Here is a 144,179-nt window from a genome sequence, read left to right as displayed (position 1 = left end):
GTAGAAAAAGGAAAGGGGGAAAGGATGTAATTCTATTTTAATTAAAAATGTATGTTTAAAAATTTTAAATGTATGAGTTTCTTTAAGGTATCTCAACCTAAAGAGGCTGATTTTATACGTTATAAAGTATATCTTGTACTTCTATAATTCATATTTTCTAACCTTAGTGACGTGCTATTCCACTTTAATAACTTTATATTAACTTTACAACAGCTCCTGTTGCAGTAACTATATACTTCCCTGTCACAACTTGCAATAAATCTATATCATAACCATGTTTATATGAATCATATATTCATATGATTATGCTAGGTAAATAACACAAAAGCTGCCTGAAACAATCTGCACCTGTTCTCACTGTATTTGTATCTTTTCCAGACTTTTTCTTTCCTTCAGTGCAGGTTACAATCACCTAATGGATGGCTAATTCTTTAACTAAAAGAAGTGGACACATTCATCTATAGCAGTGACTAACTTGTGAGCAAAGACTTACCTCTGCTTGGCCTATGATTAATTCTGCCCATGTTTTCCACTGTGGGCATTTATCCCTCTCTTCAAATGTTGTTTCATTAGACCCCCAACAACACTGTTCATGGTTGTACCACAATGCACTGAGGCAAATGCCCTCCTTTAGGTCAGTCATCCAGTCAGCAGCAATGTCTATTAATCCAGCTAGTGCGCCTGAAAGAATGCATTGGAAATGGTCCAAAATATGTCTATTAAAGGAGAGCTGAGACCACGTAATAAAAAGCAAAAATATCCTACAAATAAAGGGTCAATTAGAAACTATTATCTCAATTTAAGATTTTAAATTCACGTGTATTAGTTATAAATAGCTCCATTTTAAAATAAAATTAATATTGTTTGAAATTAAAACTGACTCACATCATTAAAACTAAAATTTTTAAAAGAGAGAAAGTTATTTTTAAAATAAAACATTTTTAAAAACAACAGCTACTTGACAGGAGCGTCACAACTCTGGCAACTGAAATAAGCATGTCAATTCAGCACATTTCCATCCTAAACTTAATCAGTAGACTTATAAATGTACAATCTCATTAAAATGTAATGCTCATAGCTAGACATGGTAGCACACACCTTTAGTCCCAGCACTTGGGAGGCAGAGGACCATGGATCTCTGAGTTTGAAGGCAGCCTTAGTCTACATATTGAGTTCCAGTATAGCTAGTATATGTCTCAAACAAAAGAAATAATAAAATGTTCATTAAATATAATTTTAAAAGTTCACAGCATTCACTGATTTCATGATAAATTTATAATTTTTCTTAATTAACAAAAAATTATACATATGAACATTTTCTAACACAATACTAAAAATATAGTTATAACCAAACCTAGATCATTCTTATCACAGGAAATCAGTGGGTCACATGGACAGAATACAAAATCTGTACGCATGCCGGTTATCAATGCTTCTATTTTCCACAAGTGCCTTACTTTCTCATGTTTTGTCTTTCATGGCAGAGGTTGACAATGGTCAAAACTACCCCTAGTGACACTCAGATTGGTTGTTCAACTCCTCTCTCTAGGGACTTGGTAACCATACTGGACAGTGCAGTGCTACAAGAACAGACCATGTATGGAGCCACCTACGGCTATGAGGCTGCAGCCACGCCACTTCACTTTTCTCGTGCTTTAGTCCCTCATCTATATCACGGTATGTGTTAATGATGGAGATTGCCATCAGACTTAAATACATGGACAGCTGCTAGAATACTGCACCACAAGTATTAGCTATTGATTATGATGCTGGCATACAAGATAGTCATTCACAAATGTTGAAACGGATTCTAGAGAGATCGGCCAAGTTGAGACAAAGTGCCAGAGACAAAATCACGATGCAGAAACCTATCTCCTGGTCTTATAATAAAAATTCAAGGAGAGGAGGGGAGAATTATTCAGTTAACGTAGAAACAAAACCAAACAAAGCCAAAGGTTTGCCTTAAACTTTTTCCTTACCTGATGCCAGTCCAGTCAATGTAACTACAAGCCATCCTGACCAGGCATCATAAAGACTTTTTGTCATTTCCCATGCTGACTCTTTTTTTTTACTGTTGATCTGAAATTAGAAATATGTTTCACTTCATAAACTGTATTTCTACAATTCTTGAGTCTAATTTTCTCAAATTATTACAATACAAAATTATCTTGTAAATTAAAAATAACAAAGCAGATTTGGGACAAAATCACTCTGTAGGACAGTTGTACCTAGAATTCAGAAAAGAAGCACCATGCAAAGATCTGCATTTTACTAAGAACCTCTGGATGAGCCACACAGAAGTCTGACCCAGGCTGTTTCAAACGATATCAAATTCAGATCTTAACTGTTACGCACAGATAGCTTACACATCAGAATTTAGAGAACACAGGTAAACCGTCTGGCATCAGTACTTAAGTAAAATATAATCGTGTTTAAAAGTTAAAACTAATTGGACAGAAACTGCTCATACAAAACATGGTCAAACATATAGAACTGTGAACACACAGGTGTACAGCTCCAACCCACTTGTAACAGCCCAAGACTCTTCTGTCACTATGCAAGACAAAAGAAAAATGTCCTCAACTGTGAGTGTAGGCAGTTAGGAGAACAACAAGCAGAAGACAGCCGATGCCCATCTCCCCTCATTAAGAACGGCACAGCTAGCCCATCTTCCTGTGTTTCTAAGCCTATCATCCCTAACTAGCTTCTTTCTGTCCTGTTCACAGCTTGGCATTAAGAAGCTCTACTGTCCATCTAGGGTCTCAACACTCAACTATCCTTTAGGAGAGCTATAGCTGAAATTCAATGACCTGTTCTATTTCCAGTGGAACATCTATTCAAAAGCCGCAAAAAACAATTAAAGAGACATAGTAATTCTAAGGTGAATGAGGAAATTATATTCCTTTCCAACAGAAGCATCCAAACACAGATACCAACCACTTTTAGATCTGGAAGTAGGGCATGTCTTATAAACAATCACTAAGTTACATTTTTTTTCTTTTCCTTGAAAAGAAAATAAGCACATTTTAAAAAGATAATATTGAGTCATTTTCAGACAGAGTCTCTGCCATTCTTCTTGTTCTTCTGTTTGTATATAACAGTCATTTAATTATCACTTGCTAGGGTAGTTTCAGTAAAGAAACACTATCTGTAATAGTGTTGATATGTCACCAATCTAAAAAAAAAATGCAGAAATCACCTAAATGTTTACCAAAATACAGTATTGGTCAAGTAAGCTATAATGTATATAAAGACTTTCTTTGAAAAGACTGCTGATACTCCCTGTAAAGCAAATTAAAAACAATAAAAAATAAGGCATTTTACTCAGTGGTAATTTTCTGTTTCTTATATTATGATACTATCTAATAAAAAGTATCAATATGGGCTAAATGAAAAATAAAATGGTTCTCAAAAAAAAAAAAAAAAGAAAAGAAAAAACACAGGCAACCTAGAAAGCCCATGAAACTGCAAGAGAAACTATTTCTAGCACAATAGGATTGTGTGTGTCATGAGTTAAATTCCCAACCAACCAAATGACCAACCACTGTTTACATCTGATAATCCACTTAGGTCAGCAAACTTGTACTTTCTACATAATTTCATGTTAAGAAAGTGTATCCTCAAAATTCAAGGTGAAGCAATGTATTTTAATGTACCAAGAGGCAATGTTGACTAAGGCAATGTCAGAATGCATATAATAGCTAATCTTTTAGAAACTACTACTTGTTATATTACTCTATCAAAAAATTGCTATGATAATCTTTAAAGGCTATTGAAATATTCATAGGTTTCCAAACTACAACTGTGTGAGGCGAGATTTTCTTTTTATTCTTTATGCAAAAAACATAACATCAGAATACAAAAGCAGATATGAGAATCCATTATTATGGAGAGATGAGATATCCATTATTAGATATGAGAATCCATTATTAAAGCCAGGCAATCATGAGGCCAAAAAAAAAAAAATCATTCTCCAAATACTTTTTTATTTTGGGAACTGAATTGTTTTTATGTACTATTGGTTATGTGGGTTTGTGATCATAATTTTTAAGTGAACTAGAATTTACTTTAACAGGGAAATATTACTTCATATAAACAAAAGTTTTTGAGGTTTCTCAGTCTTTTTTCCAGTTCAAAGAGCATGTGAGTACAAGTCAGGAGATGGGAACAGTGGGTTCATGTGCTTCTTTTCAGTTATGCCCCCAGGCCAGGAGCATCTGAACAATCTGTACGCTTCATACACAGCTCAATCTATTGCAGGCTCAGGCTTCACATAAAAACAAACATCAATACAAAAGGTTGCAGCTAATTTGGGTAAATTTATTTTGAAAGTAAATTTCAGATATCACAAACAAGTATGTAGATAAAGAGGCTTTGCAAATTTAGTATTTTTACTTCAAGTAAAATTTCTGTCTCTTTTTCGCATTCACTATACTGTGGGATTTGGGATTGGGGTTTCTTTTATTTTGAGATAGGGTCTTGCTATTTATCCTAAACTGGGCTCCTGCACCTCAGCCACTTGGTTGCTAGAACTATAGGCATGAACTACCATGCCTCAATTTCCTTTCCATTTTCCCTTAAAAAAAAAAAAAAAAAAAAAAGTAGCTTATATGTACATAAAAAAAAAACTTTACGCAGGATACAATTTGAGAATAAATCTCAGCAGTTATTACTGGGAAATAAAATGTTAAAAAATACACACACAGCAAAATTCGACAAAATGTTTTTTTCCTCTGTACATTATCTTCCCTTCTCATTAGCCTTATGCAACAAAGTTCCTTTTGCTCTAGCTGCTGAGATGCTGAAAGCAAGTATCTTGGTGACCTCATTAGGCTTGGCCTGTCTTCACCCAACTCTTGTGCTGCATTTCTCCCTATCCATCCTAATTTGTCTATTTGCATGCTTTTGTTTGTTTTTAAATTACCTCAAACCCTGTCCAGAAAAATGCAGAGTTATAAGGAATGCAGGAACTAAAAGAGGAACACCAAGATAAAGGGGAGAAATGTACCATATAGAACATGTTAAAATATATTTTAATGTATAACATTTTGGAGGTGATGTGTCTCTTGGTGTGGGCTTTGAGGTTTGAAAGGCCCAGCAAAGCCCAGTCTCTCTGTATTTCTCTCTTCCCCCACCATCCCGAACAAAATACACTCCATAAAACTAGAAGACAACTTGTGAAGACTAATAAACGGAAAATGACTTTCGTCTGGTAAATTGTGAATAGACTGTGAATAGATCACTGCCAGAAATGTAATTTTAAATGATCCATTTTGCACTATTTTTTATAAAACACTGAAAACACTTACACGTCTGTGTCTTTCTCTGTCTTTACACTTCTCTCGCACCCAGTCGATAGTATGGAAATCATCATATGTACCAACTCCCGGGATGGGCTCATCCAAAAGATCCAGCAGGTGTGTAGAGCTATTAATGCTGCCTCCATTTGTCATTGTATAATGAGTTCCTGCAGCACAAAAAAGAAAAAGAGTCTATTTTATAACATACAGTGAGTTTTGCAACTTCTTTACCTATTGGTAAGTTGTAAATGTCATCACAAAAATCACTGAAAAAATAGACGAAATGTTGATTATCTAAAACTAAAAATAAGGCAAAAAGAATACTCATGACCTTACAGTTATGTTAGCAAACAGCCTAATGGTCACTTGATACTCTGGCCAAGATAATTTTATGTGAATTAATACCATTTACCACTAACAACAAAATATACTCCATAAAATAGAAGACAACTTGTGAAGACAACTTTTGTAATAAACCAAAATGACTTTCGCCTGGTAAATTGTGAATAGTTGTGTTTCAGTAGGAACAATGTCAGAATTGTGAACGATTTTTTTTTTTTTTTTTTTTTTTGCTGTTGTTGTTTCATGTCTTAGAATTTTCTCTCTATCGCAAACTATATACATTTCTGTCTCACATGTTCTTCTCTGAGTTGGTTTTGTTATCAAGCTGATTCCTTCATTAGGGTTAAATAAATCTTTGAGACATATTTACTATATGTTTTATATGAGTAAACAAATCTAAAGAAAGTTCTGGGATGTAAAAAGACAACTGCAGCATTAAAAAAATACAAATAGCTTTTAAATATAAAAATAAGTTCAATCTAACATATAGAGAAATGCAAATTGTTAAGTGTCTGAATGCACTGAGCTGTGAGTTATGTAAAATCTTAACAAAAAAGTTCATAAATTAAATATAAACCCTTTGGAAAGCAAAAAGCTACTACATCTAATATACGCTGTGGTGGTTTGAATATGAAAATGCCCTTATAGGCTCATATACCTGCATACTTAGTCCCCACCAGAATTATGCAGAAGGATTAGGAGGTGTGTCCTTACTGGAGGTGATGTGTCTCTTGGTGTGGGCTTTGAGGTTTCAAAGGCCCAGCAAAGCCCAGTCTCCCTGTGTTTCTCTCTTCCCCCACCATCCCGATCCCTGCCTCCACCCTGCTACCAATGGATCTCTCAGCTCTCTGCTCCTGCTCCAGCACCATGACTACCTGCTTTGCACCATGATAATAAACTAATCCTATGAAACTGTAAGCAAGCCCCAATTAAGAGCTGCCTTGATCATGTTGTCTCAACACAGCAATAGAACAGTAACTAAGACACATACAAATGATATAAAACCAGCAAATTCCCTAGTAGGAATTTTTTTTTCAGTTTCTATCTGTACAATCCTTGAATAAGTTAAAAACTGAGCATAGTACGGGTAGAATTTCCTTAACTGTGTTAATAGAAAACAAAAACATGAATGCCAAAGTATTTATAATCTGATACAAAAGTCAGCTAAAAGCTGGAGGGTAAGTATTTTAGGCATGGAGGCCACTCAGTCACAACTACTTAACTCTGCCACTGTACCACAAAATAAGGTTCAGAAAGAAATACATCGGTGGATGAATATTAAAGCATTCTGACAAAGATGTGCCAGATAAAAACAAATAAAGGAAGGAGGAAGGAAAGAAGGAAAAAAAAGAACGGTAAGATTTATCACATGATCACAGTTTGCCAATCCTTAATCTACAGACTTTGTGCCAAAAATAGATTTGAAATAAAAGGCCAGGAGGCGTAGTGCATGTCTTTAATCCCAGCACTTGGGAGGCAGAGGCAGGCAGATCTCTGTGAATTCGAGGCCAGTCTGGTCTTCAGAATGAGTTCCAGGACAGACAAGGCTACACAGAGAAAGTCTGTCCCCCCAAAAAATAAATACAAAAAATAAAATGAGAGCTATTTGTTTTTCCCTAACTTTTAAGGATTAGGTGAATTTTCTAGATGACCTGTGCTTGGCTGTCTGGTTTAAATGATCTCATTTCCTTTTATGCAGACATAAGAAATAACTACAAACAAAACAGCAACAAACTATGATGTAGCAAGTTAGAAAGCAGAAGCCTTTTCCAGGCAGTAAGCAAAAGGTTGGTCCTCCTAAACCTGGGGTTGGTGAGTGAAGTAAGAAAAACACGGAGCTCCCATGCTGACCCAAGAACTTTAGCACTGCTAAGATCTAAGCCAATGAAATACACTGTGAGTTGCAAACCTTTCCCTCATTACTCAAATGCCGAGAAATAAGGTATAAGAATATGAATATCTAATTTCCTTTTCTTTAACAGACTTCTCTCATCTCCCTACTGAATACGTTTGAATGGTTGCCTTAAGAAGGTATTACATGTCTATAAAGAGAATGGTATATCAATTTCAGTATTCTGGCAGAAGTGTTCCAGGAATAAATATTTTTATGGAATTGTTCAACAGTTTAAAGATACAATCCCTGCACTGCAATGTTCACTTTCACTTACATAAAATACAAACTATATTTAAAGCTTTAAACACATTTTCAAAAGAAAATGCCATTTATCAAATTATAAAGCATTTATAATATCTTAACAAATATAAGAATATCTACTTTGCTTTTCATATAGTAACATTAAAATTAGTAAACTAAAAATATTTTTGGAAGAAAGTGTCAAGAACCCCTGTCTTTCTGGAACAATGCACAATACTTTGTGGCATTTTAGGCAAAAATGAAGACACTCTCAACAAGAACAAACTAAATATACCCAAGATAAGGAAATTCTGCAAAATTGGCTGCAAAAAGGCCTTTTTTAGTCCTCAAACTGTTGAAATTAGTTGTCCATGGTGGTGCACGGTTTTAATCTCAGCATTAGGAAGGCAGAGGTAGTCAGATCTCTGACTTTGAGGCCAGCCTGTTTGGCCTTAATAGTGAGTGCCAGAACAGTCAGGATACAGAGAAAGAGCTTGTCTCAAACAAACAAACAGCCCCCGCCAAAATGTTAAAATTATAGAAGATTAAGAATGAGCAATGAGGGGCTGCAGAGATGGCTCAACTGTTGAGAGCACTGGCTGTTCTTCCAGAGGACTTGGGTTCAATTCCCAGCACCTACATGGCAGCTCAAAAACACTGTAATTCCAGTTCCAGGGGATCCAGCACCCTCACAGACATACATGTAGTCAGATGTACATCTGATAAAATATATATATATAAATTGTTAAAAAAAAAAAAAAGAATAAGCAATGAACTGTTCAGGATTAAAAGCAACACGGCAACTGTAAGATGTGCTTTCGGATTAGATTATGGACCAGGAAATGCAGTAAGGAGACTGGCCTACTGGAAAATGTCTAGCTCAATTAAGAGTATTATGCCGATGTCATTCTAACTTTAAAATAAAAACACAATATAATTATATACAGATGTATTTCTTTATTTGAGAAAAACTTACTTTTCTAAATTTTACTCTAAACATAATTAAAACCAAAGTATATTCCAAGTATTATATCTACAGAAAATGTCACTTGTTTTACATAACAAGGCATATTTAATACAAAGACAAAGAACAAAAGACAGAATAAACTAATGTAGAAAAATGCTAATATTTCAGGAATTCAGATAAAGAATGGAGGATTCTTTGTACTAATTTTCACTTCTGTAAGTGAAAATTCTGAATTTTTTTTTCAATGCTTAGGACCATGCATACTAGGTGTACCATTAAACTATGCCCTCATCCCTGAGGTTATTGTAGAAGTTACTACAGGGATAAGACTGGCTCAATAGTACAGTACTTGCTGGATAAGCATAAAGACCTACATTCAGATATTAGAACTCACGGAAAAATGCAGGTGCAGCAGAGAAATGTTAGGGAAGGCACAAGCAGATCCCTGGGGCTTGCTGGCTAGTCATTCTACCCAGTTAGCAAGCTCAAAGTTAAATTTACTGAGAGACCCTGTCTCTCTTAAAAAAAAAAATAATAATAATAGAGGACTATAACAACATGAAGACAGACAACTGGAGAGGTGATACAAAGGTACAAAGGGACTGAAATCAATTAGATGTTATTAACTTTCTTAGTAAGCAACTTTACATTTCAACGTCATCTTACACATGAAGTAGACAAGTTCTCTTGTACTTCTCTTACACTAGGATACACTTCTTTTATACAAAAACAGTATTTCAAGAGTTAGTTAATACAGAAATGATAATATGACTTTTCTAAAACTGACAGATACAAATAAACTCTAGAAAATAAATAGTTTATTAATATCTACAAATAAACTCAAAAAATTATAACTTTGAGGTTAGACCACTGCTTTCTTGTGCTTCGTCTTCAGCAAAAAATGCCTCTTAAAATTGGATTTTATTAACCTAAACTGATAGGATGTCATTTGTCACTGTAAATGCTGCCCTCGTTTGTTTATCTGTAGAGACAGAATAGACATGCAGAATATCTTTTGGAACCATGAATGAAGCTCCACGACCTTATTTCCTTATCCTGTCCACAAACTTCCCCAGACCATCAGAAACAGGTGTTACCAGGGAAAAGAGTAGAATATAAAAATTCAGTAGTACTGGTGCTGGAGAAGATAGCTCATCAGTGAAAAACATTCATTCACTGCTCTTGCAGAGAACCTAGGTTCAGTTCCCAGCACCCACATGACAGCTCACAGCCATCTCTAACTCTATTTCCAGAGACTATGATGGTCTCTTCTGCACTCCATGGCATTGCACACATGTGGTGCATAATATATACATGCATGTAAGACACTCATACACATAAAATAAACAAAAAATAAATAATACTTTAATCATTATTATTTACATTTAAAAATAAGAAATCTAAACCCCATACAAAAGAGAAAATCATAAAAGCAAATACTTTTGAGCATAAGAGATAATTTTCTATATTTCCAAAGTCTATAAAGTAAAGGGCTTAGAAGAAGCCATACAATTCATTTTGCCCTATAACTTGAGGTGTACTTTGGAAAGAATCAGAAAGAACCAAGTACACAAGAGAGTCACAATAAACTAGTGATTGGCTTCAATCCTTTCCATTTCCTGAAAATGAAATATACAGACCAGACTTACTTATAAGCTGGCCATATTTGTTTAGGTAATGACCTTTTCAGTCACGTTTTCTATAAGTCATGTCATTAAATGAGCACACATCTCACTTCTGATGAGCTGTTTTCCCATGATAACTTAAACATTTAGATAACCTGACCATGACAAACAGTATCTGAATTATATTTTTTTTCTTGGCCATCTTTTCCTATTATTTTAACTTTTTCTTGTCCTTTTTGCAAAGCTAACTACCAAATATTCATTATTAATAATCAGTATACCTCGGAACTTAAAATGATTAAATAACCAAGTAATTATCCTCATCACAGGGACACTATTTGAGAATAGTCCCATATTGATTTTGTCCACTTATCTCAAGGTTTTTTTTAAAGAAAACTTTACCCTATGAAATATGCAGTCTTGTTGAGATCTGTCAGGTACATACCTCAGCCAAAAAAAAAAGAGTATGAGGCTAGAATGTAGCTTGTCTACCAAGCGTCAAGCACTGGATTTGAACTCTGACAGAGAGGAGAGAGAAAAGAAAAAGAAGGAAAGGAGGGAGAAAGAGGGAAGGAGGAGAGAAGAAAAGAAGGAAGGGTCCATCCAAAAAAGCTGCTGGATATATAATCAGACACAATGATACAACAAATGAAATCAATTCATTTAACAGCTAAACTATCAAAAGGATGTAAGATGGCTTCCGGTACTTGGATTCCAAGAGGTTAAACTATATAAAAACTGATCTGAAAGACCAATCTGCCTGCTGCCATGCAATATGTATTCATGTGTATACACACACACACACACACACACACACACACACACACACACACACACATTTATCTCAAGGTTTGACCACCAAGAATCTGTGCCTGCCAATCTAATGCCTACTTACAGTTACCTACCAGTTAAAATGTAGCAATAAGAAAGTCTGGACGAATTATTTTCTTTCAGGGGAGCCTAGAAAAGGAATCCCATGACCTTAATGCACTTTGGTGTTTAGAAGGTTTGAGAGAGTCAACTTCCAGCTTTGCTACCTATTAGCTTTGTGATCCAGCATACATTACTTATTAACCTCTTAGCCCATAGGTCCATTTTCTCAGCCACTCTCAGCCTAGACATGAGTGAATAGACTAGAAGCAGGTAAGTAATGAAAATGCTTAATATTTAACAGACAAGAAGAAATAACAAAAACACAGCCCTTAATTTCTGTTCAAATATTTGCCTAAAACTTCATCAAACTATATTATATTTTAATCATCTATATGATCAAATCATATAATATTAATCTTAGCTCAAAACATTGACAACACTCAAAAGAGACGGGAAGAAAAAAGTTATCTTCTACCTTTTGGGAAGGAATTCTTCAACTTTAGAGGTAGTGGTGTGGGATTCTCAAATTTTTAGCTAAAATTAATTATGCTACTATGTATACAAAAGCAAATCACTTAAAAGTATGATCCGCAACACAGTGACAATTTCACAGTTCAAATACCAAAAATCACTGAAAGGCTTCACTTAGAAAAACTCAGTTAACTGGCTTGCAAGTGACTTCTCCAATTAACTGTACAAAGGACTTTAGCTTCATTTCGTTCTTGTGTAGCCATAGAACTCTGTAACACTCAGATACTCATGGAAATAAAATGCATCATTTACTACATTATCTATAAAATAATTTAACTGCTCATTAAAAATTTATTTCTAATAGAGAAAAAATCTTTTCTTTCCTTTTTTTTTTTTTTTAGGTTTTGAGAGACATTGTTTCTCTGTGTAGGCTTGGCTGTCCTGGAATAACTCACTCTGTAGACCAGGTTGACCTCGAACTCACAGAGATCTGCCTGCCTCTGCCTCCCCAAGTGCTGGGATGAAAGGCATAAGCCATCACCAGCTGGCGAATAATCTTCTCAACAACTGATGCTGAGAATGATTATCCATACAAAAGAATGGAACTAGATCCTCAACTCATGCATACTCATGAACAAAAACACAAATTGATCCAAAATCAAAAATTAAGGTTAGCTAAAACCTTAAAACCCTAAGAAGGAAACATAAGGGTCTTGTGGCCTTGAGTTAGGCAATTAGATGTAATACCAAAGCATACGTAATAAATGAAAAAGTATATCAGTGAGCCACATCAGAATTAAAATAACTTTTCCATGTAAAAACTAGACCCTATTAACTAACTCATGCCAGAAAACTACCAGCACCTGCTGAATACGTATTGTGCAGGAGACATGTTTCTTAGTATAGTTCGTTCATAGCAACATTGTAAGGCGAGGACTAGTCTCTATTCTAGTCTTTTCTATCTTTGTTTTTCAAAGATAGAACACTATGAAATAAAAGTAAGATCAAGGCCACACTGTAAGTGTGCAGTGGAATAGGCTTGCAACTATGCATTTCTGTTCCAAAGTACTGCCGTTGAATTTATAGGGTCGAAAAATAATTTCATGACTGGTATATATGTTTAAGGTATGGAAACACCTTTGTCTTAAGACTGGCTTCAGAATAGTCAACGGCTTCTCCTTAAACACATGTGCATATGCACTTAGGCTGTGGACAACTGGTCTAATCCTACCCACAAGAATCATCAGGGGAATTCTTCCATTTAGTTCCAGGCTCCTCATCACTTTTCTCCCATATTGCTTAAAATGCTACAAGAACACGTGCTGTGTGCTCAAGGTGATTAGAGAGCTCGTATCACAAAGCACCAGTGTCTAGGTGTCTTGAACCCACATTAGATGCAAGGAAGGCATGACAACTAGCTTGTAATTCCAGCCCTGGAGACAGGAAATCACAAAAGCAAGGGGGCTAGTAAGACTAGCCTTATCTGTTGTTAGTGCTGAGTCTAACTTTAAGACCCTGCCTCAGATAATAAGATTTAAAAAATGATTGAGGAAGATTCCCGATATCGACTCTAACCTACACACACACACTCGCACATGCATGTGCGCAAAAACAGACAAAAAAAGAAAGATGTTACAATAGTAGTCAGGGACACTGTTTTGCTCTTCGAATACACATTCCCAAACTGCTGTGGTAATGACACACTCCCACTTTCACCCTCAAGTTGTTTAAGATCCATCTTACATCATAGAAAGCCTCCCCTTATTTACACAAATTAAACTATGCCTCTCGGTGTATACTCGGAAGCTAGTTTTTTAAGCCCTTTTGACTGTAGCCTACAACACTGCTCATTGACACAGCTTGCAGATATGTATCTAAATAAAACTGAAGTTTAGTAAATGATACTATTTACTAAATAGTGATTTTTCACTTTTATTTTCTCCATCTTTTAAAAGATACTTATTAATTTCATGACTAACATTTTAAATCTGAAGGTTGACACAAAACTAGAGAAAAATAAGTATGAAGATTATCTACTTATCCATAAATCAAAAAATCTTCATATACCTCCTACTAGTCCTCAATATATAGTTAAACTGTCCTAAATGAAAAAAAAAAAAAAATCAAGTAGCTACATCTTAAACTGGATTCAGAAATAAACTCCATGGTTACACAAACAGCAACCTAATGTTTTTCTCACAGAAAAACAAATGACATTCTTTCACAAAAATATAGGCGTGCCATTACTTAATAAGATTGTCATTTATTACCTCTGGGCCATTTCCACTGAACTCCATTTTGCTACCAATGCAGACAAGCCTAACGCATAGACACTGTATATTATGGAAGAGGGGAGGCAGATATCCACGTTCAAATACTTCCTGTCACAGAGCTACTTCTATCTTGAGAGCAACAGGTCCAGCCACGTATGTTCTCTCCCTCTGGGAGCTTATTAACATGGAAAGGTCATCCTGGGAAGGGAAGGAAAGGTGAATGCTGTAGGTTGAGAACAGAAGTCCCAAGTATGGGGAAATTAAAAAGGCAATAGCTAATCCCAGCACTTGGGAGGTTAAGGCAGGAGGATCAGACATTCAGGGTAAATCTTCAACTACATATGAAGTTCAAGGCCAGCCTAGACCACATGAAACTGTTTTAAAACTAAAAATGGGGAGGGGAGAGAGGAATGCCAAGCATAGCATATAGAGCTCTGCAATTAATAAGTGATCAGTTAGATGAAGTATAAATAAAATACAGAAGTACAAAAATACTGAAGATTTGTTCAGTCATATTTAGTACTAAATATTTAATACTAAATATTAAATGCTAAATACTTAATATTTACTACTAAAACTGCAAAGGCTCAGAAACTAATACAAAACTCCAAAGAAGATGTATAATTAACCACTGCCTACTTCAATGCACTGTTCAGTTTTCCATTCTGTTGCCACCTCAATATAAGAGGTGCAGCCTTAGATAGGTAACGAGATAAAAGTTCCTATGCATTCTGGAAGCAAGTTCAACATTCACTTCTGATCTCTGTATATACGATGATGTGTATGTAGTGTTAGAACTAATAATTAAATTTGCAAAAACATAAGCTCAAGTAAATTTTAGTCTGAGTTATAAAGGAAGGAACACACACTCATACACACACACGACAAAAAAAACCCTACAAAGTAAATACACATTAATTAAAAATCAAAACTCGTTCTGAAAGTACAAGTTAGGTCACTAGTCTCCAATGTAAGCACAGGTAGACACCTTGATGCAAGAAAAACACCAAAATTACAAACTTAGTAAATGTGGTAAGAGGTCTGCTGAAATTTGAATATACAAAGCATTTCAGATGTAGGATATACTATGAGATGACCTAAAATAAATCACAGTAAAATGTCTGTTGTTTACTTTTAGAAAACAGAACTAGAGCTAGTGAAATGATGAAGATTTTTATTAAAAATTTAAATAGGCAATATAAATTTGACAACAGATCTGTTTTCATAACAGTGCTTGAAGACAAATAATAGTGTAAAACAAGCAACACTAATATCAAATAATTTCTTTTTTTTTAAATAAAAAGCCTACAGGATGTCCTTTTGATAACAAAAATATGTTTAACACTGGATTTCAAAAGCTGAACAAAAAATAGAACTACTATGATTTCAGGAGGGAAGAAAAACAAACATTCATCTTCTATATTTAGAGAGGAATAGAATATTTAAATACATTTACTTCTCTTTACTGTTTCTCTTATTACTCATAATAAAACTGGTCTATACATTTTGATGCAACAGAGCTAATCATTTTCTGACTAGCTCTTTACTCCTGACATGGCATTTATTCATTGTATTCTCTCCACCACAAATGCCTGGCACATTTTCTTGTTCATTGGAAAATGGCCTACTTAGTAACACCTGCCAAAATAGACTTGTCTCTCGTTCTCTTAAAGTGCCACAGAAAATTCAGTCTAACCTCAGTTATAAGAAATTAACAGCTTTGATTTGTTTTCAACATCAGAAGCCTAAAATAGGTCCAGACTAAAGAACAGGTCATTTGAGGTTTGTACACAGTGATAAGATCTTACAATCGAAAGAAGGGCCAAATTATCTGAATCAAATTCTACCGAATTTTAGCTATTAATATTATTATTGTAGCTGCCATCAGTCTCCACAGTACCTAGTTATAATTTATATATACAAACACAAGAGCTTTGTAAGTACTTCAAACAAAATAATAAGTAGTCAAATAATTTTTAAAGGCTTTTTACATAGAGTAAATAGAATTCTAAACCTGTCCCTTCCAGGCCCACAAAAAACAAAAACAAAAACAAAAAACAACAACAACAACAAAAAAGTTCAGGTGCTGGTGAGAGATGGCTCAGTGGATTAAAAAATGTCTGCTAAGCCTGACAAGCAGCATTTAATTCCTGGGACCACATTGTGGAAGGGCAGGAATTGACTTCCACAAGTTATTTCATGCACATGCCATGTGACTACCTGCCTAACACACAAATAAATAAAATAAATAAATGTAACAAAAAGTTTTTAAAACCAAAACCATGAAAAGAGATTAGCAGAAGAAAGGAACTCAACTCCCAAACTACTTAAACCTCATAAACAAATTAAGAAAGCCAACATTTGGAATAAAATTAGCAGTATAAATAATCATGTTTTTTGTTCTTCCTGATTAAAAAAAAAAAGAGAGACATATTATGAGAACTTAGTTGTTTCTACATAGCAAGTTTACTCCCAAAGATGAGTATATCTAAAACATCTTAATTTCTAATCAATAATATATAAATAATTTCTATGTTGAGTCTACTGGTTATAATAAGCACGTAAGTAAAAAGCTTAATTATTTATCATTCCACCTTGAAAAGGGGTGATTAAGCCTAATTACCCACAGAGCTAATCCCTAGCTCCAGCTTCATTTTATCAACATCTTTTACAATTTTATACTTTGAATTTTCCTCTTTCCCCCTTACCAGCCTTAAGATCTGTTTCTAATTACTGCATTTTGTCCTCATGGGGGAAGCTGATGCACTTTTCTTGATTTAAGCTACTTTCCTATAGTTCCTTTTGCTGACCTTTGGTTTTAAAGGCTTATAAATTATGCAAAACAAATATCTTCTCACCCATAGACACTAGGACTCTACAGTATGCTCTTAGGAATATGGTACAGTCAAGTAAGGCTAATAATAAAAACTTATCTATACTGCAAACGTGCAATGCTTCCTAAAACCATCAGTTTGTATTAACAGAGAGAGTCTCATCAGAGTATCAGAACGATGTCTGAGCTTCTAAGAGTGGTATAGGCCTTAAGGATGATTGCTGGGAATTATTTAAGTACATGTCATTTTTTTTTCAATTTCTCTCTTGATAATATCTATTTGTCTAGTTTCACATAACTTTTGACATTTCTTGTAGGTTTTACACAGACAGTCTATAAATTTGCCTGCCAAAGACTATCAGGTATTTCTCAAGCCCAGCCCTTCTAGTTTGTCATTACTAACAAATGGATGATGTGATCATTCAGAGGAAGTATAGCCTGTCTAGCTTTACCATTTAAATACTTACTAGCTAAGAATGTAACATCTGAAATAATTACTACTCAGTAATTCAATGAGTATTACCAGAAATCTGATGATAGAAACACAGGGAATGGAAACTGTTATTGGGAAAAGGAAAAAATATAACCTCAGGAAATAAAAAAATTAGGAGAAAATGTTCCTCGTACTTTTAGGTATTTCCTCAAATGTTCTAACTTTATATATATATGAATATTTGTATATGTATATAATACATATAATATATGTATATAATGTTCTAACATTATATATATATGGAAATGGTTTATGGAAAGCAATTCATAAAGTAAAGCACAATATAGGACATGATCTTTAAATCGTTTCAAACTTTTACTAAGCACAGAATTCTACAGAGTAATGTTGCAACGGTTCAGAACCCAATTATGGTTTTGCAGGTGCAATGTAACCATTAAGTATGTGTTGAATGCATTATAATTCCTAAATTCTAAAGAACTTAAAACTGTTTTCAGGATACAAGATGCATTTCAAATTTTCTTTACCTTTTAAACATTAATAAAAGTTGGGATTTACCATAAAGTTTATATAAATCAAGCAAATAATTCAAACTGATATGACTCATATATGAAGTCATCTACTAAAGAACGTTTCTTGAAGTTCACTGATTTCTAGAACAAATGGAATCCAATCTTTTTTTAAAAAATTCAATTTAAGAAAATGAGCCAAAGAGCAGCTTAACAGACACCTAGTTAATTTGAAGAGGACCAAGGCAGAGCCTGCCAGAAGATTTACACCATTACACTGCATGCCCATTTGTTCTCCAACTACCGACTTGTATTCTGTAAAAATGTATAAAAAAAAGAACCCTAAATTGTTTTATCCTATCATGTGCAAGATACCTATGGGAGACAATACAGTACGTCAAGTTAGCTACGATGTTACATGAAAAAAATGTTAAATCAAAAAAATCGTCCTTTACTTTTTAAATGTTATAAAATGCAACTACGAGCTTTTACTGTTACTCTGTGATGCAAACTCTACAGGGTAACTGGCAGCAGTCAAAAGAGAACGGTATACAGGCATTTCATTTCACTGTGTAAACTAAAGAAAATGTAAGTTTCCACAGGAATAAAAGCATTACTTTGCAGGTGCCAACCAACCAACCAACAGGACTTTAGCTGGCTGTTAAAGCAGCTTATATTCGGAGTTAAACTGAAAGGATTTCACACAGAAGATGGAGCCGGAGCCCAATGTGATCTGAGGCAGAGCTAATCTGCACAGAGCAAACAATCAGGGAGGGCCCAAGCCCTGCTGGGAAGGTTGCATTCTCCCATACCAACAAGGCAGGGCAGCTAAGCAGCGCACTGCAGCAGGAGGACAACAGACAGCCTGTTCCCAGAACCGCCCAGCAGCATGCACGACATACCAACAGAGGATTCAGAGCAAGGGGATGGTGTTACCTCTTTTATGTAATTCCCTCAAGGGAATACTGTCTCCTCCCCCGTCATAAGGCAAATAGGGATCTGAAGAAGCATCCATGATCAGAATTTGTTTAAAAGAAGAAAAAAAATAAGAAAAAAAATAAAGAAGGTTGGCAGATTAAAAAGACAGTGGCATTTTCCCTTCCCCTGCTATAGCAGGCAAGGGAGATGCCATATTTGATGAGGTTAGAACTGTATAGTTCGACTGGCTGAAGCAACTGGGTTCTTCCACAGTGGATGATGTCATCAAAGGGAAATTATTGCAGCCTGGTTGCTAGTGGCTACAATCTAGCCCAGCTTAGAGGCGGCACAGCCTTCTTAATCAGGTCCTGCTGTGTACGACGATGACTAAGCGCCAAGTATAATAAGCGAAGCTGGTCTTAAAGCGCTCACAACGTAGTTTCCATAGTAAGACAGTAGAAATATTTATTTTTACTTTAAGAAAACATTAGACATAAAACGATAATTCTAGATGCAGACAATAACCCTTTTATTATCTAACGCATAAAAAAAGTCAACACTAAAAAGGGTGTGTTTAATAAATGTATAAATGTAATTTATGCAGTAAATTCATATGAGTCATAACAGTACAAAGCTAAAACATACCAACAAGTTTCTCCAGAATCTTGGCTTTAAGACTATTTCTAATTGTCTTTTAATCCTCAATCTTTTATGGAAAATTTAAACCTGAATCACTGAACTGAACGGTATTTTATCTCATTTACTAATCCCAGCTGCCTATTGTTCGTTCCTTCAAATGCCTGCAAGAAGACATTCTAGCTTAAGAGAATGTCAGAGGTAAAAACTGTAAGTATACTAATAAATTTATTATGTGGTGGCTTTCTATTTTGCTAGTGCTTTCTCTCTTATAGAACATTATGTGCTTAATGAAGAACAAACGTGTACCAAAGTCCTCTGAACTGGAACATTCTTCTAAATTGCCTGCTATGCAGTACACTAAAAACTGTATGGAACTTGGGCTCAAGGGTCTATAAAACATGTTTTGTTCATCTTAAATGAGACAACCTCTAAGGCCCATTCCAATTCTATGTGTATATGAAAACTGCGAAGAACAGACAGGTAATAAAGGGAGTCTATTCAATTAGCCTGGTCTATTTTCAGCTATCACGAGTCTTTTCTCCCCCAAGTTTATAAGTTAGTAAGTCTCTAGATTTCAAAATCTTGAAATTCAAATAAATAGAGCTTACAAAAGTTCATGTGGAATTTGGAAGTCAAAACTCCAGGCAAAGAATACAGACCAGAATTAGTATGACAGAATATTCTAATTAATCTTGATGTGAACTATCAGCATTTAAAACAGGAATGGAAAAGCCGGCTGCTGTAGCCCACCCCTGTACTCCAGGAGGCAGAGGCAGGTGGATCTCTGTGAGTTTGAGGACAGCCAGATCTACAAATGGAGACCAGGACAGCCAAGGCTACACAGAGAAACGATGTCTCGAATAAACAAGAGAAAGAAAAAAAAAAAAGGGGGGAACTTTTTTTTCTGTATTTTTCAAGTTGTCTTAGAAATTTGTATTTTAAGCAAGAAAAGCTTTGACTGAGTCAATTTTACTAAGTTAGCTTAGTGTAAATTTTGTAAACTTGCCATTCTTTGGTATATTCTATGACCATATAGACATTTCATAAAAAAATATACTATATAGCTCTTATAGGCCATTTCATTTGTATGACACTATGTTTTTATACACTTTACAAGAACACAAAAAAACCTACCTACAAACTTTCTCATATTTGTGCACACTCTCCAAACTTGGTCATAAAGAATGAAAAGGACCGTACAAGGAGGAATATCATACCTGTGAAATGTTAACAATGCCAAGTAAATTTTGTAGCAATACTTATTTACTTTTTGAGATTAAAAATTATATGCATAAAATATATACATTATTGTAGAGTAATTTTAGAATGAAACATCAAGTTTAACAGCTGTTAACACTGAGCAATAAGACACAAGAGGAAAGTGGGCTTTCATTCAGTACTTACACAGATACACATCAGTTCAGTTGAGGGGAAGAAATGGGCACTGAAGCCGGGGCCCCCTGCATGCTGAAGATATGCTCTACCACTTGGTTGCATCTCTAGCTCTTAATTATAATTTCTTAAACAAATATGTTACATTTGTAATAATGAATGTGAAGGGGTGTTTTTTGTTTTTTTGGGGAGGGGTTCTGGTTTTGTTTTTGTTTTTATTTTAAAAGCAAATTGTTTGTGCTACAGAAGGCACTTTCTCCTCAACTTTACACTTGAACACACCGAGCACTAAGCTTTCATTTGCAATTAGCCCTCTTCCTTAACAGAAAGTCAAGGGAGGGGAAAGACGCAGCAAAACTTTCAGAAAACAACCCATTCAAGCTATACAGATGTCTTCAAAGTAAAAATACTACTGAACACACAAACACTGAGAGGTATGCGAAGTAAAACCATGAACTGAATAAACTAAATTAAAACAGCTCTACAACAGTCATACCTCCTAAAGTCTTAGAATCCTCTCCCGGGCAAATGCACTTCCAGTCACACTTCAGAAAAGTACAAGGTGCACTGGAAGATGAGGCAAGTGGACTGTGACCAGTCACTAGGAGGAATTACAATTAGGGTGTGGTGGAAAGGGGGGGGGGGAGAGGCCCGAATTCTGAAGCACAGCATGCAGAAAGTGCTCAAGGGAGAAACTCTGAAGAAAGAAAAACACAGAAAGCACAAATAGCACACACAGGACTTGAAAACTTCGCTCTAGTCAATCTCAATCCTCATATGGAAGTCTGGATAAACCAGACTCTTTTTAGATCATGATATCATGATGGTCCAGCCTGCTGGTCCCATATAACATTAATGATCCAAGAAAACTACCATCTTTAAAAGACATATTTAAGGAGAAAGTAAAAAGTTTGCCTGTAATCGGGATGTAAAATGAATGAATAAATAAATAAATTCTAAGAAAAAAAAAAAAGTTTGCTTTAGGCCTGATTACAAATTAACAAAAAGTACAAAAACTGAAAAAAAAAAAAAAAAAAAAAGTTAAACTCAGCAATTAGATCAAGAAAAGCAAACTAGGAAACAAATGCCAGAGAACCAAGAAATCTGAAAGATTCTGTCTTCTGTAGACAAAGACGCTACACTGATTATAATGTAGTAATACTATAAAATTGCTTAGAAATAGCCAGAAACTATCATATATGTTTGGAAATTATGAATTACACTTCTAAATAACCCACAGGCTAAAGGAAATAGAATTGTAGAAGTCAAAATTATAATCAATGTAAAAGTAACTTTTATTCACCAGATTTGTCATCTTGTAGGCTTACTGATTCCATCTGCTAAACTAGGCCTAGTCCTGGAAGCTTCCATACAATCTAATTTAGGTCTAGAATGTTTTCAGCCTCTGAGACTTACTGCTGAATATGCTCTTCCTTTCTATCTCTTTCTGAACCCTGGATGACTGGTTCAACTCGGCTGTTATAGCTCAAAAGCCTCTCCAAGCTGACTTGATTCAAAATGGCTTCTCTCAGCTTCTGACTGAATTGCTCTGCTTGGCCTCATACTAACTTTGACAATATGTTATAATCTTCTGGCTTCTTCTCATTCTCTGGTTCATTCTATCTTCTGCCTTCTCTCTCTCTCTCTTCTACCCCTGTGATGCTCCCCTAAGTCCTCTTTCTCCTGTCTCTTCTGGTGGGAGTTGGGCATCTCCTACCTCTGGCTCATTCTGTCAAATCTTCCTCTGATTTGTCACTTTGTCTGCCCTTCAATTAGACATCACTTTCAAACATCAGTGCTTCTTTCTATAAAATAACTTTACCTGCATTGTTTGGCATTAAAGGTATGTACCAAGGACTGAGCCACACAGCTAGAAACAGATTTTTCCAGTAAACAACACAATCTCTGGGTTCACAGTGTGATCAAATATCCTGTAATCAATTAATGAGAATTAAAGATAACATAAAAATACAACAGTATCTACAGAGAAATTTACAGCCTTAAATTGTACTCAATTGAACTGGAAAGCTAGAGTCAACCATTTATTTCCATTTTAAAAATAATTACAGAAAATAGAAGATAGAAAAAATACAAAACGAAAAACAAAAAGGCACACCAGCTTTTTGGAAAGAATAATAATTGTTAAATCTACAACAACAAATTAGTATGGAGAGGAGGGAGAAATAAGAAATGAGAGGGCAAGCAAATAGTGAAAAGGTGGAGAGAGAAAAGACAGGAAAAGGCACTAAGAGAAGATGATGACATAAAAATCCATGATGATGAGAAAATAAACAAACAGGAAAAAAAGAGTCTGGAAAGACTTCCTCATCCCAATACAAAGGCGGCTCTTTTAAAACTGGTTATCATAATCATTAATATTAGGGTAACTGGCTATTTCCACGTTAACAGAAATGAATGCACACATTTACATATCCTAAACACACGCACAGCATCATTTAAGTCTAAAAGAAAAAGACAAAGTCCTTTTTAAAATAATACAGAAGGAAAACCTGAAAGTAAAAACATTTTCTCAAAATACAAAAGCATAAATTATATAGAAAAAAACATAACTATAGTTAAGAACATTTGTTCCTAAAATGCCCACTTAAAAATAAAATGCAACCCACAGAGTAAAAATATTTATAGCACCTTTACCCATTAAAGATGAAAATCTCTAAAATAGATAAAGAAAAGAAAAAGGCAAATAACCTGTTACGTAACAGTTACCACACATAATATCCTTAACCTCTTTGGCCACCACGATAATGGAAATTACAATCACAATTTATAATAAACTAAATGTCTGGCACAATGGAAGCTGTGATATATCTCTGAAATGAGTAACCTTGAACCACACTTAGAGCAAGTTACCTGTGACCCAGTAAGTTCATACCTAAGACAAATGAAATTGGTGCACAGATATATGCATCATTCTGAAAGCAACATTGTTTGTAACCACCAAACCATAAAGATCTATCAAAACCAAAATGAGTGAATTGTAAATTTAGAAAAATAATGATTTCATTGTGTGGAGTAAAATCACAAACAGCTACTACCATCAACACATGGATATTTTGAAAAACCATACCACAGTAAAGAAAGGAAAGCTTATGCAAAAATGATTCCATTTTTAACTTTCAAAAACAGGCAATATTAAACTGAATTCTTAAGGATGTATAGACTCCAATGATCAATATCACAAAGTCAAGCAAGGAAAGTGACTACTGAAGGAAAACTACCTCTGGAAAAGGAAGAGGTAGTGATCAGACAGGTCAAGCATGAAGCTTCCTGGAATAGGCTATGATTTGCTTCCTTACCTGGGTGTACTACAAGATATCTGTCTTGCACTGACAAAGAAAGCTGTCCTCTTAAGTGGTGTTCTTACTCTGCAACCTGTCTCTATACAACTGTCCCGGTAAAACTGCCTCCTCTCTCACTTTTCTCCCTGTGCTGCTCTCAAGTCACAATTCAAGCCTCAGAGTTTACAAGTATATCTTAAATATCTCTAATTCTATTAACATCTAATGTGGATTTCAATACTTCCCTAGCTAACTTCCTATAGTGTAACATTATTTACCATTTCAATACCAAGTTTCTTAAGTGGCTTTGCTCACTTTCACAGTTCTAAGCATTGCTTATAAGAAATTATAAGAACAGTACTCAGTGACTTAGAATCTTTGGGCCTTACTGTTATTGCAGAGCTAAGGCAAAACTTGCAAGTGGGATTTTAGGTACAAGTAACCAGGCTCTGTAGTGTAATAAAAAACAAGCTCCCTTCTTTCCAATGATAGCAATTTTCAGGATTTTATTGGTACTTTAGGCTCATTTTATCCAGGTAGGCGCCAACAAATCAATATCATGTTTTTCTTTCTGGTACATTTAAAACATTCCAAATCACAGCCTTGAATAAATGTTTAATTTTCCCTAAATGCATCACATCGTTCCTACATTATTGCACACATTTGGACAGTCCTCTATTTCTACTAACTAAGTAGGCTGCCCTGCATAAACAGCCTGGAGATACGGGTGCAGGAAAATGTTTACAAGGAACTGGCAACTATCAAATGCATGAAGAATATGACCTTGCTTAGAATAAGTACCAGATTAACTTTGTAATCATTCATTTCTAAAAATAATTCTGAGTAGAGCATTTGAAAGCACCTGGACTTCTCCAACAAGCAGCCATTAAATTTAGTTACTAGAGTTGTTTTAGGGTAAAGCCCAGGACATTGGGCTGGCCACTGTACTGGCTACTTTTATGTCAATTCAACTCATGGGCTGGCCACTGTACTGGCTAATTTTATGTCAATTCAACTCACGAAAGAATGCCTCCATAAGACTGGACTGTAGGCAAGCCTGTAGGGCATTTTTTTAATTACTGATTGATGTGGGAGGGCTCAGCCTATTGCAGTGGAACCATTCCTGGGCTTGGGCAAGCAAGCCAGTAGCACTTCTCCATTGCCTCAGGAACAGCTCCTACCTCCAGATTCCTGCTCTGTCCTCATTGCTTTTGATGATCTACTGTTACATAAAACTGTTAGTGAAATTAACCCTTTCCTCCCCAAGTTGCTTTTGATCATGGTGTTTGATCACAGCAAGAGTAACACTAAGACAGCCACCTACCACAACAGTCCAGCTATGATAAAAACAGTAGTGAAAAGCCAGGAAAGGAAACTTAACAATGTTAAATGCTATAGAGGAGCCCACGCTTCTGGCAGCTGTGACTATCTACATTCACATACCAATACATGAATATACCTTTAGTCCCAGCACTCAGGAGGCAGAGGGAGGAGGATTACTGTGAGTTTGAGGCTAGTCTGGTCTACAAAGAAAGTCTAGGACAGCCAAGGCTACACAAAGAAACCTTGTCTCGAAACAAACAAAATTCTAAACCAGCCTTTACCAAAGATTTCCAACATGTGGCTTGTGAGTTTATGTTGCCTAATTGACTTTAGAATTTGACATGGTGCCAAGCATCCCACTTAGTAGAACAGTACCACTTACACTGGTAAACACCAAGTTAAACAGTACAGCTAAAATCAGTTTGTCATCTCTCAAAGACTGCATGCATAAACATTACCCTTTTAAATGCTGCTGCCATTCTAACTCAGAATTTGTTTCTTGGATTTCTGAGCACCACTACAACTTTTCTCATATCTACCACAAAAAACTTAACCATCATGAAGTGGTCATATCAGCAGTTTCTTTACAGCCCCTTGCATTCATCTGGTCCCATTTGGGGAACTGGAGTTTCCTGACAGCTGAACTGAAGTTTCCTGACAGCCATCATATATATATATATAAATTCCTCATATTCTCTATTAGCTTATTTTGCTTTCATATTTAAAATTTAACTATTTCCAATCATTTTGGGGGCAAAAAGGATGAAACTATTGAGACAGTGTCCCATGGTAGCTCTGGCTATACTGAAACTGAGCCTGCAAGCACATGCCATCAAGTCTGTTAAGCCTTCTATGTATGTATCATGTATCTGCAGTACTGGGGCTTGAATCTAGGACCCTGCACATGCAAAGCAAACATTCTACCACTAAGCTATATCCCCAGCCTTTTCCAACCTATTTTTACAAGTAAACTTTATTTCCAAATAGAGAAATCTTGAGTATTTCTTTCTCATTGTGCCAACTGTTATTATTTTACATTTCATGGTCTATTTGTCAAAATTAAAAACAAACATTGGTAAACTCTAGGCTTCAGCTGGACTTCAGTCTAATTGAAGATTTTCTTTTCATGTCCTCTTTGTAGTCTAGATTCCAGTTCTGGATACCACCATACTTTACTTGGTTATCATCTTTGTTCTTGACCTTTTAGATTTAACTTATTTCCATGATATTTACTGGCCAGGCATCCTGGAAAATATCTCCTGTTCTTTACCTATTATTTTTCTTGAGAATGGATTTGGGTCACAGACCTTTAGAAAAAAGAACGCAAGATGACATCTCCAGGGGTATATGATAACAATCTCAAGTCATTTACGGCATTAATGTTCATCGTTTGAGTAACAATACTTGCCAAGTTTCCCCACTAAAAAAAAGTATTCCTACCTACCCCTGGCTCTAGTCTTTGAAAGTGAGTCATTTAGTCAAGCCCACCTTTAAGGAATTAAGCTTCTCTTCCATAAAGTTGTAAAAGCCACATAAATTTTAGGAATTCTTCCACAAGGTAGGCTTGCCCTCTCCATTTATTTATATCAATTTATATCATATATAGCTTATATCATGTACACATATGGCCTTATTTCATACTTGGAACAATAATCCACATTCCTTCTTTTGTGGCTCATCTGATTCTAGCTCTGCCCATTAGGGCTCTTTCATGTTTCTCTGACATGCTCCCCGTGGGTTTTTAAAGCATTTTCTTGTTTCTGACACAGTAAGATACTCCAGGTCATTTTATACTTCCCCAAAGCATCCAAATAATTATTGGATCTCAAAGGGAATCAAAATTATGAGCCTGGATAAGCTAACAGGATGTCATGACATAATCTATTTGATGGCTGAGAAATTTAAACTTTGGATACCCATGACAAAATTGTCACAAAAAAAACTTTCAAGTATAAGAAAGCACTTGCACAATTTCTACCACCATATTCTTTTCTTTTTCCCCAAAAAACTAGTCTGAACCAGGTGTAGTGGAATATGCCCTTAATCACAGCACTCAAGGGACAGAGGCAGATGGATCTCTGTGTGTTCAAGACCAGCCTGGTCTACATACAGAGTTTCCGGGCCAGCCAAGGCTGTCAAATGAGACCCTGTCTCAAAAGAAACAAACTAGTCTGAATTGAGTTAGGAAACCGAGATATTTTTCTCTCATTTTTTCAGAAAAAGAAACCAAAAAGCAGAAGTGATAATGACTGGCAGTGTCAGAAAACCTCTTAATATAGCCATGACCTGCTTTCCACCAAATTCAAGTCTTTTCCTCCTGAATGCCACTACCATTTTGGTGAGTTCTTGTATAATGTAATTATGACAATAAGGAACTTACTACCTCCCACCCTGCTGAATATCCTGTCCATTTTTATAGGCATGTAGTTAAACCAAATCTTTTCTCTATATATTCATATTGATTCAAAACAAAGGGTCCTAAAACCTATAAAATATCAAGAGCTAATATACTAAATAGATGGCCATTTAACAAAACTGCATTAATGAGCTCCTCTTACATGTACACCAATATTAGCTATTATATGAAAAGGATAAAATGATCAGCAAAGTTTGGAAATATGAAGAGGATCAGAAGTTCAAGCCAACCTCAATTCCACAGTGAATTCAAGGCTAGCCTGAACAACAAAAGACCTTGTCACAAAAACAAAGCAAGAAAGTTCTGAGAGAATTATATGCACAAGAACATAAGCTACTTACAAACCAAAAGGAACAACTAGAATAATGTTACAGGGGGAAAATTGCATATAGGAGGAGGACTAGCAATGAACAGTACAAATAAGGATGAGGAATCAAATGTTGCAGAGGAAGGTCTGCAGCAGCCACAGCTTGAGATAAGATAAGGCTGTCTAGAGGTCCTAGGAGCTAATTTAAGAGGCAAAAAAAAACCAAGTATTGTAGGAAAAGAACACAAGGACTTGGAGAAATGGCAGTCAGACACAAGCGTAAGTCTAATATTTATAGAGCCCAGGGCAATACTTGAGAAAAGTAGTCCATTTACGAGTAATAAATATTTATGAATCAAGTGTAAGAGCTGTTGATGAAATACAGTTTATCCTCCTATAAAAACAAATGCACTTTTATCATGGACATGGAAGTTTAAGGTCAGTTTTATAATTCTGTGGCCAAATTGTTACTATTTGAAAAACATTGAAAAGCATAAAGAAAAAGTAGTCAAATTTCATGACCGAGATAAAATCCATTTTCATGTTTTTCTCTCCAGCCTTGTGCATATAACCAAGAGAGTGGAAATTTTATACAAAGTTTACACATAAAAGCCTTGCATGCAGTTTTTAACAGTCAGTAAGTCGCTGTACTTAGCAAGCCATTGTGCTCTAGGCTGCTAGCTTATCTTAAAACAAATTCATTGTCAAGTGGGATCCTTAGACCCAAGAGGTCCCTAAGATCTCTTACTAAATGTCTGTGAAGTTAAAACCATTAATACTAACACACTTAGCCAAATTCTATTGCTGCCATAAAGAAAAATGCTGACACACATATACCAGCTTGACCAACATGAATTTGTTTACTTACAGCACAGGCCTCAGAAGTCCAAGATCAAGGTGTCAGCTCGAATGCATTCTTTCGGGAGCTTTAAGAACAAAATCTGTTTCCTTGCTTTTTCCAGCTTTTTAAGGCCTCCTTTGTTCCTTGTTTCATGGCCGCCTGTTACATCACTCCAGCCCCTCAGCACTGATCCTCCGGCCTTCCTCTTGTAAAGACCTCAGTGATTACACTAGCACCACCCAGTTATTCCAGGTTAACCTCATCTGGCCATCTCTGGGTTCAACCACAAAGTCCCTTTCACCACCTGCTGTAAGATCTTTACACACACTCCAGGAACTAGGGTATGAGAGAGGGGGAGGCTGGGGAGGGGCAGTTACTCAGCCAAAGGGAACACTTGCTTTTTCTTTGCATTGACCTTTGCATATATAATATAAGAGTAATTAGAAGCCATCACCTAGCACAATCAAAGCTGTCACATGTACTAGACAACCTTGTGGTTTTCACGATTGTACCCTTGTAAAAACACAGGAACTGGTTTTTCTTACAGATAAATGCCTTTTACACACCAGCAAATAATACTCACTTTATTGAATCACAACTCTTATAGCTCTATGCTTTATTTAATATTCGTTGTATGAAAATAGAAAAATATACCCCTTTGTGCACCCTTAATGCTCTTCCAGTGGCCCATCAAGGGAAAGGAGGTTGAGTTAATATTTGAGTTGGAAGGTAAATCTTTTTCACAAACTCCACTTTTTGAAAGAACCCAACTATAGTTGGTTAAAAGTCAAAATCAGGCAGGAACTTTCTCTACATAATGAGGTGAGCCTGCCTCTTCAAGTAGAAATAAATGGTAGTATCTGTTACCAATAACAGATTCACTTTTTTAGGCAAAACAAAAAAACCCAAAGACTGAACCTGTGATCCAGGAACTTCCCAACAGTTTAGGGCTGCCTCTGTGAAATCCTGTGACTTCCTGACTGTGTACATGAAGATGTACAGAACTATCAACTGTCAGACTGAATTGTGTGCTCCCCAAATGTGTATCTTAAAGTATTTACCTCTAGCATCAGAAAGTGACCATTTTTTTTTTTTTTTAAGATATGGTCTAAATTACCCTTTAAAAGAGTGCAAGGCTAAACAAAGGCACCACTTTGGGTTCTAATGGTGTCCCTGGTCTCTCATGACACAGATACACTGAAAGGAAAAGTAATACAAAGACACAGGAAGTGGAGACAGGCTCCTACAAACCAAGGACTCACAGGAAATCAATCTGGAGCTCTAGAAGAGTTAAGAAAATAAATATGTGGTTTAAGGTATTCAGCATGTAGAATTTTGTCATAGCTGTAATAATAAAACAATGTATCAATATATTTCCCATGTAGGTAAAAGATCTATTAAAAGTACAAGGTGGGCAAATGGATTAAATTTTACAGAGCACAAAGTATTCATTAATATGGCTCCAGCATGACAATGTCTTTAGGACATTAACAAAGTCAAATTCTAGTGTAATATCAAATAATATCCACACAACCTACAAGAAGCTACTAGCTTATATTCTGTTTTAACCACGTATTTTCTGAGCTGGACTTTCTAACATGTCATAGTAAAATAAACACATCTGAGATTCTGTGAAGTAGAAGTTCCTGGTTTCTTTCAAGACTGAGTTTTGTCATGTGATGTTTGGCTGCAAGCTGGGCACGTGATGTTTTGCCCAGAATGGCCTGTGAGAGGGCACATGAAGTTTTGCTGTGAGCTCTCATATGCAAGGAGTGTGACTTTGGCCGGCTGAGAACATCAGTGGATAGACTCTGAGGAGAGGTCCTATAGAAGCCCATCAGCATTGAGATATCACTTTTTGGGTTGACATCTTTTCACTGATGTTTGTGCTTTGACAGTTGACTTTGCAAAGAGAAACGTTCCAGAGAGCTTCTCTAGACAATCCAACTGAGTCTTGAGGCTTTTGCTGACTCCATGTTGCTGCTTGGTGTTGGCCTTTGGACTGGAGTGCCGCTATCCTAATGACTGAGTCTGGTAATCCCCTAAAGACCCATAGACCCTAATCAGGAAGTAGATGAAAGAATACTACAGCCCTTTTTCCTACTAATGTCCTACCTAAAGGTTAGGGGGGTTGGAAGGGAGGGAAAAGTGCTTAAGAACCCTAAGTAAACTAGGTTTGGTGAAAATCTAGGCCTACAATTCTGTTCTCTACTAAGGAATATCTATTTTAAAATATCTTTAATGTCCATTTAACAATAAAGATTTTTTTAAATGCAAATCAATGCTACTCTTCTCATTAAGTTTATTTGGGAAAAGTTCTCATTAATGTCAAAATGTATTTTGTATCTATATTTTAAATAAATTAAAGTTTTAAATTCATCTTTAACTCATAATGGTATATTTTTTCAAAGATGATGCTGACCAGGTGTGGTGAGACATGCTTACCAGCCAGAATCTGTGAAGCAGAGTTCAAGACCAGCTAGGGCTACATTGTGACATTCTGTCTCACAAATCAAGGACTGGAAGGCTGTATCATAGTGGTTGAGTTTGGCTAGTATACACAAGGTCAGGACTTGTAATCATTTCTTTAATAGTATAACAGAAAGAGATCTGGGGAAGGTAAAAAAGGCTCCTACTTAAAAGACATTCCAAGAATATACTTCAGTAATAAGTGTTTTGTGAATCCCTGAATGAATTCAGTTTTTAAAGACCTTCATGGTCACTATCTTCTTTAAAACAGTGTCTGCCTGTGGTGGTGCACACCGTTGATCCCAGCTCTTGGGAAGCAGAGGCAAGAGGATGTCTTGAGTTTGAAGCCAACCTGGTCTACAGAGCAAGTTCAAGCGTAGCCAGGACTACACACAGAAACCCTATCTCAAAAAACAAAACAAAATAACAATAAAAATTAACCATAGTTGAAATTACTATAGCTTTATCATCCATAGACATACACATTTGACCTTTCCTTGGTACTGCATGAATACCTTTTGACCAACAAAAAATTATTCCTTTTTAAATACTTTGTAAAATATTTATTTTTCTTATATGAGTATTTTGTTATCATGTATGTGTGTCCCAAGTATGTAATGCCCACAAAGGCCAGAAGAGCAGATCCCCTAAAACTAGAGTTACTGAGCCAAATATGAGTAATGAGAGCAGAACCCAGGTCTTTAAGAGCAGCAAATGCTGTTAACCATTAAGCCGCCTCTCCAGCCCCACAAAATTCTTCTTAATGAAGAATTCTAACCTTGTGTAAAAAGAATTTTCATTAACAGAACCTCTAGCGACTTCTATTTAGTCTTACATTATACTGGGCTTTAACAATTTTTAATGAATGTTAGTTGCATATAAATAATGCTAGGCCATAATGCCGCATATAAACATAAAATAACAACTTAACAAAAAAATAGTCACTGATTAATTCCTAAAACATTTATCTGTACTGCCTCATCTATTCAAAGATAGTATTAAATGAATTTGTGAATCCTATCAGACCATTATAAATATCAATGTCTATGCAGGTGAGTATTTCTAACCAACATGTTAGGGACCAGAGTATTTAAATTTGGGGGCCTTTTTGTTGTTCTTTGTTTTTGAATTTTGGAATAGTTATATATACATATAATGAGGTATCTTCCTGAGTAAAGGTAACATTTTCTCCAATGGTGTAGCCACTGATAAGTTTTCTGTCATCCAGGAATAACCTCTTACTCATGTTCACATAAACAAGCCTAATTAAATCAGTAAGTCACAGAAAAGCAGTAGTGAAAACTGGAAGAACACTATTTGGGAGAGATGGGTTTCATCAGAAAAGAGAAGGGGGTATGAGGAAAATGACTAATATTAATTATATGCATTTTCAAATATTTGATAACTGTGTTCTAGATTACTTAGTATTTACTTTGAGCAGACTTCATTTTTGAGCTTAGTAAATATATTTTTTATTTTATTGTTTTATTTATATTTATTTGCTTTTTAATTTATTATGTATACAATGTTACGTCTGCATGTACACCTGCAGGCCAGGAGAGGGTACCAGATCTCATTATAGATGACTGTGAGCCACCATGTGGTTTCTAGGAATTGAACTTAGGACCTCTGGAAAAGCAAACAGTGCTCTTGACCTCTGAGCCATCTCTCCAGCCCCTTAGTAAATACATTAAAGGATTTATAAACCATAAGCTATACAAAAACAGCTATCTCATGGATTGAGTCCCAAAGCAATTTTTCTCTTATAACTTAAAGCCTGTTCTGGATTTGGGCATACATCCTTTCACTAGAAATAATAGAAATGTAACTGAGAGCTTGCTCTCGTAAAAGGAATTTGCTTATAATAGGATAAAAGAGTTTAGCATACTCAAGCAGAAAGAACACAGGAGAAAACAGAAACAGCCACTATTAACTGATTCTCTATTATTACTCTTTTAATGACCCAATTCATATTGTTTGTATAAAGATCTCTAATGCACTTCATTCTCAGAGCACTCTTAAAACGATTATTATCTTCAATAGGAAAACATGAGGCATGCAGAGGCTGACTTGCCAAAGGTTACAGAATTAGCTAAGCAAGAATGTTTTAAATTCAGGCTTCCAACTTGAAGGCTACTGACCATCACCAACACACACAGCAAAATATTACTGGTACTTTCCAGTGATAGTTTTTTGTTTTGTTTTATATGTTGCTTATCTGCTTTGTGATGCTTTGCCTTGGAAAACTAAACAAATACCACGAGATAATATTCCCAATAGCTTGTTTTACCATTCACTGCCATAACTCGTCAGACACAGGCCTACACAAAAATAAGACCTTTTCTCCTGTTTGTCTGAGTTCACGATGGTCTATAAAAGGTTCCTGCTTCTTTAAAAACCCCTTTCTGCTACTTTTGAGGATCATATCAACTACACTACTTCAGAGATAATGCTTATTGCTTTTGCTGGTTCTTCATGTATTACTTCCCTTTGTACAATAGTCTTACCAATTCAAAAGGTGTATTAAAATAAAATTCACTGGGGCTAGTGAGATGGTTTAAGCTAGTGAGATGGCACTTGTCACCAAGCCTGATGACCTGAGTTAGATTCTCTCTAATCTACAGGGAGAGAACTAACTTGTCAAGTTATCCTCCAACTTCCACATGCACAGCATGATATGTACACGCACATACACAATAAATACATGTAACAAAAAGTTTTAAAAGAAAAGAAATTCATTTGGGGGACATAACATTTAGAATATCTAATATCAAGCTTAATATGTAATTAACTTTGAGGACATAATCTATAAAGAGAAAACCAATGTCTGCTTCCCTAAGAGCATTCCAACTTCTTTCTACCTTGATACTACAGCCTTAATTTTATTTGGTTGGTAACATATGTAGGTCCAGTAAAGGAATCATGACTGTTCTAACTAGTCAGTAATGTCATTTCCTTTTGCCAGTGGCTGGTCTTAATTTGGGTATGTTGCTAAGCTCTGATCAACTGACATGCAAAGAAGTCTATTGGTGGGTTTCATTTGAGGAAGGTCATGTTTTCATACCCTTGTCCTCTCTTTCTATTTAGCTGTCTTTTTAAAAGTATTGAGTAAAGACATCACCAGCACTTGATAACAATGAAAAGATGGGAAGTGCTGGATCCTTCCTTCTGTTCCTTCTACTTTCCTGAGTTAATTTTACACCCAACATAATGAACCAAAAAGCTAAAGAGAAAAAAACAGAGCGAGAGAATGTTGTTCATTTCACCTAATTTTTCAAATCATGAATGCATGTTTAAAACTGACAATGTCACTTTTAAATTAGGCAGAAAAATCAGTGACTATAAAAAAGCAAGTGGCTAATAATGCAAAGTACTATATTTTTCAATCAAGCAACATTCAAGGGAGGCAGCCTAGAGGTGTTACTATTCTGAAAAGCAATGAAGAAACAAAGAGGTAAAGCCAACAGTCCCTATCATTTTTGCTTTGTGCCATTTCCAGACTCATAAAGAGAGTAACTGAGAAACCCCAAAGGTGAGGACTGAAAGCTTCTGACAGTTTGAAGGTGTAAGAATTCAAAAAGTACAAAACCACCATATGTGAATTTGAATGGACTGATACCTGAAGAAGAGATAAATATGGGTCATTGTATGCTACTTTATCCCTAAACTATTCGATTCCCAAATAAAATAAGCAAAGGGCAAATAGACAGTCTTTACAATAAAAAGCAGAGCTGTTGGTAATCTTAAAATGCTAAAAGAGGCAAAAAGTGAGCATCAGTACCTACCATTGAAGACCTCCAGTAAATAAACAGCTTTCTACAAAAAAAAAAAAAACTCAAGAGCAATGCCCTAAGAATAAGATGATTCTAAGAGAGACCAACTAACAGAAAGTCTAAAATCATGTTGTAAGTTCTCTTGCCAGATAATAAATTGCCTGTCTGCTTGAAAGTACTCTGGAGAAGATATTGCCACCCAGAGATACCACAATTATTTATATATAGTATCCAGTATTCAGTTAACAATTATAGAACCTCTCAGGAACTAAAGCCAAAAAGATCTAGAAAGAAAAGAAAAAGAATGAAACAAATGGAACCAAAGATGGTCCAGGTACTGAAATTCTCAGACACGGATGTCAAAAATGTGATTAATAAGCTCAAATAGGCTCTGATTAAAAAGGCTTTGATTTTTGTGATTAATAAGCTCATATAATAACATGGAAACTTTCTCAGAACACTAAAACATACTTTAAAAAACTGAAATTCAGGGTAGAAATAACAATGTTACTGCAATATACTGTTGTGTATTACAGAATGGCTAAACTTCAAAACACTGACACTACGGAATGCTAATGGAACAGGAACTCTCAATCAAAATGACAAGCAATTTGGAAGAAAGTTTGGCAATTTTCTATAACATTAACTTGACCTTTACCAGAAGATTCAACTATAATACACCAAAATATTTATTCCAGTTAGGTGAAATATTCACATGAAAATGAAAATATAAATGATGCTAAATACAGAAAAGCCTAAGGATCACAATGAGAAACTCTACCACATGTAACTGAAATCCTAACAGAATGGGGAAGGAAAACTGTAGAAACTACATTTATGATGGCTCATCTTAGTTATCAACTTGACACAACTGGAAAAAGGGATCCTCAACTCAGAAACTGCCTCCATCAGACTGGCCTGTGGCATGTCTGCGGCGAAATTTTGTGGATTACTAATCGACATAAGAGGACCCAAGCCATGTGAGTAGCATAACACGGTGGCTGAATCAAAAGTCTGGGGAGAGTACACCAATATGCAGCATTCTTCCATGGGCTCTGTTTCTGTTCCTGCTTCAGCTCCTGCCCAAGCTTCCCTACATGATGGGCTGCAATCTTTAAGATGCAATAGATCCTTTCCTCACCAACTTGTTTTTGGTTAGCATTTATCAAAGCAACAGAAAGCACAATAGAACAGAGGTAGAGCAATAGCAATGTGGAAATAAAATCAAGTCACATTTAAGTCTAAGTCTCTCTTAGACTTAATACCTCAACCAGGGTATTATTAATACAGAGAAATAAACACTTAAGCATATCTTGCTTAAGCAAATTTAGCTGCAAAACTTAAACATATGCTGAGGTCTGACAAGAAAAAAAGACAAGCATTTGGGAAATACAAGAGAGTACAAAGCCCAAGGAAAAAAAAACCTACAGAAATACAGATACTTGGTACACAAAATAACACTGTAGTTAGTAGCCTTGTACTTGTAAAATTGTTCCTGTGATGCTTTGGCTTTTCTGTGTTTTCCACCTTTTTTTTTTTTTTTTCCATTTTCATGTGACTATTTCACCTAACTGGAGTAAATATTTTGTTTAATTGCTGAATCTTAAAAGCTCAGATAATATTATACGGAATTACTAAACTGTCTTCCAAAGTGTCATTTTGATTAAGTTGCCTGCCTTGGTACTAGACCAACCAGTTATGCATATGAGAAAAAATAAATTTGAATCCTTACTTACACCAGTTAAATGCAAGCAGATTCTAGATCTAAATGTGAATGACACAAGAAGAAAACAGAATACTGTCTTTGATCCCCTCAAGTATCTGAAACCTTTATTTTTAAATAATAAATTTAGCTATGTAAGGTAGGACTAGCCTTAGTGTCTCTATCCTTGTCTCAACATCTAGGCTTACATGTGTACCATCATACCCAGTTCAAAAGAAGTATTAATAAGAACATAAGAATAAAGAAAATTACTAACAAGATTTTATTAGAATCAATGACTTCACCAAAGTACCCTAAGAAAACGAAAATGAAAAGTCATTCTTCAGAGTAAGAGAAACCATTTGCAATAGACATATCTGACAAACCAGAATATATACTGGGCTTCTACAAAACAGATGTATCTGGCACTGCTGGAGGCAACCTAAAAAGCCAAGTCAACATATATAAACGCATTTCAATTCCTAAGACATCAAATATAAGCTCAAAATGAGAGACTTCTGCATATACAGAACAGTTAAAATGTTTCAAACTGATAACACGACATTTTGGTAAAGGTGCACAACAACTAAACTTTCACAAACTACAGACAGAGATAAACGTACCACAGTGTTGGAATATCTCTGAGAGCACCTGATGATGCTGAAACATGCACACTCTAGATCTAAGCTTTCCACACTAAGTATAACTCTCCATGAGGCATATCACCTTCACTAAAACATATTCACTGAAACAATTTCACAGTAATACTAATATCTAAATCTGCAATGAAGTATATAGAATAACTAAGCGACAGTATATTTATACAATGGAAAACTAAACAGCAATGGGAATAACCATCGCTATATACAACAACATAGGTAATATCAAAACACAATTAACAACACCAGAGATAAGACTTAATACATTACAGGCCCATTTATAAAAAGTATAAATACCCACTAAATCATTTTAAACACAAAGCATTATCTTTTAGGGTAAGGAGAGGATTCTAGAGAATGTTTCTTAACTAAGGGAAAATCATATAACCTGTTTATTTTGTAGACATTAATTTATTTGCAAGTATGATGTAATGATTTCATGATTTATACTTAAATTTAAGAGTTTATCCCAATGTTGGAGACTTTGGAAGTAGTAAATATTTTAAGATAATACTGAAAAGATACTAAGGACACTGAGATGAATACTTTTAAATGGTAACATTCAAATCATGTGACTTTACCTTGGCTTTTAAAAGTTACCCCAAATGCTAGTCTCAAAAAATAAAAATAAAAAAAAAATCAAATTATATTTATTGGTATAGCTGTGACTACAATTCTCAGTTGCCATGCTGAACTTACCAGCTGCTGTGTCACCGTCTAACAAATTGTCATCTTCAGAAGTCTGAAAGTCCATAATAGCACCTGCTCCATCTAAGAGCTCCTCATCGCTACTCGCGCTTGTTATGCTGTTGTAGCTGTTTCTATAGTAGCCTCTATGGAACAGCTGTTCAGACTCCATTTAGCTGTCTGGTTATCTGGAAAAAAGGGGAAAATGGCTTCAACATTTTCCCAACATATAACAAAAATCACGTATTCTAACATCACAAAATGAAAACTATGATATCTGTATTAAAAAAATACTAAGTCCATCCACTGTAACAATGGCTAACTCTACGATGCTACAGGGTAAGGGATGGTTTCATTCTTTCTTCTCACTATGCAGATGTAAAAATAAAGAAAAATTCCTTCAAGTAGTGCTGCAAAACAGTCTTCAACAATCCGCTGAGTTGAACTGTGAAGAGCCATGCTTACAGCTTGCAGCTCCCTGCACAGGATGGGGAAGAACTGCAGTATGTGACCACTTGGGTATGCACAGACTGGACCAGGCTTTGCAAAGAAGAGGCCCACAGGGACAGCAACAAATGGCTGAAATGCCAGGGCCTCTTGTGGATTTTACCTGAGGCAAGTACCTAGTTTACCTAATTTTTAAAATTAATCTTGCCACTTAAACATTTTTAAATTAACTTGAAATATTCAAGTATTTGGAGCTCAGGGTCAAAAACATTAACAAGAGAAAAACTGAAAATACTTAAAATTTTTCATTTTTTTCAAAGCAGGTAAAACCAAATTATTATGTTTTCATTGTTTTTACTCTTTGTATGCCAAAAAAACAATACTCCTACATCATTGTTTAAGTATATTGACTCCCATGCTCACCATCAAAATGAGAAGGTAATTATAAAAGTATATTGACACTGGCAATAGACCTGAGAAGGACATGTGTGGGACTCAAACAACCACCGATGTAGTCAAACCAGTAAGGCTGGTAAAGCAAGGCTGCTTCTAAAGTCACAGTAGGAATACAGAGAACATGAAAGAAGCAAAGTTCCTAAACTCCAACCAAGACTCAAGATGGCCTTGACACAATCTCGCCTCCTTGGTACTTTTTCTTCTGCACACAAAAAACTAACATGGCAGCATAGCAGTGCCTTAACAACAAAAGCATTCAGAAGCTACAGCTACTTTGGAAAAATCAAGCAGTACAAAACTAATTTATTATATCCCCTTAAAGATTACTTCAAAGAAGTAATCTGAGAGCTGTTTGAAAGTTTCTATTCTCAGCATCTAGCACAATAACTGAAACAGAATATAGGCAATAAATACCAAGCTTCCCATTCAGCTGAGATCAAAGAGAAATGTATTCCATTTTCAACACATACACACCCCTCAGCAACAATAGTAAGCTAATCTTGAAATAAGCAAAATTTGCAAATTACAAAAAAAATTGCTGCTCTGATTTTTTTTTATTTTTTGTTCTACCCAAACAACCTATTATAATATACTAAGCTTGTCAAAGTATTATGTAAAGCAAGTTTGTAGAGTATATGGAGGTTTGCAAGCATATTTCCCAAATTACAAAGATTAGACTCCAGAGAGAAAGCCTAGTGTACTCTTAGAAATCTCGAATGACCTCTGCGTAGGCACTTTGTCTGCCCCCAACGTGATCTTCGTACTGCAGCCAGTCCTTAAAAAAGTCTGATTAGCAATCTATCCCTATTTCGTATACTAAAATGTTTCAGTCGTTTTTCACAGTTCTTTTGAGACAAACTCTTTAAGAAAGCAGAAAACGTCCCAGGCTGGCGGTCCCTGCCTAGTTCCCAGCTTCATTTTGTAGTGTGTACTTTTTTAGACTCTAGATCACTGCTTTTTCAATCCCCAGTCCCATCAGGTTCTTTCCTGCCTCCTGATTCAAGGCTGTCAGTAGGCCTTCTATCTGTAGCATACCCTTTTCTCCTGATCCAACTTTGCTACTCATTCTTCACATCTCACATCAAAGTATCTATTAATCAGCTAGGTATCTGGCACATTCTTGTAGCCTCAGCTGAGGAACCCTCACCAGAATTATCTGGTGTTCAAGGCCAACCTCAGGAATGTATACCATCTCAAACATCAACAATGAACAAAAGCACTCCTTTAGTTAATAAACCTATCGCTTTAGCACTATCATTGCTAGTATCTTTACAAAAGACCATGCATTAAATAGAGCCAATAACAAGGTTTGGGAACTATTATTCTCTCCACTTAACAAATAAGAAGTCTGAGACACAAAAGGTTTGAATAACCAAAGCCATGCAGGTAGCTAAAAGAAATAAAAAACAAAAAAAATAGCCTACCATAGTACTTAAGTCAAATCTTGCCTATATCCAGTTTTCCTATTAGTTCTTACAGCTCCCCCTGTATAGCACTGGCCAGAGCTGTACGAGATTTTATTTATTAAGATTTAGAATGAATCTTGAGGCCTAGTACTGTTTTCACTACACAGTCAATGGTTAGCAAAGTGTGTGACGTATATATTAAGTATTCAATTTGAGAGCTGGTTGGGGTTTTTTTGTTTTTTACTTTTATGACATGGTCTCATTTAGTCCAGGATGGTCTACCACATAACAGAAATACTTAATTTTGATGTTCAATTATTCAATTTTTCCTCTATGGATAACACTTTTGCTGTTAAAACACATAATACTTTCCTCGCCCTATTTCCCAAAGACCCTGCAAGCAAGTAACATAGGGACTTTTATGGTTCTCAATCAAGTTTTGTTTCTCCTATAAAAATATCTGCAGAGTTGACACTAATGGCTAAGCTCCGAAGGTGTGTCAGTCAACTATGTGTCTACTTTTTCTCGAAAGAAAAAGTAGGTCACAATCTAGAGAAAGAAGTGGATCAAAACCTTCCATGTCAGCAACCAGAAAGAAGGACCAAAAATCTCCAGAACAATGATGGCAGCGAGGGGAAAGCCTATCTAGCCATCTGTACTTATGACATTTAAATATTTTTTTTAAATTTTTACTAGCAAAGCATGGAATGCTTTTCTATGACTTATTGATCAGGGAAGCCCTAGAGGTCTCCAGAACACAGGCTATCGCCACTGCCCTTGGCTATCCACCATGATTACAAGATCCTATTGTGAAGACAGCAAATTTTTTTGCTGAAGAACATAGAGAAATTAATCTCAAACTGACCAGTAAACTTTCTCCCTGATGACTAACTTTCTGAGCAAGTTAGTGAATAGAGAAGACATCAATGGTCTTACCTAGCACTGGGACCATATGCTGCAAAACCTACTTACAAGGCAAAATGTGCTCACTAGGACCTTTTTTTTTTTTTTTTAAACAGTGTTTCTCTGTGTAGCTTGGGCTGTCCTGGAACTTGCTCAATAGACCAGGCTATCCTCAAACTCAGATCTACCTGTCTCTGCCTCCCAAGTCCTGGAATTTAAGGTGTGTAACACCATTGCCTGGCAGTGGTAACGACTTTTAACTAACCACTCTCTAACTGGATCTGAGGCCTTCTCCTCTGACAGAAAATCTCATGTCTGGTAATGAATCCTGGTCAAAGGCTTATGTGGAGGTCTTAGACCCAAGGCTGGAATCTGTTATTATTATTGACAGTTTTGTCAAACTGCCTTCAAAGTATTTATGTTTATACAAACAGGTGCTTCTTTTTTGCAGTTGGCAGCAGTCAACCAGCTGTCCAAAACCAGTCTAAGCACTGAGATAAGAGACTACGTACTTAGCCCTAAACTGGACAGCTATATTAAACACACACACACACACATAGAGACACAGTACCACCACCCCTCCATGGCACAGGAAACATGACAGATGAGGAGGCAAAAAGAACCGAAGAGCTGAGTATACGAAGAAGTGCTGTGAAATGCTGTCTTCTGTGAGACATGGCTGTCACTCTCATGAACTCACAGGTGCTGTGGTTACCTGCATATGACCTATACAAGAACACAGAAGCCCAGATCCGCCCAGTATAAATGGGACAGACACTCTCCAGGCCTCGCCCTTTACTAAGGACCTGTTGGCAATGGATGTGGATAGTTGCAGAGAGAAAAATAATCATTCTGTGAGAATATTGTAATCACCAGTAGATTTGCCATATTCTATCCCCACACACATATGTGCAACCCAAAGTGGACTCAGTGGGAGAAAGAGAGGGAAGGAGGGGATCCACCATTTACTGACCAAATGGGAGAAAAAAAAGAAAGACATAGGTGGAGAGGAAGGAATGCAGGAGGGGATAATGAGCACAGGCATCATCACATTTCACTATATATATACAGATTAAAATTTCAGAAACCATAAAAAGTAAAGTTTATACTAGGTCCCATATTAAAATGTGGCAATTATTTTATTGATTTCAAAATATTTAATCACAAATATTCATAGAACAGCTAAAAAGTATCAGAAATTGATAAATGCAACTTTATTGTGTAATACCATATTTTTATAGGCTGCATAGATTTCGGTAAACTTCGGCGTACATTAAGTACCATCTTCTAGGGAAATATGGTATTTTCTGATAGTTTGATCTGTATTACTACAGTAAAAAACAAAACCCGACCAATGGCACAACTTAACAAAATGCAAAGAAAATGACATCTCACTGTGGTAGATAAGATGAAGTTTCCCTCCCCCACCCTTTCTTTTTTTCTTTCTTTATTTTTATAAAATAAAGGGTGAATAGGATCTAGGTGGGAGAGATGGGAGAAGTTACTGAGGCAAAAGGAAGCAGGAATTGAACTACCACACTGAGACAAGAAAAAAAAATTTAAGTAATTCTAAGAAAGGTTTGATGGTCAGTCTGTATGGGAAATGCATCTATCTCACAAACTAAACTGTAGTAGCTGTTAGAAAAAGAGTCAGGTATGGTGACGTATACCATTAACCCCAGAGACAAGGATAGAGGCAGAGACAGGCAGCTCTCCATGAGATCGAGATGAGCCTGGTCTACAAAACTAGTCCAGGGCTACATAGAGAAACCCTGTCTCAAAACAAAACAAAACAAAACAAAACAAAACAAAACAAAACAAAACAAAACAAAACAAAAGAACGAAAACCTATATGAACATTAACTTGATAAACAAAATCCATTAAATGTCTTTCAAATTTATTCTATTAAAGAATGGTCTTCCACACTATGCAACACTTGTAACAGTCCATGGTTCCAGCACCATAGAATACATGTGGAGGTGCTGACTGAGAGCATGAGGCACTAATTAAAGCTTATGATAGGTTGCAGAAGAGCTGCAAAAAGACCCCAAAGCCTAATCATGGATAAATGAGTGTTCCTGATTAAGTTAAGGTAGAAAGGGTGGAGCAAGTGAAATGATAACAAGCTGGCTTCTGAGAAGAGTGAAATGGCAGCTAGTTAAAGAGGATGTCACCAAGGAGAAATGACACAGGAAGAGCACTTGGAAAAGGTTCTGGTACTATTTCAATACCAAATAATAAATCAGCTTGTGAATGAAATTCTGGTGGTAGAGTCTAGCATACTCAAGAACCTGAGTTCAATCCCAGCACAGAAACTAATAGTCATAATAAAGAAAACACCTGTTAAGGTGTTGCACAGAAAAAAGATCAATGAATGTGGATCTATTGAGAACTACAGGGGAAATGAAGCACTAAGTGTACAGTTTTCGTTCCTTTCTCTACAGTCAATGAAAAGATTTCACTCCTGCTACAAGTAGGAACGTCAGTGAAAGAAGGAAGTTGAAGAACATGAAAGAAGACAGAATGTTCATGTCACTATCCCAGGACATCTGGACAGAAACCCAGACAGCAGGCAGTAGATCCACAGAATCTCCTACAAGAGGATAGGCCACATTCTCTCCTCCATCTGATTTCACACTAAGGGAAACCTTGTCTCCTTTTTCTAGTAAGAAAAATGGGTAGGACATAGTAAACTGAAATGAAGCAAAGCTAATTACTAATTAATACTAGTTATTAATAACTAGGAAAACCTATATTTTGAAGTCAGTTAAAAGTGGAAATTAGATATAAAATACATTTTAGTAAACAGTTTGAGAGGCATCACCCTGAGGAGTCTGAAGATGATATTTATATATTAAAGTACAATTAAAATGCATTTACATCTGAAGAAATTCAATAATTTGCACTCTTTTCCTAATTTTATTAGTTTGATAGCTTCATATATCTCTATAATGAATTTTAGTCATTTTCAGCTCCAATTCATTCTCTCTTCCCTCTCTATCTCTGGAGCCCTTCATTTTTTTTAATGCAAAATAAAAACTGTAATATATATCTTATACACATACATAAAGAAAAATTTGTAGGGGACTGGAGAGATGGCTCAGAGGTTAAGAGCACTTGCTGTTCTTCCAAAGGTCCTGAGTTCAATCCCCAGCAGCCACATGGTGGCTCACAACCATCTATACTGTGATCTGGTGCCCTCTTTCTGGCTCACAGGCACACGTACAGGCAGAATACCATATACTATATAAATAATAAATAAATCTTTTAAAAAAAATTTGTAATACATTATGCATATACATACATATTACATTTTCTTTTTCATTTTACTCATTTACTATATATATTACACACATACATGCAAATATGCCGTCTTGGAAGGAAAGTCAGATCTAAAATAATCAGAACGATCACTATAGAACAGAAACTAAATGTAGTCTACTGAGCTGAGAATATCTGGGTAGGGTACTCTGGGTAGGGTTCAATTTAAAATAAGTACCCAAAGTAAAATTAACTTCCTAACCCTAACTACATTGATCTGATATTAAATTATTCTTACAGAATTATTTTTTAATCAATTAATTATTTTATTTAGTTAGTTTTGATTTTTTGAGACAGGATTTCTCTGTGTAGCCTTGGCTGTCCTGAATTTGCTTTGTAGACCAGGCTGGCCTTGAACTCACTGAGATTCCCCCTACCTCAGCCTCCCTGAGTGCTAGGATTACAGGGATGTGCCTCCACATCCACACAGAATTATTTTTCTTAATCAGGTACGATAGCACATGGTGTTTAATGCCAGCATTCAGGAGGCAGTCAACATCCTGCTAACGGTTAGTGTGTGGCGCATGCACTCAGGAAGCAGAGGCAGACAGATCTCGGTGAGTTGGAGGCCAGCATGGTCTACAGAGGTGCCCGGGACAGCCAAGCTACACGGAGAAACCTGTGTCGGGAAAACAAACAAATAAACAAACAAAAACACTAAAGTTTAAAACACACACACACACACACACACACACACACACACACACACACAGTATGATTTGTTCTATAGGGTGAGGACAAAAGAGCAAGAACAATGGGGGAGGGGTTGCTCATTAGATCCACTGGGTTATTAGGACAGAATTTATCACCTTCCAATAATCTGATTTCTCCCCAAAGTAACTATTTGATATTGTATGGTTACTGTTCATTTAACATGTCAAAATTACACCTTATATATTTTTCTTTAAAAAAAAAAAAGTTAAATAATTAGTTCCTTGAAAAATATTTCTTAAACATACAAGGTCTTTTAATTTAAATATTATTACTCACTAGAGAGAGCCAAAATATGGAAACCTAAATGTATAGTAAGCAAGCACAGAAGAACACTTTATGATCTCACTTATATATGAGATCTAAAGAGTTCAGTTCAAAAGCACAGTAAAGATGTTAGTTCTCAAGGGCTGGAAGGCTGAAAGGGAGTGGGGGAGACTGGTCAAGGGTACAAGATTTCAGTCATCTAGGCCATCAGTGACCTACTGTATATTACAGGGACCACAGCTACACATATGAACTGCATACTTAAAACTGCTACCTCAAACACAAGTGTTTTACCACATGCAGGAAAGACAAACTGATCTATGTGGGTTTGACCTAATATTTCCACAATATACACTTTTATCAAAGTACCATGACATACTTCAAATATATACACACAATTACAGCTTGTAAAGTAAACAAAAACAAGCATCCAGAAAAGGTGAACTGGAGTTACAGACAGTTATGAGCAGCTATGTGGGTGCTGGGAATTGAACCTGGGTCCTCTAGAAGAGCAGGCAGTGTTCTTGACTGCTGAGCTATCTCTCCTATCCCCGGAAAAGGGGGGAAAATTAAACAATGTGTAATTTTTAAAAGGCAAAGGGGGGGTAACACAAATATACAGGGAAAAAAAAAAGATAAAACAATAGTCCAATTTAAAAGCTACTATGGAAGACCAAGAATTTAAAAACAAACAGTTTTCAGGACTTTAAAAGACAGAACTTACTCAACTACTCCTATAAGAATGTGGAGAACTGAGTGATTTACTTGGCTCCTTCCCAAATGCAGCAAATCTCTGAGTTCCAGCAATGTGTAAGGTGGTGGGGCTTCTTCCTGAACTTTATACTTAACTAAGGAACACTTATCTTTAGGAATCAAAAGGAACTGTAGCAGCAATGCTTACAAATAGGAATGCGCACATAGAGATGTAACAGTTTTAAAGTGGTAGTACTGGGTGTGTCTCTTTTGGAAACAACATACAGAACAGTTTCTGCAACTGGGCATTCCTTTTATAAATTACAAATGAATGGGCCTACGGTACATGTCTCTCACTCGCCTTTTCTGGAGAGTGTCATCTAGTAGAGTTTTGCAGGACAGTGCAGCCATTGAGGATTGAAAGCAAGAGCTCTGGGATGATACTGAGTTTCAGTCTCAGCTCTGACACTCATTGCTATGGGACCTTAGGAATGATAATTACATTCTTTCTCAAGTCTCCATATCTGTTAAATGGACAAAGTGTATGTATCTACGTTGTGGATTGGTGAAGACAAGTTCTCTCTCCTCTCTCTGTCGCTCAGTGTCACATACCCTAAACTATAATATGTACTCTATTTACATAATATCATATCATGTATATTGGAGGTATTCTGACTACAAAGTAAGCTAGAAATTCTACAAACCATGGGCAGTGGTCAGACCCCACAGGATATGGCTTTGATATATGACCCACCACAGAGATCAAATCTGACTTCCTGAGAGGTCTGAAAACTACCAACATATCACAACAGGAACTAGGAAGCCTATCACCAACATGACCTGGACAATTGCCATTTTTCTACTATAAAACCCAAATCCTTAACAAATCTGTTCTTCTGAAATACATATATTCAAAAACAGGTTAATTCTTTAAAGCTTTCATAAGGTACATAACACAGCAGTGTAATGACCTAAGTTATTTCCACTGATCTCTTAAAATAATTAGAGCTGCTACTCAATGGCTTTGAAGTAGCAAAGGGAGAGGAAGGTGTGGGGGGGTCAGTGCTATCTATGATGAATTCTGCCAACACCATATAAGCATATATAAACATTCAATTTGATAAAATACCCACAAGTCATACACCGGATTTTAAAGCCATATAAAACTGCGTATCAGCAGAAGCAGCACCTTTTGAAATTGATCAACATACCTAAAAGCAATGGACTTCTTGTCTATACTCCAGAACTGAAATACTTTTTTTAGTAATTTACAAAGGCATGTAAAACTGAGCCAAAGAAAACAATTATCTAAATCCTTCATGGGTGAAACGTACATCTACAAAGTGTCAATTATAAATGTACGACACAGTGATAGTGCAGAAACTGAATACAAGGGTTCAAAAAGGTTTACAGAAATCTTTGAATTTATACACACATACTCACACACAGAGAGCAATTAAAAGACATGGTCACCATTGAGCCAACTGTCAAACAGTGATCGTTTCCAAAGGAAATAGAAATCTCAGTTTAGAATTAGAATAACACCCAGGGAGCTGAAGATGTGGTGCAGGGGTAGAGTGCTTACCTTGCATGTGTGAGTTCAATCCCTAATGGGGCAAATAAAAATAATGTTTCCTAGAATACACCCGATGAATTTGCAATTAACTTCCTTGTGCTCTAGCTTTAAATAAAGCTCGACGAACGAAAAAGTTCTCTTAAGTAACTTCTGACCCAACAAGTTTATCAAAACGCAAATATTTACACAAAAATGATTTGATACACAAAAGTCTAACAACAAACGTTGATAAATTTGGGCAAACTCTACGTTCAAGATGAATCCTGTCCTGGTACCTAGTTCTAATTCTATTTATAGCTCCTTCGACGGTTCCTGGAGGAAACGGGGGAGATTTTAATGGGCTGGGCAGGGAGTAGATCGGCACCTCTGCGGGAAAGCCAGAGCCTGGCCAAGGCGTGCACCTGACAGCTGGCGACTCACCTCGCAGCGCAGAGGCATAGCACGCTCGGCGGCTGGTGGCTGTGCCGCCTGTGAACCCCGCATCTGCTTCAGATCGCGCGCCAGCCGCCCCTGAAGCTTCACCCGGACACGGCTGCCGGGTGCCCACCCCGGCAGACTTCACTGCTACCCGACTTTTTTTAGCGGAGGTTACGTAAATGCGGCCAGGTGGGCCTGGCGGAGGCTGGTTTCGGGTGAAGTTCAATCCTCCGGCTCCAGCGGGCCCTCCAGTCTACCTGCTCTTGCCCCGACTTGAGTCTCCAGCCTCACTGCGCTCTGAAAGGACTGCAGCCGGGTCCGCACTCCACCTGCGGAGGACTGGAACGCGGCTCTCAGGCTTCCGCCCACTCCAGCCTCATCCTCCGGACGGTCGAGCCGTCCAGAGCTGAGCAGGCAACTGGGCGATCTCGACCCGACCGGCCCTGACCCGCTGAACTGGAAGCGGCGCTGCACAGAGTCGGACCCCGACAGGTGCGTCGCACGCGCGTGACGTCACCGCGTTGACGTGAACGGCCGTTCTGCGTTAGGCCTTCCGCGGCACTTCCTCCTACGGCCCTGCCGGAAGGCACGTCGACTCCTATTGGTCTGAATGGAACGGTGGGCGTGACATGGGCGTGGCCGCGACACGACGGGCTCCGGGATCGGTGAAGACCGCTCGGGACAGCTCGGGGCCGCTCGAGGCTGTTCGGCGCTGCTCGGCGCTGCTCGGCGCTGCTCGACGCTGCTCAGTGAGTAGTCCACGTCACTCACGTCTTTGCATAAGCCCCACCGGCGTCCACATGAAAGGACTCCCACAGAGAAGGCTTTTACTGAAGCGTTCGGTTCCCGACACCTGACACCTCTCGGCCCTGCCCGGACCGGGAGAAGCTGAAGCTGGCTGAAGCAAGCGTGTGACCCCGCGCCAAACGCCTTGGTAGTGTGCAGTGTCTGCTACGGTGGCATCCAGCCTTACACACCGTCGCCAAGTTATGCGCTTAACAAAACATAGCAGAGGGAGAAGATCCTGATGAATCTAAATTTAGACACCACGCATTTCCAAAGAATAATTCTTGGAAGAATCTGAGGGCTACACGCAGTGTTACACAGGGAGTTCCCGTCATGTGTCACAGTATAAGGGAAGCCTCTTTCCCTTGCTCAAAGAGCTGTAGTGTGATTCAGGCAGGGAGGTATATAAAAGCCTGGCCTAGGCCAGAGTTTGCCCAAGAGCCTGGTGAACAGGTAGGTGCAGGCTTTCTAATTGAACAGGACCTGTGGGACCAGTATGGCTGACGCCAGGGTGGCAGAATTAAGACCTGTCTTGGTTAAAGTGTCTCATGTCTATTTCTGTATTGCTTAATGAATACTCATGCCCTCATCTATTTACTGCCTTATGAAATATTAAGTGTGACAGGCTCTCACTGCAGACATGTAGCCTGATTTTTTTTCTTGCAGAGGGGGAGGAGCATCTAGATTATTTTTAGACAGTATTCATAGCCAATCTGTTTTCTGTAAAGATGACAGAATCCTGTACTGTTTTAGTTCTATCGTGGAAAATTACTCTTTTAAGTAAACAAAAAAATGCTACTTGTACATTTGGCTTTGTGTAATAATTATGTGGTACACTAATTTATGAGAACGTTTCTTTTTGGGCTGGTGAGGTGGCTCAGAGGTTAAGAACGCTGGTTCTTCCAAATGGTCCTGAGTTCAACAACCAGAAACCACACGGTGGCTCATAACACTCTAAAGTGAGATTTGGTGCCCTCTTCTGGCACACATGCAGGCCGAATGCTGTAGAAATAATAAATAAATAAATCTTTAAAAACGAGAACGTTTCTTTTAAAATTTGTGGCTCAACGATGCAGGACTTGGCTTGGCATACCAGAAGCACTGTGTTCTAGCTCCAGCCTGACGAAAGTGAAATACTCGATCTCTGACACCCATACAACCACATTAGTCGTTCTCAACCTTCACGCTTCTCCCGGAAATTATTTTCACTGTTTGCAGACTGGCCTTAAGCCTCTCTGTATGTAATCCTTAAATATGCGAGGCTCAGAAGCACCACATCAGACAATATATTTAAACACTGTACTATGGGATCCATTGTCATCAAAGTATAGATCACATCTGAGAAATCACTTTCTTTGTGATTTCTCTCTTGAGACTTGTAGAAAAGTCCTCTGACATGAATCTCTTCTTCGAAAGACTTGAATGGAAAGAGAGGGTAAGGCCTCCCCAGCACAGCATAGTATAAGTTCTGTTATAGATGCTTGTGACATGAACTCCTTTCTTGTCCTGCAGAAGGGATCTTTGGTGACTGAAACTCTAAGAATGATCTTCTCAGGGCAGAGAGAATTCCCAATAAGGAATTTTTATAAACTTTTATTTAAAAAAAAAATCACAAACCTGACTGCCAGTCTTCCTAAAACCTTAATGGGACTGTATCCTTTTGCTGAGCAGATTATATTAGAGTTCTTTAGGATAAAAGTCTGACACCGGCCTCGCTAGTTAAAATCAGAGTTGGCTAGGTTGTTTTCTTCTAGAGGCCCTAGGGAAGAATCAACATTATCAACATTGGTGTAGTTATTTGAAAATGCTCGCTTACTCCTTCATTTTCAAATGACAGGGAGAGTCCTCCTTTAATCTAATTTATTGATTCTAGGGATTAGACAGGCACGGATGTCTTTGGGGGGAGGGGGAACTGAATATCCTGCCTGCTGTGACAGTGTTTTACAGCATTACGCCTTAGTATGCATTCTAATGTATGATAAGTATTCGGAGACACAGAGCAGTAAGTTATCTGCAAAAGGTCAGCTTCTCTTTAAGTTGACCTTGGCTCTTGTTAGAACTGAGCGTAAGGGGTAATAACCAAGCTCTATTAATATTCAGATTGGCTTTTCCCTCCCCTTACCAGCCAACTAATTGGTTCAGGCCTCTAGGAAAGGAAAAATTTGAACTCACAATAGAAGTTTATTTCCACCATTTGTAGTATAACTTGTTCATTAATAGTCTTGCTGGTTCCTTGGCCAAAAGTAAGGTAAGTAGTGCCTATGACGTGTGTGAGAGGGCTAAGTCTTCCCCTGTGTTAGTAGTTTCCCTTTGTTGAGAATGCCATATTATTTTTTTGTTTTTGTTGTTTTGGTTTGGTTTGCCAGATTTTCTAATCTGGCAAAAGAAGCAAAAAAGAGCACTGGGAAGGACATCTGTTTCATCTAGATTCTTCCTTTATTGCTTCTGTGGACTTCCCTTGAAATAAAAAACCAGGTGCACATGCCTATAAACCAAGCACTCCAGAGACAGAGGCAGGCAGATCTCATTGAGGTCAAGAGCAGCATGGTCTAAAAATCATTTTCCAGGACAACCGGGGCTACACAGAGAAAGCCTGTCTTGAAAATCAAAACCAAAGAAAGAAAGGGGAAAAAAGAAGAAAAGAAACCAGTTGCTGCATGTAGCTTAGTTTGCCGAGTGTAGACAAGATGCTGGATTTCCAAACAAATCAACTACAATAACAACACACACACACAAAACAAACCTGTGTCTATCTTACCATGAGCCTACTTTAGAATTTCCTCCTGACAGCAGCAGTATCAGGAAGGTAGTAAAAAATGACCCTTTCTTATCCTTTGGTCTTTTTTACCCCTAAAATTAATCAAGTTGTCTTGAGCAGTTTTGCACGCCTGGTTATTTTATGAGATCTGAGGTAGCAAATAACTTTCCACTTTCATATGATTCTTTTCTAGAAAATCCTGCCTTGCATGATAATTCAACCACATTTTCAAAACAGCCATGAAATGAGTCCTTCCTCGCATTTTGCGCAGATAAAGGCTCCGTCTTGCAATGGTGCACGGTGGTGTGCACCTATGATCCCAGCACTGAGAAAGCAGAAAAGGAGGCTTGCCACCTTTAAGGGCAGCCTGGTCTACACATAGCTAATATAGTGAATTCTAGCCAACCAAGGGTGGACAGGGAGACCCTGTCTCAGAAAACATAAAAATGAATAAAATTTCCATAATAAAAATAAAAAAAAAAAAAACACCCTTTATTGAATTGTGTAACAGGGTTAAGAGGCAGCATCTCTTCGTTTCTGCAACACTGTCCTCCAGGATATCTGGCCAAAAAGCTTCCAGCCTAGTTTACTATCACCGCCTTCCATCTCACAGGATGAGTGCTGAGATTACAGAAGCACGCCGTCACATCTGGCTTAGGTTCTGGGGCTCAAACTCATTAAGGCATGGTGATTGATTTTACCTGCTCATCCATATTGGCCATAGTATTGCCTTTTATTGGGTGTTCGTTTCAAGAAGGCTCCACCCTCAGGCAGGGTCATGCTCCCACAGGGCTGAATTATTTTCATAAGTTGTTGTAAAGCAACAACTTATGTTTTGTCTCCATGCCCCCACTTGCATTTGTGCTCTTCCATGTTGTGATTCAGTTTCTGTGTTCGTACTAGCTAAATAAATGTTTCTTTATAAGCTACCCACTGTCAGGTATTCATCCACAGCATCATCAGAAGATGGACCAGGACAGAGACCAATAAAGACACTGAAGAGAAATGTAGAAATAAATGCAAACATAAGTGATAATTTAATATTTGGAAGATTTTATCTCCAGTTGGTGACAAATATCTATTTTCCCAGTAGAAAAAGGTTAATTTCTTCATTTCATAAATAGCTTATAACTGGTTTGTTACGCTTCGTTTATCCTGTGTGAGCACAGGCACATGAGCACCATTTGGCACAGGTGTGGCTGTCAGAGGGAAACCTGTGGGAGTCAGTTCGCTTCTTCCGCCATGTAGGTCCTTAGGATCGACTTCAGGTCACCATGATGGGAAGAAAGCACTTTTCCTTGCTGAGGCAACTGACTGACTTCTAGTAGCAAAACATATGAAAGGCAATCACAGGCAAAAATGCAAAATGTATGCAAAACCAAGAGAAACACAGGAATACACAGTGGCTGTGAGTCCACTTCTAGGCACTTTTACCATAAAGGTAACCCAAGATGTTGAACCTAATTTCCAAATATGATTGACCCTGATCCCCTCCCCTCCTTAATAAATGCTGCCTCTCTATACATCTTTTTAAAAAAACCGAAAACATGGCTAAAATGACACAAGACTTGAGACCTGGCCTGTAAAAGGGTAGGCAATTTCTGTCTCCCTTATTTGAAGGCAGCTGCTGCGGAGAATGTATCACTGAGCTCACGATTCTGTGAGCAATCCAAGCTATTCATGTGGAGAGACTGGAGGACACCAAGGCTCTTTTTCTTGGAGCATCAAGTGAAGGATGACTACTGCTGAGAAGCTTAATGAATGATCTTAGTCCCCGCTGTGTGGAGCAGAACCACATGCTGAACCATCCTTGACCTCCAGCTCTCGTAACTGGGAGGCCCTGAATTCTTAAGGATGATTTGTTATCCAACAATATGTTTTCAAAGTATGGCAGTGTTTAATTATAGTGGGAAGATCTGCATACATTTGACTTCATAACCCTGCTTTTAGCAATCCCTTAGAAATAAAAGTGTACTAACAACCCTCATCAAACAAGCCTCTTTTTACAGCAAATGGAGATCATCACAGAAAACCACAAATGGTCACAATGCAGAAATGGATTGTGGGGAGCCCAACCCCAATGAATATATCTACATCCATGATTCAAAATAACTCAGAAGGGAAGGGAAAGATCCTAAGAGCCAGAATACCAGGAAGTCAGCTATGAAACAAGTATCTCTAGAAACAACTATAAACAACTAGAACAAAGACAATGTACATAGACATGCTAGAGTGGGAGGGGAAATTTTTAGCAGTGTATTATCCCTGGACAATGAATGACAGGCAACTAATGAGAGCTGGGAGAATTACCCACTCCCAGAGGTAAGCCCTTTTATTGGTTGTTCATTGCAGAGTGGTCAGCCTTGAAGCCATATACACACATTGGACCCAATAGGTTCTATTTACATATATCTGAACAAACACATGTACAGACACATGAGTAACAAATATAATTAAAAAGGCTATCAAGTTGAGAGGAGACATGGGAGGGGTTTGAGGGAGGAAGGGGAGGGGTAAGTGACATATTCTATTTCTATTAAAAACATTTTTAAAAGAATACCATGAGAAACAATTACTATAAATGACATCCATGTAATATAAATAGTACATCCATTATCATGAAGTTATTTTTTTTTTGCATGTGTATTTGTGTGTTGCATGTGTTTGAATCTGTGGGCACACATGAAGGTGGAGTACATATTGACATGTACATGTGGAAACATGAAGTTGACATTCAGTGTCTTCCTCAGTTGCTCTGTTTTGTCAAGGCAGAGTCTCTCAGTGATATGGACTTCACCAATTCTGGCTAGTTTACTGAGACAGCTTCTCATGAATCTCCTGTCTCTGCTGGGGTACAGGCAGCCCAGCCCACAGGCCTATCTAGTCTTTTCACAGGGTTCTAGGGATCTGAACTCCAGAATTCATGCTTACAGCAAGCACTTTATCTGTTAAGGCACCTCCCAGCCTGCTGGTCATGGGGTCTTTATTCTGACAGGAATTTCATGTTCTCTAGAGAGATGTTCAGGATCTACTGTTAAATTATTTATGCCTATAGCATAAAAATGTGCATATCATAACGTACCTTAAAAGATTAGGACTAACGTGGGTGCATGAGTATTCTTTGTGAGCTTAGAAATGTAAATGCATCTTTCCAGCTTCAGTCGGACAGGGGCAGAGACTGGTCTGGAAGGATCGCTGCGATGGCTGCCCAGGGAGAGCAGCAGGTCCAGTTCAAGCTCGTCCTGGTGGGCAACAGCACTGGGAAGCACCACTTGACGGGTGAGAAGTATGTAGCCTCCCTGGCCTTGGAAGTGCACCCGCTCGTCTTCCATACCAACAGAGGAACCAAGTTCAACTTGTGGGACACAGCCGGCCTAGAGAAGTTTGGGGGCCTGCGCAATGGCTACTACATCCAAGCCCAGTGTGCCATTATAATGTTCAATGTAACATCAAGAGTTACTTACAAGAACGTATCTAACTGGCACAGAGATCTGGTACTAGTGTGTGAAAACATCCCCATTGTATTGTGTGGCAACAAGGTGGATATTAAGGACAGGAAAGTGAAGGCAAAATCTATTGTGTTCCACCAAAAGAAGAATCTCCAGTATTATGACATTTCTGCCAAAAGTAACTACAACTTTGAAAAGCCTTTCCTCTGGCTTGCCAGAAAGCTCATTGGCGATCCTAATTTGGAGTTTGTTGCCATGCCTGCTCTTGCCCCACCTGAGGTGGTCATGGACCCAGGTCTGGCAGCACAGCATGAGCATGATTTAGAGGTTGCTCAGACGACTGCCCTCCCGAATGAGGATGACGACCTGTGAGAATGTGCAGCTGCAGCGCTGCGTCAGAAGTCTAGTTTTATAGGCAACTGTCCTGTGATGTCAGGGGTCCAGGGTGTGTGCCACCTTATTTAGCTAACAGATCGTGTGCTTCACTGGGATGCTGAGGGAGATGAATGGGCTTCGGAGTGAATGTGGCAGTTAAAACATACTTTAATTTTTTTTTTTTTTTTTTGGACTTGCATATTCAGCTATTTGGAACAGAGTTGTTTCCTTCCTGAATTTCAAAGATAAGACTGCTAAGGTCGCATCACAATACTCAGTGGTGAAACTTTGTTTATTACTGTCATTCCCATTCTTTTCGCTTAGAATCAGAATGAAGTTGTATTTCAAATAATCTTAAAAAAAAAAAAGAAATGTAAATGCTTGGAAACTTCATATTGTTTTGTATACACAGTGAGCACTGAGGACAGAGGTTAAAGCTTTAATTTTGTACACTTAAGATTATTAGACTGTTCCAAGGAACAAAACTACTTTCATCTAAAAGTAATATCCAATGAAATACTTAAGAACAAAAAATATTTGTGTTGTAAAATTAAAACATTAAATCGTACAGGGATATATAAGCCAGAAAGGGAAATCACCACATAATCTATATTTCTTCAAAGTACATCAACATGCTATGTGAGTAAAAATAGACCCTGCTTACATTTTGAAATAGCTGTTGAGTATTCCATTGTTTAAATATATTGTAACCTAATCATTTTTTGTAGACACATTGTTTCTACATTATCTAGTTCTAGTTATAAATAATAATAGTTAATTTCATATGTTTGTTTTTGGCTCTGTGGTTCTAGAAGCGAAAGTCTAGAGTCCAAGAGTATACATACCGACAGTATGCTTTTAGAAAGACTAGCAGTTTCTATTCCAGCAACGGCCTGGCAACTGCCTAATGAATTCTCTTCAGACGTCTGACGAGCCATTTTCATGCAAGCAGTAAACAAGACTTTGCTTAGACCAGTAGTTGGCAGTGTTTCTCCCTCCCTTTGCAGGACAGGGTTATGTGGGTAGAGCTACAGCTGTACTTTAGACAGCAAAATCCTTTCTAACGGGGCTTGGACGGGGCTGAAGACCAGAAGGAAAAAAAAAAATAGGAAAATAAGACATTTGTAGCTGCATGGAGAGTGAAGACATTTACTTTTCTAGTGTACTAGCTTAGGTGACTCACAGTGTCACCATCTGGCAAAGAAACTCCAAATCTGTCCATTTCCAAGTTGGAAATAACTACAAGCTCCTGAACCTAGAAAAGTGTTGAGTGTGTGGGGTTGGGAATGGAGGGGGGAAGAAGAAAGAGGAGGTAGGTTTTGCTTTTCCAAATCATCTGATCTCAGATCTCTGGCAAAGTCTGTGCAGTCTCTGTACTGTGTCTACACACAACACATGAACTATGGGCAAAAGTATTGTATATATGACGAGACTTGTCTTCCTGCTTCACGGAAGGGCATTCCAGCAGTTCCAGGTCGTCCTAGGAAGGCAACCTAGGAGGTACTAGGTTACTGAGTAGAGCTACTCAGGAAGACACTAGATCTGCTCTCAACTGTTTCAATCCCCCGGCCCCCGCACGGAAAAGTTTTTAATCTACTGTACAGCGCCAGTAGTCCCTTCACTATAAAATTTATACATACAGTAGACATAAAGATGTAGAAAACTATATTATAAATTTGTATTTTAAAAAAGTAAAGATTAAAATGCTTACTTAGATAGCACAAACTAACTTAAGGCTTTCTTATTTTTAGTCTCTCAAATATGTGTGGATAAGTTCAAGTGCCGGTGCTTGCAGAGACCACAGGCCTCAGGATCCGCCTGGAGTTAAGTTACAGGTGGTTGTGAGCTAACCAGCATGGGTTCTCCAGTCACTCACAACAACTTTCTTAAAGGCTTTGCATTTAAAGGAAGACTACTTGTAAACACATGGCATCCTCAGTTAAGTAATGAGCGCTCAAATGAAATAAAAGTACCTAATCTGTCACCTTGTGAGACAAGTTATTAATAAATACTTTCTTCAGTCTGCGTCAGATTCCCGAGTGAATTTCCCGCCTTCACACAGCCTAATTCTTTACATTCTTTCTGCCTACACTCAACCCTCACACCCTCCTTCTGTATCACACAATTCCTCTGGTGCTTGGAATGTTTAACCCCTGAAGCTCCGCCCCCCGCCCCCCCCTCAGCCGCCCCCACCAAAGCTCCTGCAAGCACTTTGCTTATCCCTCTATCTCTGTCTCGCAATAGCATCGCTCCCATGGCTTTAACATTCCGATGGCTCCGCCCTTTCCCGATGCCCCGCCCCAATTTGCCTTTTCCAACCGGCACCTACCCTCTCGCTCCGTTCTCCCTCGCCTCCTTCCTCCTCCAGGGCCGCCCCTTTGGCCCCGACGCTCCCAGGCAGCTCCGCCCCCGCAGTTGGCGGGGTACCACTGGCTTTTCTATTTCATAACTCCGCCCTTCCCTGAAGCCCGGCCCCTAACACCCCCTCTAGTCCCTCCCCATCCTGCTGGCCCCGCCCCGTTCTCTTGGCCCCGCCCCTACCGCGTCCCGGGCTCCTCCTCTGCAGCACTGCAACAAGCCGGCTCCTGCGTGCTGACGTCACACGCTAGCGACAGTGACGCGCGGGCCGTTCGCCTCTCCTCAGCATTAGCCCCGGGGTGTCAGGGCGGCACCGTGCGGAGTCCTCGCCTGGAGCCGGTGCAGTTAACCGCATCCCGGAATCCATGGTCACTGTGACGAGGTGGAAGGGCGTGGGCGCCAAGTAGCCTCCCAGTCCCACCGCTGCGTGTCCGCGCCTGGCCGAGCCACCGCCACCAGTGAAGTTGGGGGCGGTTCCCGCTGTGCCGCCGCGGTTTCCAAGGGGTCAGAAACCGCTGTTTGTTTGGTCCGCGTAACTAGGGCGGATCGCGCGAGCTCTGCCTGGCCCGACGGTGGCGGGCTTGACGCGTCAGCCGCAGACCCGTGCCAGGTGTAAGAGTCGCAGTCTGGGCTTGGGTAGACAGACTTGCTTTCTCTTGGAGCATGCCGTGTTCAAACTGCACCGTGGTGCCTCTGCCTTAAGTCCTGTAAGAAGACACTGGCGCTTTTAGACCGGTGCTTATGGTCGCCACTGTCGTTCTGACTCCAGTCCCGTGTCATTGAGGTAAGTTGCACGTGGGGAAAACAGTGAGAGGCGGAATGGTGAACTCACCGCGGGTGTAGATCTTATGTAGAGTCCATGGCTACTCAGCCTTAAGCGTTTGCACGTGAAGCACCTTCGTCTCAGTAGAATGTTAAATCAAAAGAGGACTTGTGTGTGGCTCAAGGCAATTCTTAGATATCATAAAATGATAACGCAATCATAGTAGATGATAAAAAGTCATTTAAATGGATTAGATACCTTTGGTCATACCAGTATATTTTAATGAGAAAATGAACAGCAGTTAACTGACTACCCTAAACCTAATATATCGCTTCTCTTCCCACAATTTTCCATGTGTAAAGTATTAAGAGTTTTACTACTTTAATAATTTAGTTTAACTTTAGGAAGGGTCCTGGGGAATGGATTAAAGGACATCATTTTTGCAAAGTGGGTGATCTGAGTTATATACTCTGCCCAATTTTTTTTAATTCTCTACTGTAAGATCTCGGAGAAGCAAAAATATTTTTATTACCTGCATAAATCACATCTGAAATGTTTGTGAAGGCTTAAAAGCCCTCATCCATCTGAGCTTTAATGATGGGCTTTTCTTATGATGCAGTGAGTGGAGGTGATGGGTGTCAGCCAGACAGAAAAAGCAGTAAATTCTTTGTTACTAGTTTTAAGAATCTAGAGGTCTACACTTAAAATTGCCTCTTGTTCTGGTGAAACCCGAGTAACCTATTTTGTGGGAAAACTGGTTTTTAAACAGAAAAAAAGCCTGTCAGGAATCTGATAAAGGCTATGAAACTTAATCATAGATCTTTTGAGGTCGTTTTAATAATGCATTGGCATTGTATTCCACGTAGATTTTACTCGTCTAGTGTACTTCTTGTCTAAATCAGGACGTGATAGCTTTTCACACATATGTAGACTTATTTGCGTGTTAGTTTCTACTCCAAATTCCTAGGATATTGTCTGAATATATTTACCATAAAGAAAACACATACCTTGAAAAAATAATAGTATTCCTATATTTTGTTTTCTAACTTTTCCTTGGTAATGAAAAATAGAGAAGAATTTTCCTTTCTGAGAAGATACGTTGATCCTTTTTTGCAATTCAGGTTGTCTCTTGATTTGGAAGAACAGTGTATGTCCGTTTTACCTGCAGACAGTACCAGGAGACTTCTTGGCATCTGTTATCTTCTATTCCCTTCGGAGTAACTTGTCCATCCAGTATCTGAAACAGATAATGCTTAATGCCTGTCAGTGTGTGTTTTCCTGACTGATGAAGAAACAGTCAGGAAAATACCTGTATGCTTTGACAGTTTTCATATGTTGTTCATAATATTGTATCAAATACTGCTTATATGTAATAGTTTTTTAAAAAGTGGAAAGGAAGGTATCTAATTTCTGGAGCATAATTGACATACTTAAAAGAAACCTGATATTGTAGCAAAACTTTAAATGTTAAAGTGAAGAATATGGAAATGGGGAATTGTTTGTGTATGTTTTTTCCAGTGCTAAGGATCAAACCAAGGGGCCTGGTGCATACTAGACAGGTGCTTCTGCCACCAACCTATATGCCCATTCCTGTTTAAAAATTTAAGTAGGACTAGCAAGATGAACCAGAGGGAAAGGCACTTGCCACACCTGATGGCCTTAGTTCAGTCCTCATGACCTACCTACCTGGTGGAAGAACGAACCCCCACAAGTCTCCATAGTAAACACACATACACACAGAGTCTCAGTGCATAGTTTTTTTAATATAAGTAGGAGAAATTGACTTACTCAATGTTCTTCCTATTTGTGTCAGTACACATGGCTGATTAATTTTATTGTTTTGACTAGTTAATCAAATTTTTTGTTTGTTTTTTTGAGACAGGGTTTCTGTGTGTAGGCTTGGCTATCCTGGACTTGCTTTGTAGATCAGGCTGGCCTCAAATTCACAGAGCTCCTCCTGCCTCTGTCTTCCCGGTGCTAGGATTACAGACGTGCGACACCACCCCTGGCTACTAATCAATTATAGTTCAAAATTCAGATGATACCAAGGATTGAAGAGTTCTTAACTCTTCATTTTCCTTCTTTAAAAGCAATAATGCTAACTTGTTTTGTGTCTTTACAGAGGTATTTCTTATATGCTTCTGTGTTTGCATGTATATAGATATAAAGAAATGTAAACATATATATACATATGTTTTCCTCTTTCTGCACAAATAGTGTGTTTGCTAATTGCCAACTGATACAAATCTAGACAAATCTTGGAAAAGAGACTGTCAACTGAAAGATTGCCTCCATCAGACTGTCCTGTGAATGCATCTGTGAGCGTTTTCTTGGTTAATATTGGTGTGGGAGAGCTCCATCTACTGTGGTGGTGCCTCCCTTAGGCAGGTGCTTTGGGTTGTGTAAGAAAGCCAGCTGATGCCAGGTAGTCTGTTTTACTATCATTTGTTTCATTTCATTTGAAATTGTTTTCTAATGTAATTATTTAGTTGTGAAGTCTCAGAGCTATGAAGTAGGAAGCTCATATTTTCCTTCTGATACACATTGACTGCAGAAACGGAAAGCTTGTGTACTGAAACCCATTAACCATGAATTTTTGGTTGCTCAGAAAGGTACCTGATGGTAATTAGGTTTCTCTGTCTTTACCTTCTTACCAAGGGCAGTACATTTGGCTTTCTGAATTAGCACCACAGTGTTCAGCATGTGGATGGCAGTACAATGCAATACTAGACACACTGTTTCTGCATTGTTGGTGTAGTCCCTGGAAAGGAATTGGCTATTAAATTTGGAGGAAGAGCCAAACTGACAAATTTTGTTATTTTCTTTCTTGCCAAAAAGTCACAAAACAATAACGGTTATAAAATAACCTCAGTATGTGGTTATTATTCAATGTAATTTTATTTTAAAGAGTTGAGTCTTCTAAGATGAGTTTATCATGATTTGTTCTCTAAGTAATGTAGTAATATGATACATTAAGCTTTCATGGTCTGGAGATAACATTAAATTTTGGCTGGTTTCCAAATAGCCATTACACTATGCCAGTTGATTCAGTGTAGACCATGTGTAGAAAGACTTTTCCTCTACCTCACTGTTGATGGCTGGAGTTTTATGATAATATCTTAATTTTTCTTTCTCTAAGGTTGCTAACAGGATTCTCAGTATAGAAATTGAAATGTGATCTGATTATATTGTCTTTTTTAAAGTTGAGAAAGGTTCTTTGTCACAAAATTTCATGAGTATTAATTTTACTTCAGGCTGGATTTTAACCTTTAGCTTTCAGGACTATAATAATTCTGTAATTAAAGAAAATTGAATTTTTTTAAAAGGAACCTTTAAAAAATTAGTACTGATAGATGAGAAGAAAACATTGGTTTATTAATATTAGTGAACTGTGGCAGAGATTTTAATTTTCCCACAAGCCCATTTTCTCCTCAAAGGGAACATACATTGGAAACATGCTTGCTGTGAGTGGAAACAAAGGGCAAGTTGGGTGAATGAAGTATCAGTTTTAGATTAAAATAGTGAATTCCTGCATGTCTGCAGAACAGAAATCTTGCCCCTGGGCTGTATTTATGGCTTTCTCACATGCTTTCATTTTTAAGATTTCACTACCTACTGTATTTTTTTTGTATTTTTTTCTGGCTTAACCTAAGATGATAATTAGTCATGCTTCTCTAGGGAAACAACTAATAGAATATATACATGTATATGTATGATATATACATATGTGTGTGTGTGTGTGTGTGTGTGTATTTATTTATTTATTAGAGTGTCTGCAGACTGTGGTCTGGTTAGTCCAACAATGGCTGTCACCAGATAGAAAGGCAAAGAATCTGGTAGTTTTTCTGTCCACAAGGCTGATCTTCAATGCTGAAAAAGTAGGTTCTAATGCCAGTGAAGGAGTGAGTGGAGTGCCTCAGCAGTAGCATAGATGAATGTGCCAGCAAGAGTGAGGGCAATCAGGCAAAGAGCAAAAGCTTCCATCTTCCTTGTCCTTAATGTGGACTGTCACCAGATTTGTGGCCAAGATTTAGGATGGACTTCCTATCTCAAATGATCCAGATTTGGAGTGAATCTTTCCACTTTAAGTGCTCAAATCAAGAAAAATCCCTCAAAGGTGTGCCCAGCACTTGGGTTTTATTTAATTCCAGATGTAGTCAATTTGATAAGCAAGATTAGTCAAGCTACTAACAAGTTTGTCTTCGTTGGATAATCTTTGAAGTATGGTAATCAAACCAGTTCATATTAAGCTGGGCATAGCCCTACATACTTGTAGTCCCAGCATTTAGGATTAGGAGGGAGCATGAGTTAGTTTGAGGAAGGCATGAAATTAATGACCTGTCTCAAAAAGATTTTATCTTTAAGACAGATAAGGATCTTACTAAGTAAGGTTTTCCATACTAAAAGACTATGCAAGAAATGGGCAAAGAATATAGAGAAAACACAAATGTTCAATAAATGTGGAATAATTTTTCAAATTTATCAGTTAGAAGAAGAATTGAAATAAAGCATTGTCTCATCAAACATCAGCAACAACAACAAAGTGATACATTCCTTGGGTTGCTGGTATATTGCTTCAATTAATCCTCATAGTGATTCTTTAAGTAGTATACTTTGTTTATGTGCATTTCCAGGTGAATAAAGACACGGATTTCAATAGTGTAAGGCAATGGTTTTCAACCTTCCTAATGCTGCAGTTCTTTAGTACAGTTTCTCATGTTGCAGTGACCCCAACCATAAAATTATTTTCATTGCTACTTTAGAAACGTAATTGTCCTTACCCTATGAATCCTATTGTAAATATCTGATAGGCAACTCTTGTGAAAGTGGTTGCAACCCACCCGTTGAGAAACGTTGTAAGGTCAGGCCACAAGTAATAGAACCAGGATTTAGGCTCTCTCTTAGTGTTCTGTTGCTGTGACAAAACCCCATGATCAGTACAACTCTCACAAAGGAAAGCATTCAATTGGGGGCTTGCCTGTGATTTCAGAGGGTTAGTCCATTATAACAGGACCATTGAAGCAGGTGAGAAGACATGGCATGGTACAGGAGTATTAGCTGACACCTTTGCATCCTGATTCATCAGCAGGCCCATGCATGGGGGGGGGGGGGCGAATTGGGGTGGCCTGGGCTTGGTATAGCTTTTGAAATCTCAAAGCCCACTCCCAGAGATACACCTCTTTCAACAAAGTCATACCTCCTTCAGCAAGGCCACACCTCCTCCATTAAGGCAACTCCTTGTCCTTCCAAACAGTTCTTCATGGGGAAAGAGCGGAGAACAACTAAGCATGTAAATACATGAGCCAGTGAGACCATTCTCATTCAAACCAGTTCCACTGCTCTCTGAAAAAGCAAAGTTCATTATAATAGTGTGTATTTGTAAATATGATATATGTGAGTGCAGGGCATGTAAGTCATGCACATGTGTGGAGGACAGATAACTTTATGGAATTTCCTCCTTCCAAGGATCTAACTCTGGTCTCCATGCTTGTGTGGCAAGTTCTTTGAAACCATTGAGCCAGCCATCTTGCTGGCCTAGCTCTGTAACTGCTGCCCTTTAGTTGCTTCTCTGGTTTTTTTATAATCAATAGCAGAATCTGGAAACAACCCAGATGTCCCTCCACTGAGAAATGGATACAGAAATTGTGGTACATTTACACAATGGAATACTACTCAGCAATTAAAAACAAGGAAATCATGAAATTTGCAGGCAAATGGTGGGAACTAGAAAAGATCATCCTGAGTGAGAAATTCCAGAAGCAGAAAGACACACATGGTATATACTCACTTATAAGTGGATATTAGACATATAGGATAAATATACTGAAATCTGTACACCTAAAGAAGCTAAGCAAGAAGGAGGACCCTGGGAAAGATGCTCAATCCTCATTCAGAAAGGCAAACGGAAGAAGGCGAAAACAAGGAACAAGACAAGAGGGCCACAGAGGGCCTCTGAAAGACTCTGCCCAGCAGGATATTAAAGCAGATGCTGAGAATTATAGCCAAACTTTGGGCAGAGTACAGGGAATCTTATGAAAGAAGGGGGAGATAGAAAGACCTGGAAGGGTCTGGAGCTCTACAAGGAGAACAACAGAACCAAAATTCTGGGCACAGGGGTCTTCTCTGAGACTGATACTCCAACCAAGGACCATTCATAGAGATAACCTAGAACCCCTGCACAGATATAGCTTCTGACAGCTCAGTCTCCAAATGGGCTTCCTAGTAATGGGAACAGGGACTGTCTCTGACATGAACTCAGTGGCTGGCTCTTTGATCACGCCCCCCTGAGGAAGGGGGGTGGGTCAGCCTTACTAGGCCACAGAAGAAGACTATGAAAGACAGTCTTGATGAGACCTGATAGGCTAGGGTCAGATGGAAGGAGGTTCTCCCCTATCAGTGGGCTGGGGAAGAGGTATGGGAGGAGAAGAGGGAGGGAGGGCGGGATTGGGAGGGGACTAGGATGGGGGCTACAGCTGGGATACAAAGTGAATAAATTGTAATTAAAATTATATTAAAAAAGAAAAAAGATTAAGAGTCAGCATTTTAGACAATATTGTTTAACAGTGGTGATGTTTACTGCTCTAGTCTATGGCATGAACCTAGGAGAGCAGGACCTAAAAATGAGGTCAGCTGAAGTCTCATGCAATTGGCAACTATTATTCAGAGTATCAGACAACTTATACTCTGAGGGTTAAGAGTAACATGAGTAAAGTGTACAGTCACAAAGCCAAGCCACTTGTGGCAAAAACAGATTTTTCCATAGAGGCACATGAATACCAACAGCTGAAGTAAACTCCTAGTAAACTATCCACTACACCTGGGAGGAGCACAAAACACATTCCAAGAACAATTCTGTGTTTTGAAGAAACTGAGGTCACAGGACCCTTGTCTTGTTTTCTGGAGTTTTCTCACAAGCACTCAGAATTCTCACAGAATTTCGCTTTTTTTTTTTTACATTTTTTTAAATTTTTATCAATTACAGTTTATTCACTTTTATCCTCCCTGTAGCTCCCTCCTGTACCAATCCCATCCTTCCTTCCCTTCTCCACCCGCCCCTCCCCCAGTCCACTGATAGGAAAGAACTTCCTCTCCTTCCTTCTGACCCTAGTCTATCAGGTCTCATCAGGAGTGGCTGCATTGTCTTCCTCTGTGGCCTGGTAAGGCTGTTCTCCGCTCAGGGGGAGGTGATCAAAGAGCAGGCCAATCAGTTCATGTCAGAGATAGGCCCTGTGCCCATTACTATGGATCTCTCTTGGACACTGAACTGCCATAGGCTACATCTGTGCAGGGGTTCTAGGTTATCTTCGTGAATGGTCTTTGGTTGGAGTATCAGTCTCAGAGAAGACCCCTGTGCCCAGATTTTTTGGTTCTGTTGCTCTCCTTGTGGACATCCTGACCTCTCTGGGTCTTACTCTCTCCCCCTTCTTTCATAAGATTTCCTGTACTCTTCCCAAAGTTTGGCTATTAGTCTCAGCATCTGCTTTGATACCCTGCAGGATAGAGACTTTCAGAGGCCCTCTGTGGTAGGCTCTTGTCCTGTTCAGTGTTCCAACATAGACATTTCTGCAAGATGCTTAAGTAATATGTTTGTAAGCTTTAACACTTGCATAGTCTGATATTAAATTTTATTCTAAGAAAATTCTTACAATAAATGACAATAGTAACATTAAAATATGTTATCTTACCTGAAATTGTTGAATTGTTGAAACAACTTTGAGAAATTGTGTCTTATTAAGCTTATATTCTTATTATTAAACTATCCCGGTAATGCTACTGATTCATGTAGGAAAAGGATTGCTTTTTTGTGTCTGTATCAATAGTATGTTTAGTGTTGGATGTTTCAAAGCATTATAATAACACTGAAGTACCACTTTTTTGTTTTAAGTGTAAAGTTTATTAAGTATAAAGTTTATTTGACCTTCAGTCAAGATGTTAGATATCTTTTTGTTAAAATTTGTTTACTCTCTGTCAATTCTTTTTTGTGTGTAGCATATCTATAAAAATGCCTTAGAAAAGAGACATGGAGAGGTATGTTAGACTACAGAAGATTGGAGAAGGTTCATTTGGAAAAGCTGTTCTTGTTAAATCTACAGAGGATGGCAGACATTATGTTATCAAGGAAATTAACATCTCAAGAGTAAGTATAGTTTTAGTTCGGTTGCACAAGTAATAATTTGGTTACAATAGGACATTTTATTAGAGAACTGTGTAACCTAATGAGGAAGAGTGCTGTAATCCCACCGAGAACCACTAATTTCTGAGGAATCTGTCTTTTCTGATTTTTTTCTGATATGGGCCTGTACTTGTATGTAGAAACATATACTTCCTGTCCTGTAACTTAATATAGATGGGGTCCCCAAAGAGGGTTTCAGCATGAACCGGCTCCATTCACTTTTTGTTAACTTACTGCTATCTGTTATTGATGGGCTTGTAACTTTATTAGTGGTTTTACTATTTTACTTTTTCTTTCTACTTAAGATGTCCAGTAAGGAAAGGCACGAATCAAGGAGAGAAGTTGCTGTATTGGCAAACATGAAGCATCCAAACATTGTCCAATATAAAGAATCATTTGAAGGTCAGATATTTTGCAAACATTTAAAATAAGCTCTGAGACACTTATAATTTTGGGGTATTTTATGTATAAGGAATTATTTGTGAATGTATTTTTAGGGGGAAAAAATGAGGTTTTTGTTTGTTTGTTTAATCCCTATACATGTAAGTATCAGTTTGATTCTAGGATAGTGTTAACACCAAACTGCCCCCTTGTAGCTTAATACTGATTCATTGTTAGTAGTGATTACTTAAAAAGAAGCAGTATAGTGGAAAACTTTGGAGGACAAATTAACAATAATTAACATTTTAAACTTGACATTCCATATTAGTATTCCTACCACTAATACTGAGAAAATGTTCTGATCTTGAGTTTTAAAAATAATTTCTTTATTTTTGACAATTTCATGCATGTATAATTTAATCGTATTTCACACACATCTCATTTCTGTCTTCTTCCCAGCATTCCCTCTTCCAACTTTCGTGGCTTCTCTCTCTGTCTCTTTGTCTCTCTTTCGCTGTCTCTCTCTTTTAAATAACCCACTAACTATAATTAGGGTTGCTTGCATGTATGTAGGTGTCGGGTTATTTATTGAATCTTGGGAAGTTTACCAGTTGGTTACACCCCTGAAGAAAACTGACCCCTTCTTCCTCAGTACCCAGAAACTGCCATATCTTTTCATGTAGGAGTGACCCCTCATGTGCCCTTCCCCAGTCTGTCTAGAATCTTAACAGGCTCCATCTTCACCTACAAATACATGGATGATTTAACAAGGGAGGCTCATTCTTTACATGTGACTTTGCTGTATTTTTGTTGTACTTCATTTTTAACAATACATGCTTGTGATACATGTTCAGAAGGTATAGGCATAAATGACTACAAGTTCTCAGTTCTTCTAATTTCACCCTCATTTGAACTTCCTGGGAATTAGCATGGTTGACAACCCAGTGTTTATTCTGAGCCGGTTTACTGTGCCTACATGACATTCTGTGTTAGGGAAACAAAGTCCTTGTTTTCCCCTCTGCTCTTTTACCACAATGCTCAAGACTTCTGTGACTTAAAAGGTGTGGAAGTCTTTCCAGTAGCTAACAAGCATCTCTGCAGTGGATAGCAGCTCAAAGCCCTCTAATCCAGTTCCCATCAGACACTGTCTGCCTGCAGGTAGTGTCATGTAGCCCAGATTGGGGACAGTCCCCACGCTGTCCCTATTTCAGATCCGTAACAAGTCCAGACCTGTGAATTTCTTCCAAATTTGCTACAAATGGACGCTCCTGTGACTTCCTTTCAGATCTGATTAATTTGCTACAGCAGCTCACAGAACTCCAGGAGACAGTACTTAATAAAGTTATAATAAACATGAGACATACATACATATACTCATGTATATCTTTTATAATGAACACATGTACACACCACAAACTGGTAGAAAACAATAGTTAAAATATCTGGGGCATTTTGGCTTTTAAACGAAGAGGTGGTAAAGTAAGAAAAGAGTACTAGAAATAGCCAAGCAGTGTGCTTGTACTAATATTTTCTAACTTACATTCTATTAATGTTTTTCTGGCATGCCCTCACTTATTTTCTTATGTGTCATTGTCACTTGGCTTACCTGGGTTTTGTTTTTTATTTTGAATTTGAAACTGCTTCAGCTTCAAGCAGTTTCTAAGGTAGTGGCTGTTTTGGGTGTTTGGGGTGTCTTTAAAAATTCTGTGAGGGTATTTGTGTATCTGTAATCTTGTGCAAAGTAATCTGACAAAAGTGGGATAAGATGTTAGAAGGAATGCATATACATTTTATCTCTAACAGAAAATACTTTTCTATATTAATTATATATTTAAGTATATATTGACTGGGTGTGGTACCAGACACCTACATTACTAGTATTAGGTAGGTAAAGGCAGGAAGATTGAGAGATTGAGGCTAGCCTGGGCAACAATATATAGAGAGTTTGGCAAGCAAGCATTCAGGCAGGGGGTGGATGGTTAGGAGGGAAGGGAGGGGGATATTGGAAGGAGAGAACAAATGATAATTTTACCTCTAAATAATAGGTATCTGAATAGCAGAAAATGTAACTAGTTCATGTGCTAAATTCTCAACATTTCTCAAATTTGTTTGTGTTCTGTGTAACTTCCCTTAGTCGCCCCTCGCCCTTTCAAACACAGGGCTTCTGAGGAAGCACTTCCACTAAGTCACATCTCCATCTCTGACACAGGATCTTGCCATGTAACTCAGATTAGGCTCAGAATTTCAGTCTTTCTTCTTCAGCCTCCTGGCATAACACTTAGCTTACAGAGCATAGAAGGTTTGCTATAAACAGTCGTCGAAAGACCATCATTTTTTCCTTGAAATTATCTATTGTTACTGCTTTTGTTTCCTCCCAAAAATAGTCTAAGTACTAATAAGTATTTAAGTGATGACATATTATATGCAACTTATGGGTTATATAGAGGCTTTCCCCCCCATACTGTCATTTTTAAGGTTTATTTTATGTATGTTTGCTTATATGTGTCTTAAGTATACCATGTGCATACTTTGTGCTCTTGGAGGTCAGAAGGCAACATCAGATCCCATGAAACTGGATTTATCAGTGATTTTGAGCCACCATGTGTGTGCTGGGAACCAAACTTAGGTCCTCTCCAAGTGTTCTTAACCACTGAGTCGTCTCTCCAGTCCATTTAATTTTGTCATTTTCAGTGTGTATATTTAGATGATCTTTCCTTCCCAGTAACAGTCCTGCAGATTCTTAATTTATTCCAGATAAGTTTCTAGTTCTAATGGAATATTATAGGCAGTATATCAGAAGAGTATATAAGAACCCTCAATAAGAGTGCCATCACATTCGGAGAGAAAGAAGACTTTCTAGAAATATGGCCATTGTGCAGATTGTAAGGACATAAGAAGTAGGGACACTATCCTTTCAGTTGTGATAATTTCCTTAGTCATTGTTCAGCAGTGTTACAAGCGATATTGACCACTATTCTTTTGTTTAAAAAAACGAAACAAAAACAACAATAAAAAAAAAAAAAAAAAACGCTGGTGGTGGAAGGAATGATTGTTTTCTAGATCTTTCTCCATGCATAAAGGTATAAAAGATACAAAACTGATTAAGGCTATTTGTTTTCAGAGAATAAAAAAAACTCGGGGTCAGAAGTGGAGGCTGTGCCTTACTTGCTGTTGAATCCTCAAAGTTCATTATAGCATTTATTGTCGTGTTTGTGTTTAGTGAACAATTAATTCAAGTGAATAATTCAAAACTGAAAAGTAGTCATTTCAAGTCTAAAATATGGACTCTGAAAAGCTGTTGGGAAAACATGACTATATAGCATTTAAGGAAATTGAGCGAAAGTATATTGTTCTGCATTTTATTTATGTTCTCGAAGTATTAAGGAGAGAATGAACAATGTTCTCTACTCAGATGGTATATTCCTGGTAGAAAAATGGCTAATACATAGTTGCCTAAAACTTAAGTCATTGTACAAGCTGTATAGGCAGAGTACCTAGACTTTGTGTCCTAACATTTTGAAGATTGTCTGCTCTTTTGTTTAGCTGCTGCTTTTAAGCAAATCTTTAAGTACCTTAATTTAACTATGCTTTTGATGCAATATTTTAAAAATGGGATTTAATGTTTATATTTTGTAGAAAATGGCTCTCTGTACATAGTAATGGATTACTGTGAAGGAGGGGATCTGTTTAAACGAATAAATGCTCAGAAAGGCAGTTTGTTTCAAGAAGACCAGGTACGTTGGCATGGAGGAGCTTGATTCCTACTCCATTACCAAGAAGCAACTCGAAGTGTGATTTTGTATGTATTCATTTGGTGGTGGTGCAGGGGTGGGGAACATGGCTGGCCTGGAACTTCTGCTCATCCCACATTTACCACTTGAGTGCTGAAACTATAGACATTGACACTATAGACATGCCACCACACCCAGGTATATATATTCGTTTTTAACTATGGATGCTAATCATAATTGGTAGGACAGGCTGGTATTAGAGCCAATATTTTAGTCACATCTCTAATTAGCTACCATCTTTTTTTGTTCCGTCTCATTTCCTATCTATAATATATTCTTGTCTGTGTAGTATAAACTACATCTCACATGCATATCTATGTATATGCTTGCATAAGTGTATATAACCTAATTATTCATTATAACTGGTTAATTATTGTGTCCTGTCAATCTGGCTTATTGCTGCCAGATAATATCTTCCAGAAAAATTACCTTGCTAAATAATTCTAGTTCTAGAAGCCTTACATTTTCAGCTTCATGAAATCTGACTTGACTACTGAGGTCTCTTCAAGTATGGCCTACCTTACCCAAGCAGCCTTATTTTTAGATGTTTTTTGTGAAACTGTCTACCCCTTGTCAGTTATTTTAGCAGATATTTGTGGAACATGAATTTTATGTTGTTGAGCTTTGTATTTGTACATCTATTTTATCTTGATTATTTTTATTACATCTTTGCTCAGCTGTCTTTTATTATTCTACTCTGTTGTTTAAAGTTCAGTGCAAGTCCCAGCTGTTGGAGGCCAGCTCTGGGAGTGTATTCCGCAGTCTAAGGAGATGTGGGTGGGCAGCTAATGTAAAGCAGGCACTCACTTATCCACATTTGGTGGATGAAGCAAGGCTCCAACACCTTTATTTTTTCTAGCACTGATTAACACAATTTGAGCTAGCCAAATATTTTTAACAGTCAGTTTCTCTTGTACTGGCAGGTAGCAGTTTGTGGTTACAAGAAAGGAAATAGACATAATCTTACTCAATCTTAATACAATTCTTACTCATCTAGTATAGTTAACCTTCTTCCTACTCTTATACAGTTTTCATAATAAAGTAAATGTATAGACAACTGTAGAACTTTAGGTCAGAGATGTTTTTGTTTCCTTGAGACAGTAAAGAAGAATCTATTTAGTCTGCATGCTGCACAGCACTAAGCCCCCAGCTGCACACCAAAGTTCACCAGCAAATTTATAGTTATTAAACCAGTAAAATCAGATTTTACAATGGGCACAGCAGCTCAATCTTAACAGTGGGCACTGAGATCAAATTACTGTGTTTGATCATTAGCCTGTCCCCTGTAGATGAAACTCCTTTGTTCTTAGTCGCTGACCTTAACAGACCTTTCATTTAGTAACTCAGAATGTGCTTTTTATTTTTATGTTTTACCCTAGGTTTTCTGCTACAAAGCAGCTGGCAAAACACCCTGACCTGATTTAATTCATTATACGAAAAAAGCACCTTGACCTAATCTTTTTAACCATGCATATGTTTAATTTTTCTCCGAAGGTTTTAGTTAAATCATTAATCTATCTGAGTGACGTTGTCTTTTGGGTAAATCACCAGTATTGTTATACATTGTGATTTTATTGCCCAGTGGGGAATTAGAAGCCCCCCAAAAATATTCATACTAGGCAAAAAAAAAAAAAAAAAAAAAAAAAACCAAACAAACAAAAAAAGATGTGACCAAGGCAGCAACACGTACAAGCAGTAGCAAGGGGTCATCTGGATACGAGACCCTCAGGCTTTGCCTCTCAGAGCTGTGCGCCTGGTGGCGTTACTGACCAATAGGTGAGTTGTTTTTGTCAGGCTCCAATACCTATCACCACTCAACTTCTTAAATTTTTCATAATTGGTTTTCTTGGTCTTTTCTGTCTTTAAATTCCTGCTGCATTTCTCTTTGCTACCCAGTCTCAATTTACATGCGTGCTTTTGCATAGGAGAATAGAGGATGCTATTTGTTTTTTTAATTCTTATGATTAGACATTTTTTCCTATTTAGTAGATAAGGACTCTAAGAGAGGTTAAGTCCCAAACCATATAGTGGGTTTTTGAACCTACATCTATATTAGCTTACAAGTTTGTTTGTTTTTTAAAGTCAGACTATGAAGAACACAGTAATGGAAAGGCCTCTTTCCTTACTGCTGTATCTCTGAGATTGCTGCTTAGTTTGGGAATTCACATTTTGGCTCTTTTCATCATCTGGGGACTTAGTTCTTCTTTATCTTTAAGACTAGAGCATCACCTCTCTGGAATTACTGTGTTACTCACTCATTTCTCTAAAAGTCTTTATGGCCCCAATGTAGCTCACTATCTTTGTAAATGAAATTTTATTACAGCATAGTTAAATCTGTTTGCTTGCAAATAACTTATGATTGCTCTATTACTACAATGCAAAAGTTAAGAGACCATATTTGAGCCTCAGCTGTGCACTGTAATCCTCACCCCCTTTTTCTCTATTTTTGTTGTTTTGTTTTGTTTGTTTTATTTGAGATAGGGTTTCTCTGTGTAGCCTTGGCTGTTCTGGAACTTGCTCTTTAGGCCAGGCTGGCCTCAAACTCAGAGATCCACCTGCTTCTGCCTCCTGTGGGCTAGGATTAAAGATGTGCACCGCCACTGCCCCCATTTCTCTCACTCTTTACAGAATAAATTTGCTGACCCTAACCACTGAGCTCTTTTAGTAACATTTTGCAAGGTTGATTCCTGCACATATGTATACATTGTTGAATGTATTTCTGACAAAAAGAACAGGTATGGAGAACACAGTAACAGAAGAACTCTGTGTGCCCTTTTTACTCATTTCCTCAGTAGCTGGACTCCGCTTAGTCTTTTCATTGTCTCTTCTTTTTTTCCTGCCCGCCTCTCCGCTGTCTGCCTGTTTTTGTAGATAGCTTCACTTAGATACATATTTCATTACAGGTTTGTGAGTCTCTACCACTGTGGTACTCTTAAAAGTCATTTTTTTTCTACTCAGAATCCCTTATATCACTGTGGACAGGCATTTCAAATTTTATGCTAGCCTTACACAGAAAATATCTTTAAAAAAAACTGATTCGGTGTTTCAGTTTTAATATTTGTTTTTATTATTTTTAGAAATATGATTTTTACCAGGTGAGCCTTCTGTTGCTGCCACAAGTGAGGGGATGTTTCATTAGGGAAATTACTGTAAAATTAATTTTACACGACTTTAAATGTGCTATTTTTCCTTAATAATACTAAAAAGAAGAGTAACAAGTTGTTACCTTTTATTATCTTCTGCAGTCCACTTCTGTAATGTTAAGCCTTCCTTATTGGTTTCCTTCTCTTTCCTCATTCCTTCTGTCTTTCTTTTACACACACACACCAGGAACAGGCGCACACATACACTGTAAGGACAAAGCATAATTTATACAGTTAAGAGGCGATAGAAGATGTGCTTTTCTTAGAACTGGGATTTTTTTTTTTTAGAACTGCAATTTTCTGTGTTCAGTTAATAATGCATATCTCCATACATAGAGGTACTTCATTCTCAGTGGCTGCATACAACAGGGCTGTCATCGTATATTTTATCAGTCCCATTAATGGACATGTAGATTGTTCAAGAAACAAATGGTTCTAAGCCACACACCCCTTGTGTACATATTTTGGCATTTCTAATATTGCTTCTGGAGTAAATTTGAAATTGCAATTACTAATTTGAAAGGGATATGAAATTTAAATTTTTATGTTTTGTCAGATGACTACCACCTCCACAAAAATGAGGTATGAAAGACATCACATTCTGAGCAATATTATGTATTATTTGAGGTTAAAATGGACCTTCCTTAGTTACTCTTTTTAATTTGAAAAGTTAGTATTTTTGTATGTGCTTATTGTCCTTTTTTCCTTCTGTATCATCTGTCACCTCTTTTTTTAGTCACCATCATTTTTCTCAGGGATGGGAAAGATATTTTGCATATTTGAGAATTAGCCATCTATAATTATTCAAGCATTTCTCAAATTTGTATTGAGCGTGACTATATATTTTGCAATGAAGATGTTTTAAATTTTATATAGCAAAGTTATCTTGAGACTTTGGAGGGGGTTTATTCTCTATGTTCTGTTTTGAAAATCATGTGTCAGTCAAAAAGTATTAAAAATTGACATTTTATTTTTATCACCGTTTAAAAATACTATCTAATTGGGATTATTTGGCATGTAGAGTGAGGTGGAAATTAAGTTGATTTACTTCTAACTGATAATTTCAGAGAATGTTTACATGTGGTGAGGTTGGTTAGAGAGATTCGATAGATGCATTCAAGATTTGTATCCTGATATTTTCCTTTTGTAACTTTTCCCTATGTTGAAAAACTATAGAAAAAAAAAAAAAAAAGGTAAGCCTAACAAACTCACCCAGCTACCGCTAGTATTATAAAGTAGAAGTTACTTACATTTTTCATTCTTCAAGTTTAACATATTTATTTCATTGTATGTGACACTTTTAGGATGTGTTATACCCCTTTCTCTTGTTAGTTGGCTTTAATACCCACTAGTGTTAGTTTCTGCAAAGTATAAAGAAATCATAGCCTAACTGTTTTTAATCTGATGTTTCTCTCTAGATTTTGGACTGGTTTGTACAGATATGTTTGGCTTTGAAGCATGTACATGATAGAAAAATTCTTCACCGAGACATAAAGTCACAGGTATGTTCATTATAGTCTGTCACTAAGAGCCTTTTTTTTTTTTTTTTTTTTTTTTTTTTTTGTAAGCAGAGGGTCTCACAGTTTTGCTCATTTTGTCCTGAAACTCATGTAGCCTAAACTGGCTTCAAACTCTCAATGATCCTCAGACCTTAGCATCCTTAGTGCTGGGATTACAGGTATGAGCCTCCATGCCAGGCAATCACTTCTGTATGACTAAAACAATAGCTCTCATTCTTTCATTCTGTTCTGTTCACTGAAATAATATACCATGTTGGTCCCCCCATCATGTATTCTACCATAGTAGCTCTTTCACTTATTTTTTTAGTCTTGTCTTTCTTGATTTACTCTTCTTAGAATAAAGTATATCAAAGAAATAGATATATAGAAGTTAATTTTTGAAATTCTGCTTGTCTATGTCTAACCTTATTCCCGTTTCTCTAATTAATGATAATTTGGATATAAATTGCTGGATTAGAAATTGTTTTTCTACAAAATTAGAAGATAAGGTTCATTTGTCTTTTTGGTATCAGGAATTGACATTTAGAACTTTCAAGCCATTGTGATTTCTTTTTTTCTTTTCCTGAAAGATTTAAGATTTTTCTTTGTGCCCTTTGTTCTGATATTTTGCCAAGTTGTGTGTTGGAGAGGTTTGTTGTCCATTCAGTATACTGTGCCTTTTTGTGTGAGAATCTGTGTATCCTCTAGAAATGTTCTGGAGACCTTCTTGGTTTCTGGATCTTCTTTTAAATGAATCTTAATAGAGTACTTCAGATGTCTTTTTTTCTTTCATATTTTTCTCGTTTCTTTATTGAATATTAAATGAATTATTTTCCCCATAAACTAAGTCTATACTTCTTTCTTTTGCCTTTTTCTTCTTAGTGGTCCCAGGATCAAACCCAGAACATGCTGGGAAAGCACTTTACCTTGAATCTCGATGTATAGCCTCAAATCCCTTTTAAATTTTCTGTAAGCTAGCATTTGTCTCATCCTCCACAGTTTTTACTGTAATGACCATTTTTTTTTTTAAAAGGGATATATTGTTTATCTCTATTGGATACTTTGTCAGTTCTTGTCCACTCCCTTGATATTTTGTTGAATTCTGAAATTGTTCCATTCTTGTTTGAACCTCTGGAATGTGAATATTTCAGGTTCTTTGCAGTACTTAAGCATATTTACAGTTGCTGTTTTGTCACACTGTCTTATAAGTTTCTATTTGTCTGAGTGTCTCTGTGGGCAGGCCAGGCCGACCTTGACTTTGTAGTGGTGCTGCTGCCTCTTCCTCCTCGGAGCTGTGGTCCTACGCTGATGAGTTAAATTTGTAGTGAATTCTCACATCCTTAATGATTTCATTGGCTTTTTTAAAACTAGATTTCTTCATGTTTAACTAATTTTTGTCCAGACTCTTTGTGGGAAGTGTTTTATTTCCAGAGCATGTGAGTATACATGCGTGTGATTCGATGCTAGTAATCAACCTCTGCCCGAGCCTTGGCCTACCTCTTTGTCTTTCACTCAGTCCTCTCAGTTCCCAGAAAGGAAATAGAGATGAGGTACACTTGTGTCACAGCCCTGCTGTCACTTCCTGTACTCTCGCCTTCTTAGACTTGCAGATTGCTGTGGAGTGTAATATTTCAGGGTGAATGATGGTAAATGCTGTCTGGAGTTTCATGGTTCATCTTTCCTATATTCCTCCCTATCTTCTGCCATCAAATTGTCTCCCCTCATTTTACTAATTCTAATCAATCCTTCTGTCATTGAACATGTGCTTGATGCAAGTCTCATGACTGATGAGGGAATTTAATTCCTGTTACTCCATTAAAGTCTTGGTTTTTACTCTTTTATACAGTGTAGAAATCTGGAAAAAAATATTTTAGACTTTTTTTCTTGCTAGGATTATGTTGGTCCGTGAAATATGTGCATAATAGATCCCAGCAGCATAGAAGCACTGTATTTATAAATATAATTGAGTAAACCGTTTTAAATGGAAGGGTGTTTCATGTCTCTCATTGGGAACTCTTAAGGATAATTTGTTATGTTTAAGCCAGTTAGAATTTTTAGGCAGATTTTTTTTTGGTGGGGCAGAGTTGCTCTAAATTTATCTTTTAAAAAGTTTAATTGTAATACATTTACATATTATAAAATTTACCTGTTTAAAGTATTCAGGAGCTGGCAAGATAGCTCATTGGGTAAAGGTACTTGCTGCCAAGTTTGACTAACTGAGTTCAGTTCCTGGGACCCACATGGTACAGGAACAGAGCTGATACCCACAAGTTGTCCTCTGACCATCACACAGATGCCATGCGCGCGCGCGCACACACACACACTACTACTACTACTACTACTAAATAAGAAGTGTACAGGTCACTGATTCTAGCGTATATACAGAATTGTGAAAACTTTGTCTCTAATTCACAGAGTTTTTTTCTCTTCAAAGGAGCATTGCATGCCCATGCCCATGCCCAGTCACACCTATTCCTTGTCCACATAGACTTAGTAGCCACTGATCTCTGCCTGTATATCTGTATTCAGGACAGTTAAGTGAAACTCTGATAATACATGCCTTTATGTAGTTAAAGATGGATTATTTGCTGGTTCTGGTATTCTACACCTTTAATCCCAGCACTCAAGAAACAAAGGCAGGTAAATCTCTGAGTTCCAGGCCAGCCTAGTCTACTTAGTAAGTTCCAAGTCAGCTAAGACTACAATAGTGAGACCCTGTCTCAAGAACAACAACAAAGTGTATTATTCGTCCTTTTGGAGTTGGGTATTGGGAAAGTGTCTCCTGTAGGCCAACATGGCCTTGAACCTAAAATATAGCTGAGAGTGATCTGAACTGTATTTCTTTTTTCTATTCCTCTCTAGTGCCAGGAATGCAGGAGGCATGTTCTACCATGGCAGCTTTGATTATTTGACTTTGTTTTTCAAGATAGAGTTTTTCTGTGTAGCCCTGGCTGTCCTGGAACTCACTCTGTAAGACAAGCTGACCTCAACTCAAAGAGATCCACCTGGCTATGCTTCCTGAGTGCTGGGATCAAAGGCATGCACCAACACCACCTGGCAACTTTTCTTTTGTACTGTTGATTTATAAACGCTTTACTTTCAGGTGCCTCCTTTGCTCAGTAGACTGCATGTCAGTCTCATAAACTCTTTAATTTCATGAAATAAGTTCCTTTTCAAATATATACTGTGCAGATATCTTCTTTCATTCTATAAGTTGTCTGTTCATTTTCTTTCATTAAAAAAATCTACTTGCATTTATTATGTGTATGTGTGCATGTAGGCACATCTGCTCAGGCATGCATCTGGAAGTGAGAGAACAACTCTCAGGAATTGGTTCTCTTTTCGCCATGTGGATCCTGGGGATCAGACTCAGGTTGTCAGGCTTAAGCAGCAGGCACCTTGGCCAGTTAAGCCATCTCACTGGCCCCATATTTATTTTATTGACAATGTCATATGGTGCGCAAAAACTTTTAGGTTTACCTAAGTCCATGTTTTCTTTCTTTCTCTTCAGTTTTATATGATGTCTAAGAAATCTGAGAAACCATTGCCTGCCTCAAAAGCATGACAGTTTATTCCTGTTTTCAGGACTTTTATTGTTTTAGTTCTTACATTCTGTAATCCATTTTGAGTTAGTTTTTGCATATGGTGAGGTAAGTAGGAGGCTACATTTATTCTTTTTCATTGGGATATTCAGTTATTCTAGCATAATTTTTAACTAGAATGATTTTTCTGAAAAACAATGTTATCTAATAGAACTGGACAGAAACTATTTCTGTTTGTTTTCAGTTTCTTTCTTTCTTTCTTTTACAGAACATATTTCTAACCAAAGAAGGGACAGTACAGCTTGGAGATTTTGGAATTGCTCGAGTTCTTAATAGGTATCCTAACAGCTTTAAGTGTTATTTTAATATGGTGTCTTCAGTAAAATTGAATCTGTTGTAGCATATATATAATAACTTATAATAGCTCTGTCTTAAGCTTCTTTAATAACTTTATTTTTCTAGTACTGTAGAGCTGGCTCGAACTTGCATAGGGACTCCATACTACTTGTCACCTGAAATCTGTGAAAACAAGCCTTATAACAATAAAAGGTATTTAAAATGATGCTCAACCCATGATACATTTGTTTTAAACCTTTTTGTCACACTCTATTAAATAGCCTTGATAATACTATTTTAAAAGCAATGATTTTGTGTAAGCATTTATATCTTAAGATTTTTAGTATATGATGGGCAATTATAACGGCACTCTTCTATCTCATTGGAAGAACTCAACAAGTAGTATTTTACTGCTTGTTATAGTTAGGAATAGAGTGCTCTCTTTGTCACAGTTCCTAGTGAGCTCTAGACAGTAGTGTAGAATGCATGCTAGATTCTCAATAACAAAAACAAAAACCAACTTCTTTGAAATGCCTCAGCCTAGTACTCATCCAAGCTGCTAGTAGATTGTGTGTCCTGTTATTGAGGACAGTCCCATAATTTCTGTGACGTCTTTTCCTCTCCTTTCCGAGGGAGAGGTCCCAACCAAGAAACACTTTTTGGTTTGCTGTCCTACTGGATTGTAGTAAATTAATTTTTTTCATTTTGTAATATTTTTTTAATTGAGTAGAGTATGTTGAATTTTGCAAAATAAAAAAAATGAATGGAATGTGGTTTTGATACCATCCTTTTAAATATTAAATTTCTTTGATGAAATTTCAGTGTAATACTTGGTCAACTCTTTTTCTAAATTGAGGTAGTTGCTTTTATATCTAGTTTGGAATTTTGAGTTAAAAAAGTACCTTATACAGCATATTTCCCCCTAAGTGCACATATTTCTACCAAGTTTTTCATGCTATTTGTTTTCTTTAAATGAAATAAATAAATTAGTATATTCTGATATTTAAAAAACTTCTCACTTTTATCTTCCCAGTGACATTTGGGCTTTGGGCTGTGTCCTCTATGAGTTGTGTACACTTAAACATGCAGTAAGTAAAAGTTCTGATGTTTCTAAAGTTGTGGCATCTTTCAGATAACACAGATTAAGGTTTTATTTTTTGAAATGCAATTTTAAACTGATTTAGTCTTTTTGTTTGTTTTGTTTTGTTTTTCCAGACAAGGTTTCTCTGTGTAGCCTTTGCTGTCCTGGATCTGTCTTCATCATAGTCCAGGCTGGCCTTGAACTCACAGAGATCCTCCTGCCTCTGCCTGGCTTTAAATTAAAGGCGTGCTCTACTGCTTGCCTGGCTGACTTAGTCTTATCACATATTTGCTCTTATTACATTTTGTACTTTTATCCCATAAACATTTTTTTTCTAATGCTACAAACATCTCATTCTTCTTCATGTACATTCATTTACTATGAATTTGTTTTACCCTAATATTTTTTAATTAGTTTCATTATGGCAGGTTCTTTCATACCACACATTTTTAGCTGGGTATGGTGGACAAGCTGTAATTCCAGCATTTGAGAGGCTAAGGGCTGCATTTGAGGGCTTTAGGGCCTGTTTGAGCTACATAGCAAGATTCTGTGTGAAAAACAAAACAAAAATTAAAAGCATCCAAATCTTTGAGTTTGTTATTGGAAGTTATTTAAAGAATTTTATTTTCTGTGATGACCAGAGTGTGGTTTTCTATTAAAAAATAAACTGCCAGTATAGAAAAGAAAAACAAGAAAATAATTTTGTTAAGTTTATTTTTCAAGTAATGCATGTGTCACAAGTAATGCACTAGTCACATGTACTTGATAATGTGGGAATGTTTGCACGTGCTATGTATAAGGTTTGTAGGTACCCAAGAGGGCCCCCACATCAATGTCTGCTGTCATGCCTTGCTTGCTTTCCCTCTTTAGTTTTTGAGACAGGTTCACAGAATCTGCTCATTATTAGGCTAGTTAGCTTTCAGTAAGATGTAGAGAGGCTCACAGAATCTGCTCATTAATTAGGCTAGTTAGCTTTCAGTAAGATGTAGACAGGCTCACAGAATCTGCTCATTATTAGGCTAGTTAGCTTTTAGTAAGATGTAGGGGTCCATCTGCTTCCACCCACAACCCACCCTACTGGAGGTGTAGACCCATCCATCTTTTACATGTGTTCTGGGGTTCTGAGTACACATTCCTTTGCTGACGGATGCAGCAGACATTTTACCTACTGAGTATATCTCCAGCCTCTTATCAAGTAATTCTGTCATATTAAATACCATTATATTATTTACAGTTTTCACCATTAGCACTTTTTAAGTAGTATGATATATACCAAAAAGAGATAGTTCTTGTTAAAATATATTTAATTTTAATAACTTTGTTTTTTTGTCTTTTCAAGACAGGGTTTTTTTGTGTAACCTGTCTTGGAATTCACTTTGTAGACCAGGCTGGCCTGGAACTTAAAAAGATCCACCTGCCTCTGCCTCCTGGGTACTAGGAGTAAAGGTGTGTGCCACCATGCCTGGTTGACTTTTTCATTTTTATACTCTCTTTTTAAGCATGTTTCCCTCAGTGATTAAACAATACTATATTTTCATCACAAAGAAAATGTCAGGAAATACATAAAATTGGAAAGCAGTAAGTACCTTAAGCAATTCTAACAAGAAACAACTGCTTATATTTGTTGCTTTCCTCTAAGTTTTGTTCTAATTTATAAGTTGAATTACTTCTCTCCCAGAGTTTGATTATATTATATAAGCAGCTTTATGACCTGCTTTTATTATTTAATATTTGAAGTCTGTCTTTCTTATATTATTATTTGTTGATGTGTTTTTACATTTATATGAATGTGATGTGTGTGTCCATCACATGAATGCACGTACTATTGGAGGTCAGAAGAGTACATCTGAAGATGGTCCTGAGCTACCTGATGTGGGTGCCCAGAACCAAACTTAGGTTCTCTGGAAGAGCAGAATGCCCTATAAACTGCTGAGCTATCTCCCCTGCTGCTTGTTTTAAATGTCTCCACAAGCATCTACTGTATTGTCTTAAATCTTATTTTTCCCTAACATATCTCGTCAAGATTGAATGCACTTACATTCTTAGAAAGAGAATGAAATTAAATTTCAAATGTTCTTGGAGAGCTTAACATTTATTAGGAGTGCTTTTTTATAATGGGCATTGCTGGTGCCTAACCTATAGTAGGCATTCTGTTCTCTTTGTGTATTGAGAACACTCGAGATTAATACAACTGTCCTGTTATTTTAGCAGAAATATCAAGGCTGATTGTTTTCCTGTTATGAAATCTATGCTCTTTTTGGTGTATATGATTGCACATAGCTATAGATTCCTAATGACATTTTCGTTCTGGTGGCACATCTATAATCTCAGCCCTTGGCAGGCAGAGACATGGGAACTACTACAAGATCTCTACTAGTTTGGCCTTCAGATTGCGTTCAAGCCCATCTAGTAGTACATAGTAAGATGCTCTCTCTAAAATAAAGACAGATGATGTACTTTGAGCAAATTCACCCTCCTCATACCCTTTATATCCTTCTCCTTGTCCTCCTTAACTAACTTTTCCCAGTTTTGTATTGACTTCTGTGTGTGCCTGTGTGTGTGTATATAAGTATTTGTCTTCTGAGTTTGGCTTATTTACTTAATATAAGAATCTGCAGTTGTATCCGTTTTCTTTCAAATTACATATGGAATGAAATGCATTGCATATTTATGTAAATATTCTTTTAAATTTTTGTCTTGAGAGTCCCAGACATTCATGCAGTATATTTTTATCATATTGACTCTCTACTCCCTTCTTTGACTCCTCTTAAATCCTCTTCTCAGTTCTGCTCCCAACGTTTCATGCTTTCTTGTTTTCTCTGAATTTTGAATAATCTACTAAGTCTAGTTAGTGCTGCCCTTAAGTACATAACTGTGGGGCTATCCACTGGAGCTTGGTTGGCCTGCCGGGGTCCATAGCCCTGTAGAACACTGACTTTCTGCCCTCCAGCAGACACCAACTGTCAGTAGTTCCTTAGCCAGGCTGGGGGTTTGTGATCTCCCTATTTATACACATTTTTTTTAAATCCATTCATCTGTTGACATATACTTGGGCTAATTCCAGAATTTCACTTTTGATGTACAGGTATCTCTGTAATATGCTTAATTAGATTCTTTGGGGATATATTCCAAATATATATAGGTGTTATTGCTGAATTATATGTTATTTGCATATTTTTTAATTTTTTGAGCAACCTGTATGCGGATGTCCATAGAGGCTAGTCTAATTTACATTCTTACTACTTAGTATATGAGAGTTCCCTTTCTCATATTTGTTTTGTTTTCTTACTGATAGTCATTCTGACTAGGAATGGAATCCCAATATACTTTTGATTTGTGTTTCCCTGGTGACTAATGATGTTGAACATTTTTTCATGTGTTTACTTACCAATTGTATGTACTCTTGTGAGAACTATTGGTTCATTTCATTTTCCCATTTCATGAAGTCTTTAGATTTTAAACTACCTACCTGTGTATTCTTTTTATTTCAGTTACAGTTTATTTTATATTTAAAACTAAAACATATCTTCCTATTAATATCTTATACCCCCCATTGGATTGATGATTCTTTGGAGAGCCTTTTCCCTCCCCTCCTATGCCCATAAACAAGGGTAATGATGGACATGGCCTAAGGATAAAGTCATTAGGAATTCTCTTATCTCTACTTATTTTGCTCAAATTCTTTTCACTCAGTAGTTTAATTTTTTTTTCTTCTGGTTATTACAGCAGAGGCAGAGAAAACCAGGTCTTGAATGAAGAATACTAGGTTGCATAACATTTAATCATCTTGATTTTTGTTATTTATTATAAAATCTTAATTAATATATTTATACCTTACCTCTTGGTGTGTTGAATAAACAATTGGATCTTACTCTTATAGCAAATTATATTTTACTTTTTGAAAACAGCCTTTTGAAATTATAGGTAATTAAGTAAAGTTTATAGAAAAGTATGCTGATTGAATTATCTGAGAAAGGCTTGTATTTCTATTCTGTATTACTAGAAAAAGAACTATTGCTCATTACTGATATTTCCCATTTCAGTTTCTTTATGTTTTATATGTGTGCATTTCTTTTCTGGATTTTAGTTTGAAGCTGGAAACATGAAAAATCTGGTACTGAAGATAATATCTGGATCCTTTCCTCCAGTGTCTATGCATTATTCCTATGATCTCCGCAGTTTGCTCTCTCAGTTGTTTAAAAGGAATCCTAGGGATAGACCATCAGTCAACTCCATATTGGAGAAAGGTTTTATAGCTAAACGAATCGAAAAGTTTCTCTCACCTCAGGTATGTCTCAGTGTAACCTCTAAAGTTAAATACTAAGGTTCTCGTGCCCAAGGGCAGGACTGGAGCTATTAGCACAGAACCCAGGCTAAGATGTCCTTCTCAGACTACACTGGGGTCCTTTCTTTTCCCTCTGGTTCTAATTGAAATGATTAAACCTTTCTGTGCTTCACTTTTCTAACCTCTTACCTGTGAGCTATAAGCTAAAAGGTATAGCCATTTTGTGAGATAGCTGTGAGAATTAAATAATAATGTGCATATAGTGCTTAATGTCTATCACATACATGTGTGCTCAGAGTACTTAATGTTTTATCAACATATCAGTTGATTACACTAGATAAGTATATCAGCATAATTTATGGGATTATGATTGTATTTGACAAAATGGTTGAAAACCATGCTTCTGTGGGCATATGTAAGTGCACATACTGTATTGCTGTATCTCATACTTCTTCCTCTAGTTCAAATATTGGTGCAAAACAATTATTTATGGAGGTAATTGAATTTAATTTGGCGTGGTTTATAAAAATGTGTCAAGTCAAATGGCATCTATTACTCAAAAAATGTGATCACCTGAAATTCATGTTTATTGTAACCTATATTAATTAGCATTAATTTTTTTAAAGACACAGCTCTGTTTTTTTTAAAAAAAAAATATTTATACAGTATTCTGTCTGCATGTTTGCCTGCAGGCCAGAAGAGGGCACCAGATCTCATCATAGATGGTTATGAACCACCATGTGGTTGCTGGAAATTGAACTCAGGAACTTTGGAAGAATAGCCAGTGCTCTTAACCTTTGAGCCGTCTCTCCAGTCCCACATTAATTCTTTTGTAAATTAGATAGGTAGCAAAACCAAAACCCTATTGCTTATAAATGCTTCTGGTTTAACAAAACATTCCTGAGAACAAATGCTATTCAGAAAACAAGAGATGTGCATTTAGTAAACTTTGGAGGTTAAAGGTTACTTGTATAAAACATGGCAACAATCTCTGAAATGTGGTGTTTTACAAGACTTCTTTGTTAAAAAATAAATTTTTTCAAAGGCTGTCTAAATGCAGTGTACAGTTATTTTTTTAGCAGCTAGCAGCTACGAAACAAAGACTTCATTTAATCTTATTGAAGCTACCTCCTTCTTGCCAGTGTACTTAGAGCATAGTCTCAAGGCTAAAACACTAAAATTCTTTTCCTAGTAATGAAAAGAAAAATATTAAAGTCCCAATTACCAAACATAATACACTAAAGGAAGGAAGATAATGATTAATAACAAATAGAATAACATGTGTTTGATACGTGTCTAGCCCCTCCCTTACTGGTATTTCACCACTGCTTGGATTTACAAAAACTTGCATTCTTTGTTCCTAAGATATATTTTCTATATACCACTTGTTCAACATTCAAATTAGATTCTTTATGCTACATTTTAAGGCTATAATTTTGAAACAGACTTTAACATATGAACTCTTGTTTCTAGTATCACTATATTCATCTATATTGATACATTATTTGTTTTCTCATCATGTAGCCCAACCTCATTGCAAACCTGTGATCCTTCTGCCTCAGCCTTGTTGCAAACCTGTGATCCTTCTGCCTCAGCCTTGTGAATTCCTGGATAACAGGACACCTTTTATTTTTGAGATTAATAGTTTTTCTCAGTGCCATTAGCCAAAATTAGTAGGGTCCAGTTCTCACCCGTGTACACCCTGATAGCATTTTCTTGGATGTGTTGTCACAAACTATGGTAAACATTGACTCATTGGGAGTATAGTCTCTGTCTAGTACAGTTCTCTGTGATGATGAAAGTCGTCCCACATCACAGCTTCTGGTCATGTGTTGTATACTTGGAATGTGATTAGTGTGACTAAGGAACTAAGTTTTAGGCTGTTAATTCAAAAACTTTTAATTCAAATAGCCACATGCTGGTAATGGCTCTTATATTGGACAGCATTCTCATAGTATTCCAGGATCTTGCTGAGTTCTGTACGTTCCATGTCTCAATGCATGTGAACATTTATATAGAACAGGAAGGTCCATATTTGAAGAAATTACTTGATTTGAGGGCAAGTTGTAGGTCATAAAATAGCCATTGTGCCACCCCTAGGGTACAGTTCTATAGTCTCGGCTACTCAAGAGGTCTTGAGGCAGGAAGATCCTAAGTTCAAGGCGAGCCTGGACAACTTAACTAGTTCCCTGTCTCAAAATAAAAACTTAAAAAGAAAAAAGTGAGGTACTGGAGAGATGGCTCAGAGGCTAAGAGCACTGGCTGTTCTTCCTCAAGGTCCTGAGTTCAACTCCCAGCAACCATATGGTGGTGGCTCAAAACCACCTATAGCGCTATCTGGTGCCCTCTTCTGGTGTACAGGCACACATGGAGGAAGAACAGTGTATAAATAAATAATAAATAAATAAATTAAAAAAAAAAAAAGTGAGCTTGGCCTGCTGTGAAGAGTACTCGGGCTTTAGGTCCCAGATAGAGTGCTCCTCTAGCATGTGTGAAGCTTTGAGTCAGTGCTGAACTTCACAGACAATGGAACAAAACCCTCTATTTTTCTAAGAAACAGAGAGAAAGAAATAAATACCTGTATGCAGAGGAGAATGCATTCTCACATACTTGCGCTGAATTGCCTTTGAACCAGACTTGCTCATGTTTATCTTGTACTGCACTAGTTCTCAAATGCAGAAGACACACTTTCCTGGAGGACTTTGCTGGGTTAATTCACTACCATGTTTGCTCCAGTAACTGAGGCAGAACCAGAGAATTTGTGTGTTGCTAACACTATTGATAGTGTTGGTTTCGGATTTTGAGTACTGCTGCCACAGGGGATCTTCAATAGGGGGAAAAATTATCTCAGTTTGTAAATAGTATCTATTGGATGTCTTGTCTACTCCTGAATATTCTTCCCACTATGCCTTCTTTCACTGGAAGTAATGAGAAAACCACTTGGCATTTTACTCTTCACCAATAAGATAAACATAAGCTCAATGGGTTGGATAGGTGGCTCTGTGGTTAAGAGCACTGGATACTCTGCTACAGGACCTGGGTTCAGTTCCCAGCACCCACATGGTCACAACTGTCTTTAAATCAAGTTCCAGGGGATTCTTTACCCATACATAGATATAAATGCAGGGAAAACACCAATGCACATGAAGTAAAAATATAAGTTTAAATTCAGTTAAATCTTTGTTGATATTTTTTAAACTGGAAAAAAATGTAGTTGAAAGTGAAAATTACTTGTGTAAAATATAAACTTGTTTCATGAAATATATTTGTAACGCTGGCTGAGTAATGGAATGTTTATAATGTTAAAAGAGACACCGTGAAAATGTTTATCCAGGGACGTGTTTGCAGATGAGTTGAACTCATTGCAGGTGGTAAGGTAAGGAAAATAATGGCGTTTTCAAGAGAGTAGTTTTTGAAGTGACTCTTGAACAGTTCTGATATAAGTGAAGACTATGGATGCATATAGAACTCAGTGATTCCTCCATACATGTATGGTCAAGTTGCTAAGATATGGAAAAGGCGAGTAATATATGTGTTGTGTATTAGTCTAGTTTGAGAATGAAAGACTGGAGAAGTAATAAAAATACATTAGTAAGATGAACAGGGGCAGGCGGTTAGCAAGAGAATTTGCTGGATGGATAACTGGATTTTAATTCAGTTTATTTAGCAACATCTTTATGACTGCAAGAAAAAATGCATTGTGACGGATGGGTAGCTTTTTTCTTTGTTTAGGAAACCGATTTATTTTTACGGTTGTGGTTGTTTCAAGGCAGGGTCTCACTCTGTAGCACTGGAAGTTCTGAAACTTGCTGGGTAGACAAGGCTGGTTGTGCCTCCACAGTACTGAGTGCACCACTACACTCAGGTGATATCTTTTCTAACAGTGTTTGTTCTCTCTTTCTCTTTCTCTTCCAATCTAAGCTTATTGCAGAAGAATTTTCTCTAAAACCAGGTTCAAAATTTGGACCACAGCCTATACCAGGTAAATTATATTTCACATGAAGCTTTTTATCTGTTTGCAGTACTCAACACTATATATTACAAGTAAATATGGATAGAGAAAAAAAGTTGGGATAGTTATAGACTAAATTTAATCTAAAGGAAATAATGTTAAAGTTCTTATATAGTGATATATATAATAAATTAAAATAATTTTTTTATTATTTAGATGAAATTTGACTTAAAAATTTATCAAAACTTAGATGATATTTTGAGAATACTCTCTAGAATAGTATAAAATGCCCCACAAAATAAAGTTTCTTTCTTTATTATCTATTTATTACAATTTGTTCACTTTGTATCCCCGCTGCAGCCCTTCCCATCTCTTCTCCCAGTCCCACCCACCCTCCCTCTTCTCCCCCTGTGCCCTTTCCCTAGTCCCCTGATAGCGGAGGACCTCCTCCCCTTCTATGTGACCCTAGCCTATCAGGTCTCTTCAAGGATGGCTGCATCATCTTCCTCTGTGCAAGGCTACATCCCCCAGGGGGAGGTGATCAAAGAGCCAGCCACTGAGTTCATGTCAGAGACAGCTCCTGTACCCCTTATTAGGGAACCCACTTGGTAACTGAGCAGCCTATGGGCTTCCTCTGAGAAGGGTTTCAGGTCCTCTCCATTCATGGTCCTTGCTTGGAGTATCAGTCACAGAAAAGAGCCCTAGGCCCAGATTTTTTGGCTCTGTTGCTCTCCTTGTGTAGTTCCTGTCCTCTCCAGGTCTTACTATTTCCCCTTTCTTTTATAAGATTCCCTGCACTCTGCCCAAAGGTTGGCTATGAGTCTCAGCATCTGCCTTAATACTCTGCTGGATAGAGTCTTTCAGAGGTCTTCTGTGGAAGGCTCCTGTCTTGTTCCTTGTCTTCCCCTACTTCCGATGTCAATCCTGTTTGACCTTCTGAATGAGGGTTAAGCATCCTTCCTAGGTACTCCTTGTTGTTTAGCTTCTTTAGGGATATAGATTTTAGTATATTTAACCTCTATCATATGACTAATATCTGCTTATAAGTGACTGTATACCATATGTGTCTTTATGCTTCTGGGTTACCTCACTCGGATGAGGTAATCTTTTCTAGTTCCCACCATATGCTTGCAAATTTCATGATTTCCTTGTTTTTAATTGCCAAATAGTATTCCATTGTGTAAATGTACCATACTTTCTGTATCCATTCCTCCGTTGAGGGACATCTAGGTTGTTTCCAGATTCTGGCTATTACAAATAAAGCTGCTAATGAACATAGTTGAGCATATGTCCTTATTGAATGGTGGGCCATCTTTTTGGGTATACTCCTAGGAGTGGTATAGCTGGATCTTTATTTTTAATTTTTATATTAATTACAGTTTATTCACTTTGTATCCCAGCTATAGCCCCTCTCTCATTCCCTCCCAATCCCACCCTCCCTCCCTCATCTCCTTCCATGCCCCTCTCCAAGTCCACTGATAGAGGAGGTCTTCCTCCCCTTCTATCTGGCCCTAACCTATCACATCTCATCAGGCGTGGCTGCATTGTTTTCCTCTCTGGCCTGGTAAGGCTGCACCCCCCTGAAGGGGACGTGATCAAAAAGGAAGCCAATCAGTTCCTGTCAGAGACAGTCCCTGTTCCCCTTACTATGGAACCCATTTGGACACTGAACTGCCATGGGCTATATCGGTACAGGGGTTCTAGGTTATCTCCATGAATGGTCCTTGGTTGGAGTTTCAGTCTCAGAAAAGACCCCTAGGCCCAGATTTCTTGGTTCTGTTGCTCCCCTTCTAGAGCACCTGACACCTCCACGTCTTTCTCCCCCTTCTTTCATAGGATTTCCTACACTCTGCCCAAAGTTTGGCTGTCAGCCTCAGCATCTGCTTTGATACTCCGCTGGGTAGAGTCTCTCAGAGGCCCCCTGTGGTATGCTCCTGTCCTGTTCCCTGTTTTTTTCCTTCTTCCGATGTCTATCCCATTTGCCTTTCTGAGTGAGGATTGATCATCTTACCCAGGGTCCTCCTCCTTGCTTAGGTTTTTTTAGGTATACAGATTTTAGTATGATTATCCTATATTATATGTCTCATATCCACTTATTTAGAATATACCATTTGTATCTGCTTCTGGGATACCTCACTCAGGATGGCCTTTTCTAGTTTCTACCATTTGCCTGCAGATTTCATGATTTCCTTGAATTTTCGTGTAGTATTCCATTGTTTAAATGTACCACAATTTATGTATCCATTCCTCAGCTGAGGGACATCTGGGTTGTTTCCAGATTCTGGCTATTAACGAGTAAAGCTGATACGACCATGGTTGAGCAAATGTCCTTGAGTATACTTGAGCATACTTTGGATATATGCCTAGGAGTGGTATAGCTGGATCTTGAGGTAGCACTATTCCTAATTGTCTGAGAAAGCGCCAGATTGATTTCCAAAGTGGTTGGACAACTTTACATTCCCACCAGTAATAGAGGAGGGTTCCCCTTTCTCCACATCCTCTCCAGCATGTGTTGTCACTTGAGTTTTTGTCTTAGCCAATCTGATGGGTGTAAGGTAAAATCTCAGGGTAGTTTTGATTTCCATTTCCCTAATGAGTAAGGCTGTTGAGTATTTCTTTAAGTGTTTCTCTGCCCTCAGTATTCCTCTATAAAGAGTTCTCTGTTTAGCCCTGTACCCCATTCATTAATTGGATTACTTGATTTGTTGCTTTTTAACTTCTTGAGTTCTTTATATATTCTGGATATTAGCCCTCTGTCAGATAGAGGGTTAGTGAAGATCCTTTCCCAATTCTGTAGGCTATTGTTTTGTTCTGACAACAGTGTTCTTTGTTTTACAGAAGCTTTTCAGTTTCATGAGGTTCCATCTATTGGTTTTTGGTATTAGAGCCTGTGCTGTTGGTATTCTGTTCAGGAGTTCTAGGCTGTTCCCCACTTTTTCTTCTAACCGAGTTAATATGTCAGGCTTTATGTTGAGGTCTTTGATCCACTTGGACTTTAGTTTTGTGCATGGTGATAGATATGGATCTATTTGCATTTTTCTACATGTAGACAACCAGTTAGACCAGCACCATTTGTTAAAGATCCTGGTTTTTTTGTTTTGTTTTGTTTTGTTTTCCATTGTATGGTTTTGGCTTTTTTTTTTTTTTTTTTTTTTTTTTGTCAAAATTAAGTTTCCCTAGGTGTGTGGGTTCATTTCTGGGTCTTTTATTTGATTCCATTGATCCACTAGTTTGTTTCTATGCCAGTAACATGCAGTTTTTATTACTGTTGCTCTGTAATACAGCTTGAGATCAGGGATGGAGATACCTCCAGAAGATCTTTTATTGTAGAGGATTGTTTTAGGTATTTTGGGTTTCTTGTTTTTCTGTATGAAATTGAGAATTGTTCTTTCAAAGTCTGTAAAGAATTGTGTTGGTATTTTGATGGGAATTGCACTGAATGTGTAGATTGCCTTTGGTAGGATGCCATTTGTACTATGTTAATCCTACCAATCCATGAGCATGGGAGATATTTCCATCTTCTGATATCTTCAAGTTTTTTCTTCAGAGACTTCAAGTTTTTTTCATATAGGTCTTTCACTTGCTTGGTTAGAGTAACACCAAGGTACTTGTTGGAAGAGATTGATTTAAATTTTATCAGTACATGATAAAAGTCCTGAGTTAGAAAATGGGCTGGAAAAGACAGAAAGTTGCTCCTCAGGCTGTGGTAAAAGTTAAACAGATGTGTCTTTGCAGAGATGGAAGATAGGAGATGAGGAATGGTTTGGGTAAGAGGTAAAGGTGGTACAGATTATTTGACTTGTGATTTTATTGTCTTATTGAAGTTTTTTTCTTCAATAAAAGATCTTTTTTCTTGGGCTTTTGTTCAATTATTCAATTCTTTGACAGTTTCATACATGTATAGAATGCATCCTATAATTCTTGTACTATCCAATTCATCCTGACAACTCACTTTTTAAGTATATTCACAGATAGCTACTACTGTGCCCCATAGGGGCGCATGTGTGTTTATGTGTGTGCGTGTGTGTAAGTGAACCTGTGTGTATGCCAGAGAACAGCTTCACGTGTCATCCTCAGAAATGTCCTTAATCGGCATGGAGCTAAGGGTTAAGTTATACTGGCTGGCCAACAAGCCCCCGTGATCTGCCTGTCTCTGCTTCCACGCTGTTGAGACTGTAAGTGCACACCTCTAGTCCTGGCAGTTTTATATGGTGTTAGGAGTCCAACTCAGTCTTCATGCTTGTGAGGCAGGCACTTGCCAGTAGAGCCACCTCCCCAAACCAGAAGATTCTTCTTATACATATTTTCACATGCCATTGTCCTAAAGAGTTACTTATTTCTTTAAAAACATGTTTTCGATAGAAAGTATTTGAAGCTTAATATTTGCTAATATATAAAACATTTGATTAAAAGTTTGAAAGGTTGTCAATGATGGTAAAAATGAAAAATACCATTCTTGAAGATTTTTCTCATTAAAGATTCAATGTAAAGAAGTACTGAAAAATAATTTCTTGTCTTTTCATGCAGGTAAAAGACCAGCATCAGGGCAATGCCCCATTTCTTTTGTACCTGCTCAGAAAATCACAAAGCCTGCTGCTAAATACGGAGTGCCTTTATCATATAAGAAGTATGGAGATAAAAAGTTAGTTGAAAAAAAAACACCCCCAAAACATAAGGTAAGGGCATTTTACGAACTGATTTACATCATGTTCAACTTTACCTCATTTAATAACCGTTCCATGAGTTATCTTGATACTCAGGGTAGTCTTTCTTCCTTTCTAAGGAAGGGCGTTCTGCATCTGTCCTCTCTAACTTATGATCCTTAAAGAAGTATTGGACAGTCATTAAGTGGATACGTTGTGTAAACAACTGGATAATAATAAAAAGAAAAGTAGTACTTGATTGTATGCATAAAATTAAGTACCTGTTCTGTTGTTCCTAAAAAACCAGAAAATTTGTATATTTCAGAATTCAGTCAAATAAATCAAAATCTTAGAAGTATATAAAGAACATGTTCGTATGTGTGAATCTCCCATCTCATAAATTAAAAAACAATTATGGCCTAAAGCACTAAGTAACATGACTGGGATTGTGGTATTAGTTGAAGGACATTGGCGTTTTTCTTCTAACCAGTTCTTGCATGTTTTAGTATATGAGACATGTTTTGTTTGGGATACATATGTATAAATACACTTACATACATTGTATATATGTATGTTTAGACACACACACATACACACATTGTTGTGCCATAACCTTCACAGTATGGTTGATCAATCACTTCGGTTAATTATCCTAAATTAGTTTAAATTAAACATTTTTAATTAGGTGAATTTTTCTAAAACAGTTTAAAATGGTTGCTAAAAATAAGTTCCTCAAGTTATATAAATTAACATGGAGTCAGGAGACAGAAGTTACATGGTAATTTGAATATGGAAATTATAATGTAAATCATTATTACCTATTTTTAGGAATTAGCAATGGGCAAAGAGGAATATAATATAGGAATGGCAGATAGAGGAATCAGCTGCTACTCCTAGTACTAAGAGAATAAACAAAGAGAGAACAAAAATGTAAAGATTCCCCACCCCATCCTTGAAGTTAGTTCAGACCTTATTTGGGTGGGGCAGAGCATAAGCCTATTTGTGGTAACATCCACTGAAGTGCTACAGTCTACATTGCTAAATGGAAAGCTATCTACCCCAGAACTGAGGCCTCCTGGGAAGTTGTCTGCAGGTCAGTAAATAATACTAAGAAACTTAGTTAGCTGGCATACTCTGAGAAGCCTGCTGGAAGACAGATGGAATGCATGTTGTGCTGGTGAACTTTCTGTGAAGCTGACTGGACACCAGCAGTAATCTGTAGGGAGCTGTCTTTGGTGGACTACTGAAATTCAGTTGGAACCTGGCAGGATATAGACACAGCTTTTGTAAGGTACCTGCAGGAGCAAGTGCCACAATGTGTTCTCATATTGCTGAATAACAAAAGAGAAGCACTGAGTAGAAAGAGATGGTCTTTCCTTCTGTAGTTCTTCTTCATCACCTACTAATGTGCTAGTGATGAAGAAAAATTGTTGTCATGCCCAGCTGCCGTAGTAGAAGTAGGACTGTATACAAGGGTGGTGTAACTAGCATACTGCCTTTATCATTTGCTGATTTTATTTATTTAGCTATGGACCAATTCCATTGTATCCTTTTCTCTCTTTGGTCATCAAAAGAAATTAGGACTGAAGACTTTCCCTGTTTCTTGGTCTTTAAGTTCCCGAAGACTGATCATATCCTAATTTTTCCACCTCAATATTTCTGCTATTTTTTTGTTGTTTTGCTTTTTTTTTTTTTTTTTTTTTGAAACAGTTTCTCTCTATAGCTGTGGCTATAATGGACCTCGATGTATAGACCAGGCTAGCCTTGAACTCACAAAGATCCACCTGCCTCTTCCTAGAGTGCTGGAATTAAAGGTGTTACCACTATCAGGCTCTTTGGTAATTCTTAAGAGTCTTCAAATTTTCTTCTATGTCAAGCTTTAAAAAGTAATCCTTGCTCATTTTTCTCTGGCATTTGTCTTGTCCCTGACCTCTCTAGCCTTCTTACATGATACCCTTTTCCTTAAACTGGATCTAGGTAGTGTGGTAATGCTGTAAAGTCTGTATTAATGCACACTTCCCAGCTTGTAACCTAGCTGTATTCCAGGTTTCCTTCTAGAGTGTATGTATCACCTGCTTTTGTACTGTGGTAAAGTCATCTACAGACCCAGGTTCTTTTAAAAGAGTTCAACATCTGATTCATCCCCATTTTTTTAATGTCATAATTTTAAATCGTTTCAGGATCCCAAAAAGATAATACAGTGTATACCTTTTATACTTTTGCTCATTGTCATTCATTTATTCCCACCGTACTGTTGAATATTGTCCTTATAATGTTTTTATTCCAGTAAACAGCAACTCTAGCTTTCCATTTGTTCTTACTAAACCCCTGATAGTCAACATTGACTGCTCTTTCCGCAGCACATGGTTTCAACTCTGTCTTTAAACCATATGGAGTTACTTCTTATTATTTCTTCCTCTGACTTATTTGGAGCCACTCCCATTCTCAAACAGATCAATGTCCTAACTACTTTCTCTGCCTCTGTCTGCTGACAGCTGAGAAGACTGACTGTTGTGTTACAGTGAAGCTCAGATTTTCCTCAGATCCCAACCAGCTACTTGGTAATGGGACAATCTGCTCAGAGCTCTGACAGCCCTTTCAGATCTCGGAGCCTCATTTCCTTGCTGGTGGAGGGCAGTCCTGCTCTAAGCAGTTTTTACTGTCAGTGTGCTCAGTGCTACTTGCAAAAAGTATGTTTTGTTCTTACTGTTCTTTTTTGTTTGGTTTCATGTCTGTGGTAGTTTAAATGAAGATGGCTACAATAGGCTCATATATTTGTATACTTGATCTCTAGTGTGTGGGACTGTTTGGAAATGGTTAGGATGTATGGCCTTGTTGAAAGAGATGTGTCTCTGGGGTCACACTGTGAGGTTTCAAAACTCCTGTGATTTTTAGTGTTCTCTCTCTGCCTTATGGTTGTAGATCAAGATGTGAGCTCTCGGCTGTTTCTTCATGCTGCCATTGTGGAATTCAGCCCTCTGAAACCATAAGTCAAGTTAAACACTTTCTTTTATAATTTGCCTTGGTCATGGTGTTTCATCACAGTAGAAAAGAAGAATAAAAATTAACTAAAGACAGTGTCTGTAATCAGAATTCACTTTGTGATTATATTGTATCAACAGACATTCGTCTTCCACATTTGTGTGTACATTGGGAGTCTACTGTGCTTTGTTTTTCTCCTTGTTATTACCATCAAGTGCTTGTTTATTAATAGCATTTTTCCTATCTCCGTGGATAAGCCTTGGATCACCGTAAAATTTTTTACTAAAAATATTCCCTGGTAGGTAAGCTTTCTGTAAATATTTATTGGATAAGTGAATGAGTGGGTGGTAACTTCAGCATCAAGTCACTTTGAAACATTAATTTTATCTAAAGAAATGGTGGCCAAAATTTTACTGAAACTCTTGTTAGGAAAATAACTTATCATTTTTATTTTTACCTTTGATAAGATTTTATTTTTACTTGTACGTGTATGATTGTTTTCTCTGCGTTTGCGGTTGCACCACTGCATGTGCAGTGCCAGAGAGGGCAGAAGATGGCATCAGATCTCCCGGGACTAGAGTTACAGATGTTGTGAGCCACCATGTAGGTGGTGGGAATTGGAAGAGTCTTGGGGAAGAGCAGCGATTGTGCTCGTAACTACTGAGCCATCTGTCCTGCCTTTGTATCATTTGTAGCAAGTTCCTCAGTATTGATAAACACCTGAGGTGAAAATGATAATTATAAACTTTCTTAAACACATTAGAGAATATATTTATAAAGTCATTCATTAAAAAAATAATTTTCATGAAATATTTTTTTCAGTTAAAAAAGACCCATAGCTTGCTAAGCTAAAGACACTGAAACTTAATATAATTTTAACTTCCCATTATAACCTGCTCATTAAAATCATTAGAGGATCATTAGAAACAGACCTATTGAAATAAAAATGTATATACTGTGTTCATGATAAAACCATTTAGTGTATTGTCATGTGCATTCCATGCTCATGCTTACATGATAAGAACTCTAAAGACACTACCTTTTCCTGTTGCACTGACCTGCATGATGCTCCTACATTCTTTATATCAGCTCAATTGAGCCTCTCACCAGTTACTGACTATGCTGTGTAAGCACTTCTTCTTTTGTTTTGTTTGATCTGCTTCCTCTCCTCCTTTTGAGTGTTTTTGTTTTTCTTTGCCTCTTGTAGGCATGAGTCACATCAATATGACACTGTTTTGTTGTAAGCCCTTACTGTGTATATGAATCACATACTCATGCCCTCACATCATACAGTTCTACTGAGAAAGGCTTGGGGTTGAGGGAGAAGAGGCTAAAGAAGTCTCTTGTTTGTGAACAGTGCTCTAACTTTCAGATTACAAATAAGATCCTGGTATCATGCCTGGGACATTACCACATTGGCAGCAGTGCCAATTATATTTAAAATTTCCCACTGACCAAAGGGAGATAAGAAATGTTGCAAGTAATCTTATACTCTTTTCCACAGACCTTTTTTATTTTTTCTAGTTTTATCTCCTGCTCCTCCCAAAGAAAAATAGGACAAATTTCCTCATCAGAACTTCTTCAGTACCGTGTGTGTATTCTTTTAGTGTTATCTTTATTAGAATGTCATCTTGAAGTAAACAGCTGTTTTTTACATGCTTGCACAAAATGGAAAGTTTTGGGTTTTTAAATAAATAAATGAATAAATTAAATTTCACTCAGGAAAGCAGTGCTCTTTATTTTCTAGCCATACTAAATAGGATGGAAGGACAAATAAAAGCCCTACTTTTACACACAAGTAAATCAGTGTCTTTGAGATACTTCTTCATGAGTGTGTGTGGTATATACATGTATATGTATACATATGTGATGGCCAGCCATCAACTTCAGGTGCCCTTTATTTTTTGAGACAGGGTCTTTCAGGAAGCGAGGAACTCAGTATTTTGACTAGGTTACCTGGTCCCACAGCTCCTGTGGTTACAGATAAACACCAGAAAGCCAGGCTTTTTTTGTGGTTGCAGTGGACCCAGGTGTCAAACTCAGGTCCTCATTTCCCCATTCAGTGTGTAGTCATAAATAAAAAGACAACTGTTGAAGTAGATTCTTTTCATACATACTTAATTTTAGGTGATAAATATTTGGTTTCTAATGAAGCAGGTTGGTACTTGAAGCAATTTTAGTATAATCATGATGTCATTTTTTCTTTTTTTAATTATTATTTTATTAATTACAGTTTATTGACTTTGTATACTACCTGTAGCTCCTTCCCTTTCCTCCCAATCCTGCCCTCCCTCTCTCTTCGCCACATATGCCCCTCCCCCAGTCCACGATATGGGAGGTCTTCCTCCCCTTCCATCTGGCCCTAGCCTATCAGGTCTCATCAGGACTGGCTTTCATAGTCTTCCTCTGTGACTGGTAAGGCTGCCCAGCCCCCCTCAAGGGGAAGTGATCAAAGAGCAGACCAATCAGTTCATGTCAGAGACAGTCCCAGTTCCCATTACTATGGAACCCATTTGGACACTGAACTGCCATGGGCTACATCTGTGCAGGGGTTCTAGGTTATCTCCATGAATGATCCTGGGTTGGAGTATCAGTCTCAGAAAAGACCCCTGTGCCCAGATATTTTGGTCCGTTGCTCTACTTTTGGAGCTCCTATCTTCTGCAGGTCTTACTATAATTTCCCACTTCTTTCATAAGATTCCCTGCACTCTGCCCAAGGTTTGGCTATAAGTCTCAGCATCTGCTTTGATACCCTGCGGGGTAGAGTTTTTCAGAGGCCCTCTGTGGTATGCTCCTATCCTGTTCCCTGTTTTCTCCCTCTTCTGATGTCCATCCTCTTTGTTTTTCTGAATGAGGATTGAACATCTTACCCAGAGTCCTCCTTCTTGATTAGTTTCTTTAAGTGTACACATTTTAGTATGTTTATCCTATATTATATGTCTGATATCCACTTATGAGTGAGGATATACCCTGTGTGTCTTTCTGCTTCTGAGATACCTCACTCAGGATGATCTTTTCCAGTTCCCACCATGCCTGCAAATTTCATGATTTCCTTGTTTTTAATTGCTGAGTAGTATTTCATTGTGTAAATGTACCACAATTTCTGTATCTATTCCTCAACTGAGGGGCTTCTGGGCTGTTTCCAGCTTCTGGCTATTACAAATAAACTGCTACAAACATAGTTGAGCAAATGTTCTTGTATGCTTGAGCATCTTTTGGCTATATGCCTAAGAGTGGTATAGCTGGGCCTTGAGGAAGCGCTATTTCTAATTGTGAGAAAGTGCCAGATTGATTTCCAAAGTAGTTGGACAACTTTACATTTCCACCAGCAATGGAGGAGGGTTCCCCTTTCTCCATATCCTTTCCTGCATGTGTTGTCACTTGAGTTTTTGATCTTAGCCATTCTGATGGGTATAAAGTGAAATCTCAGGGTAGTTTTGATTTGCGTTTCCCTGATGACTAAGGATGTTGAGTGTTTCTTTAAGTGTTTCTCTGCTATTCAATATTCTATTGAGAATTCTCTGTTTAGCTCTGTACCCCATAAATACCTTCAGCAAAGTGGCTGGATACAAAATTAACTCAAAAAAATCAGTAGCCCTCCCGTATACAGAAGACAAAAGGGCTGAGAAAGAAATTAGGGAAACAACACCCTTCACAATAGCCACAAAGGACATAAAGTACCTTGGTGTCACTCTAACCAAGCAAGTCAAAGACTTGTATGAAAAAAAATTTCAGTCTCTGAAGAAAGAAATAAAAGAAGATATCAGAAGATGGAAAGACCTCCCATGCCCATGACTTGGCAGGATTAACATAATAAAAATGGCCATCTCACCAAAAGCAATCTACAGATTCAATGTAATGTCCATCAAATTACCAATACAATTCTTTATAGACTTTGAAAGAAAAATTCTCAACTTCGTATGGAATAACAAGAAACCCAGAATCACTAAAACAATCCTCTCCAATAAAAGATCTTCTGGAGGATATCTCCATCCCTGATCTCAAGCTGTATTACAAAGCAACAATACTAAAAACTGCATGTTACTGGCATAGAAACAGACTAGTGGATCAATGGAATCGAATAGAAGACCCAGATATAAGCCCACACACTTTTAGACACCTGATCTTTGACAAAGATGCAAAAACCATACAATGGAAAAAAGATAGCATCTTCAACAAATGGTGTTAGTCTAACTGGATGTCTACATGTAGAAAAATGCAAATAGATCCATACTTATCACCCTGCACAAAACTAAAATCCAAGTGGATCAAAGACCTCAAACTAAAACCAGACACACTATCCCTGTTACAAGAAAAAGTGGGGAAGAGCCTTGAAACTCATTGGCACAGGAGACAACTTCCTGAGCAGAACACCAACAGCACAGGCTCTAAGATCAATAATAAATGGGACCTCATGAAACTGAAAAGCTTCTGTAAAGCAAAGGACACTGTTGTCAGAACAAAGCAACTGCCTACAAAATTGGGAAAGGATCTTTACCAACTGTATATCTGACAGAGGGCTAATATCCAGAATAAAGAATAAAAGAAGTAATTTTTGCTATCAAGTATTTTGATAAATTTGTTTTTGGGGGGATAAAAGTCATATTGGCCATGGCTAAGAGATGGCAGACATTTATCTTTATGTGTTTAGATCAATAAGGAATACACACTTGGGTGAACTTGTTTTAACTCACTCACTTGGGTGAGTTGTTTTAACTCTTGGCCATACACCATTCTGTGAGAGTGAAGGAAATGGTGAGCTGAATTACTGACATGGTAGAAGGTCCCTATGTTTGACAGAACTGAAACCAAGTTTATTGGTTTTGTCTGACTGGTGGAATCAAATAATTTATTTCTTTAATGTTTTCTTCATTTTCAGTTAATATTCACATGGACTCCATGCCATGATAGTTTCGATTTCTAGTACTAGTATTCAGAATAATAGACTCTACTTGTCATATTCTGAGTGGTAGAAGAGGGACTCAGAAGATAATTATACAGACTTTTTAGTTTAGCTATCTATTTTTTTTTCAAACAAATAAGCATGATTTTTCTAAGCTACTCCATTGAAGACTAAATAGTAGTAAGCACTTGGAATGCTCCAGAACTTATCATCAAAACATTTAACCTAACACAAGTTTAGCATACAATAGAGTAAATTTGCTTCATGGCACAGAACACACATTTAAAATGGTAAAAAAAAAAAAAGATTTTTATTCTGTTTATTTTGCTACAGTAAAAGGGAATAAAAATAAAATTATGAAAATCTGAAGAAAATCACAGAAAAAAGCATAGCAATCAAGTAGATAAGAAAATTGTCAGGCATCATAATAAGAGGATGGAAGAAGAAGCAACAGCATTTTATGACATGCTTCTTTTGTCTGAAGCAGGGTTTCAGTGTCTCCTCAGTTTTGGAGCCCTTGCTCTTCCTTTGCTCCCAAAGAGCTGAGACCGTGTCACCCAGCAGCATACTGGCTGACTGTGAGATTTTAAATAAGTACTTGTTGATTTTTTTTGGATAATTCCTTTTTAGATTTTTTTAAAAAAATATTTCCCCAAACAAATATGAAGCATTTTTTAAAATTTTATTTATATATTTATTTATTATAATTTATTCATTTTGCATCCTCTCTGCTGCCCCCTCCCTTATCACCTCCTAGTCCTACCCTCCCTTCCACTTCTTCCCTTATCCTCTTTTCCTAATCCCCTTATAGGGGAAGACCTCCTCCTCTTCTATCTGACCCTAGTTTATCAGGTCTCATCAAGGCTGGCTGCTTCATCTTCCATTGTGGCCTGGCATGGCTGCACCCCCCAGGGGGAGGTGATCAAAGAGCCAGCCACTGAGTTCATGTCAGAGATAGCCCCTGTACCTCTTATTAGGGAAAGCGCTTGGAAACTGAGCAGCCAATGGGCTTCCTTTGAGCAGAGGTTCCAAGTCCGCTCTATGCATGGTCCTTAGTTGGAGTATTGGTCTCTGCAGGACCTCTGGTCCCAGGTATTTTGGCTCTGTTGTTCTTATGGGATTCCTGTCTCTAGGTCTTTCTGTCTCCCTCTTCTTCCATAAAGTTTCCTGCACTCTGCCCAAAATTTGGCAATGAGTCTTAATATCGCCTCCGATACCCTGGTAGGTAGAGTCTTTCAGAGGTCTTCTTTGGAAGGTTCCTGTTCTGTTCCTTGTCTTCTACTTCCGATGTCCATCCTGTTTGCCCTTCTAAATGAGGATTAAGCATCATTGAGCTCAGTGTTAGAGCACTCACTTGCCTAGCAAGCCCAAGGCCCTGGGTTCAGTCCTCACCTGGGGGATGAGGGGTGGAGTAAAATGAATCATCTTTTACATTCAAGTTTGCTATAGTTTATTGCAGGGGTTGTCTAATGCTGCGGGAACCACCGGAGGGAGCTCTGGGAGCACATTTCAGTGTTTGTTTTGTTTTTAAGTGACAAAACAATTTTCTCAGTACAGCATTTCTGTTTCTCTTCAGAAATAGTATTCTGAAAATACCTGGACAATCTCTGAGGACGATCTTGGCAATTTTATTTCATAAATAATATGTGGCCATCTTAAACATCCTCTTCTTGGGCTAGCAGAGTCACTCAACAGGTGAAGGAAGGTGCTTATAACAAACGTCTGGCAACCTGAGTAATTGCTACAACCAACATACGGGGGTGGGGGAGAACCAACTCCACAGTGTCATCCTTTGGCCTCCACATGCTCATGATACACATGAGCCCACATACATTATATACACACACAATAATAATGGATAACTTTTAAAACAAAGAAAGAAACCTTTATGTTATCATGGAATCTGTTTAAAAGCTAGTCATTTATACCACAAAGCTCTTATTAATCCTCTTTTTTTGTCCTTCAGTGTCTCAGGGTGTCCTTGAACTTATTATCTCCTGAAAGTTAAGATCGTAGATATATACCACTAGTTTAGCAACAGTAATGCTATTCAGCCATTTGATTTTTGTGGTGCACAAATTTTGAAGCTGGTGCTAATAGCTACGTAGACTTAAGATGTGGAATGTGTCAAAATAGAGAACAATTTGTGTTTGTTTTTTGAAACAGGGTTTCTCTGTGTTTAGCCCTGGCTGCCTGGAACTCCCTTTGTAGACCAGGCTGGTCTCAGACTCACAGAGATCTGCCTGCCTCTGCCTCCCAAGGGCTAGGATCAAAGGTATGTGCCACCATGCCCATCTGATAAAGAATAATTTAGTGAGAATATGTACTAAAAATAAAATGTCATTTTATCCATATGCTATTAACATATGCCCTAAAAGAAAACACTGATAGTTCCTGAATTTATAGTTACAAAGTGGCTGCTAGAGGAGAGAGTCACTTTTCTTTGGGTGAGTGTCCTAATATGTTGCTGGTGCTTCCTTGGATAGCTTCACACCTATGTGCATATGGGCAGTTGTACTCAGTCATAACAACAAAAAGGACAGGAAATTGAGAGAGCTGTGTATGCTGAAGGGGACCCAGGAGGAGTTGGTAGAGAGAGTTGGGGAGGAATGTAGATGATTTAAAACCATGTTTGGGGGGTGATGATGAAAAAAGTGTTGGAGGTGAGAATTGGGAAGTACACATGATCAAAATATACTGTCTACATATATGTCATTTTCATTAAATAAAAGTATTTTTAAATAATGTGTGTGAAGACAAAGCTAGTTGATGATAAGGAACTCCTTTCCATGATTTTGAGTGTCATGTTCCACTTTGTTTAGTAAAAAAGCCTATCAAAGGGTAGTACAGTAAATTTTAAGAGTTATGACCCTGTTGGCTTTATCTTTTCTTACTTTAAACTTACACAAGTTTGTAATTTCCAACTGAGTGTCTTAAAATCTTTGTCTAATTTGTAGCTTTATTTTTTTTTTCCAGAAACAGCAAATTCCAGTGAAGAAAATGAATTCTGGAGAAGAAAGGAAGAAAATGTTTGCGGTATGAAGACATATATCTGTTTATTTTAAAGCTTTACAAAACAGTTCTTAAGACAACAGCAAAACCCATTAACATTACAGAACAATGGTTCTCAGCCTTCTTAATGCTGCTGCCCTTTAATACAGTTCTTCATGCTGTGGTGACCCCAACTATATAATTATTTTCATTGCTACTTTATTACTGTAATTTTGCTACTGTTATGAAGTATAATATAAATATCTGATAGGCAGATGATCTTAGGTGACCCCTTTAAAGGGTCATTTGTCCCCAAAGCGGTCATGACCCACAGGTTGAAAACTACTTGTTGTAGGGTCTCTAAACCTTTTCACTTTTTTTTTTCTGTTTTTGTTTTTCAAACAAATAGAATATCTTTGCTTTGTTCATTTCACCTTTCCTTACCTCTGGGTTTGCCTTTCTTATTGATACATTTTTCTTAACAAAAATATAAAAAGAAATTATTGATAGAGCCAGCCTGTCGTGGCATATACCTTTAATTCCAGCACTTGGAAGGCAGAGGCAGGCAGATCTCTGAGTTGAAGGCCAGCTGGTCTACAGAGTGGGTTCCAGGACAGCCAGGCTACATAGAGAAATGCTGTCTCGGGGGGGGGGGGGGGAATAAATATATATATATATATATATATTGATAGAAGTGTTCTCTTTTTGTTTAAGGAAGCAGCAAAAAAAAGAAGGTTGGAATATATTGAGAAAGAAAAGAAGCAAAGGGAGCAGGTAGTTGTTTGCTCTTGTGTCTTTCCCTTTGCCTCGCTGATGACTAGAACTGGGTTCTGAGAATATGTCTGAAACTCTTACAGATTAATCTCATGAAGGCAGAACAATTGAAGAGGCAAGAGAAGCAGCAGGTAAGAGGAGCCTCCATCTCCACAGTACAGGTCTCCCTGCCCCACACATGAATTTTTTTTAAGGAAGTACATTTTAAGTTTATTGCTAAATGTATTCTGTATGTTTTATATTAAGTAGTTGAATGGTATTTTGTTTATTTTTCTTTCCCCAAAAGTTGGAGAGAATAAATAGGGCCAGGGAACAAGGATGGAGGAATGTTTTAAGGGCTGGTGGAAGCGGTGAAGTAAAGGTAGGCATTTGATACCAGTAGAACTAAATGCCTGTTTGTCTCCAGTTTCATCTTGTTCTTTAAGATGTGTATTACCAGCTACTTTCTTTTCTTGGTATACTGATAATGTTTATCTAGAAGCCTGTAGCATTTATTATGCTTTATTCCTTGCCTGTATATAGTTAATGTATAATATAATAATAATAAATTAACTAATGTATGACATAAAACTTTCATGCTCTTTAGAATTTTTCACATAACCTTGAAAATTAAGTTCTCAGAAGATTTTCTGAATTGGCCATTGCCAGACTTTCCAGGATAACTACCCCTCTCAACTCGTGCCATGCTCTTCCTGCCATACTTACGCTGAACAGCAGAATTTACATCCTAGGTATCTATAGCCTGCTGATTTTCATGTCTTTATGCTGGTGCATTTTCTACTTCCTAGCTACTTTGCTATGTTTTTTTTCCACTCTGCCTTCATTCATTTACCTAGATAACCAACTGCCCCATAGCCATTCACCTAGATTCTTTAATTCACACATTCCCTAGGGCATATCTGACTCTGTAACCTTGGGCAAGTTAACTTCCTGACTTTATCTTCAATGTCTACAGCTTCTCTACTAGGACTCAGATAGAAATGTCTTCACTCATCTCTTTGTTTCTTCTACTTACCCTTTGTTTTCAAAAGTACCAGCCTGTACTCATACTGGTAAGCTTAATCCTAAAACAGGGTTCCCTCTCCCTAGTGTATGTACTTGAGTTTTAAGTAGAACTTGGTGATGGTAGCTCCTTTGATTAGATTATGTTATGTGATAAATGGGCACTCCCATGGTTACACTGATAGAGCAGACACCTTCATAGTACATGGGAAGGGGAAAGAAATATAAGGAAATCTGCCTCCTCTAACTGGAAGGCAGCCAACATGGATGTGGGAAGAAATTATGGATGATTCTGGATTATTACAGTGATCTCTAGCCAGTAACTAAGGAGTAAGTGCCCTTAGGAAACCAAGAGAAATGAACTGCCTAGAGCCAGTGAGCATCAGATAAGAATGTAACCCTGGTTGACAGCTAAATATACTTACTAAATTATATACCCACCTAAATCATGTACCTACTAGATCATGTAGTCACCTGAATCAGGTAATTGGAAAATAAGTAATACTCTTTTAAGCTTCTTGATTTGTGATAATTTTTTGCACAGCAATAGGAAATGAATGCCCCTTTCCTTTGTATTATCATTTTTATTTTGACAGTGAGCCAGCTGTCACTCAGTTTGCAGTTAAATTGCCAATCCACCTGTGTGTTGCTCCCATTAGCCTACCTGTGTTGAAATAGACAAAAAGTTATCAAAATGGTTTGCTTGCCATCTCATTTCTTCTCTCAAGATTATTATGTAGAAAAAAAATTGTTGTTTCACCTAGATTTTATATATATATATATATATATATATATATATATATATACACACACACATACATACTATCTTTAATTTGTGCTGTTTTTCTGTCTTTGGAGGTCACATCGTATATCGATAATTCAGAATCTTTTTTCATAAGTCAGTTCTAAGACATAATATTTTAAGTTCTTCATTTTTATATTAGTAGCACCTATAATGCTACTGGTCAATTAGAAATAACTCAGAATTTGGGATATGGTTTTGTTTTGTATTTATATCTGTGATGTGCATGTGGAGGTAAGTTTGTAGGTGAATAAAAGAGGGGTCAGATCTCCTGGAGCTGGAGTTAGAAGTGGCTCCGAGAGGCTTGGTGTGGTTGCTGTGAGCCACCTCTCACCCCACTGCACCATCTCCCCATCCCCTTATACTGCATATTGGGAGGATGTATAAGAAGCCCTCTGCAAAGGGGTTTCCCATTTAAATATCTTTCTGGTTTCTACAAACTTTAATCTTGTCATTTGAATATCTTTTTTTTTTGTTTTTGTTTATTTGATTGATTTTTTTGTTTTTGTTTTTTTTTTTTTTTTGAGACAAGGATAAGCCTTGGCTGTTTTGGAACTTGCTCTGTAAACCAGGCTGGCCTCAAACTCACAGAAATCCACCTGCCTCTACCTCTGCCTCTGCCTCTCAAGTGCTGGCATTAATCAGCTTGAATTGATTTTAAAGTAGATTTTCTCATAAATTTTTAAATATAGTATCAATATGTTAAGACAAATATAATTTCATTGGTCTTTCCAGAAGTTTCTTTTATTTGATTCTAATATTACTTTTGTTCTGTTTTGTTTTGAGGGATGGATGTTTGGAGAAATGGTTTCTCTGAGTAGCTCTGTCTAGCCTAGAACTCACTTTGTAGACCAGGCTGGTTTCAAACTCAAAGATCCGCCTGCCTCAGCCTATGAGCACTGGGATTAAAGGCATGTGCCAATACCACCTAGTTGTTCTAATATTAGTTCTTTTAAAAGGCAACCATTTAACTTATTCATATAGCTCTTAATTTCAGTACTGTGGAACTCTGCATTTGAGGTCACTGATTTTCTCTCTTCTGTGAACTTTTTTTATGATTAATTTTATTTTTTTCTTTATTAATTACACTTTATTCACTTTGTATCCCTCCTGTGGTTCTCTCCCTCCTCCCCTCCCAACCCTTCCCTTCCTCCACCCTCTGAATGCATGCCCCTCCCCAAGTCGACTGAGAGGGGAGGACTTCTTTTCCTTCCTTCTGATCCTAGTCAATTAGGTCTCATCAGGAGTGGCTGCATTGTTCTGTGGCCTGGTAAGGCTGCTTCCCCCTCAGGGGGAGGTAATTAAAGAGCAGGCCAATCAGTTCATGTCAGAGACAGTCCCTTTTCCTATTACAATGGAACCCACTTGGATACTGAATTGCCATGGGCTACATCTTTGCAGGGGTCTTAGGTTATCTCCATGCATAGTCCTTGGTTGGAATATCAGTCTCAGGAAAGACCCCTATGATCAGATTTTTTGGTTCTGTTGCTCTCCTTGTGGAGTTCCTGCCCTCTCCAGATCTTACTGTTTCCCACTTCTTTCATAAGATTCCCTGCACTCTGTCCAAAGGTTGCCCATAAGTCTCAGCATCTACATTGATAGACTGCAGGGCAGAGCTTTTCAGAGGTCCTCTGTGTCAGGCTCCTGACTTGTTCACTCTTTTCTCCTTCAGATGTCCATCCTCTTTGCCTTTCTGGATAGGAATTGAGCATTTTAGCAAGAGTCCTCTCACTTGAGTAGTGTCTTTAGGTTTACAGATTTTAGTAGGTTTATCCTATATTATAGGTCTATATGAGTGAGTATATACTGTGTGCATCTTTCTGCTTCTGGGATACCTCACTCAGGATGATCTTTCCAGATCCCATTCTGTGAACTTCTTCCACCTCATTTTATAACATTACCCTCTTCTCTTACATTTATTTCTTAACCATTTCTGACAGCTCTCTTCACTAGTTCTGTTGGGAGTCCTTAGGTTTGTACTTTTATTATTTGGTCATTTCTGCAGAAAATGTCAGTCTATTCAGCATTTATCTTTTCACTGACATTTACCTTTCATTTCTTATAGTTTTCACTAACCAGTTTTTCTGCTTTTGTCTCATTTCTGCTATGTGTGTACTATTCATTGAATGATCTTAAAATGCTTCAGTACAGTGGAAAGTTTAGAAATGCCTTCTGTTTATGAATGCATTCTTCCCAAGCCCAGTAGCCTTTAGTTGTAACACCTTTCTTTTTCAGTGTTTAATGCTCTGCTTAGCTTTTTTGTAATTGTGTTTGTGACCATATTTCCTTCCTCCCCCTATTGCAGCACACACTCAAAATATAAATTTATTTCAGTTACCTTGACTTTTATTGTCTGCTTGTTTTCTTTGTTTGTTTTTAAACATTGTTATCAAGACTAGGTTACACAGTATCTTTCTCCAAGACTTTAAAATATGTATTTTACCAATGGCCATTTTTTTTCTGTTTTGTGAATCTCCTCCTTACTCTTCAACATATACCTACTTCATTCATTTATTTATATGTTGTATGACTAGAATGCTGTTTTGCTTTTGTGCTTTTTTACTACTTGTTTGAAAAGATATTAAGAGTAGATATGTTTTTCCTCTTCTTTATGTATATAAAATATATATAAGTCATGTATTTACCTTCATATGTACTTGGTGAATATATTTGAGTGTATCAAAAGGCACATGCAATGTTTTGTTAAGTAAGATTTTAACTGTGATGTAATCAAATCCTACTTGACTTCAAAACCACACATATTTAAACTTCATAGAACTGAATCATATGAAATATAGGATATAAACATCTTTCAAAAGTTTTGTAAGTATGATTAGATTTTTTTTTCCCTGTTTATAATGAATTTAGTGATAGCTTTATGTTTTTGTTTGTCTCATGATGTTATTCTTTACTGTTAGAGGCCAAGAATACTACTCTCTGATTGCTTATATAGGAAAACGTTTTATTTTGGTCATGTGTTTATTAGTGTGTTAAAACTAGCTAACTGCTATTTTTAAGTTAAGCATGAAACTGACTTTTTATTTTAAGGATGGCTCAAGCCTCGTAGGTCCTGTAAGATAAACATGGCATGTGAGAGCTCTTTGTTTAATCCCCAGGCTCCCTTTTTTGGCAGTGGAGGGCCTGTCTCTCCATCTTGTTCCTCTCGAGGGCAGTATGAACATTACCATGCCATTTTTAATCAAATGCAGCAACTAAGAGCAGAAGATAATGAAGCAAGATGGCAAAGAGAAATATATGGTCGACGGCTTCCAGAAAGGTATGGCTTTGTTCTGCTGAAGTTGCTTGTGCCTTGCTTTGAAAAGGTAATGAAAGTCACTGTGACTATTTATCTACAGAGGAGTTCCACCTAGAGCTCGTCTAGGATTTCCCAGTAGGGTTACAGGTCACCACCATTTCCCTGATACTGATGCTATTAGAAAAACTTTGAAAAGATTGAAGGTGGTTGTACAAGGCAGTACAAACAGGTTGGAATGTGATGATCCATACATTCATCCTGTGTGTAGTTTTGTCATTTGTCATATCTACACTTCCAGATTTTTTTTTTTTTCCCAATGTTTGCCCAGGCAGTGCTTTGGTCTCTGCATATAATAAATTTTCAGGTACAAATTTGACCCTTTATTGCATTATGACAGATGTGTAGCTCTTCAATTCAGCCTAATTATCATGGCTGATTTTAATGTTTAGACAGAACATACTGTTTAAAGGATCACGTGATTACTTTGTGCCAACATATGGTTGTAATGATTTCATCCACTTGATTTGAATAAATCATAACATAAACTTAAATAGGATCACACTTTTCATAAAACTCCAAAGCACATTTATTTGTTGTCTTTTTTTCTCATTCCTACTTTTCTCTTTGTTGTCCTAAAGTGTTTTCTCTTCAGGTTCATCTCTTATTTATGTCCCTTTTTGATCTTTTTCATCAAATTTTTTCCACTGAATTAACTTGATAATAATTGACAATAGTTGTACTTTGTGTAGTCTTTTTAAGTGTGCATATGTGTTTGCTTAGACATTCCTGTTTTTTCTGTAAAACTTAATGGTGAGTTACAGAAGAGCAGGTAACTGGAAATCTTTTTCTTGTAATTTTAAAGTATTATAAAAATATTTGATTTGTTTTGTTACAATAATTAAAATATTTTGAGTATATTTTATAAAAATAATTGTATTAGAAGGGATATAGCTCAATTGTAGAGGGCTTGCCTACCATATGCAAGGCTCTATGTTCATTCTGTAGAACTGGGGGAAAGGTTGTCATAAAAATAAGTGTAAATTAACATGATTACACTATAAATTGTATGCTGAAGTGTGAAGCTAACTATAGATTTCTTTTTTTTTTCCTTTCTTTCTTCCTTTCTTCTTTCTTTCTTTCTTGGAGAAAAAAAAGACTATAAAGTCAAAGTACATGCATATTTTTGTTCAGTCAGTGTCAAAGAATATGTATATCTCTTTATATCTGTCTGTCTATCTAGCTATCTAGATATAATCTTTGCAGTGCCATGAATTGAACCCAGGGCTTCAACATGGTGGCTATCCTTGATGAAGCAAATTTTGTATGATGTTTTTATCCTACTTTACTGATCTTTGTAGTATATGTACTTTTTCACATTTTAAATTAATAGGCTTGACTTTTAAATAATTTTAGGTTTCTATTAGTAATGAGTAAAAGTTCAGAGTGTACTTTTTTCTACATATGTATGATACCCTTAACAGAATAATTTATTACATTCAAAACATCTACTTTGTTCATTACCATTTTAAGTCCATAGTTCTAATTTGGAATCACGCTTGGTAATGTATACATGCTGTAGGTTTTGACATGTGTATAATTGCATGTACCTGCTATTGTAATATCATACAAAATAGTGTCACAACTCCAAAATTTCTATTCTGCCTTTCCTCCTCCCTCTTATATAACCTTTGACAACCACTTGTTTTTCTGTCCATTGTTTCAGTTTTTGTAGATTTGAGTTTTGTTTAATCCTGCAGTATGTGACTTTTCTTTTAATATTGGCTCCTCTCACTTTACATTTTCATGACTTGATAGTTCATTTATTCTCAGCTTTCAATGATAAGCACAGTTTATTAATCTTTTGAGGACATCTTGATGGCTTACAAGTTATTGCAGTTATAAATACAGTTTTGTTAGAAACTAAAGGACCCCTCCAAACTTGCTGTCTCATTTTGCATTTCCACCACCAGTGAGTGAGTTCTGCTTTTCTGCATTTTCTCAAGCATTTAGCATCAGTGATTTGAATTGAGGCTATTTTGCTTGGTGTGTGATATCTCATTTTAATCTTAATTCCCATCCTTGCCATTTACATATCTATTTTGCTCAATTTTCTTTCACTTTTTTTTGGTTTGTTTGCTTGTTTGGGTTTTGTTTGTTTGTTTGTTTACACACAGTTTCTCTGGGTAGCCTTGGACCTGGCAGTATAGATGGATCTTGGAACTGGCAGTGTAGATCAGGCTGGCCTGGACCTCAGAGATCTACCTGCCTCTGAGGTTAAAATTAAGCATGTACTATTATGGCCCAATCTTTTGCCTGTTTTTCAACTGTGTAGTTATTTTTGTTGTTGTTGTTGAGATTTCAGTTTCTTGTAGTTTTTTATAATGTTTATTTATTAGTTATGCCTCCAACCACTGCAGACTGGAAATAAAACCCAGTGCCTCAGGCACAGTAGGCACTTTGCCATTGATTACATTCTCAGTCCAGATTTCATTCCTAAATACTATCTCCCAAATTATGGCTTGTGTTCTCATTTCTTTGATAATGTTTTTCAAAGAGACAGTTATCATTTTAACATAGTCCCTTTTTGGTGTTATTAGCAATAAAAAATCATTATTGACTTGCAAGATGATTCAGCAGGAAAAGGTACCTGTCCCCGAGCGTGCGAACCTGTGTTTGACCCCTAGGACTCAAATGCTAGAAAGAAACTGACTTCAGACAGATAGCCTCTGACCTCCACTCATGCCTGTTGTGTGTATGCACACACTCAAAAATGCATGCAAATCAATAAATAAATGCAATTCGTGTTTTTTCTGAGTTGTTATAATCATGCCGAAGTTCAGCTTATGTATTTTCCTCTGTTGTTTTCTATGAGTTTTATAGTTGTAGGTCTCTGATACATTGAGTTAAGCTTTTGTGAAGGTTGTAAGATTTGTATCTGGGTTTTGTTTTTGTTTTTGTTTTTGTTTTTGCATGTGGATATCCAGTTGAGCTAACTGGCTGGTCGTGGTGACACACAACTTTAATCTCAGTGTTTGGTGAATATAGGCTGGTGAATCTCTGAATGTGAGGCCAGGCTGGTCTAGCAACTTCAGGGCCAACCAGGGACATCATGTATCAAACAGACAAATAAACAAAACTAATACATTATGCTAACTTTTGGTTTATGAAATTGTGGAGTTCTATTACAAGTTTTCTTCTAATTTTTTTCTAAATGAATATTTAATTTTGTCGATACTTTTTTTTAAATAGTTTTTTGAGACAGGGTTTCTCTGTGTAGCCCTGACTGTACTAGAACTCACTTTGTAGACCAGGCTGCCTTCAAGCTCACAGAAATCCACCTGCCTCTGCCTCCTGACTGCTGGGATTAAAGATGTGCACCATCATACCTGGTTTTATAGATACTTTTAAACATTTATCACTACACTCTTTACTTTTCTTATCTAGTTGCTTGATGTCATAACTTTTATATGCTGAATCAGCCTTATGTGCCGAAGATAAATTCTATTTTGTCTTTTTTATATTTGTTGGTTTTAATTCTCTTTTTTTTTTTTTTTGAAGATTTTTGTGTTTATATGTATGAATGATAGTGGTATGTAGTTTCTTTCTATGTCTTTACCTGGTTTTGGTACTAGGGTAGTACTGTGCTTCTTGAATGAGCTGAGAAGCATTACATCTTCTTCTCTTTTGACAAAGACATGGATACTTGCTTAAATTCTTCCTTACATATGTAGAACTCACTCTTGTGACCATTTGGGTCCTGGTGTGTGTGTGTCTAGGATAGGGTCTTAGTGTAGCCTTGGCTGGACTGGAATGCTCTAGACCAAGTTGGAGTCAACACAAAGACCCACCTGTTTCTGTGTCCCTCATGCTGGGATTGAAGTCGCGTGCCACCACTCCCAGCTAGGTCTTGACATGTTTTATTGTTTCAGCTCTTTTATTTTTCTCTCTCTTCTATGTTTTTATTGTACTTTTAGGTAGTATGCAAAGCAATAGGTTGCTTCAATTTCTTTACATATAAACTTGTTCAGATGTTTGTCTCTTGGCAGATGGATTTTTCCAGATTGTTTCTTCAAGAGATTGCTCTCTTATTTGTACTGTACTAAATTTGAGAGCATACAGTTGTTCCTAATACTTCTTTCCTATTTTAGTCTCAGGAACTATATCAATATGCCCTTTTTATATTAGATATTAATAATTTTGTGCTTCATTTCTTTTAGTCACCCTTGTTGGTGACCTACTGAATTATTTCATCCTTTCAAATAACCAGCTTTTGGGTTTACTGGGTTGTTTTGCTTTATTTTGATTTGTTTTCAATTTTATTGACTTTCTCTGTTTGTTTTGATCTTTTTTCTTTCAGTTTTGGAAATGTCTTTTAGTTTATCCCCAAGATTAGATATTCTTCTTTATCCTTGTCCAGTCCACTAATGAGCTCCTCTGAGGCATTCTGCACTTTCACTATAGTCTGTTTGGATTCAGACAGTTTTTTTTTTGTTTGTTTGTTTGCTTGTTTGTTTTTCCCTCAGGATTTTTGGGTTTCTGCTTCTTGCATGTTATCTACTTTTCTATTAAGAATATGCTTCTAAGAGAGGCAAGGTGATGTGACAAGCTTTTCTTGTGTTTTTTTTTTTTTTTTTCATCTGTACCTTTCTTCTCCCTGTAATACTTTTGCTTCTATCTATGTTGAGCACCTAGAACCTAGTTATTATTATGGCCTTGGCATAGGTTGAATAACTTAGTAGTTCTGTAAAGGAGAAAATAAAAATTAAATGTGAAACATAATTAAGGATAATTTTGACATAGAAGCTGATTTAAAAAAAAACATACCCCAGCCTTTGAATACTATACTGTGAAAAAAAGTAGGATTATATATTTTTAGAATATAGATTATACTTTTGAGGGCTGAAGAGATACCTCAGTTGGTAAATACATGTTAGATAAACTACACTCATGTTAGTTATAGGCTTTATATCATAAATAACTTTTTAAACAGGAACACAGAGTTACACAATTATTAAAGTTACAAATTATTCTATTGACAAACGTGACAGGCTTACAGAATTTAACTCTGTGTCAGTGGCTAAGTATTCATCAGTTCAGTGTTAGTAGTGACCGTGTAGAACATAACTATCAATGATGATTGACGTATTAGTAACTCAGTCATCAACACTGTGAAGAAGATAGTAGTGTTTGTGCTATTTTACAGATCAAGAAATTGAGGCAACATATAACTCAGTTTTGTAACATCACATGACATATGTATTCATAAATCCAGAATTTAAAACTGAATTCTTTGTATTTTCTGGTACTCTCTTTATGGTGTTTTTTTTGTTTGTTTGTTTGTTTTTGTTTTTGTTTTTTTGCCTTCCTTACCAGTAACATTGGCTAGTATGACTGCGTGAATCTATGTCTTAATGACCTATCTGTTTATTAGCCTCTTACTGTTGGAACCTCAAACTGTACAGGTACTTTTTAAGAAGTGATTTGGTTTCCATTTGTGTTTTTTTTTTTTTTTGTTTTTGTTTTTTGTTTTTTTTTTTTTACTACTTTACTTTTCTGCATCCTCTCCTCTGTGTTCTGCTATATAGATATCCTTAAATAGAAAGGGAGCTTAATGAATACTCATCCTTTTTAGCCCTTTATCATTGGTCTGTTGTGCCTGAAAACATGGTGATTCATTTTCTCAACATTTTTTTTTGTTATCTAGACTATTGCCATTTTTATGGTTCTTTTTACCTCTTGAAGTATTTGTTATCATTCTTCAAATTTTTAAAAATTCCCCTCATAGTAATAACTTTGAGCCGTGAATATAGTGTGTGGTGTTCCCAGCATTTCTTCATATATTTACAAAAGAAAAAAATTATCCGCCTCTTCTTTGCTAAGGTAAATAACAAGGCTCATCTTAGAATAACTGTTTCTCAATAAAAGAACACCACAATTGTTCTCCTTCCCTGTCCTTCCCTAACAATAGGTGTGGTAATGTCCTTATTCCTTTTTTATCACAGTTCTTAACCCATTTTAATATCTTTGTATGCTATTATCCTTTTTTCTAATTTCCTACTATATATTTGTGGCTTGAATGCTTACAATAACAGCAGGACTAATTCTAAAGAGACACTGCGACCACAACAACTCTTATAAAGGAAAACATTTAATTGGGGCTTAACATTTTAGAGATTTAGGCCATTATCATGCTGGCAGTAAGCATGGGAGCATGCAGGCAGACATGGTGCTAGAGAAGTACTAGAGAGGTAGCTGAGAGTTCTAATTTCAGATCCACAGGCAGCAGGAAGAAAGAGCCACTGGGCCTGGCTTGGGCTTCTGAAACCTCAAAATCCACCCCCAGGGATACACTTCCTCCTAGGATACACTTCCGACTAGGCTATACCGTCTAATCCTTTTTAATACTGCCACTCCACTATGAACCTGTAGGGGCCATTTTTATTCAGACCATCACATAGTGTGGCTCTAAATAGCCCTGGATGCTCTGAAAACTCACTCTGTAAACCATGCTGGTTTCAGACTTACAGAGAACAGCCTGCCTCAGCTTCCTTCAAGAGCTGGGTTTAAAGCCATATACCACCACATATGGCCACTTCCTCTGAATTCTTGATAGAGTTTAATAAAGAGAATGAATAATGAGTAATTTATTTTCTCCATGTCCTCATGTGCTTTCTATAATAGTTTGTGCTCACAGTTTACTATTTCAAAGAATAGCATGAATAAGAATTTGAGCTCCAGTGCATAAGAATGTGGATTATAGGTTATTCAGGGCATATATGAAGTAGTAAGAGGAAGTACATATAGGAGATAGATGTAGTTTCTGGTGTTTTGACACAAGTCACAGAATTACTCAAACTCTCAATTGATTTTCATCAGTTAAACCTTGTTTCCTGGAATTTGGTTTAAGCGTTGTCATAGTTAGGGTTATTATTGCTATGATGGAGCACCATTACCAAAGCTTACACTTCCACATTATGGTTCATCATCAAAGGAATTAAGGACAGGAACTCAAACAGGGCAAAAACCTGGAGGCAGGAGCTGATGCAGTGGCCATGGAGGAGTATTGCTTACTCACTTGCTGCACATGGCTTGACCCAGCCTGTTTTTTTTTCCTAAGACTCTCTCTCTCTCTCTCTCTCTCTCTCTCTCTCTAAGTTTATACAATATTCTGTCTGCATTATGCCTGCATGCCAGAAGAGGACATGAGATCTCATTATAGATGGTTGTGAGTCACCATGTGGTTGCTGGGAATTGAACTCAGAACCTATGGAAGTACAGTCAGTGCTCTTAACCTCTGAGCCATCCCTCCAGCTCCCTGCTTAGAACCCAAGATCACCAGCCCAGGGATGGCACCACCTATGATGGCCTGGCCCCTCCCTCTTCAATCACTAATTAAGAAAATGCTCAGCAACAACTTATGGAGGTATTTTTCAATTGAGGCGCCTGCCTCTCTGATAACTCTAGCTCATGTGAAGTTGGCGTACAGCTAGCCAGTATAGTCATTTTTACACCTACAGAAATTATGGCAAATAGTTAACACTTAGTAATTAATTGTTTAATAAGTCAGAAGAAAAAAAATCTTGTTTAAAATCATTGAAGATTTTAAGTGTGTGTTTGAAAGCAACCAGTCATATAAATCAGCTTATTTAAACCAACTAAGGAAATAGCTGTGAAGCTACACTTTTAAATACATTAAGCAGATAGTGCCGTGTATACAATCAATGAAAATCAAGGCTGCTACACATGTGATCATGTTTTTAGTGAGGTATGATGCAATAATTCTAATAGTGTATGCTAATTGGTGTGTTATACTGGCAAACACTATACCTAGACCAGAATGGTAAATTAAATACATCTTACTTCTGTGAAGATTGGCATCAGTGCCATCATGATGTAAAACGGAGAGATGGGAGGCTTTATGTAATTGCAGATGGTGCTGTATACTTCTAAGACCCTCAGAAAGAACCTTACCAAGTAGTCAAAGGTTTCAGATGGTCTGTCTAGCATGATACTTGATACTATATCTATCTACCCTCTTTGGGCCCAGGCTCACATGAATAGCAAGTTAGCAGAGCAGGACGCCAGCTTACCTGGGTATATGCAGAGGCATGCTGAATTCAGACCAGATGCCCTTAACTGATCTCTGTTTTATAGTGTATAGTATGTCTGCTAGAGGACAGCATGCTTCACATGCATGTACAAATCTCTTGCTATTCTCAACCTACTCAAGCTAGCGTAGCTTGGATTTCAGGAATGCCGTGTGGGACTCTACATAACCATCTGGGATAGCTGAGCATCACAGTAATTGGCTCTCAAACCAGTTATAGATATTACCTAATCCTAGAAAATCAGGAAGTTCTGAAGAATGGAATGTGATGGAAGTTCTAAAGAATTTCTTTTAAATAGTATGTAGGGTAAAGGACTTTAGACCACTATCGTGAGGATATAATACAATAGATTTTAGATTTTTCTTTTCAAAGATTTATTTTTAAGAGAGTGTGTGGTGTGTGTGTGTGTGTGTGTGTGTGTGTGTGTGCGCGCGTGCGCGCGTGCGCATGCGCGCGTACATATATGTACACATAAGTGCAGTTGCCTGTGGAAGCCATGTGTGTTCCAGCCCTGGGAGTTGGAGTTACTGGTGGTTTTCAGCCCTCTAACATGGTGCTGGCAGTGGAACTCAGGTCTTCTAGAAAAGCCTTTGAGCTATTTCTCTTGCCCCAGATTTTAAGTTTTTACTGCTAAATTTCTTATTTAAAATATTTTTATGTTTCAGTTGTTGCTTTAAAAAAGTTGAAGAAATTTATATTTATCGAATGAAAATTAAAAATTTTTAAATGTTACTGGGAAACAGAAAAGGCATTATTTCATGACTTTTTTCCTTAACATAGCTTAGTTGTTTTTCTAAAAGGAGCTACAGGAAGTTTATATGCTGCCCTAGCCACAGTCCAAATAGAACACAGACAGTAACTTGCTCATTTTTCTTACTCATCTCCAAAGTCAACCACGGTTGGTATTGAGTTGTGAACTCCCTGACTGTTGGAACTGGATTATTTGCTTGAATGTGTGTTTCTGCCTCCCGTATTATGATAGCTGACACAGGATATAGTAGATGTTCCGTAAATGTTTATCACTTTTTAATTTGCTGTCTATACTCAGCATATTTACATTCTTTCATAATTGTCAGCAAAAGATGCTGAAATATTAAAATCAGAAAAAATTAAAGCAAATAATTGCTATTTTTTCCTAACTTTTCCATTTTATTGTCTGTAAGTAAATTGTATCATATAAATATAAAATGAATATTGTCAAGATTTGAAATAGTGTTAAAGATTTACTTATTTAAAAAATAGTAAATTATATGATTAAGGCAACAGAGATCAACACACACTGATTTCTCCTTTATTTCTGCTTTCATATTCTACAAGAGAAAAAAAAAAGCAAATAATATTTATAAAATTAATTTGTAATTTAATGCTCAGTATGGCTGACTCTGTGATTTATCCAAAATAGGCAAAAAGGACACCCAGCTATAGAGAGAGCCAAGCAAGTGGAAGAATTCCTGCAGCGTAAAAAAGAAGCTATGCAGAATAAAGCCCGAGCTGAAGGACATGTGGTATGATTTTTTTTTGAAATTTTTACCGTATTAATATTCAAAATTAAGTCCTAGAATGGTGTAACTATAAGTAAAAAGAATTATGATATAGCAGTCTGTGTACAAAAATATATATTAAAAATGTTTAAAAGTAATATAGATTATGGTTTCTCATATATCTTGTTTATTAACTTGTTTTCTGATGTCTTTTATCGATATCTTTTATACCAAAGGTGAATTTACATCATTATTTTACATTCTGTCTTTAAAAGGGGAGAAATAGGTATGACAATTAAATATTCATATCAGATATAGTTCTTATATTGGTGTAAATTTTCCCAATATTGTTTTTATTTTAAAGATTTCTAAGCAATAAAGAATTTTAGGGGAAAAGAGAAGAAATTAATATTTGCGAGAATATAAATTATATAATACTGTATTTGCTGAAAAGCATGTAAGAAACAAAATTACTTTAAAACATCAAGTTAAGCTAATTACAAAATTGTCATTTATCTAAAAAATATTAACTTCTGAGGTAATCATCTCACTAGTTGAAATTCTCAATAGTTCTTAGTTGTAGAGTGCCAAAATTTCTTTTAATCTTTTGTTCATGAAGCAACTAAGGATTGCTTCTGTCAGCTCACCTCCCCATCGAGCTTCCTGTTCATGTAAGAAATACTTCAAGGTATTTTTGTTAGGCTTATATGTATTAAAAGCCTATATTTGATAACTTTGTGATTAAGTTATTCTATATAAGATTTTTTCCCTTTAAGATTATATTATGAAAAAGGTTTTATTGGTCACTTTTTATATATTTTAACATATAGTCCAATTTACTTTCTTAATAATCTGGAATGGATCTGTATTTGTGACCTTCCTCTAGATATAAGAAAAAACTTTCTTGCTTTCTCCCTTTCTACAATCTCTCTATTAAAAGAATCTAAAATTTTGATTGCTTTTTTTTTAAGAGTTTTTAAACTGCTGTGTAGCCTAGGCTGGACTCAAACTCAAGATCTTTGTACCTGACTGAGTGCTGAGAGTAACAGTATGCACCACCATTCTGGTTGTATTTTTTTATTTAGGGTAGTTACTGGGAACTGCTGGAAAGCTGTCTCAGCAGCTAAGAGTGCTTGCTGCTCTTGTAGAGGCTTTAAGTTCTGTTCTTGTAACTCACATCACGTGCTAACAATGGCCTGTAACTACTCCATGGCATCTGACACGCTCTTATGGCCTCTGCAGCACTGCACATATTTGTAGACAGTCAGATGCATATCCTTGTAATTCAAAATAAAATTTAAAAAATCTTAAAAAGTGATAGTTGCTAGAACTATCAAGAATTAATGACTTTTCCCATCACTGTTTTGTCTTAATCCTGTGTTTCTATCAGTTTATTTTGCTTCATGTTGAAGAATTTCCTCTCTCTTTGTTTTAAAAAAGTACCTCTATTTTTCTTACACTTAAACAATACTTCGTAATGACTTTATCTTGCATTTATTGGTCTGAAAAACATTCTGTCTGTTTTTTGTCTTTTCATGTATATGTATGTATGTATGTATGTGTGTGTGGTATGCATGTGTTCACATGTGTGTAGGAGCACCTGTATATCTGGGTGTCTTTCGAGGCTGAAGACATCAGGAATCTTCAAAACAGAGTCTTTCAATGAAACCTAAATCTTACCAACATGTCTTGTCTTGCTAGCCAGCTTGCTTCAGTGGTTCCCTAGTCTCCAATTCTAAGCTAGAATTACAAGAATGTGGTTGGGTGTGTGTTTTTCCTCCCATCCCCAAGCTCTCAGAATAATGACTCGTTAAGACTTAAAATATATTTACAAATACATAGGCCCTATAGCTAGGTTCTTCTCTGACTAGCTCGTAACTTAAAATAACCCATTTATGCTAATCTGCATTCTGCCATGTGGCTGGTTACCTCTGCTCAGGTACCATACATCTGTCCTCCTCACATATTCTTGGGAAAATCTCTATCCCAGATTTTGGATAGCTCTATCCCAGAATCCTTTCTGCCTGCCGGATGTCTCACCTTCTATTCTACCCTTTCTTCTTCTTCTTCTTTTTTTTCATCAATTACAATTTATTCACTTTGTATCCCAGCTGTAGCTCCCTCCCTATTCCCCTCCCAATCCTGCCCTCCCTCTTCTCCCATCCCCTCCTCCAGTCCACTGATCATCTGACCCTACCCCATCAGGTCTCATCAGGATTCGCTGCATCTTCTTCCTCTGTGGCCCTTTCTTATAGGCCGTAGGCTTTTTACTGATAGATGATACAGCCATACAATACACAACGTAGTCTCTGGACAGCAGGCCTTTACTTGGAATATAGGGATAAAACTCTAGCTCTCTTGCTTGTATGGCAAGCAAGATTACCTGGTGTATTACTGGTTCTGAGGTCTTTCTACTCTGGCTGCTGGAAACATGAAACGGTCACAGTCTGATGAAGCCTACATTATTATTTGTTTCTCAGTGACTCTTAAGAACCTCATCATATTCCCAGCTTCCCTTCTCTGTGCAGCTTTCTCCTTCTTGCTCTTTGATCACAAGTTCCAGTAGCCTTTAGCTTGCCCACCTCCTAACTATGTCCCCTCAACTCAGAGGGACCATACAACTCTGTTCGGGTTTCTGCTCTTGTGCTGCTGCCCAGAAGCTCTGGCCAGACTTGAAATGGGGCAGTTATTGGGCTTACCACCCTTGCTTCTCCTCTCCCAAAGATCTACTCCATACTGCCTGTTATCCAGCATTTGAAAAGCATCTTTTCTTGTATCTTACCCAAACTTTTAAAATAATTTTAATGTAAATCTAACCACATTGCTCTGTTGTAGCTATAAACAATTTTTGTTTTTGTTTTCTTAATTTTCTTTCTGAAAATTTCATAATGTACACAATTAAACATGATTAGACTTATCCCCCATCACCCCTTAATTTCCTTTATATATTCCCTAACATACACCCTTTCCTTTGTTTTTTGTTTGTTTTTTTAAAAATAATCCACTAAATTTAGCTATTGTTGCCCCTATATGCTTGAGTGTGGAGCCCTCTAGTGGAGCATGGGAAACCTAGCCTCAATAAAGAATGAGTCTGCCTTCACCAGCAACCAATTCCTCACTGTTCCTCACTGTGGGGCCTGGAGATATGCACTTCATCTGTGCTTGGCTTCATTTTACAATAGGTCTTGTGTAGGTAACCACAGCTGCTATTCCTTTGTGAATTCTATAGCTATGTAATTCTAGAGCAGTAGTTGTCAACCTCCCTAATGCTGCAACCCTTCAATATAGTTCCTCACAAAATATTTTCAATTACTTCATAACTGTAATTTTCCTACTGTTAGGAATCATAATGTAAATATCTGTGTTTTCCAATGGTCTTAAGCAACCCCTGTGAAAGGGTCATTCTGCCCATAAAAGGGTCATGACCCACATGTTGAGAACTGCTGTTCTAGAAGACAGATTTCACATCACTTTTCCCCATCCTTTGACTCTTTCATTCTTTCTACTGCCTCTTCTGTGATGTCCCCTGAGCCTGAGCTATTTTTAATTAATTTATTTTTAATTAAGATTTTTCATACAATATTTTGATTACAGTTTTCTCTGCCCCTCCTCCCTATCTATCCAATTATAAGTGTTCTCTCACTTTCTCTCTCTCTCTCTCTCTCGCTCGCTCTTGATCTTTCAAAAAAATCAGAAAATATCTTGATCAGTGGTTCTGCTCTGTGAGGAAGTAGACATTTAAGGGTTTGTTTAATTTACACACTTGGTTGTTTATTTCCTATTGTACTGTAAGAATTCTCCTCTGTCATCTCTTTCACTGTTGCTAATGAGACACTATTTTTTGGATCATACTCCCCTTTAGTTTCTATTTGCTGATAACACTCAGGACTAGTCTTCTGTCCTTGATATTTTGAAACTTAATTGATTATTTTTCAATTGTTTTGTGTTGTTTTTTTTTATTGACTTGATACAGCTGATATATCACTGATATGTAGCTCTCAGTGCACATGTTTACCCTCAGTTCACTGATTATCTCTCTAAGTACTTGATTTTTTTTTTTCAGGAAAACTGTTCTCAACTGAGATTATAACTTTTATACTTAGTGTCCTTTCTTTTGTTCGTCTGTCTATCCTTTCCCCTCATTTCAGCTTTGTTTTTTCTTTCTTCTTGGTTTTCCATTTATACTTAGCTCTCAGCTCATAAAATCAGTTTGTTTGTAACTTCAAAAATGTGTGCTTATATGTTTGTGAATTCTAATTTTTTTTTTCCTTAAAACTTCTTCTGTTCTCATTTTCCTGGTATTCTTATTGTCCTTTCATTCTTGATCCATTGGCTCTGCTGCTTTGGTTCCTGCACTTAAAATTTGTTAGCATTGGCACATCTCAGATGCTCATTGTTATCACAGTGTGGGGACCTGTCCTGTGTACACTTCTCAGGGAGAACAGAATGAATGAGACTTACTTCTGGAGTTGACCCTCTTATTGTAACCATTCTAACATTCCATAGAGCATGCTCACACCTCTGTGATGACAGTCTTTCTGACATAATTTTTCTTCTGTAGCTTTCATACTTGAAGCCAATGCAGTCCCCTTTCCTTTTACTGAATTCCTTTTATCTTTGCCTAAATCCTTGCATGTTTTGAAAGCTAATATGTACTCTTATGGAAGGGCAGCATTTCTCTGTGTTCCCAGTACCACCCAGAAACAAAAGCAAAATCAAAGCATTTTTAATATAAGAATTTGTAGGAAGGGGATCTCTGATTTTTGCAACCAGAAATTGGTATGTTTGAGGGTAGAGAGACAGTTTAGCACTGACTTAGTATACAAAACACACTGAGTTTTATCTTCCATACCATAAGATTAAAAAGTAAAAGAAAAAAGTTTCTCCCTTGTCTTTTCTAAGTATTTGAGTATAGGTTAAAGTTACTTCCACTTGTGTTCCTAATTGACAAATCTCTCTCTCTCTCTCTTTCTGTCTCCTTCTCTCTCTCCTTCCCTTCCTTCATCTTTCTGTCTCTCACTGACCTCCCTCTTGCATACCTCTCTAGATGCTGTGGATATTGGTTTATTTATTTTTTATTATTGCTTCCTCATTTTAGCAGAATATATATTTAGCATACCTTTAATTTATCCTGGTATGTATCATTATGTGTTTATAAATATATATGTGTATGTATCTGTGTCAATGTATGTGTGTATGCATACACACACATACACAAAGAGTGGGGGAAGAGGTTTTCTTTGGTTCAGAATTTGAGAAGGTTCAGTTGATTATGGTGAGAAAGCATGGTGGCAGGAGACTGGCAGAATAAAGCATGTGGCAGCTTGCAATAAACAACATTAGCAGTCAGTCAGGAAGCAGAGAAAATTTGGATAGAATGGGACTAGACACTAACCATCAGGACCTGCTTCCGAGTAACCTACTTCACATGAGTCTTTGCCCTCTGTAGGTTCCACAGCCATTCAAAACAGCAACACTGAAGAGTGCCAAGTAGTCAAACATATGAGTTATGGTCACATTCAAACTGTAACATTCTGCTTCTGGCTCACATAGGCTTCCGGTCACCTCTTAATACAACATACATTCAGTAAGATTGCAGAAGTCTTCATGGTCTTACAGTTCTGCTGTTCTCAAAGCAATGCACAAAGTAAACATTTAAATTCCAACAGATAGGAAGGGTACTTGACTTCCCTTTCTGCTGCTGTGTGGAAAACTCTTACCAAAAGCAGATTAATGGAGGAAATACTTTATCTGGCTTCATGTGCAGGTTCGTCACAGAGGAAAGTATGGTAAGAACTCACACAGGGATTTGAAACAGAAGCTATGGAGGAATGCTGCTTGCTGGCTCCCAGGCTCAAACTCAGCCAGCTTCCTTAGACAATCAAGGACCACCTGTCTAGGATGATACCACCCACAATGGACTGGGCCCTCATATATCAGTTGATAATCAAGGCAGTCCTCTCATAGACATGTCAATGGAGCAGCCTGATGAAAACAATTATTGAATTTAAACTCTTTATGTGTTTAATTTTAGGTTATGTCAAAATGACAGTTAATGCTAAATGTAACAAAGTGATAGCAAGGAAAGATCCATCCAAAGTAAGACTTAAACTTAAAATTCCAGCTGGACAGTGGTGGCACTCGCTTTTAATCCAGCACTTGGGAGGCAGAGGTAGGCGGATTTCAGAGTTCGAGGCCATCCTGGTCTACAGAGTGAGGTCCAGGACAGCTAAAGCTACACAAAGAAATCCTATCTTAAAAAAGCAACACACACCAACAACAATAGCTCCATGTTATGTTCTGCAGGTTATGATAATATTGTCTCAGCTTTAACAGGATGGGTAGTCCTACTTATTTTGTAGCATGTAGGGCCTTACTCTTGGATTGACTCTATTTGGTGCCTCAACTTTGACATTGTAAACATTTCAGGTTTATGGCATCTCTCATGTCACCTGGTCTCCTTTGTAACTTGGGCTTTACAGCCCACTCAAGAGCACTTTTTAGTGAAGTTGGCCCTTCTGCATATTGCCTGACCTTAGTGGCTTTCTGGAACCTTTGTGTAAGACTATGGCTGTATCCAGTCTTGCATCTTGCATGCCTACAAACCTGGAATCAATTAAGCAATGACAAGTTCTGCTTCCTGCCTGAGATACTGTTTGGCCCCACTGCCTTATAGCTACAGAAAGCTCAGAGTGCCTCTCTCACTGAAACTGGGAAAACATTAATTAGAAATATTTGGAAAGTTTCCTTGACCAGGGACTTTCTTTTTAAATGAAAGTCTTTGAGATAGGTTTGCATTGTTACACCCTCATGCTTTTGATGGGGGAGGACTTGCTGTAAGGCATCTCCTGTTGTTTTACAGTACAGAGGTTTCTCTTTAGTCCTTTTATCAACGGTAGACACTGCTATATAACTTTAACCCTATTAACCTCCTTTTCTCAACAAACTATATTTTCACATCTTTCTGTTTTCTATTACAGTAAACTGAGAACAGTGAAGAGGAAGCATGCCATAGACTGACTGTTACATTGTCTTGAATTTTTCTTTGCTGATAAAATAATCCATTCCTTCCTAATCCATCTTAATCAAATTTTAAGGATACAAGCAGATTACAGCCAGATTTTTGCTGAATACAATATGATTGGCTTCTAGGCCCAATTACTAATAAAGTCCATATTTACCCACTGAAACTTCATGAGTCTGACCTTTACTCTCTGTGTCGTCCTCCCACCGCCTCCAGCCTTCTGTTCTTCCAAACTCCTGGCAGAATTTTCATCTCTGTTCACAGCTTTCTGGGGCTTCTTGAGCCCACAGCTACAAACCCTTTCACATGTTCCCCACAACCCAGTTCTGAAAGCCTGCAAACAACATGGCCAAGTTTATCAGTGCAACCATCCCATTTCAGGTACTAGTTTTCTGTATTACTCATCTCTCCATTGTGAACAAATACCTGACAAAAATAAGGAGGAGAGATATATTTTGGCTCACTGTTTCAGATGATACAGTCATCCTGGTAAGAAAGGCATGTGACAGCTGGTTACAAATTGTCAGTTGGCAGGAAGCAGAAAATGAACTCAGCAGTGATTGTTTTTTTTTTTTTAAGGAATATTATGGTTTTTTTTTTTCCAAGATAAAATCTGCTAATTCAGAATTCCTTCATTTTCTTAGTACCTAGGTATATATGTATAAAACTGCCTTAGAAGGATATGGCTGTGTGAAAAAAAAAATTTTTTTTTCAATATATTTGGGTAGATGTGTCATATAATGTTTTTACCAACTGACTAATTCAACAAGGCTGTTTTTAAGCAGTTTGGGAGTAGTAGAAATATAAAGATTAAGTGAGTAGAATTTATCTCTATAATAATTTGTAAGCAAGTGTTAGACAAAAATATGTATACTAGTGTATTAGGCATAATTCTCTAGCAAAGCATATAGAAACATTATAGAGTATTTATTTATATGAGGATTTGATATAGTTACAAATGCTGAAAAGTTTCTATATGGGAGTTTGTGAGCCAGGGAAGCTTGTCAGTGACACACAGGAAGCCAGAAACATCTAAACATAAGATATTGCTACTGTAGTCTCCAGTCTCCAGCACAGACTGAGAGTCCCATGGAAATTTAATTAGTTCAAATCCAAAGGCTAACGAACCTGGAGTCTGATGTCCAAAGAAAAAAGAAGTAAAACATGCCTGTCTTAGAAGTAAAAGTCAGAGAAACTGAGTGGTTCCCCTTTCTTTTTTGGAGGTCTTTTTAGAATTCTCCTTTTGCTCATAATTTTAGACTATATTTGGGGATGATAGATGAGATGAGATAAATAATTGTATAGCTTTTTTTTCTTTCCAATTATTTTATTTTTTTTTAATTATACTTTATTTACTTTGTATCCCCCCTCTAGTTTCGTCCCCCCTCCCCTCCCAATCCCTCTCTTTCTCCCCCTTCTCCACACACTCCCCTCCCCAAGTCCACTGATAGGGGAGGGTTTCTTTTTCTTCTTTCTGATCCTAGTCTGTTAGGTCTCATCAGGAGTGGCTGAATTGTCTTCCTGTGTGGCCTGGTAAGGCTGCTCCCACCTCAGGGGGAGGTGATCAAAGAGCAGGCGAATCAGTTCATGTCAGAAGCAGACCCTGTTCCCATTACTGTGGAACCCACTTGGACACTGAACTGCCATGGGCTACATCTGTGCAGGGGTTCTAGGTTATCTCCATGCATGGTACTTGGTTGGAGTAGGAGTCTCAGGAAAGACTCAAATTTTTTGGTTCTGTTGCTCTCCTTGTGGATTTCCTGTCCTCTCCAGCTCTTACTGTTATTTCCCACTTCTTTCATAAGATTTCCTGCATTCTGCTCAAAGTTTGGCCAAAAGTCTCAACATCTGCTTTGATAGTCTGCAGGGCAGAGCCTTTCAGTGGCCCTCTGTGGGAGGCTCCTAACTTGTTTCCTGTTTTCTTCTTCTGGTGTCCATCCTCTTTACCTTTCGGAGTGGGGATTGAGCATTTTAGCCAGAGTCCTCCCTCTTGATTAGTTTCCTTAGGTACAGATTTTTCTATAGTACAGATTTTAGTAGGTTTATCCTATATTATATGTCTATATGAGTGAGGATATACTGTGTGTGTCTTTCTGTAGCTTTTGTTTTTTTATTTTAAATTTTTATTAATGTGTGTGGTCAGAGGACAACTTAGTGGAGTCATTTTTCTCATTTACACCTTTACCTAGGTTTCAGGAATTGAACTTATGTTGTCAAGCTTGCATAGGAAGCATCTTTACTCAGAATAATCTCACTAGCCCTAGACTATTTTTATTGAAGCTTTATTACACCTTTATGAAGATTTCCAGTCATACTCTATTTCCAAATATGTAAACAGCCTTCCTCATTGCCAATAGTCTGTGCCAGACTGTACATTTGTTAGAACCGAGAAACCTAGACTGACATGTTATAACTGTCCAAAGTGCATCATTTATATCAGGGTTCACTTTTGTATTGTCCATTTGGTAGGTCTGTAGATACATGACGGCATGTAGCCACCATGTATAGTCACACTTTTGCCACCTTTTGAGGAGCTGCTTGTAAGTACTAGCTTTAGTAAGGATTTCATATAAGAACATACTTCTCATGATGCAGCCAGCCTTGATGAGACCTGATAGGCTAGGGTCAGATAGAAGGGGAGGAGAACCTCCCTTATCAGGGAACTAGGGAAAGGGTATAGGGAGAGAGAAGAGGGAGGGAGGGGAGGTGGGAGTGGAAGGAGATGAGGGAGGGGGCTGCAGCAGGGATACAAAGTGAATAAATTGAAATAAATAAGAACATACTTCTCAGGTCTCCACAGAAGTTTTTTTTTTTTTTTTTTTTTACTTATGATATAATTTAATCATAACAAAGTTTACCAGTGCTAAGTTTGTCCCATTGAATAATTGACATATACGTATAATCATATGTATACTGCTTTATCATGCTACTGAATATTTCTACCATTTCTCCAGTTTTCTTATACCTGTCTGAAGTAGATCACTCCCCTATCACCAATCTGCTTCCATTGAGTATAGTTCTGAGTCTTTAATTTTTTAGACATTTATTGAAAATTATGAATTATATAGTATACAGTTTTACACGACTCACTATTTAGATCAAATTGTCCTCTGTCTCACCGAGATCTGCCTGTCTTTGCTTTCCAAGTGCTGGGGTTCTAGAGACGTCCCACCACACCTAACTATGGTGCTGGAGAGGTAGCTGAGAGGTTTATATCTGGATCAACAGGCTGCAGGAGGAGACAGAGAGAGAGAGACTAGGTTTGGCTTGGGCTTCTGAAACCCCAAAGCCCCCAGTGACACTTCCTCCAACAAGGCCATACCTACTCCAACAAGGCCACACCTCCTAATAGTGCCCACTCCCTCTGAGCCTGTGGGGGCCATTTTCATTCAAGCCACTATACTATCAGTCAGTGGGATATTGCAGAGACCATTCATATTCTCAGAGATTACCTGAAGTACCTTGGTGCATGAGCCTTTCCAACATGTCTCTTACATATGAAACAACTGCAGTCTATGAAAAGAGTATTCTACCATTGCAGTTTCATTCTTTAAAAAAAAATAAGTTTCTGTAGCATTTCTAGTTCTGTCCTTTTTTATTTTTAAGGTACTGAGTGATTGAGGGTGAGACATTTTTGTAGTGAATATATACTTTATTTGTGTTTTTTAAAAAATCATATCAAGTGACGACTTTCTTTTAATAGTCTGTTTACACAATGACATAATAACATTTAATGACAGTATTATTTTGATATGCTTAGATTAGTTATAGTGTCATTTTGTTTTCTTTGTCTATTTTCCCTCTGGTTCTACTCTTGCTGTCTTTATTTTATCTGATTACTTTTAATATTCCATTTTAATCCATCATATAATTTTGATTGTATATTTATGTAAGTTTTCAGTAGTGATTGCCTCAAGGTCTCAGAATGTATAGTTTTATTTTCATAATGTATTTATAAACTATGTTTTGTTAATTGAGCAATGTTATGGTTAACTGTAGTTGTCAGCCTGACACAACTTAGAGTCACCTGTGAAGAGTGTCTCGGTGAGATATTGTCATTATTGGGTTGGCCTGTGGGCATGTCTTTTTGAGATTGTCTTAAGTCAATTGATGTGGAAAGGCCCAGCCCACTGTGGACAATATCATTCCCTAGGAAGGAAGTCTAGACCTCTATGATCCTAGGAATTAAGCTGAGTAGCAAGCAAATGAGCATGAATCGCTCTCTCACTCTCTCTCGCTTATCTCTTTCTCCCTCTTGCTCTTGCTCTGCTCTTGACTGTGGCTGTGATGTGACTTGCTACTCCAAGCTTTTACCACTGCGACTTCTGTACAGTGATGGACTATATGTAACCTGGGATTATAAGCTGGAATAAGCTTTCTCTGCTAAGTTCCTTTTTATTGGGGTATTTTATTACAGCAACAGAAATGAAATAAGAAAAACTGGGCATGGAAAAATGTTGCCACCATAGTGGTTCTTTTACCTTCTTCGTGCAACCAGGAATGTTAGTTGCTGTGTGTTGCTGGATTTTGAACCAAGGAATTTGCACATGCTGGACAAACATGCTGTCACTTAACTATACTTTCAGTCCTTGATTATTCCTTTCTATTGTCTAATATATTTAAGAACTAAGAGAAAAAGAACATTTCTCATAATTATTGTTCCCTTCTATCCAATTTTCCAAGCTGTCTAATTCTTATGTATTTATATTTACAGCCCCATCTCTGAAGAAATTCCTTTTTTAAAAAAAAATTATTATAAAGAACTTGTAAATAAAAAACACCGCTTAGCAAAACCAGATAAAATCTATCAGACACGAAAGCAGAGCCAGAGAGAAGTGATTCCTTTAGCAGTGTTTTGTTAATTGGTATCACTTTAATGAAATGGGTTTTGTTCTGTAGACAGGGAACCTGGACCTGAACAGTATCCTCCTCTCCTGGCTTCCCAGGTAGCTTGATGACAGGCATAGACCACTGTGTTAACACACAATTGCTTTAAATCAGTTCCTCTAATTATAAGGTCTCTTACATTATACTAAGATACCTTCAGTTTATCTTTATTTGTTGAGTGATAGCTTTTATAAATCCAGTATCCTAGGGTGACAGTTTACTTATTTGAAAGATTATGATGTGAACTGTTTTTTATTCTGTGTAGTTTTTAATGAGATACCTTCACCTTTTGAAATTTTTCTTCATCTGTAGCAAATATTTTTCTGGATGCTTTGAATATTTTATTTTGGCCCTTAGTTTTCATGATTAGGTTTTCTCTGGGTATGGTTAGGTTTTTTTAGTTCCAGCCACTTTATTATTTTGATGTCCATGCAGTTCTGGAGTATCAGCATTATAATACTTTATCTAACATACTTACAGATGATTTTGCATGAGACTCAAATGATTTTCCAATATTATTGCCATTATTTCATTAAAAAAAAACTTTAATCTTTGGCAAGGTCTTCAATTTTGTTAGTGTTTTAGGTTTTGGGGATAGGGGTTAAATATTGGTTGGTTTGGTTGGTTGGTTGGTTTTTGGGTTTTCTTTTGTTGCTGTTGTTATTTTCTTTTGAGCTAGTGGAGGTCAGTGCTCCCAATTAAATCTAGGATTTTGCACATGCAGGGCAAGCACGCTGCCATGATGCTCTATCTCCAACCCCGTCAGTGATTTGAAATAGATTCACATTAGATTGTCAAACATTTAGAACATCAAGCTTCTGAGAGATGGCCAGTAGTGACCTGTATGTGACTATAAAGAGATGGAGTGTTAGGGATGGAGAGCTTACAGGGGACCACCAATGTACATTCTCGTGTCATTCATGTTTTAGTGCTGTGACTTTTCTCACCTCGCATTCAGCATTACAACTAATGAGGTCTCCACTTCACAGCTGCACTTGTCTATACTACTGTGCAATAATTGGTACTATTTATTATAACCTTGATTCTTCAGGAAATAAGATTGACATCAGTGATTTAAAGTTCTACCTATAAATGAATATTTTCCATTAATGCTAATACCCATGATATGTTGAAATCACTTGAAAATGTAAATATATTTACACTGGCATTTATTTGTGTATGTGTATGAATGTAAGGATGTACACAGACATCTAAGGATAACTTGGAGTAGTTGGTTTTGATCTGTTGCTTTGTTAAGCAGGGCCTCTCTTGTCTTTGTTTTCTATAATTAGGCACTAAGTTTCTATAAGAGCAGGAAAGTATTGTACCCATTAAAAACACTACATTTCATGGTCCTGCAGTTGCAGGTTTCAGTAAACATTAGTTGGGGAAAGTTACAACATGCACAGTGCCTAGTGCTCTTGTGTATTCAGAACCAAGGTTTTAGGGAAGTTGTACAGTATGATGTGAATGAACACTGCAAGAAATACTTGTTTCGTTATACGTCTGATTTTTTAAATAATTGTTGCTCATATGTGTTAGAAGATACGAAAGAAGTGTCTAATCTTTTAACTTATCTGGGCCACACTGACATCTACAAAGTTAACACTTGAAAGCTATACAATCTGTTTTACAAAACAAATTAGAGAAAAGTCTCACAGTCTCATAATTTGTATTGTGCTGCTTTTATAACTGTCCTACTTCCCTGTAGCCCTGCGACACTTCTATGAATCCTTTTAAAAATTCATTCACATATAAACACTGTATATGGAGGTTAAAGGGGGTAGCAGCATCAGACCCTACTACTACAGAAACTGAGACAGAAGGACCATCGAGCCCAGAAACTCTCAAAGTCAGCTTTGGCAATAGAGTAAGACCCTGCCTCCAAAAGCAACAACAAATATCCCTCAGTCATATAGCATTTTTCTCTTCAACTACAAAATTCAGAATTTACTAGATGATATTTGAGTAATTACTGTGTACAACAAAACTACCTCAAACACTTTCTGAACTTGACTTTACCATTCTTTTTACAGCATGACCTTTATTCTTAGCCGAGTTTTTTAATATGATCAATCACTACAGTCAACACACTAAAATTTGTCTTTGCCTTTCTGTTAGCTGCCATATGCATATCTACCAAATGCAGATGTTACCAGGTCTCTTTCTTCGTTAACTATTATTGAGCCATTTAGTTTCTGCCTTACCTTAGGTATTTCTTCTTTTGACTTCTGAATCTCCAAAGCAGAATTTATACTAATTTATACTCCCTTTGGTCCACCCATATCCCTTACTTATTCGTGTGTGTGTGTGTGTGTGTGTGTGTGTGTGTATGTATGTGGTATATATGATGTGTAAGTATGATATGGAGGTGGTGTGGAAGTAGTTTGGAGATAGTTTGGAGAGGGGGTGTTTGTGTGTGTATTGTGTGTGCACGTGTGCAAGTTATTCTGGGCCTCCTTGCAGTTGTAAGCAAGTTCTCTACCACAGAGCTACATCACCCACCCACACATCTATTCTTAATGTGTTAGTGAATTTGAGGAGGGACTGGAAATATAAGTGAAAAATAAAAAAAAAAACAGGTTTGTAGAAAAGTCTGTTTCTATAAAAACTTGCTCATATAAATTCATACATATGAATAAAAGCATATTTGGGAGATAATTTTCTTTTAATTTAAGGTACTCAAATGTTAGCTTCATAAGTGTTCAATGCTTTTTAAAATTTTTCCCATGGTAAACCTCTATAAATATGAAATATACATATGTGTGTGTAAAATAGGTTCAGTCAAAAGTAATTTTTTGAGAAAAAAGTGAAAAAATGCTCAAAAGGCTCTGTTTGAATCATTTCTGACATTACCAATGACCTTAGAAAACAATTTATATTATGCTGGAATTAGAATCCAGATTTATAGAGGGTTAAAAGATGATTGACAGTCAGAAAAATGGAGATAATGAGTATCAAAGTACACTCACCACACATGGATAAAAGATAATAGATGGGAAAATGGATTAAGAACTCTTTTTAAGTTGAAGAAAGTTTAAGCATGATTGTAGGTTGAAGGAAGAGAAAGTAAATAATTGGATAATCTGGTAGTTTTGCTGAATGAAGCATGTGAGTAATTTCTAATAAGCTAATTCTATGTTATCAGTAAGCTGTATTTGAAAATGAGTCATTTTGCGCCTGGGGCTGATCATTTGCAGTAGAAGGCATACCTGAGAGCGGAGTTTGATTTAGGTCTGATAGCTAATGTGCAGCATATTTTTGGAAATCAGCAATGAATATAAAAGTTTGTGTGTGTATATTGTATAGTATTCACATAGACATCTAGAAGTGGATTGGATCTTTTCAAAGGCAAAGGCAAAAAAAATAGTGCTTTGGGTTTTAATGAGGAAAACACTCTTTAAAACCTCTTCAATGAATATAAAAACATCTGCAATCTCTGTTTTTAAATAATTATACTTGGAGTTTAATGGCTTCCGTTCTGAATTTACACGCCAATATGGCCGTGGGAAGGGCCAGGGCTTCTTAGTATCTAGAAATGACCAGTATTAGCCAGAAGAAATAAGTGGCATGTAGATGTGCCTGGGTAGCAGGACAATGTGGCCCCACTCATTCTTTAAACTTAGTACATTAAATGACAAACAGGGAATCCTGCAAAACCTGGCATCTCTGTATGGAGGCAGGCCCAGCTCTTCAAGAGGAGCGAAGCCAAGGAACAATGAGGAAGAGGTATGCTTCCCGCATGCTCAGTACCTCCGCCACACAGCCATTTTTTAGTTCATCGCCTTCTTTTCTTGCATGATTAAATGCTTAACAATTATTTTAAGATTTTTGTAAGTCTATAGGGACCTGTTAATATATTTTGACTGACATGCTGTGTCATAATTTTGCCCCATAACTGTTACTCAGTCTTCTGAATTTTAGTTTCTTTTCTTTTGATATAATTTTAAAATTTGTAATTATAACATTTCTTTCTTTGCAGAAATAAATTGCTTTAAATTAAGTACTTGAAAGCTAATATTTCATTTTCATTAACCAAATTTCAGAACTTTTGTTCAGATTAACACTTTTTCAGAAACTATATATTTTTTTTCTTAGCAGTAAAAAGTATTCACAATTTTACTTTTAAGTAAATGTTTGGTTTTCTTTTTGTTGTTCCTATTTTAGGTTTATCTGGCAAGACTGAGGCAAATAAGACTACAAAATTTTAATGAACGCCAGCAGATAAAAGCCAAACTTCGTGGTGAAAATGTAGGTAAAAATCAATTTTTTTCACTAAGTAATTGAATAATAGATTAAGTTTAAACATGCTATCTTCATAATAAAGTTAAAACTGTTAACAGAAATTGAAGGTCAAAGACCAGAAAACTGTATTGTAGGGATGAAGCAAGTCTAAGTACATGATTTCAAATTAGCAAGATCATTTGTTCTATAGGAATTTCAATAGAGAAATACCTGGTGTCCGTAAAAGGATTAAAGACCACTTGACAGTGTTCTCTTTCTGTCTTTTGCTCTGGGGGTCTCAGCTGCAGTTGTGGGAGAAAACTGATAGTGCTGAGTGGCTTCTTTTCACATGTGGCACTGGCAGGACACTGAGCTTGGTGCTATTTGCTAAGTAATGTGCTTGTTGACAATTGTTCTAGAAAGAAGCTGATGGTGCCAAAAGACAAGAAGCAACCGAAGAGGCTGACTTGAGGCTCAGAAAGATGGAGTCACTTAAGGTATAGATGCAATTAATACAACTTCTTAGGGAAAGGAAAGCTGAGGAAGAAAAGTTGGTTTGTTTGTTTTTTTAATTTTTATTTTTTTAATATTAGTTACAGTTTGTTAACTTTATATCCCTGCTGTATCCCACTCCCTCTTTCCCTGCCAATCCCACCCTACCACCCTCATCTCCTCCCTGCCCCTTTCCAAGTCCACTGATAGGGAGAACCTCCTCCCTTTACATCTGATACTGGTTTATCAGGTGTCTTCAGACTTTTCATATAGTTGGATAATTTTCTTCTCTTGGTTTTGCCTTTGATTTCCTCTTTGTCTGTCACCTTACAATTTCTTTCTTTCTTTCTTTCTTTTTTTTTTTTTTTACAATTTCTTAAAAATAGCATTTTTCTCCTTTATACAACATTGATGGAGTGCAATGAGGTAAAATTTATATGTGAATATATAAAACCATAACGTGTAATTCTGTAAAAATAGAAACAACCAGAATGGGCTTACTCCTGTAATTCCTGCATTCAGTGGGCTGAGGCAGAAGGATTGCCATGAATTGAGGCCAGTATATATATACTGTCTCAAAAGAGTTGACTTAAAAATGAAATCTACAGGTTTCTAGTTCTTCAAAGATGAATGGAATTATGTATAATAATTGTCTTAAACATTTACATTTTAATTTCCATTCTAGTACATTGGACTTATTTTCACAAACAAAAACTGATCCGCTATGGTCCAAGGTGAGAGGGGTACAGAGTGAGCATATATTTTTATTCTGGAACCACACACGTATTTCTTTGTTGGCTACAAAGTCAGTGCCATTTTAGACCTGTATTGGAGGATGAGGACCATAAGCTGGCCTAATAACTAATTGTGCTAATGATTTTTATTTTTAGGCCCAAACACATGCACGTGCTGCTGTACTAAAAGAACAGTTGGAGCGAAAAAGAAAGGAAGCATATGAACGAGAAAAGAAAGTGTGGGAAGAGCATGTAAGAATCTTTTACTTAAGCCTTCTTGAACTAATATCCTTGGGCTCTTACTAAGGAGTCAGTAGGCTTTGTAGTTTGTAAATCTTGTAGCACTGAGGATGGAACCCAGGGCCTTGTGTATGCCAGGCAAGCACTCCATGACCACTCTGGAGCAGCCCTTTTTTCCTAATTCTTTTTCAATTTATTTATTTTTAATTTATTATGATTTATTCATTTTATATCCCAGCTATAGCCCCTGCCTCCTAATCCTGCCTTCCCTCCCTCTTCTCTCATGCCCCTCCCCAAGTCCACTGATAAGGAAGGTCCTCTTCCCCTTCCATCTGACCCTAGCCTATCAGGTCTCATCAGGACTGGCTGCATTGTCTTCCTCTGTGGCCTGGTAAGGCTGCTCCTCCCTCAGGAGGAGGTGATCAAAGAGCCAGCCACTGAGTTCATGTCAGTCCCAGTTCCCCTTGCTACGTAACCCACTTGGAGACTGAGTTGCCATGGGCTACATCTATGCAGGGGTTCTAGGTTACCTCTCTGCATGGTCCTAAAGAAGCTAAGGAAGGAGGACCCTGAGTAAGATGCTCAATCCTCACTCAGAAAGGCAAACAGGATAGCCATCAGAAGAGGGAGAAAACAGGCAACAGGACAGGAGCCTACCACAAAGGGCCTCTGAAAAGACTACCCAGCATGGTTTTAAAGCAGATGCTGAGACTCATAGCCAAACTCTGGACAGAGTGCAGGGAATCTTATGAAAGAAGGGGGAGATAGAAAGACCTGAGGGGACAGGAGCTCCACAGGGAGAGCATCAGAACCAAAAAATCTGGGCCCTATTGGAGACTGATACTCCAACCAAGGTCTATTCATGGAGATAACCTAATTTTTTCTAATTTTTATTCTCTCTCTGTTTCCCCTCTTTTTTCCTTTCTCTTTCTCCTTACCTTTTCTTGTCCCTTCCAGCCCCACCCCAGCATCCTTTGTTTTTCTAATTTAAGGATAATCTGCCAGTGATTTATACTGCTACCTCAAGATCTTTGTAAATTCTTAAAATACTTACATAATACTACCTTATGTACAAAATGCTATCTTTCTGTGGTAGACTGTCTTCTGTTCAGGTCTTCTGTTTATTTTGCTAGTACTTTATGTATGGGTGATTATAGGTTTAGCATATACTTTAATTTTCTCAATGGACTCGCCCTTCTTTTGGGCTTTACTCCCTTTTCATGATCCTTTTCCTTAATTCATATGCTTTTTTTTTTTCTTTGTTAAATAAACTTTAGGGTAATTTTGTTGTTTTAATTCTGTTGGAATTTGTATTAGTATTACATGAAATGTAGGAATTATATTTAAGAAATGTGTTTACAAAGTTTTATTCAGGAACACGTTAACTTTATGTGTTTATTCATTATTTTATATCCTAATTTTTTATATTAAAAATTTTTATTATAAAAGTTACATGTAGCTCATTTGCAGTTCTATTATTTTCCATTCTTAACAGAATATTGCTCATATCTGGAGAAATTTTAGACTTTTGCTAATATTTAGGCCATAATAAATTTTCTAGTCTACAGATTTTTATTTAGTTTGGTGGGATTTTAGAATATAGTCACATCACTGATATGCTATAGCGTCTCCTCCAGTCTATTTTTATAGCATGCAGGCATCTGTAACTACTGCACGTATGTTGCTTTTCTTTAATTGCCAATACTTCACACAGCAAAGAAAGGACAAAACACTTCATAAAGTCACATTTACAGTTCCAGTCAGAACAGGAATCGGCCTTGTCTTATTGCCAGAGTCTTAATTCTTATACTTTTTTTTTTCTCTGCTTTCTGTAAGACAGGACTTTTCTTATTATTTTGCTAATTGTTGTATTACCTAAGTAATAACAGGGATGATTTTTTCTTGTCCTTAACAGAAATGATCCAATACAGCACTATGTGCTATAACGTAGGAAGAAATTATAGTTTTATATCTCATTTAATCAAGTTTTTTAACAGATCTTGAATGGAAGAGTGAGAACTCTATAGAGCTCAGAAATAAAACTAAGAGTTTCTCAGTTAAGTTTTCTTTTATTTATATCCAGTGTAATTTTGGATGTAACTTTTCTAAGTTCTTCAGTCTTCACTACTGACATTTTTCTCTTTAACTTCAAAACTCTGAACAGTAGAGAACTCACTTTTATGTTATTACCTCCTTTCTGGCCTAAATTTCAGAGTTAGCAAAAACAAGACTTGAATAATGGCACAGTTCCCATCTTTTCAGACATCTCGGAGTTGTTTCCTGGTCCAGTGGCCAGAGTGTCACCTGGCTTATTTAAATTACGCACTTGACTTGTGCTTCACTTGTTCCTGTTCTTATTTGTACTCTCAGGCACAGTATCAGTACAGGGCTAATATGAAACAGTAACTGGCAGTTTAACATTTTTGCCCCCAAACAACCAAATTTGTCAAAAGTGAAACTTATTCCTTTGCTGGTCAGAGCAGTCATTTCTTGGATTACCCAAATCTCTTCCAAACTTACCTTGCTGAAAAATAGTTGTGAGCCTACCAGTGGTTGGAAACAGTGTGTATGAAGTCGCCTAGGGTTGTATCTTCAGCACAAGAAGCAAAAGCTTTACTAGCACATACTGCTTTCCACATTGGCAAAGACTATTAGGACAAGTCAATGTAAAACTGTGTGTGCGTGTGTGTGTGTGTGTGTGTCTTTCTCATAGTGAGCTTATTACCATCATGTTCAGCTACAGTATCACAATGGTATGTATTGAGGTCATTGTTCTTCTTTATTTTTAGATTAACCTTAAATAACCCATTCAAACATTCTTCTTAGTCCTTGAAAATAGGTGAAATGATATTGTATTCATCAAATATGACAAACTTACATGTAGTCCAGTTGAGCATTAATTTTTATATTAATTATTTATTTTATTTACTTTTCATCCCACCTGCAGTTTTCTCTCCCTCCTCTCCTCTAAGTCCTTCCCCCCTCCATTCCTCTTCAGTTTCTCTGCAGCAAAGGGAGCCCTCTCATGGGTGTCAACTAACCCTGGCATATCAAGTTGCTATAAGACTAAGCACACCTTATATGGAGGCTAAAGAAGGCAAGCCCAGTAGGAGGAAGGGGCCCAAGAGCAAGCAACAGAGTCAACAATGGCCCTTGCTTTTACTTTTAGGAGTCCCACATGAAGACCAAGCTGCACAACTGTAGCATATGTGCAGAGGGCCTAGATCCGTCCCTTGCATGTTCTCTCCTTGGCAAGTCAGTCTCTATGAGCTCTATGGGCCCAAAGCTAGTTGTTTCTATTAGTCTTCTTGCGGTGTCCTTGATCCCTCTTTCAGCGTTATTTTTTTTTTACATGTTGGAACATATTTTATTTTTTAATACAATTTTTCTTATTATAATTTATTCACTTTGTATCCCAGCTGTAGCCCCCGACCCTTGATCCCTCCCAATCTCACCCTCCCTTACTCTTCTCCCATGCCCCTTCCCCAGTCCATTGATAGGGTAAGACCTTCACCCCTTCATCTGACCCTAGCTTATCAGGTCTCATCAGGACTGTCTTTCATAGTCTTCCTCTGTGGCCTGGTAAGACTCCCCCTCCTCCTCCACTCCCCACCCCCACTTAGGGGTAGGTGATCAAAGAGCCAACCACTGAGTTCATGTCAGATGTAGTCCCAGTTCCCCTAACTAGGGAACCCACTTGGATACTGAGCTGCCATGGGCGACATCTGTGCAGGGGTTCTAGGTTATCTCCATTGCAGGGTCCTTGGTTGGACTATCAGTCTCAGAAAAGACTAGAATTTTTGGTTCTGTTGTTCTCCTTGTGGAGCTCCAGACCCTTCCAGGTCTTTCTGTCTCCCCCTTCTTTCATAAGATTCTCTGCACCCTTCCCAAAGTTTGGCTATGAGTCTGAGCATCCTTAATACCCTGCTGGGTAGAGTCTTTCAGAGGCCCTCTGTCTTGTTCCTTGTTTTCTCCTTCTTCCAATGTCTATCCTATTTGCCTTTCTGAATGAGGATTGATCATCTTACCCAGGGTCCTCCTTCTTGCTTAGCTTTTTTAGGTGAACAGATTTTAATATGATTATCCTATATTATATGTCTAATATCCACTTATAAATGAGAATATACCATGTGTGTCTGTTTCTGGGATACCTCACTCAGGATGATCTTTTCTAGTTCCCATCATTTGCCTGCAAATGTCATGATTTCTTTGTTTTTAATACCTAAGTAGTATTCCATTGTTTAAATGTACCATAATTTCTGTATCCATTCCTCAGCTGAGGGACGTCTGGGTTGTTTCCAGCTCAACATGTTTGAGCTAATGTCCTTGTATACTTGAGCATATTTTGGATATATGCCTAGGAGTGGTATAGCGGGATCTTGAGGTAGCACTATTCCTAATTGTCTGAGAAAGCGCCAGATTGAGTTCCAAAGTGGTTATACAAATTTACATTCCCGCCAGCAATAGAGGAGGGTTTCCCTTTCTTCAGCCTTATTTTTTAAAATGCCAAATTCAGACAAAAATCTCAATGGAAATCAAATTGTTTGATAATAGTTGATATAGATGTCACTTTTTGGTTCCCCATAGTCTTAGATACTGGGTCAGCTATTCACTGCCATCAGTATGAACACATAGGCCCTCTAGCACAGGCAGCTGGCCTCTACTTTCTGTTTTTGTTATCTATATTACCTTAAAGTGGGGTAAATATCTGTGTCTTAGTTTATTCTGTGATTGGCATGTAGGATACTGACATAGCTTGTTTATCAAATGTTATTTTCACTAGACATGTAGGCTGTACTCACTCAGCTGTGTATTCCTCTCACAGCTCAAGTTCATTTAACTCAGAAAACCCAAACTAGGATTAGCTTTGTCATGGTGATGATAAAAAACAAATGGATAAATTTGCTGGGAATTTTGTGACAGCTTATTTCTAACTTGTGTCTAGAGACTTGTCTAGGAAGTATTTGTCTGTTGAATATAGCCTGATATAGGGAAAGGAAATGTGTCTGCAGTGGATGTCTGCCAGCTTATAGCCTAGACCTGTTCTTCAAAGAGAAAGTAGCTGTGATATACCCTTAGATGCTACAGTAATTACATGTGAAATTATTCTGCATTCAGAATATGAAGTCAGGACCTTTGTCATGGCCCTGACATAAGTACTTATCCTTGATAATCCACATACAGAAATGAAATGGTATTTACTGTTCTGTGACTTAATAGTAAAACTTTCAACAGAACTAAAGCATAGTAATAATATTGATATATGAAATGGAAGATCTTTTTGTCGTTTTCGAGACAGGGTTTCTCTGTGTCGTTTTGGCTGTTGAAATGGAAGATCTTACAGTGATAACTGAAAACCTTTGGTGTAGATGGAAATAATGTGACAATGCCTTAAATCTCTGAAGCTTGTGAGAACACAGCAGGCTGTGTGCTTCTATAGGATTATTTTAAAACCTGTAAGAGCTAGGCACATAGCCCAGCAGTTAAAGGGCTTGCATGGCCTGGCCAAAGCCCTGGATTCAATTCCTAGTACCATTAAGAAATTTAAAAAAAGTTCCTTATCCGGAATATGGTGCTGCATGCCTGTATTCCCAGCATTCCAGAGGCTGAGATAAAAGATGAAGGCCATGCTGGGCTATATATGCCATGAGTTGGAAGCCAGCATGGGCAACATGCACATGTATGCACGCATGCATGCACACACATTCCTATATACACACCAGTATGACTTAAGAAACATTCAAATCAGTGCTTTAGTTCTGTTGAAATTTTTTATATTTAAAACTGGGTGAGTTTTATGCTTAGAAGGAAGTAAATATTCTAGACTCAGCCATGTGATCAGTTTCATTTTTAAAACTGGCTATTTGGTTTTAAGATTTTTATGGGTGTTGTCTTTTATAAAATTTTGTATTTTTTTTAACAACTACTTTATTTTCAGAATTTCATACAGGGGTACTGTATTTCCATCATTTTACTCTATAGTTTTCATCTTCCAAATCTTCCTGTGTTTCTACTGATACACAAGCCCTCAATTCATAACCTCTTTTTCTTTCATTATCATTGTTACATACACACACACAAAGTAACACACACACACAACACACAATGAAGTGAATCCATTTAGTATTACTCATATATGTATATTTAGGGCTGACCACATAAGATTGGCTAACCTATCAGGACTTGGCCTGCAGAAGACTGTGATAAGACTTTTGGTTTTGGAGTTCAGTTTTCTGTTACTCATTTGATAGCTTCTGAATTAAGGGTTCAGGGGAATATTTTCTCCCTTGACACTTAAGGTACATTAATAGCTTACGTCGTGTTATTTTAAGGGTATGTAAATATTTTTAAGAATGACTTCCTTGAGCTCTTGCATCTTTTCATAATCACAGCTTGTACTGAATTTGATTCTCTAGTTCAGGCTCTGCTTAACTCAGCAGACTTGCCCAAGATGTTTGTCTTTATGATTTCTTTATGGTTTTCTTAAGATTTACTTTAATATAGAAATACTTCAACTAATTATACTTTATAGCTTCCTTGAAAATATTAAGCCCATTATAGAG

At 37.2% G+C, this 144,179-nt stretch overlaps 3 protein-coding genes across 8 annotated transcripts in view; 2 read left to right on the top strand and 1 right to left on the bottom strand.

Annotated features, from left to right (window-relative positions):
• Window positions 1–48,654, bottom strand: part of Clcn3 (chloride voltage-gated channel 3) — a 76,075-nt gene extending 27,421 nt beyond the window's left edge. For 2 of the 6 annotated variants that reach the window (XM_055597871.1, XM_055597865.1), the window contains exons 1-5: window positions 48,405–48,482; window positions 38,216–38,391; window positions 5,310–5,467; window positions 1,980–2,079; window positions 494–681 (exon numbers count right to left, since the gene is read on the bottom strand). In XM_055597871.1, the coding sequence (XP_055453846.1) occupies window positions 494–681; window positions 1,980–2,079; window positions 5,310–5,467; window positions 38,216–38,375 (606 nt within the window). In that variant the 5' untranslated portion in view covers window positions 38,376–38,391; window positions 48,405–48,482. Of the gene's footprint in view, window positions 1–493; window positions 682–1,979; window positions 2,080–5,309; window positions 5,468–13,982; window positions 14,031–18,714; window positions 18,909–21,223; window positions 21,282–38,215; window positions 38,392–48,404 lie in introns of those variants that run through there. The other 4 variants (XM_055597869.1, XM_055597867.1, XM_055597866.1 and 1 more) reach the window with 4 other exon arrangements.
• A 6,479-nt stretch (window positions 48,655–55,133) lies between these two features.
• Window positions 55,134–55,766, top strand: LOC129669604 (GTP-binding nuclear protein Ran-like). Its single transcript, XM_055597895.1, has one exon. It carries the CDS (start codon window positions 55,146–55,148, stop codon window positions 55,764–55,766), a length of 621 nt encoding a protein of 206 aa, XP_055453870.1. The 5' UTR covers window positions 55,134–55,145.
• Window positions 55,767–58,403: 2,637 nt separating this feature from the next.
• On the top strand, window positions 58,404–127,016 carry Nek1 (NIMA related kinase 1). The gene is made up of 18 exons (XM_055597872.1): window positions 58,404–58,911; window positions 66,880–67,027; window positions 67,369–67,465; window positions 71,081–71,178; window positions 75,797–75,880; window positions 79,688–79,755; window positions 79,882–79,968; window positions 80,789–80,843; window positions 84,924–85,124; window positions 89,043–89,103; window positions 93,601–93,749; window positions 104,578–104,637; window positions 105,307–105,366; window positions 105,450–105,497; window positions 105,653–105,727; window positions 110,287–110,447; window positions 119,937–120,039; window positions 126,996–127,016. The coding sequence occupies exons 2-18, from the start codon at window positions 66,911–66,913 to the stop codon at window positions 126,996–126,998; spliced, it is 1,527 nt and encodes a 508-aa protein (XP_055453847.1). The 5' UTR covers window positions 58,404–58,911; window positions 66,880–66,910; the 3' UTR covers window positions 126,999–127,016.
• Window positions 127,017–144,179: the final 17,163 nt, after the last annotated feature.

The sequence above is a fragment of the Psammomys obesus genome, unplaced genomic scaffold, assembly GCF_907164565.1.
Source record: "Psammomys obesus unplaced genomic scaffold, mPsaObe1.curated_primary_1811, whole genome shotgun sequence".
Classification (NCBI taxonomy): Eukaryota; Metazoa; Chordata; class Mammalia; order Rodentia; family Muridae; genus Psammomys; species Psammomys obesus.
The sequence above is the reverse complement of the archived record's forward strand: the minus strand, read 5'-3'. Positions and strand labels throughout refer to the sequence as shown.

Bases quoted from the DNA above. Each gene is read 5' to 3' on its own strand.
- LOC129669604 (XM_055597895.1), top strand. From the start codon at position 55,146: ATGGCTGCCCAGGGAGAGCAGCAGGTCCAGTTCAAGCTCGTCCTGGTG.
- Nek1 (XM_055597872.1), top strand. From the start codon at position 66,911: ATGGAGAGGTATGTTAGACTACAGAAGATTGGAGAAGGTTCATTTGGA. The intron at 89,104-93,600 runs GTAAATTATATT...CTTTTCATGCAG, and splicing joins TGGACCACAGCCTATACCAG to GTAAAAGACCAGCATCAGGG. The intron at 105,728-110,286 runs GTAGGCATTTGA...TTTAATCCCCAG, and splicing joins GTGGAAGCGGTGAAGTAAAG to GCTCCCTTTTTTGGCAGTGG.